The sequence below is a fragment of the Melanotaenia boesemani genome, chromosome 4, assembly GCF_017639745.1.
Source record: "Melanotaenia boesemani isolate fMelBoe1 chromosome 4, fMelBoe1.pri, whole genome shotgun sequence".
NCBI lineage: Eukaryota > Metazoa > Chordata > Actinopteri > Atheriniformes > Melanotaeniidae > Melanotaenia > Melanotaenia boesemani.
Genome location: NC_055685.1, coordinates 6449199 through 6571094, shown reverse-complemented (window position 1 = coordinate 6571094; position 121896 = coordinate 6449199). Strand labels below are relative to the sequence as shown.

The window sequence follows — 121896 nt, the reverse complement described above, 5'->3', positions numbered from 1 at the left end:
GCAATCAGGGCAAGCAATCAGAGGTAAAGGGAGAATGCCTTCAGGTACCGCTGGGAAATATCAACCCAAGTCTAAGCACTGTGACAAGTAAGTTACCTGTAGTGCAGCCATCGCTGCACCTGAGGCCACTGGATCCACTCACATGAAAACACCTTTATGTCTGGAAGAAATTTGTTCATGCTGCACCATGACGCCAGTCCATCTCATTCCTGTAGGCCGACTCGAAATGCTCCTTTTATACCCAGTCATGTTACTGACCTGTTGCCAGTTAACCTGATTAGTTGTCAGCTCATATTTTTCATCACATGGTAAAATGTTTGCTTCATCCTCTGATATGTTAGTTATCTGGAAATAAATCCTGCTTTTTAATTATATTTTGTATAGCTGAGGTTATACATGTGCCATCAGTTTCCCAGTCTGTGTCCAGCCCCCCCATTCAACTTTCTCTAGATCCGCCCCTGTATGTCAGACAGATTGTCCCCCCAACCCCACCCGGATCCCATGTTGCAGCCTGTCCAGGAGCTAGAACCGGCCCTGGACAAAGACAAGGATGAGAGAGAGAGAGAGAGAGAGAGAGAGAGAGAGAGAGAGCGAGAAAGGGAGGGAGAGAGAGAGAGAGCGAGAGGGAGGGAGAGGCATCAGGGCAGCGCAGACTCTGGGGAGGTTTTTAAATCCTCTCCTTTTGACTGTGGGACCATCAGACTCGAGGACTTCCTCTAAACATGCACCTACTGGGAATATGTCTGTTACTGGTTTTTCTGTTCTACTCCAACCTCGCCAGCGACGTCAGCCTCCGCGACTATGATGAAAACCACGAGCACGAGCAGATGGACGAGCCGGTAAGTTTAGGAAGAAAGTGCAGAACTTGTTTCTGTGTTTGCAGCGTCCAGCGGGTTCAGGTCGGTAGTCTCAAGTAATCCCGGTTCAGTTCTACGGGTTTTAGCTGATCTCCGTGGTTACAGTCAGCTGAGGTCTGGAAACACGCGGGTTCTTTAGGTTGTTTCAGATTGCTTCCTTTGGTTGAATGTGAAAGTATTTCTAATTATCTCTCAAATCTTTTTGGCTAAATAGTGGCGGACTTAAGCGAACTGGATCTGGAGGGAACTGATCCCACCACTAAGCACCGTGGAACACTTATCAGTTTGGTTCTTCTGAGGATTATTGGGCTAAAGAAAATCAAAGATGGTTGTTAATAATTTGTTGATGATTAACAGAGAGGGTCGGTGTGGGGACGAGCCACTAATGGCCCCATCAGTATGAACTAAACGGAATATTTTATGTAGAGAAGATCTTGTAGTTTGATTTTAAGTCTCAGTTTGATGTCAGAAGCGTGTCTCATTACATTTTCAGCGAAAAGCAGGACAGTTTGAGATAAGTGGACATGTCCTGGAGCGGACAGGCAGGTCTCATAGCTGCACGAGACAGCTCGGTGAGTGCGAGCTCCAGCTGCAGCCTCCAGCTTCCAGATTCACTCAGTCCCATCCGCTACTGGACGGACTGGACCCCAACAATAGGAAGAAAGAGAGGGAGCGTTTCGGGGGGCAATTCAAAGATGCGCTAAGGATTTTATACCTATTCCACGTAGTATTAGACTGTGGAGCCCGGACCTTCTAGTTTAATATCCAGGTCCGTGTTAACACAGCGGGGTGTTCCATCTAATGCATGATGATGTATAAAGTGGTCACACACATATATATATATATATATACATACATACACACAAATATATTAATATATATATATATATATATACCTCACGTCACGTTTGGGATGATTTTATTTTGTTCTGGTCAGACTCAGCTGGAAAATATCTCAGAGGCAGAAGACCGAAAAACGTCTGAGAAGCACTGCTGTAGAGCATTAATGATTAGATATAATCATTAAGACTTTATTTATGGTAAAGTTGTGGCAGCTGTCATTGTAAAAGAAGTTTATCACCAGAATTGACATTTAAACTTTGAAGTACAACTCCAGGGCGACTCACACAGTTATCAGGGCAGCTTTAATACTTTCAGTTTTATCCCACATAGAAAATGTTTCCCATACTTCAGACTTTAGACAGACTTTACTTTAATTTTTTTATGCAGCAGGTGTGAACAGAAGGACATGGCTTCAGTTTACAGCATACAGTCATGAGGGAGCACGGGTACATCGTGCAGGTGATAAGCTGCAGGGATCTGTTAGATATCACTATTTCAGCACAACCTCACCATCGTCTGATCATTTTTTCACTTTAACCTACTTTACTGGGCCCAAAATACACAAAAAATATTCAAATGATAATCATAAAAAGTTCTTATTACAATAAGAATTTTCAGACACACTGTTTCTGTTTAGTAAAATGACAAAAAATAAAAACAAACACATCACGTCCATCGCAGTTGAACAGCAGAATCAATATGTTTTCTTATTAACATCAACATGGCTGGTTTTATTGTTCATCACCAGCGAATGTTCTCCCCGATCTTCAGTAGTTTAAATAATTGCATGTTTCTTTAAAGCAAAGGACTGGACACCACGTCATGCAGGTGTCAGGTCATCATTTCAGCAGCGGAAAGACTCATGAGGAGAATCACTCCATTACCCACCACAAGTCAGAGGTGTTCAGCTTTCAAGTGACATTTACAGAAAAATGTAATAAACAAAACCTACCAACAGTGTTAAGTAAACCACATCATTTACAACTAATCATGTGTTAGGTGTGGTCCGGGTCTCATGAGGTCCAAATTTGGAGAGGATAATGAAGAGTAAATTTCTCTTACTCCCTGGAATAATGGGTAGGTTTAAATAAGCTCATGCTTCTTCCTAATCCTTTTCCAATGTGTTGGTTAGCAATGTTCCATGAAACATGTAAACTTTCCTTTATTCAAGAGGACAAGCTGTCATTGAAGCAGAAGGTGTCGTGCACCTGCTTCCATCTGCTGCAGTTAGCTGTGGCCCTGCTCATCTGGCCTTTGTACACTGTTTAAACCAGGAACAGAGCCATTTGTGCTGCTGTTGAGTCACCTCAACACCCTTTCCACATTCAATAGACTGTTCATGCTTCTGATCCTTTTCTGTTTTATTTTGTTGCAATTATAAACATGGAACAGTTCATCCAGAAGTTTAGAGAAAGTCTGATAAAGTCCACCTGTAAAGGTTATATTGGGTTTTAGGTTGATTCTGACATCATGGAAAAAGCAGAGTCCCTCTAACTTCATGTGAGTGGCGAGCAGCCAGTGAGCTCTCCAACCGCGGACCAGATTTCTACCAGTTGCTGCAGAAGCTTCTCCTCGTTCCTCCTCGGAAGGTCTTAGGGAAACTCTCATGTTTTGGTTGTGCTGATCCCCCACTTGGACAGAAGATGGAGAGGAGGACAGATACAAGCTGATAAACAACTAGTCATACATTATAAGAAGTAGTAAAAACTCCATTAGGAGCCGTTAAGGCTGTTAACATGGACAACATGACAGAATTGGGCCTGGGAGGGATTTTTCTTTTTGAAAAGTTTATTTGATTTTGGGATTTAACCTTAACAGAGGGTCAAAAATACACAGAAAATACTAAAACTCTCTTCCCAACTATTCTTATTAAAGCAAACATAATAATTAGGATGAATAGAAATCTTTATTTAAAGAGGGTTTAAATTTGGCTTTCACTGTCTCAGCCCTGCACGCTGTCGTACATCTGACTTTCTCCTACTGTACATCCTGCAGATCTTCTTCCATCTCTTCACTGCTGTGGTCTCCCACCACCTCCTCCTGTTCTCATCATCTCGCCTTGTGTTATCTCTTCTTTCTCTCCATCTCCTCCATCAATCTGGCTCATTATTTTAGTCTGATTCTCTGATTCTCTTACCTCACCTTACTCTGGTGAGGAAAAACCAGAGATGCTGCCTTTCCTCCTTTTTCTACCTTTTGAAGAAACTTTACAGTGTTGTCATGAGTCATATTAGCCTTTCTACCTTGGACAAACCTAACGCCAGACCTACTGTAACATTAGGCTGCATGCGCAGGGAGCAAAATAACGCTCTTTTTAGTCGACTCAAATCTGCTTCACAGCTATGAGCAGCTAGTAGAACTGAGCTGTAGTTTTTCAGTGCTACTGCTTTCCTTCTGTTCTTGCAGCTCCCTCCTCGCTTCCCTCCTCTCAGTTTCAAAACCAAGCTGTCGAGTTACCTCATGCTGCATTCAGTGTAGTCGGACATCAGACAGTCACGCTGTGTAAATGTCAAATTTGCCATAACTATTATTCCTTGAATTTGACACTGCCAACTGAGGAGGCAGCAGAGGTGGCAAGACTTTGATTTAGAGTGGCAGTTGCCAGTCTGTGTCACCCCATGAGATCAGACCATTGTGTAAATGTACAGCCCTGCACAAAGCTCAGATCATCTCCACCCGCTTCCAAGAACATGACAATGAGTTCACTGGACTCCAATGGCCTCCACAGCCACCAAATCACAGTCCAGTAGACCTGACCTGCAGCAATGACCTTCAGCTCTGACCTGCAGATCTACCTTTACCCTTTAGCTTTACCCTTCAGCTGAAGGGTAAAGCTAATCATTTACTGGTCTGTCCACAGTCTAACCCTCATCTGTGGTCAGGAGATTTGGTTTGAAACTGAAAAGAAGAGATTGTGGACACAAGTGACTGAAATGAGCTTCATTCATAGTGACAGGACCCAGTGGGGCTGGGAGAACAGCAGCTTGAATTGGTCTATCTACACCTCCACTAACCGGTCAGGTCTACAGATCAGAGCTGCATGTAAGTCTGCAGATCAGGGCTGGCGGTAAGGTCTGCAGGTCAGGTTACATATTTTTTACATATAAATGTACATATTTTACTGGTCAGTGACTGGTATATGACAAGTTTAACTGGTCAGGAACTGGAATATGATGTTTTTAACCGGTCATCGGCTAATATATGAAGTGTATCACTGGCCACTCGCTGAAATATCACATGTTTTACTGCTCAGCAGCTGGAATGTGACATGTGTTACTGGTCAGCAACTGAATGACTTTTTTTCACTGGTCAGGATCTGGGATATCTGGGATGTTTAACTGACTGACGGCTGGAATATAACTCTTTTAACTGGTCAGCTGCTAGAATATGACACATTTAACTGGTTAGTGGCTAGAATATGACTTGTTTCACTGGTCATCCGCTGAAGTATGATGTGTTTAGCTGCTTAGCAGCTGGAATATCACACATTTAACTGGGCAGCAGATGGAATGTGACTTGTTTACCTGTCCAGCAACTGGAAAATGACGCGTTTTACTGGGCAGCAATTGGAATATGAGATATTTTACTGGTCAGCAACTGGAATTTGACATGTTTAACTGGTGAACAGTTAGAATATGACATGATCAACTGGTCAGAAACTGGGATATGACACGTTTAACTGGGCGGCAGCTAGAATATGACTTGTTTAACTTTTCAGTAGCAGGAATATGACACGTTTTACTGGGCAGCAATTGGAATATGACATGTTTAACTTGTCAACAGCTGAAATAACATGTTTAACTGTTCAGTGTCTGGAATATGACATGTTTGAGTGGTTAGCAGCTGGAATATGACTCGTTTAACTGGTCCGCCTCACCATCATGAGATGTCTAACTGGTCAACAGCAGGAATATGACATATTTATCTGGTCAGCAACTGCAAAATGACACGTTTAACTGGTCAGTAGCTGGAATATGAAACGAACAACTGGTCAGCAACTGGATTACGACACATTTAAATGTTCAGCAACTGGAATATGACATGTTTAACTGGTCAGCAGCTACTGGAATATGACATATTTAACTGGTCAGCAACTGGGATATGACACGATCAACTGGTCAGCAATTGGAATATGACACATTTAAATGGGTCGCTGGAATTAACATGTTTAACTGGTCAGCAGCTGGAATATGACATCTTTCACTGGGCAACAACTGGAATATGATGTGTTTAATTGGTCAGCAACTATATCATTATATATATATATATATATAACTATAACTATATATATATTATATATTATGTCACGTTTTACTGGTCAGCAGTTGGAATATGACATGTTTAACTAGTCAGGAGCTGGAAAAGGACAGACTTAACTTGTCAGCAACTTGAATGTGACACTTTTAACTGGTCAGCAACTGGAATATGACATTTAACTGGTCAGCAGCTGGAATATGACACGTTTAACTGTTCAGCAGCCGGAATATGGCACGATCAACTGGTCAACTGGAATATGACACGTTTAACCGAGCAGCAGCTGGAATATGACACATTTAACTGTTTAAGAACTGGAATATGATGCGTTGAACTGGGTAGCAGCTGTAATGTGACATGTTTAACTGGTCAGCAACTGGAATATGACACGTTTAACTGGGCAGCTGGAATTTGACATGTTTATCTGGTGAGCAGCTGGAAAATGACATGTATAACTGGTCAGCAGTTGGAATATGGCACGTTTAACTATTTAGCATATACTGGAATATGACATATTTAACTGTTCAGCAGCTGGAACATGACAGGATCAACTGGTCAGAAACTGGAATATGACATGTTCATCTGGTCAGCAGCTGGAATATGGAATGTTTAACTGGTCAGGAGCTGGAATCCGACACATTCAACTGGTCACCAACTGGAATATGACACATTGTCATGCATGGACCTCACAGAGACAGGAGAAGGTTAACATAACTTTATTATAATGCAGAACAGAATGGAATCGTCTTACTCAAGCAGGCAACGGAAGGGCTGACTGGAGGTCCACAGAGTGAGTACAGGAGTGGAGTGGGATCCATGCTGGTAAGAACATCAAGGTCTGACAGGGATTGAGTGTGGTGCTGGGGAATATAAGGACTGGTGAGTAAATGGGAGACAGGTGTGACTGATCTGGGGAGATTGGCAGTAGTGCAGAGCTGGAGTGAATGGGGCAGAGTGAGAGGATCAGAGACAGGTGTGGATGATCAGGGGAGTGATTGCAGTAGCATGGCAGGACAGGCTTGGCCTGACCAGGTGAGGGCTTGACACACGTTCAACTCTGCAGCACCTGGAATATGACATATTTAACTGGTCAGCAGCTTAAATATGACAAGTTTTACTGGTCAGCTAGTGGAAAATGTCATGTTTACCTGATCAGCAACTGGAAATGACACGTTTAAATGGACAGGAACTAGAATATGAAATGTTCAGTTGCTCATCATCTGGAATATGACACGTTTAATTGGACAGCAGCTGGAATATGACATGTTTAACTGGGCAACAGCTGGAATATAACATGTTTAACTGGTAAGAAGCTGGAATATGACACGTTCAACTGGTCAGAAACTGGAATATGACATGTTTATCTGGTCAGAAGCTGGAATATGAAATGTTTAACTGGTCAATAAGCTGGAATATGACATGTTTACCTTGTCAGCATCTGGAAAATGATACTTTTAATTGGAGAGCAGCTGAAATGTGACATGTTTAACTGGTCAGCACCTGGAATATGACATATTTAACTGGTCAGCAGCTGGAATATGACAAGTTTTACTGGTCAGCTACTGGAATATGTCATGTTTAACTGGTCAGCTACTGGAAATGACACGTTTAAATGGACAGGAACTAGAATATGAAATGTTCAGTTGGTCATCATCTGGAATATTACACGTTTAATTGGACAGCAGCTGGAATGTGACATGTTTAACTGGGCAACAGCTGGACTATAACATGTTTAACTGGTCAGCAGCTGGAATATGACACATGCAACTGGACAGCAACTGCAATATGACATGTTTCACTGGTCAGCAATTGGAATATGACATATTTAACTGGTCAGCATTATGAATATGACATGTTTAAGTTGTCAGCCAATGGAATATTACATGTTTAACTGGTCAGCTACTGGAGTATGACATTTATCTGGACAAAACTGGAATACAACACAATCTACTGGTCAGTAGCTGCAATATGACATGTTTATCTATTTAGGGGCTTGAATATGATGTTTCAGTAGTCAGCATCTGGATTTTGGCGTTTTTAACAGGTCAGTGACTGTAACCTAAGATGTCTAACTGGTCAGCAACATAAATATAACATCAAAAGCTGGAATATGAAATGTTTAACTGGTAAGAAGCTGGAATATGACACGTTTAACTGGTCAGAAACTGGAATATGACATGTTTAACTAGTCAGCAGCTAGATTATCATACGTTTAACTGGTCAAAAGCTGGAATATGAAATGTTTAGCTGGTCAGCAGCTAGATTATCATACGTTTAACTGGTCAAAAGCTGGAATATGAAATGTTTAACTGGTTAGCCACTGAAGTATGATGTGTTTACTGGTCAGCAGATAGAATATGCAAGGAAGTCCTATTTCTCATATATTATTAACAAAAACTGTCACAATGCTCGGGCCTTATTCGCTGCTGTCGACAGGATAACTAATCCTCCTGTGTCAGTAGCACCTGCACTTTATTCCACTTTATTCCACCAAGGCCTGCAATGAGTTTGCCAAATTCTTCACAGAAAACTTCAAGAATATCAGACAAACAGTTGGTTCATGAACAGCAGGTTCAGGAGACACACTGTGCCCATTGAAAACCAGTTTAAACACCATGACACATTTCAATCCCATTAACAGCAAAGATCTGGGCGACATCTTATGTCAGCTGAGCTCCTCCTTTTGCTGTTTGGACATCCTGGCCAGATCTGTTACAGATTGTGAACTTGTCTTTAATTTCGGGCGTCTTCCCATAACTTCTAAAATAGCTGTAATCAACTATATTTTAATACATCTAAATGACTTTTTAACACAAAACAACTGCTATGATGTCCTCCAGTCAGGTTTTAGACAGCACCACAGCACTGAGATGCTCTGACCAAAGTCATTAATAACATATGTTTGAATACAGACGATGGAATAATGTCAGTCTTAGTCTTACTGGACCTCAGTGCTGCATTTGATATAGTCAGCCACAATATATTGCTTAAACGACTGGAGAACTGGGTTGGCCTCTCTGGCGCTGTACTACACTGGTTTAAATCTTATTTAGAGAACAGAAAGTACTTTGTGTTGATAGATAACTTTACATCTGAGCAGACCAGAATTGCATGTGGAGTTCCCCAAGGTTCCATCCTGGGGCCTCTTCTGTTTAACATCTACATGCTCCCACTGGAACAGGGAATAAAGAAAAACAAAATTAGTTACCATGGCTAAACAGATGACAGGCAGATATGTAGTACAATGTCATCAGGAGACCAAGGCCCTGTACAGGCTCTTGGTAAATACATGGATATTAATGACTGGATGTGTCTGAACTTTCTTCAGTTAAACAAAACAAAACTGAGGTGATTGTATTTGGAGCCAAAGAGAAACGATTAAAGGTCACCACAGCTCTTCAGTCTATACACCTAAAAACCTCCAACCAGGCTGGAAATCTGAGTGTAGTGATGGACTCAGACCTAAAAACCACCAACCAGGTCAGAAATCTGGGTGTAGTGCTGGACTCAGACCTAAAAACCTCCAACCAGGCCAGAACTCTGGGTGTAGTGATAGACTCAGACCTAAACTTTGAGAAACACATGAAGGGAATCACAAATTTAGCCTACTATCACCTTAAGAACATATCAAGGGTAAAATATCTGATGTCTCAGCAGGACCTGGAAATCTAGTCCATGCTTTCATCTTTAGTCGGCTTGATTATTGTAACAGTGTTTTTACAGGTTCTACCTAAAACATCAGTCAGACACCTGCAGCTTATTCAGAACTCTGCTGCTCTTGGTCCAGCTCTGAGGTCTTTACACTGGCTGCCAGTCCGTCAGACTTTAAAGTTCTGCTGCTGATCTATAAAGCTCTGAATGGTTTAGGACCAAAATACATCAGTGACCTCTTGACCCAGTATGAACCTGCCAGAACCCTCAGGTCATCTGGATCCAGTTTCTTATCCGTTTTCAGAGTCAGAACCAGACAGGGAGAAGCTGCATTCAGCTTCAATTCTCCACATGTCTGGAACAAACTCCCAGAAGGCCTAAGATCAGCTGAAACACTCAGTTTATTTAGATCCAGGTTAAAGACCCACCTGTTCTCTGCTGCATGGAACTAGTTTTTATTTAGAGTCCTGGGGCCTCATTTATCAAACTGTGCATAGCAAAGAAAAACTACAGGTGGCGTCTGCGGCGCTAAAAGGAAATGCTGCACACTTCTACTTTCGGATTTATCAAAGCGTGTGCACACACACCCCATGCCTGTTTCCATTTAGAGACCAAAGTTCGATTCACAGAGTGGTGATTCACTTTGGAGAAAAGCCTCTGCTAAATGACAGTAATGATGCCGGTAATTTACTCATTTGTTTTAATGTATAAAATAAATATGTACAAATACATCTTTGATTGGTAGCAATTTATTTAGTGTTAAATCATATTTCTTTCTAGTTGCGTACGCCAAATATAGTCAACTTTTGATCCTACGCAAGCTTGACAAATAAGGTCCCAGATCTGGACCTGGTTCTGTTAAGCTGGAATCTTTAAACTTGAACATGTTTTAATACTGTCTTTTCCTACAGTGGAACTTTAGTTCTTGCATTTTATCTATTTTATTTTAGCTTTTTTTTCTATTTTTATTTTTTGATTAATTTTATTTCTTTTAATCTTTGTTTTTTTTTTCAACTTGTTTTGCTTTCTGCACCCTGCTGTAATGTTTTATGTAAAGCACTTTGAATTGTCTTGTTCATGAAATATGCTATACAAATAAATTTGCCTTTACCTTTTAACTGCTCCAGCGCCAGGAATATGACATGTTTCAGTAGTCGGCAACTGGATTTTGACATTTTTAACAGGTCAGCAACTGTTATATGAGATGTTTAACTGTCAGCGACATGAATATGACATGTTTAACTGGTCAACAGCTGGAATATGACTTGTTTAACTGGTCAGCCGCTACATTATGACATGTTTAACTGGTCTTTGACTGAAAAATGACATGTTTAACTGGTCAGCAGCTGAATGATGATATGTTTAAATTGTTGTAGTCTGGAATGATCTGGCCATCCTTTGGAATATGACATGTTTAATAGCTGCTGTTTGAGACATAAATAATACTGGAATGGAGAAAAAGTAAGAAGACCACTTGTATGGACCTCTAAAAGGGACAGGTCAACAAGACATTATTTGTTTGTTTTTTATCTGTATAATTTAATATCCAGAAATTGAACTGTTCACTTTTTTGTAAGGCCAACAAAAGTCAAATAGACCAAGACAATATTAAATGTCAGTTACGTAATTTAACCAGTTACTGAAGTTACTGAACGGTTCTCTTTACTTTGTGCTGCTGGTTATCCTGCAGGAGGTGAAACATGGTGGTTGGATTCCTTGTTTCTTTATTTTGTGTCCTGCTTTACAGGCTAAGATGTCATCTACAGTCACACTTGCCTCATGTTTTTATCCCACCAGGAGGATTTAATTAATTGGTCTGGATGGAAAAACTCCTCCTCCTTTGCCATATTTTCCCATAAAAACAAGCCTCTTCTGAACTGTTATGTTCAGATATAACCTTTATTAACCATTATAACAGAAGCTATGGTAGCTCTATGAGTCTGAATCTGGGTGGCCACAATTATTTTTAACCCATAAATAAGTGTGAGCTCAGATTTGGATCCATCAAAAAAATCCAGCAAAAAAAGTGTGTACTTATGTTTTTAATTGGGATTTCTGTGCAGTACTTTGGTCGTCTGTGGTTTAGCGTGCTAACAAATTAAGCTGGATTGGAAACAGATAAAAGAATGCTTATTTTTACATCATGATTGATATAAATACATATACAAAAATAAAATAACAACAACAAAAAGTGAACAAACAAGCATAGAATAAAAAAAAAGCTGATATCACCTCTTACCTCTACATGACCTGGCCTGCACCACTTTAAACAATCACAACACAGAAGAACCATTAACACACATATGCATTACATAAATAATATGTAATCCTCTTTTTGAAGATATTAATTTAGTTTTCCTCTCTTTTTTCTCTAATCTTTGTCCAGATTATTCTGTAAACCTGTTACAGAAACACATCCTTCCATCAACTGGGATGGGATGAGAAAATCTTCTGTGCTTTATATATAATTAGTTAAAAAAAAAAAAAAAATCTATGAACTCAGGAAACTGATGAAGTTCCCCGGTCAGCCCCTTCTCATGGTTCTAACTCCTCCACCATGTTTGCTTTGGCTTCGTCTTGTAAGATCTGAACCTTTGTTGCCTCATTGCTCTTCAGGGTTCGCCTGCTCAACCGAACACCGCTGCTGTACTGCAGCTGCAGCACTGTGCAGGAACCCAGAAAAACATGCTGCCGTTTGGTCGTACTGGCTGCTTACTGGCCAGTATGTAAATCATTTTCCAGTGTGATCAATGTTAAAGGTCTGAGTGGCTGCATGTTGAGTCAAACTCTGCAGGAAAAAACAAAACAACAACTACTAACTTGATCTTTGTTCATATAAAAGTAAGATTGTGTATTGTTTTGTAACGTATAAATTTGGGAACATTTCTTTTTTTTTTTAGCAGCAGCTACCCGATTCAGTTTAGATTTGGCCTCTGATTGGCCGTCCTTAAATATTTGCCTGGGCAGCTTCAGTAGACATTGCCAGGTTTATCAGCACTGCTGTTATCTTTCCACTTTGAACTACTGCACTGTTCAGCTTCTTGGCACGAGTTTCTCTCAACAATTACTTCTTTGAGTCGGAGATGTTGGCCTGATGTGGCTCTGAAGAATGCATGTTATGGTATTAAGAGCTTTCTCTGAAGCTGATGCCCACAATAACACATTTCATTGCTTTGACTTGATCTTGCTGCCAACCGTTTACACAAACATGTTCTTTTTGTTTATGTGTAAAGGTCAGAGGATCAGTAAACTGGTGGCAGGAGAACTTTGCAAAATGAGAACATAATTTGAATGGGAACACGCTTCTGTTATTTCCTTGACTCATGGACAGATAATGAGTCTTTGACTCGTTATCATTAAATTGTGTTAACTTGTGTTAACCTGCCAACATCTCACATCCAGCAACAGATTTGGGATACATTTCCAGCAGTGCTCACTCATGTCCTGGTCCTGGTTGCTTTATTTTCCATCTGACTGTGATGGAGCTGGAAACTTTTCCAGAAAATCTTTCAACATTCCTCTAACTGGAAAATTGATGGTGATGATGTTCCAGGTCGTACGCTGGAACTCGCCAAACAAATTCTAACCTTGTAGTCTGTGGATGACCGTGAACCTTTAATGAACGGATGTGGGGAAATACTGGTGCTCCATCCTTACTTCATAGTGGAGACGACTAAAAATAAGACATTATTTCACTGTATCTCTAACCCTGGTGTGATTTTCTCTGTCCCAGTTCTTTGCAATGATTCCCCTTGTTAATTTTTTTCTGTCTGTATCTTTGGCCCATATTTCACAACCCCCTGGCGTCTGTGGAAGAATGTGGTGTGTAATTAGCAAGCAACTTTCAGCTATGTCTCACTGCTCAGTCGGACTGCTGAGATACGAATCTGCTGGCTCCACATTTCAACTGTCTGCTGTGGCCATCACGCCAAAATGTAGAGAAAGCCTGCAGATTTCAGAGAAAGTACATGATGAGTATACACCCACCCACCCAGTAGTTTTCAAACTTTATCTACCGTGACCCCCTTTGGAGGAACATGTATACATGTATTGGAAGATTTAATTTCTCTCTCTGTTGTTTGTGAGCTCTTGCACCAGCAAAAGTCCTACTATAAAGACCTCATCATGCAACAAGAGCGTTATGATGACTTGTTCAGAGAAATGCAGGAGATCAAAATGAGCCTAGAATACGCTCAAAGGGAAATGGATAAGTTGAAGGCCACTCTTGAATCTGTGACCACTGGTTCTATTAAACATTTTCAATCCAGCACTGATGCTCTTCTAGCTGATAACAAACGCTGGTTGGACAAAGTTGAGTATCTAGAAAATAGTCATTGATGGTATCCCAGAATCCCTTAAAGAAAGTGGGTCTGACTCTGAAAAGAAATTTAGAGAAATCTTAAGTGGAAAAAATGAAAATTGATCAAAAACATATAGAAGTAGAAAGAGCACATCACATTGGAAAGCCTCTAATGATTAGTAATGGCAAAAGGCCAAGATCTATAATAGTTAAGACGTGCAGGTATAAAGATAGACATACAATCCTTTTAAAAGCAAGCAGCTTAAAAGGTACCAACATTTACATTTTTACTAATGTATTTTCTAATGTTATCACATCCGGTATTCTATGCACTGACATATCTCATCATATGCCTGTCTTTCAATTTTCTGTTTTACACAGTAAATCAAGTATGTCTGAACCAAAGAGGGTTTTTATTTAGAAAGTCCAATGACAGGAATATTAATAACTTTAGAGAGATGTTTGCAAAGTTATCTTGAAATTATATATATATGTATATATATATATATATATATATATATATATATATATATATATATATATATACACTTACTATAACTATATAACGTATAAATATGTAACGTAGTATTCTCATGGTATCACAGACGTGAGGGAGATGCAATCAGAAACATGTTTACTGTTAAACCAAGAGCCAGATATCTGCCTTCTTTCATCCTGCTTCTCCATCTCTCTCTTTCTTTTCTTCCTTTGATGCGTTCAGTAAACCCTGATCTCTGGCTGTAGTTCTTCTTCTTCTTCTTCTACTTCTTTATATTTTTTGGCAGTTGGCAAAAACAAATTGGTGCATTACTGCCACCAAGTGGTCTGGAGTGTGAACCAGAATGTTTCTAAGAGCCTAAGTTGTCAAAGCATAAGTTTGTCTGCTACATTTGCCCAATCCTATGCGCCCCCCCTGTCCTGTTGCCACAGCCCCCCACGGAGGCTCGCCCCCCAGTTTGAGAACCACTGCCCTAAGCCAATTGTAAAGGGGTTATCAGAAAGATAATGCCACCTCTTATTCATACATGATAGAAATCTGACATTACTGCTACAATACTTCACTATGCTGTATTTCTGCTCCAAGATAGCTATCATAACATATACAAACAGGCAAAACACAACATGGATGTAGTCCTTTCAGCTCATTTCCAAGGGGCACCATCCTGATGGATCTTCCACCAGTCAGAGCAACTAAACGGCTAAATGCAGCACTGAAGGGTGTTTATCAGAGGCCCTCCTGGCTGCAGTGGCATTACATCACATTAAACCCTGCCACATTATATGAATGGTTGTGATGGGCCTGGTCCACCACAAGGGAAGGCTGGAAATCTGTCCAAGCAAGCAGGGGGCCAGAGGGATTTTGCCAGAAATGAAAGAAAAATGAGGTAACTTTCCATGATTGCTACACCCTGCCTCTCACATCATCCTGCTGCAACACAGCTCCATCCCAGCAGATGAACTACGAGGGAGTTTGACAGTGTAGGGAATAAAGCATAATCATTTGCATGCAACTGCTGTGCCTGCATAAGCTAGCTGATTTCACCTCAGTAGCAGTACATATATTTATCCTGAAAGCACACAGATGTTTGGATCAGACTTATTTGTCAGCACATAGGACTTTTTCTCATTTTTCCTTACCTGCTTCAGGAGCGTACAGCTTCCTGTACTGGTTTGGCATCTCGTACCTCCAAACTCAGCCAAAGTTGAACATAAAGACCTTCTATTCAGCAGTTTAGGAATCTCATAGTAGACCATGTCTGCCCCCTCAAAGAATCATTTAGCTGAATCTCATTCCCTCTGGTCCCCTGTGCTAACCCTAACCCTATCACTTAGTGTAGGTGGAGCAGTGTGACCTCGACGTTTTGGGGGTTGGTAAATGGCCGGAAGTGACTGGTGGTTGCAGGTTTCTTTGTGGTTTCCTGTGGTGCGGGACCGGGCTGCTCTGTGATGGGGGTGGTTCTGGGTCCGGCCCTGTTGGAGGTTGTAGGGGCCAGCGGTTGGGGTCGCCTCGTGGCGGGGGGTGAGGCCACTGGTGGTGCCTGGGTAGGTGGGCGTAGGCCCTGGGCAGGGCGGCCGGGCTATTCTGGGGCGGGCTGGGCAGGGGTTCTGGGCTCTGGTGTCATATAGTGCATGGAGGATGGGACTACTAATATGACCTTGCTCCCAGCACAATATGGTCACTGCCCCTCAGTTTTACTTGTAAAAAAACACATTCACCAAAAACAGTCATGAGCGGGGAGGTGGAGGTGGACAATGGGACACCTCACACCCCTCTTCCCCAGGGCGCTGCTGGGGGTGGACAGGGGGAGCTGGTTGCCCTGGGGGCTGGAAACCGGGGCGGCTGCACTGATGGTGGGCTACTGATCTTGGGGGATGCCCTGTCAGCCGCATCTGGGTGGGAGGTGATGGGGGGTGGCTGGGAATGGCGGTGGGGGCCGTGACTGTGAGAGGGGTGGAGATTGGAGTAGGTAGAGGGTGGGGGGAGGGGGTCGATGGTGTCCTGGTTCCCGGGGTGTGCGGCTGGAACATCGGCGTGTGTGCCGGCCTATGCCGGGTGGTTGTCTGGGGGGGCCTGGTTCTCCTAGGCATGGTGCAGGCCCTCTGCCTTTGGGGGATGGGGAGGCCGCCTCTGGGCTTCAGGGGCCCTTCGCTTGGGCTGCCGTGGGTGACCGGTCCCTGGCGGGGTCGGCGGCTTGCTATGATACTGGACAGGACGGGTTAAAAAAAACAAAAAAAAACATAAAGACCTTGATTTTCTTTCTCTATCTGCTCCAGGCCTTAGCTTTCATGTCAACAGCATTTTTTAAAGCCTGCGCTACCACAAACAAATTGAGTCGTGTTATTAACTTGCTGATTTTGTTGCCAGATTTAACGTAGTTTCAGAGGTCCTTAGTATAGAGATGCAGTAGCAGCGCCTGTAAACTGGTTGTGCTTCTTTTTCTTTTAGTGAAGATAAAATAAAGATAAATAAAGACAAAATGAGCTCAGACCATATCTGCAGTTAATCTGCATAATCTGCTTATTGATTATATGAAAGATGCTATTAGAGTTGAGCAGCAGTCTTTGATAGTGGCCACAGATCAGTATGATTAACTTTTCTGCCAGTTTCAGATGTTTTCATGATCCAACAGAAGAAAAACGTGGATTAAAGAATGCTGTGAGTCTTGCTGTTTCCAGTGAGCACAGACAGCAGTAGAGAAACAAACACATGGAAAGACACAAAGTCATACGCAAACGCAGTGTCATGACATTATGAAAATACTTACCATACAATACTGTAATACTATATGATTTCATCCAGAAACATTTACATTCCAGTAGAAATAGTTGGCAGCGCTGCATGCTCTACTTCTCCCCACCGATGCATGGAGACTCTTGGGTTTCCTCTTCCTGCCAACAACCAAGTATTAGAAGTTGTTTGTGCTCAGCAGAGACATTTTAGTCATCCAAGCAGCTCCTGGGAAGAAATAATTAAACTACAGGGCAGCTACTCATGCTGAAGGAAGAAAGGAAACCACTCCTGGTTATTTCAAGTTCACTTCCCTGTTCAGCTAACAGGTGTCCCAGCTGGCCAGATCACGTGAGGACAAATTCAAAGGTGATGTGGGACACAGGTTCTTAGATTTGTCTGTGGACACAGTGGACTTCTGCTGCTCTAACATGACTCCATACAAATAGACGACCCCAGAAGGATACAAAAAAGAAGTACATATTTCTAATGTTTAATGGTTAGAAACTTCTGGACATTTAATGATAAGAAATTTAACTATAGTCTCAATATGCAAAAATGAAAGTTCTGTGTGGAACTACTTTAAGAAAAAAGGGAAAATGAGGTCCAGTTCATCATCTGCAGGTGATGGTAGCAGATCATCAGTCCACCACAACTGTGAGAGAAGCTCCATCCACTAATTAGCAGTCAGCAGCCATGACACCAGATAAAGTATAATGTTAGACGTGATGAACAAGCAGCAGACCTCCTCTAGAGGTTTACAAAATTTGGTGGAATTTATTGATCCTGAGTTCAATTTGATGTAAAAGTGGAATTGGTTGGAAAACACAGAATATTGTGGGATTTACTCATGAGGGTGCAATCTCCTATGGACCGAAGGTTTCTGAGCCAAATGAACAACTAAACCAAGATGAGAGTCAAACGTGTTCTGACGGCTGCAACTTCCTGTCTGTATGACGTCACCTGAACTGGGAGGAAGTCAGCGAGAGCAAAGACTGCATTCAAACCAGGATAGTACACTAGACTCGGTACGATCGAGGACTCGGTTCAATTGGGGATCGGGATAGTCCCCTAGACTCAGTACGATCGGGGACTCTGTTCAGTTGGTGGCGGGATAGTCTGCTAGACTCGATACGATCAGGGACTCTGTTCAGTTTTGGGCCAAGATCTGTCCATGTCCAGGAGACTGTCCTGTCCATGGGAAAAATATACATCCATGTCCACAAAACACTGTAGGAGAGACTGCTGAGTGTTACTCATAAAAATAATAAAAATAGTGTTTATGGTGGCAAACTTAACTGGTAGAGGCATATATACAGAGACTACAGCTGTCGCAAGTTCAATTCCTGGCCTGGAGCCCTTTGCTGCAGGCCACCCAATCTGTCTCTGACACCCTTCCCTGTCCAGCTATTGATTATAAAAACCTATGGAACTAAAATAATAAAATCTTTAAGAACATTGTATTGTTTTATCGTCCCAGACAACATCAGGCATTTAAACATCATCTGGAAAGACTGAATCCATCCTCATGGTCAGTAGGTTTCCCAGAAAAACCTCTGCAGACATGGTGACCGAATAATCATACATTTTAACAGCACAAGTCTCTATGCCAGTTTAGTAGATATCAAAGCGTATGTAGAGTTATTAAAACATGAGTTTCAAGTCATAGCGATAAATGGAATGTGGATAACAAAGTGTGCCAATTTTGTGTTAGAAGGATATGACTTTTTCACTGCTAATTAGCATTTCATTACATTAATTTCTTTTGTTACAATGAAAAAAATGGGAGGTGGAGAGGTATTGCATGAACAGAAAGACTTCCAGTGTAACGTTATTGACACAGCTGTTGTTGATAAAGTCATGGAATGTTTGACAATTGAAAGTAAGAAAATGTAAGAGTATATTCCTGAGTTGTATATACAGAGCACCTGGCTCCTCTAGGGAACAGTTTCCGAATACTACAGCTGATATCTTTAAAAAAACAAATGGGGTAAAAGATTTTTTTTTTTTATTGTGGAGATTTTAATATTGATTTGTTCAAATGAAATGATCATAATAATATTTATCATAACCTTCCGGTTTTTGGAATCTTGAACAGTTTTAACAAAAATTCTCCAGTCGAAATAAGTTAACCTACTAATAAACTAGTAAGAATAAGCACTCTAGAAAAAACTGAGGCTTTAAAGTTAGATCTTGCAAACTGTAGATGGGATGATGTGTATGCTGATGTGAATCTGGCTTATGCTGCATTTCTGTTCACATTTACAGAGCTTTATAACAAGTATTGCCCTATGAGGAATCCCAAGATGCAGGAAAAATAAAAGGGAAAACCATGGACGACTAAGAGCCTGCAAAAGTCATGTAGAAAGAAAAATCTATGAAACAATTATTTAAAAATGAGAACCAGTAAAAGTGAAAATGTACAAACAGTATAAAACTATATTGACTGCTATTATGAGAAGACAGAAGAAGGAACACTTAATAATAATAATAATAATAATAATATTCAAAAGACTTGTAAAGTTAACGATGATATTATTAAAAAAAACATAATAAAACAGAATTCCTGTCTTTTTGTAAGTCGTTTTGGTGAGACAGTGGACAGTCTACAGATTATTGTTGAAGACTTTTACAGGTATTTTGTGGGTATTGCTGGCAATTTGGCCAAAAAATTCCAGCGTTTGACACAAAAATCAAACATCTTTGATCATGTTATTAAGGATAATACAAATTCCATTTTGGGATCAATGATTTAATGGGAATTGTTAGAAAACTTAAAAAAACAAAGCATCAAGTGATATAAGTGTCATTGATGTTTATGATAAAAAAAGTCATTGATCTTATTGTAAAAGCTCTGATCTTTATTTTTAACCTGTCCTTTCAAAAAGGTGTTTTTTTTCCCAATAATACGAAGACAAAGATAAAACCAATATTCAGAAATGGAGACAAACGTTGCGCTGATGGCGACAGAGCAGAGGCCCTTCTTCCTCACTACTCTAAAATATTAGAGCAGATTTGCTGACCAGCTGACGCTTTTATTGACAGATGTGAAGCAGTCAGTGAACAGCAGTTTGGTTTATGGTAAGAGAACGACTACATGTAGCTATGGAGATGGTGGAAGAAATGACAAAGCAGATGAAAACCATGAGCATTCTGTTGGAGTTTATATTGATTTGCATAAATTGTTCGATACCATAGATCCCAGCATAGTACTGAGAAAGGTGGAGAAGTACGGATGAAGAGGTGTAGCTTATTCTTGGCTGAGGAGTTACTTAGAAAATACAGCAATGTGTAGAAATAACCATCATACAATTTAGGAAGGTCACCTGTTGTTGTTGTTGCTGTCTTGGTTATTTTTTAGGAACTCTTGATGAATGTCAGCTTAGTTTACCTGTAAAAGCTGTAAGAAATTCTCTGTTGTGTTTCTGTTCAGGTGTAGCAGCTGGTTGTCTGGTGTTAGGTTGGATTGAAGCTTGTTGCTTCTATCTACTGGATCTTTGTCTCCTCTTTCTTTTTTTCTACTTTCCTTTTTACTTCTTTTCATTATTCTCTTTTTTTCTTTTCTGTCCCCTCCGATCAGGTCCAGCTAGATTACATGAATTCCATAATTCAAAATAAATCAATAAGATAAAAATAGATAAATAAATAAATAAATAATCAGATTATCAGGAGGAGCCTTATAGCCATAAAGGTCGTCTTGGCAACCAGACCATCATACTCCCACCACCATGCTGAACAGGGCAAGTTAAAAAAGAAAAATGCAGTGTTCTTTTTCAGTGGTAAATAATATTTCTTTCTAGTTCCTGGGTGCTCCAGCTGGGTGGCCGGTGCTACAGCTGTGGTTGGAGGCCAGAGACTCTACCCAGCATCGCAGCAGCCATGTCCTCAGAGGAAGTCCTGCAGGTGCAGAGGGACACCTTTACCGGTAATAACCGGGTGGACAAGGAGCTGCAGGAGATAATGTCTGGAGGGAAACTGGGACAACACTAAAAAGCTTTGTAGAGAAATAAGAACTCCTCCTCTATGTGTTTCCTAACAGTTGCATCACTTCTAGACCTCCAGCCTCCAGTCTGGTCCAGCTCTGCTGGGTCTTAGAATGAATGACTGAAGCTACTTTCCACCTATTCTTTTACTGACTGCTGCATACTGGGATGACTTCTTCAGAAAGACGTCTGCAGACACCAGAATTTAGGGTGGTTTCGGTAATCCTTTTAGCCGCCTGAAGCCTTGTTTCCGACAACAGAATACGGAGAAGATCCTGCAGATGAAGCAGCCACCTCAGTTATTGTGGACCCAGGCCGATGAGCCACATGTTGAACCACACATGATGTGGACGTTTAGAGAATGACAATGCTTTGTTTAAAGGTGCCAAGCCTATGCTTACAGTGCCTGAAGTGCTTATGAGGACATTTATTGACGTATTGTCATCGCTGGCGTTACTCGTGTACAAAAGCCAAGTCCAAACCAATTTGCCGTTTTTCTTTTTTATTATTCACAAAGTGTTCAGTGAAGCTCATTAATCGCATTGTTCACCAGCCATTCCCAATGCACCTAGTACTGCATACCCATACAACGACGATGTTTCATCTTTTGGTCCAAGCGTTAAGGTGTAAGGAGTGAGTGGACCATCCATAAAGGAACGAGTCAAAAACTGTGTTCACCTTCCTACAACACCTGTCACCTGCAGGAAGTTTCCTACTTATATAAGAGGTGACAAAGGCTATACAATGCTGCCACCTAGTGCCCAAAAATATATATACAAATACTTCAAAATGGCTACTACATTTTGGTTAATGACAGCAGATTTAATTTCCAATTTGTAATTTCCCTCTGGGATTATTATTACTATTTCTTATTTTCATTTCATCTCTGCTAGTTCTTACTGCAGCTTTAATGCATCATCAGCAGCGATTCTTTCTGGGAAACCAGACGTTGCTGCCAACGGAATTGTTGTGTTTCCTGTTCTCCCCAAGTGTAGGACAGTTCATGTAACGGGATAAACCGATGATGCCGTCTAACGCATCTGGCTGTGATACCCCCGAATACCCAGTTAGCACCTGCAGAGGGACTGGCACGGCCTGGTTCCTCCTGGTGTTCTCTGTAGCACCGGGCCCGAAGCACCACAAAGGTCGGAGATCACCACAGAGGTCGGAGAGCACAGCATATGGTGTCAGAACCGGTTCCTAAGCCATGCAGTAAGTCTTGCTGGTCTCTGAAAACCCGGTCCTTCTGGAGTCTGGCTCCTAATGGTCCAGCAGAGCCAGATCAGCCGTTGTATGTCTTTACACTCTGGGGAGCCGTTTTATATCCAACCATCAATGTTCTGAACAACTACAGGTGGCAACACCTGATTGTAGCCTGACTGACGAGCACATTTCCATGGCGACCGTGTTATTTTAATAGTAACGATTATTAATGTGTCTGGAACATGCTGGCAGGAGACTGTCGCCTTATTTAGCCTGAATGGAAGTTTTGTTCCACAGTGACAGAACATGTTTTACTGGTTGAGCTTCTGATTAATAACAAACATCTGCTTCTCTGTTAACCTGATCTTTTTCTGAGCATGCTCTCTCAGGAGTATTAATATCAAATGTGCCTCTTTATTCATTTTTGCAAACAGCTTCAATATCTAACACATGGTGTGAAAGATAATATTAGATGAACAAATGTCACATTTCACATCATCTCTGGTTTTATTCTGGACCATTGGTGTCGCAATTTCTCTAGATTTTGTGTGAACGGCAGGGTCAGAATAGCTGTGGAGGTAGGGACATTCTCCCACCAAGTCTGGTTTTTATAGATCCCAGACCTGACTAGAACTGGCGTACGCCGGTTTTTGTACCTATGCCAGCTTAAGAAATGAGGCCCCAGGTTTTTAAGTGTCAGTCTCTGCAGCATGCTGCTGGACTTCCAGCAAGCAGAGACACACCAGTTAACTTACATTTCATTTCAACATTTTTCTGTTTGTTCTTCTTTCTCTGACTCCTTGACTTAAGAGGGTTTATCTGTGATCGGTGAGTCGGTGTCCACCAGCTGAGACTGAGCCCCGACTGTATGGCTGTCAGTGTTTTCATCACAGGTCCCAGGTGAGGGAGAAGACCCAGATACTACTACATTCTAGACCCGCATACTCAGCTCATGATTCATGGTTATCCTTTTTCTCATAGCTGTCCTCACTCTTCATTCCGCCTTTCTCTAGTTTATCCTTCTTTCCTTCTCCCGAGCTAAAACCAAGCGAAGCAACGAATCTGTTAAACGTTGTGAAACCATCAGATGGGTCATAGTTTCGACTGGGTACAAGGAGTTATTTCTGGCTAAAACATGTCCAGACGTCATGAAAGGAATTTCAGGGAAAGCTTCATCTTCTTTTATCCAGGGATGCGGGCCAAGATTCCTCTGGATGCTTTTAGCCAATCAGAGCGATGAAATGAGGTGAGCGTAGTGTAGCATGACTTCTCTGCTGCAAACCTCATCCTTTATCCTCCATATGGTTTCTGTTTTTACTCCTCATTATCTCTCTTATCTTTATTTCCCAATTTGATATCTGGCCTGTAGGATCTGACTTTAGTGTGGAGTGAAAGCTCTACAGGATGTCGGAAAGGATGACAGTAGACGTGTTGCTTCTTAGATTGAGCTGATGCTGAGGCTTCATCTGTCCTAAGAACCAAATCACGTCAGACAAATGAGAGAATAAAACCTTCATGACTTTTCTGGATTTGTTGTATTTGTTCATCATTGTCAGAGAACATTAACCCTCTGGAAGCAAAAACAGCTGATCTCTCAACCTCATAAGATGCAGCATGTCCTGCAGCTCTGGTTGCAGCTAAAAACCATTTCAGGCCAGTGATGGTGCTGAAATGAAGAAGCATCAGGTGCACAGACGGGGGGGAGGAGTCGTCCTTTAGATGCATCACCAAGCAGAAAACTCAATGTGCAAATGTTAAAAAATGGATCTTTTAACTGTTAATAATATTTTTTTCAACTATGTTCTGTCATTAATAATATGAACAGCTTTATGCTTGTTCTACTCATATGTCTGAGAATTAGTCCATAAACACCCAGTTCTAAAACACAACTCAAATCTTCTATTAGCGTCCAGACCGTCTGTTGTGTACGTAACCGACATGATGGCTGAGTGGGAAATCCGACCGGCACCCTCTGCATTCGAAGCTGACCCGTGGAATTACTTCAACTTCGACAGGCAGCTTCACCTGCTCTGAAAGTCTGTACGTTTGGGAGGCATGGATGAACAAAGAGTCGAACTCTGGTCCACCTACAACCATATACAGGAAGTGGACTACAATGCACGACATTGTGCGTATGTAGGACGGTAGGTGTCTCTGGACAGGAGAAATATCTCACGCTTGGATGTAGAAGAATTCGGTAAACGTTCTGATAGAATCTGATAAATCACGGACCGCTAGGACCTGATGCAGCTCCATGTTTCACTCTGATGGAAACACAAGTTGTTCTGCATTAACCAACAGATGAACCAGTTTTCTTCTTTGTTGGTTGTCACATCTTCTCCTTCAATAATTCTAGTTACATGTTTCTACATAGAAGGTAGTGGTAGTCACGCAGTGACACATGGATAAAAGATGCATTGTTTTATAATTGCATGACAGTCTGACAACAAAGGAGCGTGGCTTTACAGTGAACCTTAGTAAGGTGGGTAATCATCTCACCAAGCTCTGAACCTGAAAGAAGCCGGTTTGTCTCAGAATGAAGTTTCACATTTCTAACATCTGCCACAGGACTGAAAGCTTTATTACATCCAGTCCAAGCCGATGCAACCTGATAGTTATCCTCCCAGTCTTCCACCCCCCCATGTAACCTCTGCGTGTCCTGAACTGTGTGTAATCACTGTAAAATATCTCTTCTTTAAAAAGAAGCCAATGCAAGTTTATCTGTACGTCACATTTCATGTAGAAAACAATTCAGAGGGCTTTACATAAAACATTAAAAGCATCACAGCGGGCTACAGGAAGCGATAACAAGAACATTAAAAATAAACTTTAAAATAAAGTAAAAGCAGAAAAAAAAGGTAAAATAAAACAAATAAAAGTATGTGTATGGGGAATTAACAGCTGTTCTGATAAAAGACAGCAAATAAAAAATTTTTCAACCCTGATATAAAACTGCTGAGTCAGCAGACCTGCAGTTTTCTGGGAGTTTGTTCCACATGTGAAGAGCATAAAAGCTTAACGCTGCTTCTCCACATTAAGTTCTGACTATCAGAACAGAAAGTAAACCTGACCCTGATGACCTGAGGGATCTGGTTGCTTCATAACCAACCAGAAGATCCTAAATGGATTCTGGTCCTAAACCATTCAGTGTTTTGCAAACTAAGCAAGATTTTGAAGTCAGTTCTTTGACAGACAGGAAGCCAGTGTAAAGAGGACTGGAGTTCTAGGATCTACTTTCCTGGTCTTAGTGAGGACTGGAGTTCTAGGATCTACTTTCCTGGTCTTAGTGAGGACTGGAGCAGCAGCGTTCTGGACTAACTGCAGCTGTCTGATGGACTTTTTGGGGAGACCTGTGAGGACAGCCTTACAGTAGTCCAGTCTACTCAAGATAAATGCATGGACCAGGTTTTCAAAATCCTACTGAGTCATCATTCCTTTAATCCTCCAGATGTTCTTTAAGTGATAACAGGCCGACTTCACAACTGTCTTAATATAACTGCTAAAATTAATCTCTGAGTCCAGGATTACTCCCAGATTTCTGGCTTGGTTGTTAGTTTTGAACTTAGCTGGTTGAAGCTGAGAACTGACTTTTAATCTTCCTTCTTTTGGCTCCAAAAACTAATATTTCAGTTTAGTCTTCTTTTAACTGAAGGACGTTCTGGCACATCCATTCTTTAATTTGATTGATGCAGTTGATCAGAGTTTGGATCGGACTGTAGTCTCCTGGTGAGATAGTTATGTAGATGTGTGTGTCATCAGCATAACTGAGGTAACATGTTTAGTTGTTTTTCATAATGTGAGCGAGTGGCAGCATGTAGATGTTTAACAGCAGCGACCCCAGGATGAAGCCTTGGGGAACCGCACATGTTATTTTGGTTCACTCAGAATTATAGTTACCTATAGATACAAAGTAGTCCCTGTCTTTTAAATAAGACTCAACCCACTTAACTGCAGTGCCAGAAAGTCCTACCCAGTTTTCTAGCAGTGAGATGTTTTGGTCGACCATGTAAAAAAAAATGCCCAGCTGTATAACCCTGAATCCATGAGATAAAATGTTAATAATTACAACTAACAAGATACCCCCCCCCCCCCTTCCCAAAAAAAAAACAAAAGAAAAAAAAACTGAATTTGCCTAAAAGTAACCTCAGTCCTCAGAGACTGAGTTTAGACTCCTAGCACCAATGCACGATGTACTGGTGTGCCAGTAGCAATGGTAGTGGTCCATGCACCATGCAGCTGATGCACCGATGGACTGGTGCAGCCGATTCAGTGATGCAGGGCTTTTTGACCCTTGATGCTCTTGGAAGTGAAAGAATGTGAGCGCTCTTCCAGAGTTGTGACATGTGGTTAGACCCTTGACTGACCTCAAGAGCCCACCGGTCCACACTGTTTGAGGCTGTGTGAGTCTGAATGGCAGGTGTGGGTGGCTGTGAATGGGAGGCTAGAAGGCATAATGAAGTGAGATTTTCACATCTGAGAGGCAAAGATGCCTCCTCTGATTTATACGTCAGTATATTAGCTTGCAGGCTAAAAAAAACACTGATATGAGTTTACTCTTAGCCAAAGCTTAGTCAGATTAAGACTGTTATGGGTTATATATAATTTATTCACATTTTATTGGTCTGTGTGTGTGTGTTTGGGGGGGGGGGTATGTTTTGTGTGTGTGCGTTTGTGTCTGTGTGTGAAAGAGACTATAATGAGTGTGTTCTTAAATTACTGTGTTATCTGTTGTGGTGCATGAAGGCTTGTTTTATTTTAATATGCATGAATTGTTTTGAGGGATCAACCACCTTTAATCCAGCAGAGATGAAGCAGCTAAAAGCTCCACCCATTGAACCACGGTCCTAACTGAACATCCTGCAGTCTGCAGGTTTCTGGAAATTCTTTCTTTCATTTCATGAAAACATCTGAACATTGCACATACCAACGACAGATGAAGCAAGTCTGTTTTTACTCTCTATACCAGAGGTGTCCAGCTCTGGTCCTCAAGGGCCACAATCCTTTCATTAAGAAAATTAGATAATTCAAAGCTGGTCAGATCCAGAAACGAAGCCGTTAGCATTGCAGATGTGTCGGATGGAAAAGCCATTTTCAGCCTCACTGTGTCCAGACTGATGGTTCGTCAGTGAGTGTTTACTGAAGAGAGACGTTTAAAGTCTGCATGTAAGCTGTGTGCAGCCACATCAGGCGTGTTAAACAAACACAGCCATGATGGATTTTTTGCTCTAACGCACAGAGAAAAGAGAAGGTAAACACGCTCAGACCACCAAGTATGTGGTTTGTTTGGCAAAGCCAGTTAGTGGCTTCACAGGCTTTTCTAGCACATACAAATAAATACGCTCTCATGGCACATAACTCATATCACTGCCATTCATAAGCATTAATCATGCCCTCCAGTTGCCCTCTGAAGTCAGAATTCCAAGGAATTTTTGCCAGAAATGAGGAAGTTATCTTGTTTTTCTGAGATTCCAGATTTAAAGATGTTAAAACTTTTTATAACATATTTTGTGTCCGTTAAGTTTCTAGTGTAAACAGCAACAATTTGTTATGGATAATTATGTTGTTACGGCGATTTTGTTTGTGAAAAATTGCATCAATATGTGGGTTGCTGCTGTTGCCGGGGTGACATCTTTACCTTGTGTTTGTGATTTTCTAGGTTTATACAGATTTGTAGATGCTCAGATTGGCTGTTTTGGAGGCATCCATTTTCTTCCGGTTTTGTGCAGCTGGAATGCCGTCACATATTCTCGGCTGCTTGGAATTCTGCGACAATTGGAACGCACCATAAACCCTAACGTGTAGATGCTCCATGGCTACGGCTCCTCCTGAGGGACAAGAAGTTGCTCTGCAGTCATTTTGGGGACTAACATGGAAGCTGATCAGATCAATAAGGCTTATTGGTGGCTTTAACCCGAGGATTTAACCCAGATTCTCCAGATTTGATGTGTTTGGGGAGCCAGAGTGAAACCATGATGATTCAGAGCAGAAAGTCTCAGTTTACATTCAGGAAGCGTTTCCATGACTTGGATAACCCTGGAAAGTCGTCCCTCCAGGATTTTACAGCCTATTTGTTGTGACCTAAAATCCCAGATGTTGCGTTTTATTAAAAATATTACTCATCATGTTCTGACAAGCATACTGGGAGAGCGCAGTCACCTGCAGCTTACTGATCACACAGCAACAAACACCTGATGTAATAAGATATAAAAAGATAAATATTACAGTAAAAATTTGAGCTGGATGTGTTAATAACTGATTAACATGTTGATCATTTTATATCATGTTGACATAGTTTTTACTTCACTCACTGACTTTCAATACAAACCAGGCTCACAGAAAGAGTTACCGGTTTTTGGATGGGGTACCGGTGTTTTGATGGGGTGCCGGTTTGAGACGGGGGTCCTGGAATTTGGACTGGATACTGGTTTTGGGACGAGTGTACTGGTTCGGGATGGGGGTAGTGGTTGTTGGATGCATCACTGGTTTTGTGAAAGGGGCACTGGTTTTGGGACGGGTGTACTGGCTTTGCGACGGGGAACTGGTTTGAGACAGGGTATTGGTTTTTGGACAGTGGTAGAGGTGGGTGATTAATCAAATTTTAATCTCAATTACGATCTGGCTTTCCAATGGTCATAAAAATGAAATGATCCAATGTTTTGCTCCTCGGTTTACTCTTGTGCTGTTTTCAGCTTCAAATCGTGTGCCACTGGCATTGCAGCACTCTGCTGTAGACTCCTCCCACAGCTCCAACTGCTTTGGTTTTATTCAACATCCCAACACCTCTCAAGTTAGATGAAAGAGTCGCGACTAAATAATCCACCACCTTCCAGACAAAGAGATAGCAAAGGTTATAAACAAACATAACTTGTATTCTCACCAAAGACCAGCCCTCAGTTAACACAGCGAACAACTCGGGATTTAAGAAACTCATCAACACTTTGGACAAACGATATATCTTCTCCATGTTAGTGGAGTGTCTCTCCCTGCCCTGCATGATGAGGGTAGTGAGGGTGTTGTGAAGAACGTGGTTACAGTCCAATGTTACATAGAGAAAAGTTCACACTATTACAGTGAATAATGAATAATTGTGTCAAATAATCAAGATCTCAATTTCAATCATAAATAATCGTGACACTTCACCCTCCTTGCCTCCAGTGTTGGCGTCGCTGGTGTATGAATGTGGATGAAAGTTCGGTGATGGTCAGAGAGGCCGTAGGCAAAGATTGGCAGCTAAATTTCTGTCAGTCTGCCCCAGGGCAGCTGTGGCTACACAAGTAGCTTACCATCACCAGGTATGAGTGAGGAGTGAATGAATAATGGACACAATGTAAAGCGCTTTGAGTGCCTTGAAAAAGCACTAAATAAATCTAATCCATTATTATTATTAATATTATTATTATTATTATTATTACATGAATGAAACGTGTTGGACTTCAGACTTCTATGATGTCACAAAAGTGATGAAGGCAGTGTGGAAAATTTGTATATAAAAATAATGGCTCACAAATGAACGGCTCACAGCTGTAAATTGGTTCCCATTGTTCATTCAAAAGAATTGATTCGTTCATGAACATCACATCTTTACTCCAGTTACTGTTCTCCAGTTACTGCTTGTTCCCGTGTTCTCCACATACTGTTCTGTAGTTCTCCAGTTCTCCAGCCTCCATGTCCCTCACTGGGACGTGGAGGTGTGTAGAGGCCAGATGGAAAACTCTATTTATGGATTTGAGAATAAAAAGAACATTGATGGAACAACACATCCCTGTGTAGGATGACAGTGTTGTAACATCCACACCTTTCACGTTCAGAGGGTTCCACATCTGCACTTTTCCTGCATTCTTTAAAAAAAAAAAAAAAACTTTTCCTGCATTTTGCACAAACATGGCTGGTCTGGTGGCGTTGGTCCTCTCTGTGTCTGCAGCTGCTTCCTCCTTCTCCTCCTCGCCATCCCTCTCATGTTGTGAATCATGACACCGGCTGTCTGTGATCAGCTGATCGGCTTTTATGTTGGTAGTACTGCCTCTCTGTTTGCGTTTTTTTTTTTTTAATCATTCAGCTGAAAAGGAGGAAACTAGCAGTTCATGGTTCACACCGTCACATATTTACCCCAAAGTATTGTTGTTGGCAGGACCTTCTCTAACACAGTAGCTGGCTGGTGGTCGACAGGGTTTATACGTCAACTATGCAGGGGCGGTTCTAGAAAAGGTCTGATGGGGGTCAGGCAGAAGCACTGACCAGGAAAAGGGTGAGACCTTTTTTTAGGTCTAGATTTTATGAAGTATTGAACTGATTATTACAACTAAAGTAATCATCGGATGTAAAAAAGTGAAGAAAACTAGTAATTATTATATTATAAGGCAGGTGTGTCTCAATTTAATTGGTACACTGAAAACCATGCACTGACAAATGTTCTGTGTTGTTTGGAACATAGACTGTCATGAAATGCGTTGATTTTTTTGTAATTAATAAATTGTAATTATAATATAATATAATATAATATAATATAATATAATATAATATAATATAATATAATATAATTAGGTGGAAAGAAAGAGCGTTTTCATTGTCTGAAATGTGGTCAGAGGTAGCAGATCCCTAAAAGTTGTGAGTGGAAAATGAAGTTAATGTCTTAAAAGCGTATGATTTCCTTTTTTTTATGTGGTGTGTGTTTGTGTGTGTAACAGGTCTTTGCACATCCGCCGAGTGTTTCACCATCAGCTCTTTGCACTTCGGCTGATTTTCTGGCTCAGTATTGGGAATAAAAGCTTTGAGTTATCATCACAGCATTTTTCTCTTTGTGTCAGTAGGATCCAGGAAACACCTGGAAGACATTTTCTGTGAAGAACCTGGTGAAATCTGCAGGTGTCTGAGTAATGAGCCTTCATGATGCATCAGTTGGACTCACATTTAGTTCAACTCAACAAACCACCAGACATTTCAGCTCATTAGCTTCTTCCTCTGTAAGACAGTTGCCATTTCCAAAATGACATGGTAACTTCACATGAAGCCTTGAACCAGCTGTCCGTGGATTCCCCGCTCGGCCCTGAATCGGCTGCTTCAGCCTCAGAGCAGGAAGCAGGAAGCGGGACCTTCTGTCAACGGACCAGCCGCTCATATTTAGTGCTTCTGTATTCTCAGTGATTCATTCTGTGAGGAAGAGAAAAAGTCTTTTTCCCATGTTAAAGGACATTTGTGTGTGTATAAAAACACCTGCCTGGACACACCGGATTAGGGGAAACTAAGACAGGAACACACACAACAAGAAAAACACACACATGCATACGTGTGGAAACAGAAAGCACACACACAAAGCATGCAGATGCAGGCAGACAAACATAAATAAAGACATTCTTCCAGAAGGAAACCTTTCTAGAAGGAAATGGAGTGTTTGCTTCACTGTCTGTGTGATACAAAGGCCAGTGTGTGTGTGTGCGTGTGATATGGCCTTGCTTCAAGCGAACCTATTGTTCCTGATTGTGTGAATGTAAAATTGATGATTATCATAAATAGTACAATGGTACACAAGTAAGTGTACTGGAGGACAGGAAGAGATAACATTCACATAAAACAACCCTACATTAGTCAAACTGTTCCTTTAATGATCTGCTTTGGTTTTTTTCTAAATCGGCTGCTTGTAAACGAACTAAGAGCTGTAACCATGACGTCATGACTGGATGACATGTGGTTCGCTGCTGGCATGTCTACATAAACTTGGACTTTCAGTCGGCAGATGGATTTAAAACCTGAAAGTCTTCCTAATGTTCTTCTCTGGTAGACTCTGCCCAGTGTTGTTCTAGTAAACTGTCACATTAGGTCCAGTCAGGATGAGGTTTATATTGAGCTCAGTCTGGAGCTGAGGTGTGTTCATGGTCTGTTTCATGCTAGAAAACTTCTCTGGATTCTTTTAGATTACAGAACCAGTAATGGACCTTGGACATGCTTATTGCTATTAAAGATGTAATGGATTAATAATTGTGAAGGAATCTAAGTTGAATGAGACTGCTGGCCAGATGTCATGCAAAAGAAAGCAGCTGCAGTTCTTTAAGGTTATGATGCTGGTTGTCTCTGCAGGAGCGATATGTTCCCTTCTACTCATAATAGACCCTGAGGTTCTGAAAGACAGAGATGATCAACAATCTCCTGCAGCCACTCATGGAGGTTAATGATGGTGTTCCACGCTCTGCCCAACACCAACAACACCGCTGTGCACATCACAGCGATGGACTCTGGCTAAAGATTCTTTTTGGTAGTAGGGCTGAACTACTTCAAACAAAGATACAGGGACTGCTGGTTGGCTGATGCTGACTGCTTTGATCTTAGAGGATGATACCCTGTATAGTACACCAAATGAACTGTATACAACCCCCTGGTCAGAGGCCAGATCTGCTCATTTCTCCTGTTAGGATTGTTAGCAGCTGCTATCAAAGCGTCTAGTGAGTTCTGACAGTTTAAACTCGTCTGAGTTAAAAGCAAAATAAGCAGCATTGACACCTAGTGTTTTAAATCCGAACTGCAGTTGAAAGAGAAAAATACGGAGAGTGTTCTTGTAAATCAAGATAAACTTTTCGGTTAATTTAAGCAAAATTCCAGTGCTTACCTGTCGAGAAGAAACTTCTCCACCTTGCAAAAGATTCTCCAATATTGATCCTCGTTTTATTCTGTTTTTGGTCGTTTGCTTTTTTTAGCAGGATGCCGAGACTTTTTAGGTTTTTCTAAAACTTTTCCTGGTCCGCTTCTTTTACTAGCTTCCATACCTGCACGCTGTTACTGCTTACTGTCTCTTTAACCTTCAGTGTCATTATCTAGAAGAATTACCTCTTGTATTGCATATAGTATTTTTTGCACAAAAAACAGCTGCCTGTACATCTGGGAAGGGTTGTAATGACATCATTCTACACAGAGAGATTTTTCACAAGTAGAAAACATTCAAGACAGTCATAAAAGACGTCCCTGCAATTTCAGCCCAAGTTCCGACTCTGTGGATCTTAGAAAAACCGCAGAAACATCTCTCTTCAGGCCTCAGCTAAACATGCTAAATGTTAAAGTTCACGTCAGTCCAATTAGACAAAAAGTGAACAAGTGCGGCTTGTTTGGTAGGGTTTCAGGAGAAAGCCTCTTTTAAATGCCGGACCGCCTCTGGGATTTTAAAAATAGTGGTTGCAACTTCATGGTTGCTAACTCTAAGTTGGGATTTGTCTCTGAACCAGCTCTGAAACCTCTGGTGGAAATTCCCTGGAGGTCCACAGCATGTTGCTGGCTCTGCACGGCATTAGTTCCCGGATTATAACTCCGGTTCAAGCACATAGAGTCTGTAACAACAAACTCTGCCCTTCGCTTCATTAATTCTCTGAGCCAGATGATCCTTCCAACCTGGTGTGGTGCCACATTTCAGCTTTACTCTTCACAAAGTTACTCCAGCTTTACTTCTTAATCCCGGAAGTTAGAAGTCTGGAAGGGGTGTCTGCTACAGTGAGGTGAAATCAGGCCACTGTTTGGTCTCACGAGGTCTCTGCAGCAGCACTGCTTGACCTCGTCATTTCCAAACCTGTGCACAGTTTAGACATTTGTCAGCACTAATTGCAAAACACGAGCATGGACACTCCATGTACACAATGAATCTTTTATGAAGTCCAGAGCAGTTTGTACACCATCAGCATGGAGGGTTAGTCTCAGCTGCTCAGCAAAGGCGCACTCTTCAGTCCAGCAGGTTTTCCAACATTGACGTCGTCCTGCTCAGCGGAAGTTGCACCTGATTACAGCCTGAGTGAAGTTTTATACTCAGATAAGACAAAGATAAGACCAAAGTTATTTGGTCTCAATCACGAGAGTAAAGCTGAATCCCCTCACATTGTACCTGCTAGTAAATGTAGTGGTGGTGGCAGCATCAGGTTCTGGGTCTGTTTGGCTGCCAGTACACTCTTAGAAAAAAAGTGCTGCCTATAACCATATAAGGTTCTTCGGCTTGTCCTCATAAGAGAACCCTTATTGGTGCCTATTAGAACTCTTTGTAAGGGTTTTCACTGAAACCTTTTCAGAGGGTTCTGACTAGAGCCTTTTATAAATGGTCACACTTAGAACCATAAGTAGAAGGTTCTACCCAGAGCCCCCTATGACAGGTTCTGCACTGAATCCTGCAATAATGCGGTGGTTCCACCAATAACTCTTACTGGGGGTTATAGCCGGAATCCTTTTATATCCAGAGGGTTTCATCCAGATCCCTCACAGAGAGTTAGACCCTTTCAATGAAAAAGGGATTTTCAGATGCAAATGCTTCTGGGTAGAACCCCTGCCCTTCACGGAGAACCTTTTGGGAACCCTTATTTCTAAGAGTATAGAACTGGTTTAGAGGAGGAGAAAAACCTGAGATGTCTTCAGATCTGAGGTTGGACCTCTGCTGGAAAACCAAATAGTTGAATTAAATTCTGATGTTTTCTCCAGAGGAATGAAAAAATAAGAAAGCAAAATTCTTGAAGATGCAACTTCGTGAGGAAGCTCACGCAGTAAAATATGGTGGAAACCTCAAGTTTGATACATAAATTTGATGTTTGATGACATCACTAATTCTGCTACGATACCTTTTTTCTTTTTTGGATTCAGAATCTAGACAGGATCCAGACAATTACACACTTGATTAATCACTTCCATTTATTAAAAATCTCAGACACTCACAGCTCATCAGATTACAGCGCTTTTACCTGTTAGAAGAAATAAATTCTTCATGTTCTTTCTGAAGAACATTTGAGATGATCCATGATTGATCTGGATTTTCATGCTGGATTACTCAACATTTAAAAAATATAGACTGATGTGTTGTTCCACCCGTGGTGATGCACAGGTGTAATATTTGAGCCCGTATGTGTGATTTGGTTGAAAGCTGAATTATAAAATAACAACAATCATTTTTCTAGTTCAAATTTTTTTGTTATTTTACCTTAAAAAACAAAAACAAATAATGCTAACGACACAGTTGTGACTTTAATGTCCCTGATGAGTGAAGTTAAACAAGCGTTAAATGACATCGCACCACAGTCTTGGACTTAAACCAGCAGCCTCCTCGCGGCTCAGCCTGTAGGCCCTGAAATAACACGGCTTGGTACGAGATGTGTTGTAGAAATTTCCCAGACAGACATATCGCTTTCCCCTCACTCAGCTCCTGTTTTCACACTGAGCTCCACCGAGAGTTGGGAACAGCTGGATTTATGAACCCTTAGGTGTTCCAGGGCTTTCTGTTCCTGCTTGAACCAGATTTTAGTAATTTATCCTGTCCTCACATCAACCAGCTTAGATTGGGTTCATTGAGGAAAAAGACGATAAATTATTGGTTCAGTCAGATGACTCAGGTGTGAATATTTACAAATCTTTATTAAAGAAAAAGATCCCATTGCTCCCTGATGAGTGATGAGTGACCTTCTGGCCACCAGGTGGATGCTGGGGTGGTGGTGGAGCTGGAAAAAGGTGGTAATGTATGGCAGCAGGACTGACGGCAAAGGACAGGAAGAGAGGAAGTTTGCAGCTTAAATTGAGCGGCAGGTTGGAAGGATACGTCTGATGAAGGGTGTTCTCTGGCAACCCGTCCCAACTGGGGTAAGCTCCAGCCCCTCTGTGAACCCACTTTGGAGTAATCAGGTATACAAATAGATGCATTCATTGTGCTGAGTCATCAGTGTTTCTGCAGTAAACATGACTCTGATGATCAGTTCTGTGCAACTGGAACCTAATTTTGTTGTTCTGTCCAGACTACAGATTTATATTCATTGTTTCTCATGTTTGTGGCACATTCAGACCTGATGAGGGTTCAGCCCCTCTTAAGGTCTGTTTGTTATAGTTTGTTATAAATGAATGAAATACTGGAAATGTGTGACTCCTTTTTGGTGTTAGTTTAGGAAAACTGGGTGGTTTCAGAGGGGAATATATTTGGAAAATGTGAGAAAGAAGTTTTGAGAATGAGTTTCAACCAACCCAGAGGCTGCTGTTTAGAAGAGTTTGAAATAAGAACAAAGATTAACTGTGTGAGGGGAGGCTGGTCTGATGGCTGTCTATGGCTCTAAATATGTTTTATGATGCGTGTGTTCTGCTTTTTCACGTAGGATTCTGCACCAAAGCCAGACATGGAACAGAAGCTGCGTTCCGCCTCCAGTGTAGACGAGCTGATGAGCCTCATCTATCCTGCATACTGGGCTGCTCTGAAGTGCAGGTCCAAGCTTTCTGCCTCCACAGCCTCTAAGCTCTCACCTCTTCACCGACAGAGGCCTCTGGCTGACCCGGACGAGCCAGCGTACGCCGCTGCCTACCTCAACCTGGACATTCTGAAAAGTACATTGGCATTATTTATCAGACCTGCTTCCTCCAGACCCTAAAATAAGATCCCCTGCACGTACAAAAACCAAAAGATTCATATTATCATGTTGATTCAAATAAAGCTTTTTGTCTTTGTTCAATATTTGAACATTGTTATATACATTATATTATATTATAGTTATATTTTATATTTCAGAGGACAGAGCTCATAGCTATAACTACACTTTCACCTTGTTTGTGTATGGATGGATGATGGGTTGGTATCTTTCTGTCTTTTCTCTATATTTCTGTGTGTGCACACCAGCTGAGAGAGGAGAGGAAAAGACATGTTGCAAATGGCTGACCTTCTGTGTGTGCAGGTATAGAGTCGGAGTGGAGGAAGACTCAATGCATGCCCAGAGAAGTGTGTGTTGACGTGGGCAGGGAGTTTGGGGCTCCCACCAACGTTTTCTATAAGCCACCCTGTGTGTCCGTCTACAGATGTGGAGGATGTTGCCACTCTGAGGATAAACAATGCAGGAATATCTCCACTGGTTACCTCAGCAAAACTGTAAGAACATTCACTTTCTTCTGTTTCTTTATTAAAACCATTTGATCCTCAAATGAAATAATTTCTTTGCTTTGATGGATTTGATAAGTGAAAAAATACGCACAAAACATTTAATGTCCAGCTGAAAGCATTTCTGTTTTTCTCTGTTTAATGTGATTTGGTAAATCCAGTTTTAACTTTGTGCATTACAACGTTTGTAAGGCCTTTATTAATCAGAGCTGTTTGATGATTAAGAAATAACTCAAACTGGCTGAAGCACATTCCTTCTTGGAAAAGGTCACAAAATAATGTGTTCACTCGATCTCCAGCAGCTGAACTGTGACGTTGACCTGCATCAGCTGCTTTCAAACCCAACAATTAGGGACTGATGGTTCTGCAGACTGGGGAGCACCCAGAGGGACAAGTGGACTGCAGGGCTTTTTCTCTGGTTGCATTCACACCATAAATAATGATCATGTGACCTACCAGCCAGCTCTTGGTTAACAGGGCAAACATTATGTTGTAATTTACATATAAGCTCAGAAAACTCCAGACTTTACTCTTTTACTCAGGATGTCCTCATCTGTGTTTTTTTAGGGACTAACATAAAAAACTGCTGTTTACTCATTCATTCATTTTCTATACCACTTATTTCCAGTTCAGGAAGTAAGTGGTATACAGGGGAGCTGGAGCCTATCCCAGGAAGCAGAAAGAGGCAGAGTACACCTAGACAGGTTGCCAGTTCATGGCAGTGCATACCTGGACAGGTAGCCAGTCTATTGCAGGACCAACAGAGAGACACCCAACCACTTACACTCACAGGGAGAGCTTAGTGACCAATTAAGCTAACATCATACAAGTCCTTTTCTTTTTAATGACATAATCTCTCAGTGGCAGAAGGCTGAACTTTTTTCAACCATTTTTGTTTTACACCAACACAGAAACCAATCAGCCCATCACATGTATGCCCAGAAAAAAGACAAAAATGTTTGTAATATATTTTTTACTGATGGAATTTTCAGTAAAATGACTTCTTGTCGTTTTCTGAGTTCTTTAACAGTTAGAACCTTTCTCAGGAAAAAAAGAAAACAAATTTAGTCAAACTGACCCAACGTTTGCTGTCAGTCGGGTCAAACTGTTGAACGGTTTATTTCCAGTTGCCCAGTTTCAGCACAGCTCTCTGAAGATCCCACCACAGCATCTCAGTCAGGAGGAGGCCTGGACTCTGACTGGACCACGCTTAGACCTCCCCTTCCAGCCAGTTTGGTTCCAGCAGTCAGGATGAGGTCTGGACTGCGATTGGACCACGCATAGTCCTTCACCTCCAGCCTGACTGGTTCCTGCAGTCAGGATGAGGTCTGGACTCCACGTGTCAGAGTGTCCCTCCACAGGTCCGCGTGTCCGTCCGCGTGTCCGAATGTCCCTCTACAGCTCCAAGTTTCCTTCCGCGAGTCCGAGCGTCCCTCCACATTGTTCCTCCACAAGACAATGAAGCCCACATTGGTCCTGATGGTCTCTGCAGGCTTATACTAAGAAGCTGTGATTGTGAGAGAATGAAGAATACCTCGTAAAGGACGTTCTAACACTTGTCAACATAACTGCAGACTATTTATCGTGGCTTTTGTCAAACAGTCTAACCATAGCTGCAAATCTGTCTTTGCTTTATGTTCTTCTGTTTTTAGGAACAATGGACATGGCAGCAGTGATTTACACACTCAGGTTTCTTGTACTTTTTATGTCAGATATCATGACAGTAGTAGTTAATGTTAAATATTTATTGGTACTGGCCAGAAAACAGAATCTTAATGGGCCAGAATAACTTGGATATATATCCCAAACCCAATAGGTAAAACTTATCTGTGTTCACTATAAAAAAAGAGAGCATAACATGTCACAGACAGAAACAGAAAAACACAAGAGAAAATATAATTTTGCTTGTAGGAAAAAAATTAAGTAGGAGCAATGGATGTTTAGCTTTAGCATTAGTATAGACATTACATTCATAGACATTCCTGGTATAGATAGAGGCGGTAATTTTAAGAAAAATCCTGTAGAAGAGAGAATTTGTTTAACTTCAGCAGAACAAGCACTGATTTCAATCAGGTTTGGTACAGTCAGTTAGGTGAGTTACTGCTTGAATTTCTGTTATGGTTTCGGGTTATTGTTTACATTGCTCTGTCATTAGCACGTTCTCTCTACAACCAGTTGAGCCCGTGACATGGGGCACAGCCACTGTGTACTGCTCAGGGCAAAGCAGATAGAGGCGGTTTCAGCCAGTTGCAATCAAGCAAAGTCAGATCAGCTGTGTCAGCTCCAGGTACTTTACCACACATGGTGTGCTGAAGCATCAGCCCACATCGGGTTAAGACCACATAGGGTAAAGGATTCAAGGATTCAAGGAACTTTATTGTCATACCAGCTCACATTTACATGTTTATGGTACGAAATTAGAACTGAGGTCCCGGTTTGAGCCATAAGAAGGAGGGCAATAAGTGAAATAAAATAAGACATGAAAAAAAAAAAATAGAAATATAGGCTAAATATAAATAGAATATAAGCTAAATACAATAGAATATAAACAGCAAAATTTTAAATAAAATAAAAATAAAAATAACAGTAAACACTAAAGAGCCCAGTTTGCATGTGCAGCCTAGATAAATATGTGCAAGTATGTATGTGCATGAGGTAGTGATAGTCCAAAGTATAACATTTCTGATATTAATATTAATGATATTGCACTTATATGGACAGCAGGTAAACATGTAAACATGTGGACAGGAACTCCCCTGGGGGGGGGTAAAGTGTTTGCAGTGCAGGTCTGTTTGTCGGAGTGGGGGGGTGGATTCAGTTGGGGTGGGGATGGGGATGGGGGCAGGGCAGCAGGGTTTGGGCTGGTGTTCAGAGGTGGGGAAGTAGGGTGGGGAAGGGTGGGGTAGGGTGGGGAGGAGTCTACAAGGCATGGCAAGAGTTCAGCAGTCTGACAGCTTCGGGGAAGAAGCTGTTCCTGAACCTGGTGGTCTTGCTCCTTATGCATCTCAGCCGCCTGCCTGAGGGGAGGGGTTGGAAAAGTCCATGTGTTGGATGGGTGGAGTCCTTCATGATGCGGAGGGCCCTCCCCCTGCATCGTGCTGTGTAGAGGTATAAGGTGGTGGGAAGGCTGCTCCCCATAGTCCTCTGTGCAGCCTTTACCACCCTCTGCAGAGCCCTCCTCTCAGCGGCGGTGCAGTTGCCGTGCCACACGGTGATGCAGGTGCAGAGGACGCTCTCCACCGCGCAGCGGTAGAAGCTCCTCAGGACAGCGCTCCCTAGTCCGGCTCGCCGCAGCTTCCTAAGGAAGTAGAGGCGCTGGTGTGCTTTCCTGACCAGCTAGGAAGTGTTGGTGTTCCAGGTGAGGTCCTTGGTTATGTGCACACCCAGGTACCTGTAGCTGGAGACCACCTCCACAGCTACTCCTCCGATGTGCAGGGGAGGAGTAGGGCGCTTATCCTTCCTGAAGTCCACCACCATCTCCTTGGTCTTCTTCACATTGATGCAGAGGTTGTTTTCTCTGCACCACTGCACCAGGTGTTCCACCTCCTCTCTGTATTCCGACTCATCGTTGTTGTTGATGCGTCCCACAACCGCTGTATCATCTGCAAACTTCACTATATGACAGCTGGGATGTCTCGCCGAGCAGTCATATGTCAGCAGAGTGAACAGGAGGGGGCTCAGCACACAGCCCTGAGGAGAGCCGGTGCTGAGGGTGATGGAGGAGGAGGTGGAGTTATGGATCCTGACAGTCTGAGGTCTGTTGGTCAGAAAGTCCAGGACCCAGTTCCCCAGTGTGTTACTCAGACCAAGGGTGGAGAGCTTCTGGACCAGTGTCTGTGGGATGATGGTGTTGAAGGCAGAGGAGAAGTCCAGGAAGAGCAGGCGGGCGTATGAGTTTCTGCTCTCCAGGTGGGTGAGGGTTGTGTGGACCACTGATGAGATGGCGTCATCAGTGGAGCGGTTCTTTCTGTATGCATACTGATGTGGGTCCACGGTGACGTTGATGGAGTCTTTGATGTGGGCCATAACCAGCCTCTCGAAGCACTTCATGACTACTGGGGTCAGGGCTATGGGTCGGTAGTCATTCAGGCCTGTCACTGTGGGACACTTTGGGACGAGGACAATGGTTGCAGTCTTTAGACAGGTGGGAACGGATGCCAGTGATAGTGAGGTGTTGAAGATGTCCATCAGTCTACCTGTGCAAAGGCACAGGCTTTAACCTCCTCACAACTAAATCCATGCATGATGTGCGTCAAACCCATCCCTGTCAGACATGGGTATAGACCAAGATGTGTCACCCATGGACACCGCAATCCGCAAAACCTGTCCTTTCCAATGGCATGCATGTCGGCTACATCCTCTGTTGCCTTCGGTCTCTGGAACTGTCAGTCTGCAGTGAACAAAACAGAATTCATCAGTTCATTGATCTAACAACCTGTTAGATCCATGTCAGTCTGGCTATAGGCAAGGCCACTCTACTGAAACTGAAGCTTGGCATCTCAGGATCTGTCCTCTCGTGGTTTAGTTCCTACCTCACAGGAAGATCCTTCAAAGTATCTTGGCGAGGGGGAGCGTCCAGATCACATGGGCTAAAAACAGGGGTGCCTCAGGGCTCGGTGATTGGCCTTCTTCTCTTTTAACTTTACACCTCCTCACTCGATGCAGTCATTAGCTGTCATGGCTTCTTCTATCACTGCTATGCAGATGAGACTAAGCTTTTCCTTTCTTTCCCACCGGACGACACAACTGTCTCAATGTGAATATCAACATACCTTTCTGATATCTCCGCATGGATGAAGGATCGCCACCTTCAGCTAAATTTGTCCAAGACCGAGCTTATTGTCTGTCCAGCCAATCCTTCTTTACCCCCACATAAAAGCGTGCAGCTTGACTCTATCATGCTTGTGCCTAAGTCTTCTAACAGGAGTCTTGGTGTCATGGTAGACAACCAGCTGACCTTTAAGGCCCATGTTGCCTCGGTTGCTCGGTCTTGCCGATTTGCTCTCTACAATATCAGGAGGATCAGTTCCTACCTGACAGAACACACGGCACAGTTCCTGGTCCAGGCTCTGGTCATTTCACACATTGACTACTGCAACTCCTTATTGGCTGGCCTGCCTGCATGCTCAGTTATACCTCTGCAGATGATCCAGAATACAGCAGCACGTCTGGTCTTCAACCAGCCCAAAAGAGCTCATGTCACTCCACTGCTAATCGCTCTTCAATGGCTTCCAGTTGCAGCACGCATCAAATTCAAAGCTCTGCTTCTGGCTTACAAAACAATAACCCTAACAACTCCTGCCTACCTCCACTCCTTAATTCAGAGCTACACTCCCTCTCCACAGTTCTGCTCTGCCAGTGAAAGACGCCTAGTGCTCCCACCACAAGTTGGCACCACATCGGTAGCTGTGTGCTAAAAAATGACAGTTTTTCTCCATGGTGTGGCTCATTCCTTTCTCGTTCTCAAAATAACATGGACCAATCTCCAAACTACCTAACAACTGTTCACAACAGAATGGCATTTCTCAGTGAGTTCATCAAATTGCTAATGTCTTAGTTCATGTCTCAATGTCTCAGTGCATCTTTGCAAATGGTTATGTATGAGTAGCCGACAGTTAGCACAATGAGCCCACATTTATCACAATTTCCAAATAAACTGATCCTGCTGATCTAAACTGATTATTTGATTCTCAGTCTAATGGTTCTCTCCAAAACATGTCAGCATGATTTCATTGTGTAAGTCATCATATGCACAATAGTCTGTTCAATTGTCAAAATTAGTCAAGAACACCATGTGAATGTGATGTTGACGAAGATCTATGGCCAAACAGAGCAGTGCATGGATGGCTAAAAGAATGAGGATGGTGGCCAGGAGAGGGAGGGTGACGCCAGCAACCATTAAAAGTGAAACTTTATTTACTGTAGACTAGATACAATTTTTCTTTATTCGTTTGTGTTTATGTTTCGTACATGTACAGAATACTGTCTACATTTTCTTTTTATGTACTGTAATGTATGGAAGTTACTTTGTGTGCGTGAATATAAATGGTTACAGTTTCCTCGACAGTTTGTGTGTGTGATGTCAGACTTTGAAGGCTGCTCTTACTGTGAAATCCTGTTTTTTTTTTTTTTTTTCAGTTTTATACATAACTGTATTCTGTTAGCTGGACCTCTGCCAGTGACTAAACATCTAGGCATTTTGACTTGCAGTGCTTACACAATGCCAAAGGGACTATGCATTTTGAGGGCACTGACTGTTTATATGAGAAAGGAATTTAGTTTTGACACATGGGTGAACATTTTTGGAGAGTATTGTGCTGAACCATCCAGGTTATTTTGGCAAACGCAAGTGAATGCAAATGAGCAGCGCCATCACCAGCCGAATTTCTCTGGGCTTCAGGCCCAGATGTTTTGAGTCTAGCCAGGTGGCCACGACAACTGTAACCTGTACACTAAATTTAGTTAAACTTAGTATGCATGAATTGTTTTTTTTTTATCATGTAAAGCACTTTGTGTTGTTGGTAGTGTGCCTTCTGCATGAAAGGGGCTTTATAAATAAAGTTTGATTTGATTTGATTTGAGTCTAAGCTGCTGAAATCAGGTTTCAACAGAGGTTATTCAACATGTTTAAACCTCAGCCTATGAAAGAGGTTTACAGACAGCAAAAGAATCTATTTAAAAAAAAAAAAAAAAAAGACCAAAACAGCTTCCACTGGGATTATTTTTTCTACAGAATACTCACCACTGGCATGGTTGCACAACACTGGAATATCATTAAGGGTTCAGTTCTAACAGCTTTGACCCCCTCTGATCACATTTAAACTTCTGTGTAACTTTAGAGACTGATTGGTTTGTTCGGATACTAAATAATTATCTAAAATTACTTGCTGGCTCGCTGTGGTCGCTGTGTTCTGTGTTCCCTCTGTGTTCCAGTTCATCAGACAGGTCGTCTTTAAGGTCCGTTTTCATTGAGGCCGTATAAAGAGGCCATCTGGAAAGGTGCCAGAAGTCATCCAATTGTACGTGAAAATAATCTTCGCTTTGCTGAAGACCTGTCACAACAAGTGAAGGAGGTTAGGATGCGAATGTGGGCAGCTGTTCGAAGGCATGCATTGAGGGGAAGTCTGTTTGTTGCCTTGGAGCATGGGCCTTCATTAATGGACAAAAAGTTACTTAAGACTGTCTGAGGTGCTACAGAAGTTAAGGTTAGTAAGGAGTTCTCAGAAGTTCTCTTCAAAAAAACATGTGACTTCCATAATATAAAAATAACTATTTTTTGTTGTTTCCTGCTGCACTTCCCTGGTCATGAAGTCATTTGAAAATATTGTTAAGGAGTCACTATGGACCTGGGTCCAGCACAATCTGGCCCTGCTGCAGTTCGCTTACAGGCCAGGCAGAGGTGTTGAGGATGCAGCAGGCACCCTGCTGAATTTAGTTGTAACCCACCTTGAGGGAGCCAGGTCCTTCGCTCTGCTTTAGCTTTTAACTGCATTCACGTTTTAGCAGACTAAGGGACTTCATGAATCCTGGTCTGGTAGCTTTTATACCCAGAAAGGAGGTTTTTACAAATCCTGTGATAAAACCTGAGCTCCAGGTTGCTAAATCCTCTGACATCTTAACCTGCGCTGTCAGTTCCAGAACACCAGCTATGACGTAGCTTTCACAACCTCGTTTTGGTTAAACCTAACCTATGACAAGCACCACCCACTGAGTCCCAAAATCACCATGAAAATTACCCAAAAAAAAGAAAAAGAAAAGAGCTGCATACTGCACCACCTGCTGTGATGCTCGTTGAAGGATTTCCAGCAAAGTCAACGGAAAAGCATTATATTATATTATAAGCAGATGTAACCAGTCCTCCCCCAAGCGTACCTGGGTCCCAGTGAAAGCAAACTATAAAACCATTCTTCAGACTGGTAAAAATGTTTGCACCTTAGAAAAAATTCCGATAATTTCCACATTTCTAGAATCAGTGCAAAGGGGAATACCTATTTCACAGCATAGAAGAAGAAGTTGGAGGGATGGAAGACAGGTTCGGGGTGACAGCAACAACCCCTCACTCCTATGGAGGAGATCATGGAGAGCATGAACTGGGACCGCCTGCTGATGAAGAGCATCAGGGGGATTAGATCATCAGAACCAGTCCAGATGACTGCAAAGTGACTCTAAAATGTCCACTTACAGCACCAGATCGCAAAGGGGGATCTGGAAATGGAAAACCTAAAACTAAAGATAAGAAATTCATGGAGACATGGACCAACATGTCAGTGAATGACGACTTTACACAACGTGTTTCTCTTTTCCGTATTGTAGATGCAAATCCCTGTCATAATCAGAACTGCCCTGCCTTTGGCTAACCACTCTGTCTGCCTCAAATCCATTAACAGCTGGTTCATTTTGGTATAAATGAGGTGCAGTTATTCTTTAGCTAGTAGGTTTATCATGTGGAGTTCTGTTCAAGTCCAACTTCTCATATTGAGCCTATACTTTAGTTTTCTACCATTGTGTTGGTTGTTGTTTCTCTTTCTAAAAGGATGCCATGGTTCATTCTCAGTAGTACCAGCCACGGAGCGAACCTCCAGCAGAAAGACGACCACTTTGATCTGCTTGTGTCAGCAACAACTGTAGAAATAGACCAGACCAAGTTGCCTGGAGTTAAGTTCCAGGTATAAGTTGTTTTTCTGCTAGCTTAGATTTTGGGTGTTGAAGTATCCATTGCCAACACCGCTTCTGAGTGTATACGCTGTAATTAAAAAACAAAAAGTTTAGATTCAACCACCAGTTCTGTGTTCAAACCCATCTATGCATCTGCATCTACAGCCACTGAGTTGCCACAGTTCTCTCAGCTGGATAAGTCATTTACTCATAGGTGTTGTTGATGAACTGAATCATGTAATGTGTGTTAGCTTATTGTTTTAGTTCAGCTGTGTTATCCATTTCCTTAGTGCTAATTGAATGAACTGGCACCAGCAGTCTGAGTCAATGGTTCTTTGTTTTATGAACTGTTAAAGCTGATTAAATCAACAAAGGAAGTTGGCAGTTGCCAGTTAATCAAGAGTGTAGCTGTGCGTGTGTGGGACTATATGCTATGCTAAAGCTGAGGCAATGCAGTAAAATGGAAGGTCTTATACTGGTTTATTAGGTCAGCATTTATCAGTTGTTGACCCACCGAAAATAAACTGTTACAAGCAGCCAAAATGGGCAATTTATGAATCAACATGAACAGAAAACATAGCTGGTCTAACTGATTAAATATTAGGCTGCTAAAGAGTTAAAGTTCAGTCCTCGTGACTACTGTTTTGAATATTGCGGAGTGGTTTTTGGATCATGGCAGAAATCACAATCATGAATATTTGGTCAAAACTATAACCACAATTTAAAAGGATGGATAATTCATATAATATTAACACTTAATTCTTTTTAACTTGAAATATAATTCAACTGAAAAACAAGAAAAATAAGGCAGATTGTTTGGAGACTCAGATACAGGAGGTGAAACCTTAAAGTCCTGGACCTGCAAAAAGTCTTCCAGATCCTACCCTTCAGTACTACTCAAAATCCCATCCTGTAAAATGCAGACTCTACAAATACACCTTGTGGTGTTTCAACATCAGAGATGATGTATTTAACATTTTAATTAATTAATAAAGGCTACATCAAAGAGGAAGAAGGTCAGGTTGGTGCAAGGAACCATATGAGAGCTCGACCAACACATACTTTCACATTTTGTGATTATAATGATAATGATAATAAGTTCAGATTAAATCTCTCCTTATTTACAGCACCACCATCACCATCATGTTACAGTTGTCCCAAGGTTACCTGGAAACACAAGATGCTACTATGACACTTTGCCACTTCCTTTTTACCATCAGGCTGGAACGTCACCTGGTCAGATGTCAGGGTTACAGTTAGAAATGGATCATTGAGACTAAAAGTAAATGATTTTACAACCCTCATGGAGGTCATTTTATCCTTCACATGTCTTTAGTTCTCACAAGCACCACAGACTGGTAGTCTAGTTATTAGTCTGGGTGGTAGTCTGGCTGGTAGCCTGACTGGTAGTCTGGCTGATAGTCTAGTTAGTAGTCTAGCTGGTAGTCTGACTGGTACTCTAGCTGGTAGTTTGGTTATTAGTCTGGTTATTAGTCTGACTGGTAGCCTGGTAGTCTAGTTATCAGTCTGGCTGGTAGGCTAGTTATTAGTCTGGTTGGTAGTCTGAATGGTAGTCTGGCTGGTAGTGTGGTTGGTAGTCTGACTGGTAGTCTGGCTGGTAGTCTACATAGTTATTAGTATGACTGGCAGTCTGACTAGAAGATTGACTGGTAGTCTAGCTGGCAGTCTGGTTGGTAGTCTAGCTGGTAGTCTGACTGGTAGTATGGCTGGTAGTCTACATAGTTATTAGTATGACTGGCAGTCTGACTAGAAGATTGACTGGTAGTCTAGCTGGCAGTCTGGTTGGTAGTCTAGATGGTAGTATGACTGGCAGTCTGACTGGTAGTCTAGTTATTATTCTGGCTGGCAGTCTGACTGGTAGTGTGGTTATTAGTCTGGCTGGCAGTCTGACTGGTAGTGTGGTTGTTAGTCTGGCTGGCAGTCTAACTGGTAGTGTGGTTATTATTCTGGCTGGCAGTCTGACTGGTAGTCTAGTTATTAGTCTGGCTGGCAGTCTGACTGGTAGTCTGGTTGTTAATCTGGCTGGCAGTCTGACTGGTAGTGTGGTTATTAATCTGGCTGGCAGTCTGACTGGTAGTGTGGTTATTAATCTGGCTGGCAGTCTGACTTTTAGTGTGGTTATTAATCTGGCTGGCAGTCTGACTGGTAGTGTGGTTATTAATCTGGCTGGCAGTCTGACTGGTAGTGTGGTTATTAATCTGGCTGGCAGTCTGACTGGTAGTGTGGTTATTAGTCTGGCTGGCAGTCTGAATGGTAGTGTGGTTGTTAGTCTGGCTGGCAGTCTAACTGGTAGTGTGGTTGTTAGTCTGGCTGGCAGTCTGACTGGTTGTGTGGTTGTTAATCTGGCTGGCAGTCTAACTGGTAGTGTGGTTGTTAGTCTGGCTGGCAGTCTGACTGGTAGTGTGGTTGTTAATCTGGCTGGCAGTCTAACTGGTAGTGTGGTTATTAATCTGGCTGGCAGTCTAACTGGTAGTGTGGTTTTTAATCTGGCTGGCAGTCTGACTGGTAGTGTGGTTGTTAATCTGGCTGGCAGTCTGACTGGTAGTGCGGTTATTAATCTGGCTGGCAGTCTGACTGGTAGTGTGGTTGTTAGTCTGGCTGGCAGTCTGACTGGTAGTGTGGTTGTTAGTCTGGCTGGCAGTCTGACTGGTAGTGTGGTTATTAGTCTGGCTGACAGTCTTGACAGTATGAAGCAGCGTGACTCAGTGGGTTGTCTTGTAGCCTGAGAATTGCTGGCTGAGAGCTTGTTAGCTTGCGTGGTAAACGTTTCAGAGTAATATGGACAGAAAGAACAATGCGAGGATACAGCTTATAGAGGAGAAAGAAAATGACCAGACTGAGTTACGAGCGATGGCAGAAAGGCGTTTCAGTGGTCGGAGCCAACACTGAGGTTAGAGAAAAGGAGGCCAAGGCTGAAGCTGAGAGACTTTCCTCTGGCAGCAGATACAAGGCTGCGGGTGCCGGGCTTCGTCTTTTTAAGGCTCCACATGGCATCGCTCCACTCTGCTGCTTGTTTTGGCTGCAGTCTGAGACTACTGGCCAGAGTCTGGATGTTTACACAGGTGGTACGTCATCCAAACTGTGGGTGACCAGATAGTTTACAGTTCCACTAAATTCTAATCACTTTCACTATGTTTTTTAAAATAATTGTTCTGAAAATGGACGTATGGGAAGGTTGAGGGTCAAATGTGGCTCTTGCTGTGGTTTGTTTCGTCATCTTGAACTTTTCAATGAGATGATTGCTTTGGCAGCCTTGCAGCCACTGGCACGTGCTGAGAGAGCAAACACTTAGAAAGTAATGGACGTTTAACTGAATAATTCACTGTTTGACTGACTTTAGGATCTAGAAGCATTTCTGTCTGCTGGCTCTGTGAAGGGTGTTGCTCCACACCTGATCCAAGCATTCTCATTCTTTAACACTGCTTTATTTCTGCTGACACTCCTGTATGTGAAGTCCAGTGTTTTCTGTTTTTATCATTATCTCAGTCTTAAATGTTTCACACCCGCAACACTAGTTCGTTTTTTACTCACTAGCAAAATAGAGAAAAATGTTTCCTCCTCCTACTACCAGATGATTAAATAATAGTTAAATTATTTGATGAATCAAAACAATGATGCAACCACAGCTGGAGTTTGTGTAAAAATGTTTGCTTTTATAGTTTCTGTTATGATAGGTGCTGGTAAAATGTCTCTTCCAGTGGCTCACAATGCCACAATCAGAGGAAGTTCAGAGGAGATTAGGAGGAAAATGGTGGATATACAGTACCAGCCAAAAGCTGGACACACCCACTCATTTAAGACACGTAGAGAGAGAACCAGGGCTGCTGGAGCACATTATTTCATCAATTCATTTGTTTTACTTCTGGGTGAAGACATTTAAAGTCCCACACTCAGAGTCCAGAGCAAAGATGTCTGGTCTTTCAGTGTGTTTTCAGCTGTTTGAGGATCATCTCAATGACCGATAAAGGTCTGATTGCAGAGGAGAGGAGCTCTCCATTCAGCACCACAACAACCACAACACGACTGAAAGATGGAGCCAAGGCTCGAGGCGGACTCAGAAAATCCTCCCCTCACAGAGATGTGATTTAGGGTGACGTTATGCCTGGGAGTGAAGGGTTTGAGTCATTTTGGTTGCCTGGAATGGTCTTTGTTTAGTTCTAGAAAGTCCAGTTGCAGACGAAACAGCTCACGTTTGCACCTGCAGGCTTGTCGGGTCTCCGGCGGGAGAATATTTGATGCCGTACAGCTTTGTGCTTAGTGCTTCCTGTATGAAGGCATTTCATGGTGTTTTCTTTGTCCTTCATCTTGTTGTCGTGGATAAAAGAACAGAAATGCTGTAGAAGATGCAGAGTGAAGAGCCTCCATCCTTCAGTGGAAAGATGTCCACATTTTTCTGTACTTATTTGGGATTTGGAAAATGTCTTTATAAGATTTAGCAGCACATGAATAATGTTTGCTCTACAGATATAAAACAATAATATAAAACAATAAATTCTCAGTCAGGCTTAGATATGACAGGTTATAACAGGCCATGTTATCCTGTAGGAAGTATTAACACAGTTATAAATTGGAGCAATGAGGATTTTTTTAACTGGATCATGATGAATCAGTTTGTATTGATTATGAACTGAAGGTTTCAGTATCCCCCTGTGTATTAATATTAAACTTAACAACAATGAGCTTTGTTGGCAGCTGTAAATCAGGAGGAAGAGCAGTTGTCGACCAACTGAAAAGTCGGTGGATCGATTCCATGCTTCCTCTGACTCCATGCCAAAGTGCCCTTGGGCAAGACACTGAGCCCCACATTGCTTCCTGGTGTGTCTATCGGGGAATGAATGTGTGTGGAGGAGCAAAGTAGATAACAATAGAAATGCTGTGTGAGAATGGGTGAATGTAATGTGAAGTGCTTTGAGTGGGCAGCGTGACTAGAAAAGTGCTGTAGAAGTTCAATATATTTCGCTTTGAGAGCAGCATCTATATAAATTTACAGCATGGGGGTGGGTATTTATCTGCAGGGTTACACCCTGGGGATGGGTATTTATATGCAGGATTACACTGTGGGGGTGGGTATTTATCTGCAGGATTACAGTGTGGGGGTGGGTATTTTTCTGCAGGATTAACATGGCTGCTCTCTGTGGACTGAACCACTGGTCTTTGTCATGTCATGTCAGCTTGAATAATATCCTCATTAGACACTTTCAGCTGGTGGCAAATCTTCAGTCAGTCTCACTGAGACTGGTGATTATTGCTCAGGCTCAGCATTCCTGACTGAAACAAAAATGATCTTCCAAACATCAACTTTTTAAAATTTAATTCCTTGTTTTGCCTCAACACTAATTATTCTGTTTATTAAATAGAAAATGGTTTGACCTTCTCAGTCTGTAGTGAAATAAGTCAAATGAAGGTTTTTCTTCATTATTAATAAATGTGTTTATGATAAACAGACATTTTACAGAAATATTAAACTGCTGCTTTTTTAAACGGTAAAAGTCAAAAAGTGAAGTTCAGTTGAAGATAACAGAAAAAAATCTCCTGATCTAGTACCTGTGCTGTAAAAGATTGTAGCGTTGCATGTGGACTAGAAGACTAAACTCTTAAAAAACCAAAAGGCTCAAACAAACACAGTAGAGTCCTACGAAGAAAAGTTTGTCTTATAAAACACAAGAAGTGTGTGGTGGTGTGATTCTCCGGTGCTGTTTCCAGCAGGAGGAACATCAGTTTCACCGCTGACCCGGTTGCATTCAGGCTGAGTGAGCAGAGGAGGGCAGGACTTACCAACATGTTTGTTTCTGCTTCCAAACACAGCTGATAGGAAAACACCTAGAAATTGGTTTTTATTACATTTATTCCTGCAGAGTGATTATAAGATGCTGCTGGCAGTAGGCCTGTAGAGCCAGGTCAGGTCAGGACAGATAGAGCCCCACATAGACAGCACATACACCGACTACTGGCATCTGATGCTGTTTCATGTGATAAATGGAGTAAAAACAAAAGAAAAGAAAAAAAAAACAAGGAAGTGATTTCAGTGGTGACCAGTTAGTCATGCCCCTTCACCAGTTACCCTGTTTAAACACACTGGGAGAAAAGCTTTGGACTGAATTGGACGTGGAGAGTGGTGTTGGTAAGCTACTGCATTGTTAGCCGTTGCTTCATCGGCTGGTATGAGGTGGTGCATGAAGTCGCGTCCAGCGCTCACCTGGTTGTTCACCCAGGACGCCTGGCTTTACCTTTGGCTTGAAGTATTTCTATGTCAGCATTGGGAAACTAATGAACTCCTTTAGTCAGGTGGGGATAGGTTGTCAGTGATGAGTGAATGGAGTGGCTTACTTACAGGGTTTTACTATAACTTTAGATCAAACTCCGGGTTTCTGCCCACATCATTCAGATGAGGAGCAGAACTGGGAAAAGTGATGATAAAAAGTGGAAAGGCCAGTGGAGCAGATCTATGTTTAACCCTGGAGGACCAAACTGGCTGAAATGATTCTCCTATTTGAGTGTTCCTCTTGAACTTTGCTGTAATGTTTTTAATGTTTACGTAAAGCTCTTTGAATTGTCTTGTACATGAAATGTGTTATACTAATAAACCTGCCTTGACCTTCATCATCTTTGTTTCCACTCTTCCCTCCCTGCAGCTGTTTGAAATCACCGTGCCGATCACCCAGGGCACCAAGCCGGTGACCATCAGTGTGGCCAACCACACCCAGTGCAGCTGTCTGTCCAAACTGGACATCTACAAACAAGTTCACAGCATCATCAGACGAGCCCTGCCCGAGTAAGCGCCCACAGTTTCTATCAGTTCAACTGGAGACTTTACAAACACGTTTCCATTAACTCCTGATTAGATTCACAGCTCCATGACATGTGTGTGTTCCTGTGGGCTAAACTAAAGGAGGCCTGCAGTGATTTATGAGCCAGTCAGGATCCCACAGGGAAGTTCCTGATGTAGCTTTTGGCATTTGTCCTCTAAAAACAGAACAATACCTGTTTAACTCTTGTCCAGAAAGTGGATTAAAGCAGCTCACATGTAAGAAGGAAGGAAAATGTGGCTATTTTTTTATAAAGAACCTAGAACCGTGTGTGTTTTAATGTTTTGTTTGTTCATTTGTTTTGTGAGTGCATTATTAGAAACTTAAGAGCGCATTCAGACTGGTGCATTTTAGACCACTTAAATGAATCCTGGTCCACTTCCATAGATAGTCTGGTCCGTTTGGAGCAGTGAGAACACGCCGTGGACCAAAGAAGCAAACTCTGGTCCGCTTGAAAACTGGGGGTCTTGGTCTGCTCGCATGTGGACTCAACTGTACATCCATCTACATCAATGCATCAACTCCATGATCCAAATTGATATCAGGATTTCTAATATTGATCAAGATCTAGTCATTTGATGTTGTTATCATAATAAAACATGATTTACCAACCTACTAGACCTTCTAGGAGCCGGACTAGGGTCTTACTGTCCCTTATGACTGCACCGATGATGTCCGCTTAACATCAGCTGGTAAAAGAGGAACATGGACTGAGAATAGTATTAGTTTCTGTTGTAACTGGTTCTACTCATTCTAGTGTGACTGGTTCTAGTGATTCTGTTTTGACTGGTTCACATTATTCTAGTGTGACTGGTTCTGGTCATTCTGGTGTGACTGGTTCCAGTCATTAGAAGCTGTAAACTGGAATGAGAATCAGCCGAAGCACGTACAAGCTTTTGGGATAAATAAGTGAAAGTAGCTACTGTAGTGAATTCTGTGATTGCTGTTATAAATAATGAGTAAGGTAGCGAGGTCAACGGGAGTTCACAATTAAGGTTTTATAAATAGGGTAAATAGGGTAGTACCAGTGCGTCCAGGGTTTCCTCTACATTGACTTAGTAAAGCGGGCCATGATGGGTGAGTGAACACAGCGGGCAGTGTGGCGACAGGGGGAGGGATGGGGCCTAATTAAACTTCATTAGTTAAGCCCACAGGCAGGTAAACAAGTTGCAAGCAAGTTGATTACTTGTGGAGAGAGGAAAGGTAGCTGCTGATGAGTTGCTCTAGATTTTACAAGTTGAAGATTCCAATAAGGATATTGATGATGAACAGCAAACGCTATGTAACACTAAGTAGTTGTACCTAACGCCACCTTAGACTAACAAAGTTAACACTGCTTACCCTAAACAATGTAGGCTATAATCTACGCACCGTAATGTATTAACCACTGGTGGCTCAGACAAGCCTGGGAAAAGATTTTTGGAAAAATGAATTGTAAATAAAGAAGAGTGTACTGAGAAGGGGAGGCGATTGGAGGACGAGACACTAGCGGAGGAGGAGCCGGGGAGGTGAGTAGAGGAGGAGACACTTGTGGACGAGGAGACACTAGGAAGGGAGGAACAGGGAAATCGAGTGGAAGAGGAGACACTAGCAGAGGAGGAGCCAGGGAGGTGAGTGGAGGAGGAGACACTAGTGAAGGAGGAGGGGGAAGTAAGTGGAGGAGGACACACTAGCGGAGGAGGAGCAGGGGAGGCGAGTGGAGGAGGAGACACTAGTGAAGGAGGAGCGGGGAAGTGAGTGGAGGAGGAGATACTAGCGGAGGAGGAGCAGGGGTTTTTTTTTGTTGATTTTTTTTTTTTTGTGTACTTTTGTATTTCTATTGCGCTTTTTGTTTGCTTTTTATTTCTTATTCTTCTGTAACCACAGCAGAGAAATGCTTTTTGAAATGGATTGGGCATTTTTCACTCATTTTAATTGCACTCGGGTCTCTCTGGATCACTGGGAGCCATGCCTGCAACTCTGCTGGCATTGTTTACGCCCTCGACCAGCTGATGGTCCTGAGGTGCCTGACTCTCTTGGCTGGAAGAGACCCACCATACAGGAGGAGCTTAAAAGGAGACAGTGAGGCTGCAGAGAGGGGCTTAAACACATGTTAAAGAAGACAAAGTTAAAGTCCTACATTCCCGCAGTCATCACAGTAAATATTAGGTTGTTGACAAATAAAGTGGATGAACTAGAAGCGCTCGTAAGGACGCAGAGGGAGTACAGTCTTGTATCATGTGTTTCGCGGAGACGTTGCTGCACAAGCAAATACCGGACTCAATCGTCACCATTCCCGGCTTTCAGATAGTTCAAGTTGATAGACACCACTGGCCAAAAGTAAGGAGGGGCGCTCACCGTGCTCGTGAACAACAGGTGGTGTCACCCCGGGCAGTCTCTGTTAAAGAGCAGGTATGCAGCCCGGACATCGAGCTTGTCGTCGTCCGACTTTGTCTATATCAGGGCTACTCAATTCGGTCCTACGAGGGCCGCAATCTTGCAGGTTTTCCATGTATTCCTGTACCAACACACAGAAATCCTCTGATGACACGGCTATTGTGGGTGTGTGGAGGGAGGGAGGGAGGCTGCGTACAAGGACTTGGTCGACCATAATTATTATTATTAGCATATACCATTGCTGCTACCATTATATACTGTTATTATTACACTGTTGCTTTTACTATTATTATATTATCATCTCACAAATGCCCTTAAGTGTATTTATTCTATTTTTCTACTTTCAATATTTCATCTTATTGTGTTTTTGTGTATTTTTGTGTATTTTGTGTACTATACCGGACTGCTATGACAACTTAATTTACCCTTGGGGATGAATAAAGTCATTCATCCATCCATCCATCCATCCATCCATCCATCCATCCATCCATCCATCCATCAAATAGAGGAGGAGCATTATGTGGTCATAATGAAGTTAGTGTGGTTTCCCTGAAGTCATTAACTGTGCCCAACTCAGGTGAACGTTGGTCTAAATCCAGTCTTTGCCGGACGTGGACATGGACATCTTTTTCCGGGGCAAACAAAGGCTTCCATGGATTGACCTGACTGAACCATAAGAACAACGTCCATTGACGTCTGATGTTTGGTTGGTGAAATGTTCTCCAGGCCCATATTTGGTCTTGACTTACAGCATTCTCACATTTCTGTGTCAGGATGTATAAGAAATATGTTCTTCTCAACCACATTTGGTCTAAATTAACAGCGTGGACTAGGGGCAAATTTGATTAAATAAATTTGGGTCTACATATGGCCCCCAATACACTTGCAAGTGCCCTAACTAAGCCATAAGTGCCTAAAGTAGCCTGGATTTGGCCCAAACGTGTCTGTTATCAGGGCCAGGTATTTGTGAAGGCCCACGATCGGTTGTCTATTGAAAATCAGAAATGTTTTGCTTACGTTTAAGAGAAAATAAATGCTGGTGAAAGCCAACTGAGATGAGACACTTTCATCCCAAATCCCAGCTCAGTCAGTCCTGTATGACCGGGCTGAAGTTGACGCTTCTACAGTCTCTTCAGCTCTCCACTAAAGAAGAAAGTAGTGGCGCTTTAAGAAAACTGGAAAGGAAATGGTGTGTACTCAACCTGGATATACAGATTTACAACAGGGCTAGAACTGTTCTTTATTCATTAATTCTGACTTTCCATTGTTAGCAGTGAATAATTATAAACTTTGGGCAGACTGACAAAGGTCCATGGTGCTGCTGAACAATGTATTCCTTCAGCACATAGCAGCACTGATTTCATTCACTCTTTTACTGTTTTCTGTCAACAGGAGAACAAATTAATCTTTCCTGTCCCACAGCTGGCACAATTCTAATTTCTGATACCAAGAATTTAGAAAATGTGGAAAAGGCCTAATTCAGCCCTTTATTAATACTTTCTCTCTTGCGCTTCTGAGTTAATGTCAATATTCAGGTCCTCTAAAACAGTTGTATTCAAACATTTAGAACCACAACCCCCAAGATAACATACGTTACGTGTGTGTTCATGACCCCCCACCCCCACGCAACGACTTGGTGATTATGTCATATATCAAATGGGTCATCCTGCAGCATCCTCTAAATGTACGGCTGGAAAACTGTCAGAATCTTCAGAAATAAGGAGGATAAAGTGGTTTTGGGGGGTTCACTGCTGTGACAAGACAACTACATGCCCACAATCAGCTTCTCTTGCAGAGATAATGCCAAATTCAGAATTTTACATGCCATCCGTACCAACTTTGCTGTTTATGCGTCAATGTGTATAAAAAAATAAAATGCTAATTTTAAAGATTTATCTCTTCATTAATGGTTTCATCTTGACAGTGCTGCTAAATACTCCACAATTATTTGATAAATGCAGGCTATATATTTTTTATAGTTATATGGCGACTCCCTGAAATGATCTTGCGAATCCCATAGGGATCCCGACCCCCAGTTTGAGAATCACTGCTCTAAAACATAATTTCGTCTGTTTGATCCATACATCCTCTGATTGAAGATGTTTACCTCTTATGATCATTTCTGATCAGATTAATCTATCTCTACAAACCCGGCAAGTATCACAGACCTTAGCTGGAATTAAACCATTGTTTAATAAGCCCTTGATTCTCACCCACATTGATCCTTCTTGGGAAAGGTGTCTTAATTCAACTAATCCTCCATTTGCAGAACAACAGTTTGTATGAGCTTAGTTCAGGATTCAGATGGCCTCACTGCAGTGAAACCACATTGTTAAAGTTACTGTAGTTTATAACACTATTTACCACAACATCTTATTACAACAACTTGAATATAATACTGGGCCAAGGTTGCTGACTGGGACTAGTTTAAGTCCTATTTAAGTTTGTAAACAAAGATTCCACTTTGCACACTGAAAAAACACAATGTATTAAAGTCACCAAACCACCACCGCTGGTTAAAGTCACCAAACCACCACTAGTTAGTCACCAAACCAGTTCTCAAAGAGGTACGTGTGTGGTCGGAAAGGTCCCTGGTGGTGGACGGGTTTAACACCACAGACTGGAGTGTGTTTAAACAGGATGCCCCCTGCAACAACAACACAAGCCTCCAGGAGAAGACAGATCACTGCCTACATCACCAAGTGCATGGATGATGTAACAGTACTTACGACCATCACTGTTCGGGCCAAACAGAAGCCATGGCTGACGGGGAGGTCCACAGGCTGCTGAAGGCTGGGAACAATGTCTTCAGAGCAGGAGATGAGGAGGACCAAACAACGAGGACCAACCTGTCACTTAGCATCAGAGAGGCAAACAAGCAGAACTCCAGGAGGATAGCTCATCGCTTCAGAGACAGCAGAGACACACAGAGCCTGTGATGAGGGATGCAGACCATCATGGACTACAAGCCCCCCTGCAGACCTGTGACCACTCCACCTTTCTGCTAAATGAGCTAAATGACTTCTTCACTCACTTTGAGGCACACAACAGCACACCTGCACAGAAGTCTCCGCCCCCTCCTGGCGAACAGGTGTTGACGCTGTCCCTGGACAGTGTGAGGACAGTCAGCAGGATCAATACTCACAAAGCTTCCGATCCTGATAACATACCTGGTCGTGTGCTGAGGGACTGTGCTGGGGAGCTCACGGATGTCTTTATGGACATCTTGAACATCTCGCTGAGCCAGACTGTCCTTCCCACATGCCTCAAAGCCACCACTATCATCCTTGTCCCTAAGAAGTTGTCGCCCTCCTGTTTCCACGACTACCGTCCAGTTTGCCATGTCAACCGACAATGCCACTGCCACTGCCCTCACACATCTGGACACTAAAGACTCCTACGTCAGAATGCTCTTGATAGACTTCAGTTCGGCATTCAGCACAATCATTTCCCAACAGCTCATTCTGAAACTGGACCAGCTGGGAATTAACACCTCACTGTGCAATTGACTGCTGGACTTCCAAACTGGGAGACCACAGGTGTTTCGGGTCGGCAGGAACACATCCAACATCACCGCACTGAACATGGAGTCCCTCAAGGATTTGTGCTGCGCCCCCTCCTCTTCACTCTGCTGACCTACGACTGAACACCGTCGCACAGCTCCACGTCCTGCAGGAAGAGCCTCCAATGCATCGTGAGAGCAGTTGAGAAGATCCTCTGTGCCTCTCTCCCCTCCCTGCAAACATCTCCACTTCTCCTCACCCGTAAAGCCCTCTGCATGGAGAGAGACCCTGCCCACACAGCTTCTTCAGCCTCTGCCGTCAGGAAGGGGACTACAGAGCCTGCCGGCCGGGACCAGGACCAGGACTGAGGGACAGCTTGGTCCACCAGGCTGTTGGGATGCTGAACTCTCTTCCTGCTCTGCCCCCCACACCCGGGACTTTAATGCCCCTATTTTTACCCCCTCAGGAACAATCACACAGCCACTTTAAACACTTTAACCAGACCAGAAGCTAACTCAGTCTGCTGTTGCTCTATAACTATAAACACATATCACACAGTGATAGTCTTGTATTTCACCACACTGAGTTCTAAGAGAACCATGATTTCAGTTATCTGTTTGTCCTGTGCATGCTGCAGATTTGACAATAAAGCTGACTTTGACTTTGACCACCACATTTATGCTGGAATATTAAAATATTCTACTTGGGTCCCCAAATAACTCTGTGTTAAGCCTCATTTATGCGCCACGTTCATATGTGAGCAGGAAGTTGTGATATATTTAATGGTCACACAAACCACTTCTGTTTGCTGTACTGCCTCTTTTCACATCTCTTTCTGAGAATAAATATTTTCGTTGTCCTCTCCACAAACCTCAGTATTAGTGAAAGCATGGCGACGTTTAAAATGCTCCTCAGGGTTACCTGTATTAGTGTAAGCATTGCTAATGCTGTGCTGTGAAATTAGCCTGTCATGATCCATAACTGCAGCTGAGCAAAACAACCCGTGCTTGATATTCCACCCCTTCCTTCACCTTCTTCATGTGAATTGCATTGTCACACAGGACTTGTCCAGAATTTTCCTTGACAGATAGAGACTGATTGGTCAGAAAATTAACTGGAGCAACTTTTCTGTGGGCTAATCCCTTTAGTTTTAAACTTGTCTGCTGGAAGCTTACCTGGAACTCTTCTCAAGAGTCTGCTGCAATATTTTCTCTTCCATTAGTAACTGAACTTTTTACATTTTACTAAACTTTTTGTTTTACCCTGGAAACCTGAAGCACGGACACCCAGAAACTTAAAAACCTGGAAACTTGGAACCCTTGGCTGTACGCATATTTCAAGTTGCTGTCTTGCTTTTTTATGTTTCCAGACTAAATTAGATCCAAATTATCGACATTTCATTCCCCATCAGACCTGCAGGTGTTCGGTAACACTGCATCTGAACTAGAAACTTGGAGTAAAAAAACTAAATCATACATAATTATTTATAAATAGTTTTAATAGAAACATTTCATGAGCTGATTCTGCACCAACATATTTTGTTTGGCTAAAACCTGCATGAGACCAGGAGAGGTCCCTCTGTGGATTGCTGCGTTGGATTGGGGGAATTTAGCCTGATATCTGATCCAACCCATCAGTATCAGAGCACGATACAGATATTGGATTGAATCAGTCCCAACTCTAAATTTCATTGTTGAATCTTCGCTATTTAGGCCTTCACTGCCCAGATTAACTTTGCTCTGTAAGTCAGGGAAACAGGACATCTGATTGTGGCTGCAAAACATAAAGAATTGTAGAAATCTTCACACCCACAAATCATCCAACATGTAAGCGCAACCACATAAGCACACGTATGTTTCACATTAGGTGAAGTGAGAGTACCCCCCCACCACAACCTTTAACTTTCCCTTTCCTCTTCCTCTCTGCACCACTGCTGCTCTAATTGAAACCACACTGTGTCTCTTTCTGTCCTCAGACTGTTTCACAATATCAAACAATTTGTCTGTCTGTAAACACACCGTCTGCTGTCTGTCTTCCATGTCCAAGCCGACATGCAGAAAGTATTTTCACTTTGTGGTGGGTCATATAATTGACTGTGTGTGTGTGTTTTGTGTGTACAGTATTTTCAGAATATATTTTTCTTGGCACTTTGCTGAAATCCAAACAAGGTATCTGATTTCTGTAGCAGCATCAGGTTTGAGTTTGTTTTCATTTACTATGAGTTTTTTTTTCTATTTTATTTCTGATGTTTATATTCACAATAAGTGTAACTCATGAGATAATGGTTAATAAAGCCGTTTTGAGAGCAAGTTGAATGAGCAGCCTTAAACCTCAGACAGTCTGTAACCAGAGGCGCGGTTTGGAAGAAAGAGAAAGGGGACCAGTGTTTCCAGCTATTTCAAGTGGAAAGTTTTGAAAATCTACTCAGAAAGTTAGAAGCTGTTGGTGTAAAACATCATTCATCTGAATTGAATTTATAGTAACAAAATACAGTTTGTGTAAAACTTTAAAAAGAAGCTAAATCAAGCTAAGTTAGCATCAGAATGAGGAAGAAAAGTGATTTAAGAGACTTTGAATGTGGCATGGTTGTTGGTCTGAGTGTTTACTGGGATTTTCACCCACAACCATCTCTAGGGTTTCCAGAGAATGGTTTGAAGAGGAGAAAATATCCAGCGAGCAGCAGTTGTCAGGATCAGGATGCAGCAGAAGACCACACCGGGTGCCTCCTGTCAGCTAAGAACAGGAAACTGAGGCTACAATTCACACAGACTCACCTACACTGGACAATAGAAGATGGAGAAACGTTGCTGGTCTGATGAGTCTCCATTTCAGCTCCACATTCAGATGCTAGGCTCAGAATGTGGTGGAAACATCATGAAAACATGGATCCATCCTGCCTTGGATAAACGCTTCAGGCTGCTGCTGGTGTCATGGCGTGTGGGAGAAATTTTCTTGCACCACTTTGGCCCCTTAGTACCAACGTGGCCTGGATTAACCACCACAGCCTACCTGAGTATTGTTGCTGACCATGTCCATCCCTTTATGACCACAGTGTAGCATCTTCTGATGCTACTTCCAGCAGGATAATGCACCATGTCACAAAGCTCAAATCATCTCCACCTACTTTCTAGAACATGACGATGAGTTCACTGGACTCCAACGGCCTCCACAGCTACCAGATCTCAGTCCAGTAGAGCAGCTTTGGGATGTGGTGGAAAGGGAGATTCTCATCACGGATGCAGCCAACAAACCTGCAGCAACTGTTGCAACAGCAACTTTGGATCTTCACTTTTAAGCAGGATCCCTCAATAAAGCAGCTGACAGCCAGTCTGCTCATTTCCTTCACAGTAACAAAAAAATGCACATTTATTCAGAAGTATGAAATGCTTACTGATCTTTGTTTTTATTTGAAATCTTTATCTGATCACACCTCCTGTTGCAGGAAATCATTACAGAGCGAAATAAAAGAATGTGTAGCCATTTGATCCTTCCAAAGCAAACCAGGCAAAGTAACTGAGTAAAATGCTTTCCATGAAAAATTAAGCTGCAGTCTAAATATAGTAGAATAATACGTAAGAATGAAATGGTGGTGCTGGTTCAGAACAAATGAAATGTGATGTGAAAAGGATGAAAACTGACTGAAGATTTGAGAGGAAAAGGAAAACAGAAATAATTACAGTAAAGAAAATAAATGTCAAGGTCACGTGTTACTAACAAAGCAAACAGCTGTGCAGATATAACCGCAGACAGAAACAGTGACTCCTCTCAACCTATCTGAAGCTGACCCCAGAGACCAGTCTTTGATGGGGAGGTTTATTTGCCTACAATCTGCTTCTTTCCAGTTTCCAATAAATTAAAATTTCCTAAGCCTTATCTCTCCATTCACCGTAACACCATGTGTACATTTGATTATAACCCTGAAATAAAAACATCCTTTAGTTTACAATACCTCATTTCTCTCAGCTAAAACAACTAGCTATAAGTCTGAGAGGATCTAAGTCCAGTCTAATAAAATATTACCGTAACCTTCATGTTAAGCCTTTCCTTTTCTTTCTCAGCTTGAAATATGGAGCTTTACAGTAAGCAAAGTCAACATTTAGCCAGTGGCTCTGTGAGAGTTCACCGTAGCTGTTAGCCGAGCACTAATGTTGTAGAGTCAGTGTTAAATGCTGATTGTTAGCATGTAAGAGTCTCTGTGGATGAGGGATAAGGCTGAAATACAAATTGGATTCTTGTGATAAAAAAAACAGGTAATTTGTCATAGAAATCACAGCATGAGCTCAGACACCTCCAGAAATCACTGAGTATCACAGAAAGAAGCCACAACTTTGTTAATCCCGGAGGGAAGTTATAGGCTACATTATACATGAGCATGATTCAGACATGCTGCCACTTTCATTGGACCAACACTCATTTAAAAAGGAACGGGCCGAAGAGGAAGGGTTTTCAGTGGTCAGAGGAGCCGAGATCAAAATGTCAACTAGTTTCTGGAAAGCATGGACGGCGTGTCCTGCAGACTAAAGAGGAGAGGGAGCATCCAGCTTGTTATTAGTGGACAGTTAACAAGCCTGCATCTCTGATGGTATGGGGTTGCATTAGTGCCTAAGGCGTGGGCAGCTTCCACATCTGTGAAGCTCCATCAATGCTGAAAAGAACATGGAGGTTTTAGAGCAACATCTGCTCCCATCCAGACAACGTCTCTTTCAGGGAAGGCCTTGCAGATTTCAGCAAGACAATGCTGAACCACATCCTGCATCCATCACAGCAGCATGGCTTCACAGGAGAAGAGTCTGGTTGCTGAACTGGCCTGCCTGCAGTCCAGACCTTTCATCAATACACAACATCTGGAGCATCATGGAAGCAGAAATCCAGCAACCATAGTCCAGAACTGTAGAGGAGCTAGAATCCTGCATCTGACCAGAATGGGACAACATTCCTCTCCTAAAACTCCAGTAGCTGGTCTCCTCACTTCCCAGACAGTTGTTAGAAGAAGAGGGGATGCTACACCATGCTGAACATCACCCTGGAACTACTTTTTATGCCATGCTGAACATCACCTGGAACTACTTTTTACACCGTGCTAAACATCACCCTGGAACTACTTTTTCCAGACATGTTGCTGCATCAGATTCACTATCAGCTCATTTTTTCCATCACATGGTAAAACGTCCTCGGTTTTACCGGTTTTCTGTGATCTTATGTGAATAAGATATTGGTTCATCAGATTTTCAGATTGTTGTATTATTGTACCAACTTTTAGGAACTGGGGTTTTATTTTGTTTCCGTTAATAAATGGATAGTTTGGAGTTTTCACCAAAGCACACTGTTAGATTTACATGGTTAAAAACATGTTACAAAGAAGAAGAATGAAGGATGCAGACTCTGTAAGAACAACTGAACAGCTACTGTGATGGTTGTGTAAACTGTTTTCCAAGAAATAAACAGGGAGGAAGAACATTGTTTATCTCCATCAGTTGATATGTTTTTGGGTTAAAATGCATCGCAGCCAAGTCAATTTTTATTTCCGTTTACTATACCTACCTTCTCTAGTCTACATGATGTGTAGGTTTCCCACCAAGGCTGGATGGCCCTCTCTTCTGTTAATGTCCAGCAACAGAAAGTTTTACATGCAGATTGGACATAAAAGAAGCTTCTGAATTCGCCTCTATGTGACGAGGTATAAACATCCCATGATTTTATATCTCCATGTGTTCCATTACTGCAGGTGTCCAGTAGCCAACAGGACGTGTCTTCCTGGTCATATCTGGAGTATCAGGCAGTGTCGCTGCATCATCAACCTCCCTTCACCTCTGCCCCCCCAGAAGCCCTTCCAGCCACACCATGGTAAGTGTTTCCATGAAGGCTTATCTCATTGTGCTGTGTTTCTGCTCATTTAATGTTAAATAAAACACTGAAGAATCTGTTTATACTTATTTTCCTCAAGCCAAGGAAAAGATGGACTATATGTCTACAGGTATTTGCTGCTGCTGTCTGCATAGACAATGTTTTCAGCAGCAACATGAAGACTGTAGTAGATGGCAGGAAGACTGTGTGTGGCCTTTGCTTTTGCATGTCTTAAATATTGCAGAAGTAAAGCAATTAACGTGATAAAGGAAACCAACGGTGGTAATTCTGTATTGATTTTGTCTGGCAGCTGGCTCAATTTTCTCATGTCGGCTGAGCACCGTGGAACTCCTCCATCTCTCTTGTTTTTAGAAACAATTAGAAGTGGTAGAAAAATGGAATAATTATTTAGTTGACAGTCCAAGTCTTGTTCCAGAGGGTGATGTGCTGCCGGCAGGAATGACCTCTTTCACCTTGAAGGAGCCTCTGACTACACACTGTTGTTTCTCACTGAGTTGCACAGAGCAGTGGTTCCCTACCTGGGGTCCCTGATCCCTCAAAGAGCACAGATGGTCCCCAAGCATTAGACTGTTCAGAGCAAGTATGATTTAAATGAAGGTTGTGTCCACACAGAGACCAGTTGAGGTGTATCTACTTACATTTTTTTTATTATTTTGGATTGGTTACATTTCATCCAATGAAAGCATAAAACCAAGCATGGTTTTAGCATGGGGCGGGGAAAGGCGTCCATGGCTTTTTGTTAGTTTCATTAACACTAGAACTCCCAGAGCTACGATAATTTTCATAAGACCGCCATCCCCCACGTCATCAGCACCTCATTAACTATGTGCTCTCATGTAAATTAGCTTTCCTGGAAGAACAGCAGCCCCTTCATATTGAACTTCCAGCTCAGGTCGTTGTCGTAGGTTTTTACTGAGTGCACTAATAGAAATGATATCTCTTATGAAATATAAAGTTATAATACAGCAGCTGATCCGGGATGTGAAAAAACAAAAAAACAAGACTGGGACACCGGCAGCCATGAGGCAAAGCCGGCAGGACCAGAAACCTGATCGGTTCTGGCCAGGACTTCTAATACTTGTTTCAGCCCCACAGTAAATAGTGAAGATTGTCATCATAGTATAAATACTATTGCTGTAACAAACCATCTGATTCTTTTCAGCTTGTTTAAAGGATCTTTTGCAAATAGATTTCTCATCTGGGGATTTAGGTTGCTCTGAATTGTTGTCTACAACCAAACTCGACGTTAACGTTCAAAATCTCTGCAGCTATCTAAAAACCTTTCAGGAAAAGCATCTGACACGTCATCATGACACAGCAGCAAACAGACATTACTCTTCAAAAGGCACATAACATGCTGAGACTTTAAATCAGCCAACATTTAAAATACTGGTAGCTTGAGAAAACAGATGATGGGGTCTAAGGGAAGCATTATGTCTGGTTCTCATTTGGACTGTTGTATCATGAAAAAGTTATTGTATTGGTCAGTTTTTGTAAGATTTTATTATGGGTGCCAGTGTTGTAACCACAAGGCTCACAGACAGTATTACATACGCTTTGTTATGACTTTCACTGTAACTCCACCTACAATTTTGACTCTTCTTCCACAAAAGTTATATCAAAGCATGTGTCTCTTTGGGGAACAGTGTGCTATGACTTTGATGAACAAAAGGTTTGCTGTGTTTACATAATTCACAAAAAACTGCAACTTTTCATCCCATTGAAACGAATGGAATTTGGCTGAAATGAGCCAAAAAACCCAGCCTACTTTGGAGACTTGCAACTCAGCCATACTTTCACCTAGAAACATCACATAAAGAAAAGATCTGAACTGACTGAAAGAACATCATTATATCTTTTACGGGTCACAGGTTACGTTTTAGGAAAAATCTGAAAATTGCCCAAAATCAAACTCAAATCAAAATCAGAAAAGGTCAAACACGGATGTCTCACATCCAGAGTTTCCCCTCTACATTCACAGATTATGTATCAAAATGGAGGAATTTAAGTCAGCTTCAAATCAACCTTGACTGCAAAAGAGCTGCGACTTCCAGCTTTCGATCTACGTTGCTTCAAGCGTCAGAAAGTCAACTTTTTCTTGCATTAACCCCCATTCTACAGAAACCTGGATTCTCAGACCAAAACAAAATAGTCATGTGTTCGTCCCATGAGACTCCACTTTGAAGGAGGAGGAGATATGAAACATTTTGCTTTTTGGAACAGCTATTTCAGTTGTCACTACTGCTGTCATCATCAGAAGACGAAAGCAGCGGGTGATAGTTCAGATTTAAAGCCCCTACGTATGGGAGCAGACACAAATGAGGAATTTCTAGGAGATGTCTCTAAAGAGTTCAGAGACAAATTATGGATTCAGAATTTCACTAAGACCCAGGGTACGTTTAATGAGCTGTGTGATACCATTGAAACTCTTGTGACACCAGATATTTTATGCCCTTGGGAGGCAATTCCTATGGAGAAGGAAGTGGCTATTGTCCTTTATAAACTGGCAACTTGTACAGGGTAGTAGGCGAAGCTTTTGGTGTCAGCAAAACCACTGTGAACAGATGTGTGTATGGGGTTTGCCAAGACATATTCAGCAAGCTGATGAAGCAAAAATTCTATTTGCCAGATGTGGACAAGGCCCTGGAGATTGCACAGCACAAATACAAGGCACACAAAATTCCCTAGGTCTACGGTGCAATCAGCGGGTCTCACATACCTGTTCGTGCACCAAGTGATGGCTATCGCAACTGCGTTAACAGCAAAGGCTGGACATCAGTAGTCCTGCAGGCTATGGTGGATGATAGATTAATGATCAGGACATCTGCATGGGATCCCGGGAAGCCCGCATGATGCTGTGTTTGCACATCACAAATGTTTGGGTAACAGATCTTACCAAGTATATTTTTTATTTTAAGTACACACTTAATAAGTCAAAATCATTTGACTTGTAACATTTCAGTGAAGCATTAAAAAAAGAAACAAAGGAACATATGCAGAATTATCCTATTTCAAGAAATATTAGCTTAGGATGCTTTTTGCTTTTAATGTGAACAGTTACTATTTTAGTGATTTTGTCTTATATTGTGATTGCGTTTTAGAGTGTACCACACCAGCTAAACACCCCCAAGCTATAAAAGATGTAGGAGGAGTCCAAGTACCACTGCTCCTTGCTGGTGACCCTGCATACCCACTACTACCCTGGGTCACAAAGGGTATCTCTGGTTCTAGTTCTCTGACAACTACACAAGAGTCTTTTGATGAATACTTAAGTGTCATCTGTGGGTTCAGCACACCTTTGGACACCTCAAAGTGAGATGGCGTGTCCTGTTCAAGCAGTCTTATATAGATTTTAACTTCATGTTGGTGGTGGTGGACACATGTTCTCAGAGAATCAGAGAAGTGCTTGCCCGACATTTGTTCACAGCTCATTAGTTTCCCCACACAAGCAAACATCCTGAAAGGACTTCAATCAGAAGCAAAGTAAAGTTTAACTTTACCTCACTCCCATGGGCGTACATACTTATTACAGCAACACCAGGCACATAGCAACGGTTAGTTTCTATTTTAATTTGTGCTTTACACAACAGTTTGTTAACACAAATAAATTTATCTGTAGTCAAAAGTGCGTTTTTACAGAAAAATGTGGCTCAGTGTTTAAACTGCCAGTCCACAAACACAACCCTACAGCAGCATTATAAAGCTTTTGTTTTAATTCTTTTTTAAATTTGTGGTTCAACACAACTTCTTTAAACAGTAATTTTCTTTGTTGCATGCCTAAAAAATGGCTTAAAATAGGCTATTACACAAAACTTTCTCAACACAATATATATATTTCTTCTGAGTTCTATATAAGTGCCTTTACAAAATAAACAAATGTGGCTCCATGTTTAAGCTGCCATCACACAAAAACATTACACTTTCTCAGCATAACGTGATCTTTAAAGGAAGTCTAAGTAAATATACTTAGTCCAATCAACTGCCAGCCTGCAGATAAAAAACAGATAAAGTGATGAACAAGGCAACATATGTTTGTTTGAATGTGACCTACAAACTATGATATATATGGTAAGAGCAGGAATGGTCAGGAGAAAAGGGAGAGGTAGGCTGCTGTGATGGTGATGGTAGGAGGTAGGAGGAGGCTGCTGCCACTGGTGGTATGAAGCAGGTTGTTGATGGTAGTACTCAAGAGGCTTCTAATCTTGGAGGTAGGGACTGGATACTGGAGGTGGTTGCTTGGGGAAAGGGAGCTGAGCTTCAGCCAGCACTTCTAGGCAACGAGCATGGCGCTCTGCCATCACTTAAGCACTCTCAAAACAGTGAACTACTCACAGCACATTAGAAATCCCAGTTAGGTTGGCTTGATCTAGTTTTGCATGTTCCTTCATCATGCTCATGTTCACAGATGAAGTTGAAGCCTACGCTTCTTTGGCCATCTCCATGCTTCTTGAAATGGAGTTGGAGTTGAGCTTGAGATGACTCTTCCACTTCTGGCTCATCACGCACTTCATCAGAGCCACGGATGACATGGACAAGGCATCAAATGATGTTATAGTAACAGGAAGAATAAATAAATAAAAAAAATAAATAAATTATATATATATATATATATATGTATAGATACAGACACCAAGAGTTGTTATATAAATTATATTAGATGTTTATTCAGTTTTGTAGTGAACAAGTAATTACAATGGTAAACTGCCTACATATCTCATCAGCCAGCCAAACAAAATTATGTGATTTTAATATTCTTGATTTACCCTCTGTGGAAGTCTCCGGATGAGCTGAGTCCTCTGTGTCTGAATTTTTCTCAGAGCCTAATAAAAAGGAATACATAAGTAATTATGTAGCACTGCAACAAAAACCAATTTAGGTCAACAGCAGATGGCTGTGATGGGTAGCGCTATTTTTATGAAATACAAACATAAGTTTTTTACGTGGTAATCGTAATGTCGCTGGTGACAAACCTAACCTTTTTTTTACATATATATATATATATATATATATATATATATATATATATATATATATATATATATATATAGTGTTTTAGAATTTCATTCAATTTCAAACTTTTGCATTTTGCTAATTTATTATTGTTGGTTCAGTCTTATTAAAACTGTTTCCAACATTATTAACTCATATTCATGACCCTTTTTCAAAGAAAAACCAGAGAAAATGTGTTCACCATACACTCTTACTTCCATCCATCAGAGTATTCTCTCTCTTTTTTCAAACCTGTAGATATATTCTCATCAGATGTGTGTGGTCCAGAGAAGGAGCTGGATTTGGAGAGCTGTCAGTGTGTGTGTCGCCACGGCAACCCACCTCACGACTGTGGCCCCAACCGACACCTGGACCGAAACAGCTGCCAGTGCACCTGCAACACGGTTCCTTCTCCGTTCTGCCCTCCAAGCCATGTCTTCAACAAGCAAACCTGCCAGTGCACGTGCAGTCGGACGTGTCCGAGGCACCAGCCTCTGAACAGGACGACGTGTTCCTGTGAATGCAATGAGTCGCCAAATAAGTGTTTCCTGAAAGGAAGAAGGTTTCACCAAGCAACATGCAGGTAAGGCGTTACTGAGGAGGATCTTGTTCTGCTATTCTAGATTTAACATCAGTATTGATCAACATTCTACAAACAGTGACTTTCTGTTGCATGAACATAAAAACATTCATCATTATTTTTTCCACCTATTCTCGTCAAATGCTTTCTGTTGACGTTCTTGCTTTTAGTTACTGTTGCTCCATTCTTCAGTTAATTTGCTATTAATCATCCGTTTTTATTTTGTCCTTCCATCCCTCAATCACTTCATTTATGTTCCTCCTCTCAGTGTGTATTTACGCATGTTTAGTCAACAAGTTCTTCAAACAGTACAACCATACATGTTAATTGTGTCACTTGACGGCTGTAGCTCAGGAGGAAGAGTTGTCACTTTCCAACGGAAAGGTCAGTGATCGAATCCAGGCTTTCCCTGATTACATGTCGAAGTGTCCTTGGGCAAGACACTTAATCCCACGTTGAGTGAATATGATATGCAGTGGTGAAGCTGACTGTGAAAGAGCTGTAGAAGTACAAGTCAGTTTATCCTTAAATACAACCTGTGTTCCGAAAGAGTTGGGACTTTGTGTAAAATATAACTAAAAGCAGAATCGAAGGACTTCCAGAATCTCATCCATCCATATTTTACTCCCAGTAGAAGATCAACATCATATCAGATGATGAAACTGAGACATTTCACAGTGTGATGAAAAATATTAGCTGATAGTGAATCTGATGGAAGCAACACGTCTGGAAAAAGTAGTTCCAAGGTAATTTCAGCATGGAGTAGCATCTCCTCTTCTTTTAACAACTGTCTGGAAACAAACAGTTGCTGGCAGAAAAACGCAACCTCTTCTTCGCCCGCTTCGAAACTAAACCACCAGGAACAGCAACGGCGCCAACAGCCATTAGCAGCCCCACCGTTACAGTGGGGATGCACGAGGTGAGATGCACACTGAAGGGTGGCAACACACAGAAGGCAAAGGGCCCTGACGGCGTCTCAGGACGGGTGTTGAAAGACTCTAAGAACCAGCTCACCGGGATCTTCACCAAGATTTTCAAGCTGTCACTGACAGTCTGCTGTCCCATCCTGCCTGAAGACTTCCACTGTCATCCCCCTACCCAAGAAACCCCCGTGACCAGTTCTCAATGACTAACGGCCGGTGGCACTCACAACATTGGTGATGAAATGAAAAACAGGTCAGGAATCACATCACAACTTTCATATCCCCCAGCTTGGACCCATACCAGTTTGCCTATAAGGCAAACAGGTCAACAGAGGACGCCGTGAATGCAGCGCTGACACACCTAGAGAAACAAGGAAACTACACCCACCTTCTCTTTGTGGATTATAGATCAGCTCTTAACACCATCCTTCCCCATGGTCCCATGAGAAAACTGTTGAACCTAGGATTGCCTCCTTCCGCACGTCTCTGGATTAAGAACTTTTTGTCAGAATGCCCGCAGAGGGTCAGGATTGGTCCCCACACCTCTGCACCCCTCACACTTAGCACCGGTTCCCCTCAAGGCTGCGTGCTGAGCCCCCTGCATTTCACTCTCTACACGTCAGACTGCACCCCCATCCACACCAGCAACACCTTCATTAAATATGTGGATGACACCACAGTGGTAAGTTGCATCACAGGTAGTGATGAGTTCGCTTATCGGGATGAGGTTCAACAGCTGACTGTGTGGTGCAGAGACAACAGCTTGCTCCTGAACACATCCAAGACAAAGGAGCTAATTCTAGACTTCAGAAAGAACAGAATGGACATTCGGCCTATTCTCATTGGTGGGACCTGTGTGGAAAGGGTCAGTGATTTCCGCTTTCTGGGAGTCCACAATGAGGAGAAACTGACCTGGAACAAGAACACCAAACAGATGGTAAAAAAAGGCACAAAAAAGAGGGGTCTGTGGAGGAAGTAAAGGCGCTGTTGAGTTTTCTTGGCAACTGACGTGGTGCTGGTGTTCCAGGAGAGGTTCTCTGCAACGTGCACAACCAGGAATTTGGTCCTGCTCACTCTCTCTACAGTCGCACCGTTGATGGACATTGGAGGCTGCTGGGTGTGTGCACTCCAGAAGTTGGCAGCAGCTAGGGAAGAGCGGCCCCTTTTGTTCAATCACATAAACTAACATGCAGCGCAGAGTTGACACCATTTACTTGACCACCAGTAGGAACGTTAAAAGGAAGTAACAAAAATGAAGTTTTACCTCAAACATACAGGTAGTCTCTGGTCTGGTTTAATAGGCACCCTAAAATTGCTCCTCTGCTTCTTCAAGCTAGGAGCAAGTTGCTGAAGTAGATCTTCAAACTGTCTGATGGACATCTGAAAGTAGGTCCTGAAGCGGTCATGGTACAGCTTCACCTCCTGGACCAAACAATTAAACTCCTCAAGCTCTCCTCTCTTCTCAAGGATATAATGTACCTAGTGTGCTCTTTTTTTTTTTTTTTTTTGCCAGTATCAGCACAATTTCGTTGTCGTTTGATGTGGAATCCATGTTTGTTTTTCCCACCTTCTGAATTTGTTTTAGAATCTTCATAATTCATTCGCAGTTTCGTATTGCATAGACAAAAACTTTGATATTTCTCCTCCGAATTATTCGCAATATCATGTTGTTTATTCTCGATGGTCTCGGTGTGTAATGGACTTTACCCTGCAGGACACGCCGTCCAAGCTTTCCAGAAACTAGTTCATATTTTCATCCAGGTTTCAACTGTGCCTCAGACCATTTTAAATTAGCTTTGGTCCAGAGAAGATGGAAGAACTTGGTTCTGGATCCTGTTCACATCTGGCTTCTTCTTTTATGATGAAACTTTAACCTGCATTTGTGGATTTCAGGGTGAACTGTGTTTCAGAAGTGGTTTCTGGAAGTCTTCTTGAGTCCATGCAGTGGTTTTCAGTAGAGAATCATGTCTGCTTTTAATGCAGAAGATCACCAGCATCCAGCCTTGTCCTATGCACACAGAGATTCCTCCTGATTCTCTGAATCTTCTGATGATATTTTACACTGTAGAGGGTGGATCTTCAAAGTCTGAAATTATTTCACAGATTTAGAGCCAGTTTGTCTCAGATTGGGGAACCTCTGTCCATCCATCCATCCATCCATCCATCCATCCCTCCTTCCCTCCTTCATCCATCCAACCGTCCGTCCGTCTATCCCTCCATCCCTCCATCCCTCCCTTCCAACCTTCCCTCCCTCCCTCCCTCCATCCATCCATCCATCCATCCATCCATTATCTATCCATCCATCCATCCTTCTATTTATCCATCCATCCATTTATTCATCCTAATGACATGTAGTATGTAAAGGCAAATGTTGGTATAAAAGTTAATACTTTCAATAAGTGAGTTTAATGAATGATCCAACTGAAATAAGGAATTCCTGTCAATATTTTATAGTTGGCCTAAGCTGAGGTTTCCGTGTTTTACAGATTACATCATCTTGGATTTGACAACATTCTCACACATTTACAGACTTGAAAAGTTGGTTTCATATTCAGAGTGAAGCAGTAGTAGGCGCATGTTGTAGTGAAGCTGGTGTGTAATATAACACCTGCGAGTGCTAATGACTCCTCATAGCTGTCACTTAACCATTTCCTCTCCCCACAAAGGAGGAAGCACACACACATCCATCCATCCTGTCCAATCTCGACCCCTCGTGACCCTGTTTAAGAGTGATTTATGAGTAGTACGCAGCCATGTTTGCTTGTCTGTGACTGAGCGTGTGTGGTGGAAACAGAGCATGTCCATTTAGTCTCTTCTGTGTATTCATCACAGTTTCACTCTGGCCAGCAGAAAAACCAGTGGCAGTTACAGCTTCCAGAACATTTCAGGTTTCTTTTGGCCTTCCACGCTTATGCTGAATTGGACAATGAGGGCCAAACTTTAGTTTTAGCTAAATAGACATGAGCCATAAGAATGGAGTCCAAAAATAATGTTTCTGTTTTTTAAAGAGTACGTTGCATTTCTGAAGAAGCTGTTTTCACTGCTGTTAAATCTTTTGTAGGTGATGACATGAAAATTAAATTATATATGATTTTATAATTAACAGCAGCAATGTGCTGCAGCAGAAAAATAATAAAGAAAAAAAAGAAGACATTGGCTTCAAAACTGAGCAAAAACACCAAAGGGTGTTCTATGTTAAGACAGTGATGGACATGTCTCTAAAAAGTTCTGACTTTAACTAATAACACACGAGGCAACCCAAGATGAACAAGATCGACCCTTTCATTATATTTAGAGGTTCCAGAATGATCAAATGGTCAACTTTTCATTCCACAAACGGTAACAGCGTATCAGCAGAGGTTTCTTTAGCTTTGTTTTACTTTAAAATATGGTTAAAGCTTGGAAGATATGGAAGCAAACAACGTGGGATACTACAGTCTCTTCCACTTTCTAATGTTGCCATTCACAACACTTTTCAGACTTTATTTTTACAAGTCTTCCTGCACCTTAGCTTTCAAAACAAGGGCATATGTTTAAATATGCAAATTAATCTGCAGTGTTTTCAGGGCTAATGAGCTGCTTCATCTGGCTGACTGACAGATAGACCGGGTGGTGGGATGGCAGATAGAGGGGGGTCGGTGGGGTGGCAGATAGACCGGGTGATGGGGTGGCAGATAGACGAGGTGGTGGGGTGACAGATAGACCTAGTGGTGGGGTGGCAGATAGAACTAGTGGTGGGGTGGCAGATAGACGGGGTGATGGGGTGGCAGATAGAAGAGGTGGTGGGGTGGCAGATAGACCGGGTGGTAGGGTGGCAGATAGACCTAGTGGTGGGGTGGCAGATAGACGGGGTGATGGGGTGGCAGATAGACTGGGTGGTGGGGTGGCAGATAGATGGGGGTTCGGTGGGGTGGCAGATAGACTGGGTGGTGGGGTGGCAGATAGACGGGGGGTCAGTGAGGTGGCATATAGATGGGGTGGTTGGGTGGCAGATAGACAGGGTGGTGGGGTGGCAGACAGATGGGGTGGTTGGGTGGCAGACAGACGGGGTGGTTGGGTGGCTGTAGGAACGAATGATGTAGAATCCTTCATGTACTTGGGGTGTAGCAACCTTGCGCTAGAGGAGCTGCTCAGAGGTACTACAGCAGGATGCATCGGGTGGGATGAAACTGTTCATGATGGATGTTAGCTTGGTCAACATCCGTTTTTCGGCCACCTCCTTGATGGAGTCCAGTGAGCAGCCCAGGACAGAACCAGCTCTTAACCAGTTTGATATGTGTCCTCTTGTCTCTATCTGGGCTACTCCCTCCCCAGCAAATGATGGCATAGAAGGCTGTAGAGGCCACAACTGTGTCATAAAACTTCTGGAGCAGAGCTCCATGCACACTGAAGGACCTCAGCCTTCTCAGCAAGATGAGGCGACTCTGGCCCTTCCTATAAGGCGTCTGTGTTGTCTGTCCAGTCCAGTTTTAAGTTGAGGTGAAACACCAGGTAATTAAATGAGTCTGAGTCATGTCTAGGATAGTCTCCATATCACTTAGCTTGTTGCTAACGTATATGCTAACATTAGCTTCATGTTACAGTGACTAACCTCTCCAGGTTTGCTTTAAGGTGGACTAAGATGGATGTGGTGGATCCAGAATCCTGGATTTCATTCCAGTTTGCTGCTCTTAAACTGGTCCCTTTTTGTTAAGTTTTTAATACCCAAAAGTTGCAACGGTACTGCAGCGACAGATGTGCTCTCTGATGCTGCAGGTGGCCTGCAGACGTATCTGTGTGACATTACATCAGTCTTATGCCTGCAGAAATGATAGCAGACAGGAGATCAGATACAGAAAGATCATGAAAAAATATATGAGACTGTTCACAAGTCTCAAATCGAACATACTCAAACACTCACCAAATTTTGCCTACCTCCCCCAAACAAAACCAAAAACTTCAATATTTTGGGGTCCTCGGGACTGTTTGGGCAAAATTATACTACAGCGCCACCTATTTATGAAGCCCCGCCACTGCATCTCATCAATCTTTATGAAATTTGGTACACATATTTTACATGCTCGGGCAAAAAAAAAAAAAAAAAACTTTTGGAGATATGGTCTAAACCCAACAGTGAGTCGGCTATTTTGGGTCAAAGTAATTTTGCCGTTTTACTGATGTCGCAATTTAACAACCTCCTAGAAATGTTATCGTACTGCTATCAAAATTGGTCAGAATGTTCAGAAGGCATGTGATTAAAAGTTATCAAAAACTTTCTCAAAAGAGTTGACATATAGCGGAGGTGGGGCCTCAGAGTTTTATGTCTCGCTATATAAGACAAAGTTGATCTAACTCCCACATAAAACAAGGTATCTGAACCAAATGATGCCAGTCCCATCCTTAATACGTCTATGTGTCAATTGGCCACGCCCCCTGGCGACAGGAAGTCATGTTTTTTACTCGAAGATCCTTCTCACATTTTGGACACAACCAGGGTCAAACTGGGTTAGACAGCAGAAAACGAGTGGGTGATGATATCCGGTGAAAACTGTTGCTCTACGCTGCAGGGCGAGAACGTGGCACCAAGGCGAACTCAGTAAAAAAAAAAAAAAAAAAGCTCCTTCACCAAACGCAACCACGGCGAAAACTGGTCCGACACAATAAAACAGGAAGTCTTTGTAACTGACCCAATGTACTGTTGATCTCCACCAAACTTGGCAGGGAGGATAGTGGTCAGGCCTGGAAATCTATCAAATTGACATATGCTGGAAAAGTTGCAATATGACTCTATAACGCCTCCTACAATTATTTATTCGATCAGCCCCACCCACTACATTGACCAACATGGATGAAATTAAGCACATTAATATAACATACCAGGACGTACAAAAAAAAAAAAAAAAAAAGCCTTATGGACCTATAGGTTAAATTAAACAGGAAATTAACCATCTTAAAAAAGTGCCAATTTTGTGGTCATTTTTACCCTTTTCTTTGCCTTGCATTTTAATGAACTCCTTTTTATCTTAGTGACCTCAAAATCAGTCTGAACACTCCAAAGACATGTGGCATGAAAGTTATCAAAAAGTTTCTTAAAGGAGTTGGCGTTCAGCCAATGGCGGCTCCACAAAGTTTGATGTTTCGTCATCAAGCATAGAATCCATTTTCATACACAAAACACTCAGTCTGAACTAAACTGTATGTTTCACTTCAGTTCCACATGCTGACCACATCCACATGTCCAGGTGTTGTCAACGCCATGGCCCTGTTTATATGAATGTAACACAACATGTCAGAAACAAGGACGTGAATGCTTTACATGTCATCATTGGGTATGCTGAGGTGTCAGTTGATCCTCAGAGGAGGAGAATAACCACCTAATGCAGAAAACTCCTGGACAGCTGCAGGTGAGAGCGAGCATGCTTTGGGAGGGAGGTTGGCACGTGATGCGGTGGCGAAATAGGCCGAAGCAGTGCCAGAGGTGGAAGAGCCTTCATCACTGCTTGGAGCTTTAATTTTCTCTTGTGGTTTCACACTTCCCCTCCCCTTTTTTCTTTTACTCAAGTTAATTTACAAAACCAAAAACAGAAAAAAGTAAAACTGCTGTTTTTCTGTTTTTTTTAGGGATGATTTACTGAAGTACAATTTTCAGTTATCAAGTCAAATAGCTTTATATCATATCTGTGATTTCTTTGTTATTTGTCTTGTGTTTTATAATAAAGAAATCAACTGTATAAACATCTTCTTATGGCCATGACTCCATATTTTTTGCCAGGGTTTTATGCAAATTCCTTACAATCTGCCATTGAAAAGCATCCTTTCTAAACCCGTTGTTTGTTCCATACTGTCCCTAATTTTTCCAGTTTTGGGTTGTATTGCCTAAAACTTCAGTCCCACTCAGTAACTTGGAATAGCGTACGCTAACATGCAAACCTAAACTGCACGATGAACAGCACATAAACAAATGCTTGATTTCAGCTGTTTATACTTATTTGATGAGAGTTGCAATCCTGCACACTAACACATCTGTTTCTACTAATGAAACCTTCCCTTTTGGAAGTTCTTCCATTTGATGCTAAGTCTGACTTTGTCTCTGTTGTTGCAGTTGTCTCCGGCCTCCCTGTGAGGTGAGGAGGCGAAGGTGTGAACCAGGTTTCTTCTTCAGCGAGGAGCTTTGTCGTTGCATTCCATCCCACTGGAGACGTCTGGACTAACCTGGAAGATGCTAACAAGATGCTAATGAACAGACCTGAGTAAAATTTGTGGCCCTTCCCTTGTAGACCTGCTGGTCTAGAGGATTCCCATCAGGCGTGGTGGCAGCTGAGTGTATGGACCCTGATAAAGAAGGGCAAACCTTAGTGGATGGAATAAAAAGATGGGAGACAGGGGATATGAAGGTGAGAAATGCACTGATTCTGCTATGAGGACACTTTGATGGGAAAGTGAGTGACCGGAGTCCAGGATGGAAGGAAGGACTGAAAAGAAGAAGAGACCTAAAACTTAACGTTGGTTATAAAATATTGTTAATTGCTTGAATATATTTTCGGGTTATATTATGTCTCAGTATTCTTTTTTTTTTTTTTTTTTTTCCTTTTACCCTGTCCTGTCCAGCATCCTAACATACAGAACTGTGGTCTGTGTGCCATATTTTGCTTGACAGATTTGCTCTACCAAGGGAGACATGTTATATACATGGCCGCCCTTGATATTTTTATTATTTTTATTGTAATCTTATTTTCTTTAGTCTTATATGTCAGTGCCGAACCTGACAGGGAGCGAGAGAGAGAAAAAAAAGGGAGAAAAGGACAGGATTAAAATGTGGAAATAACAGTTGTCTATGCTGCCCAGAACTTATCACAAAAAAAACAACAACATAAACTACCACAGTACTACATGATACCCAAAGAAAGATAGAATGATGATGATATAAAAAATTACAATAGTCATCAAACGTACCTGCAGATAAACGTACCAACACACAAACATCAGCTACATCTAGTGAGAAGTGAATGGAGAGACGAGCACGTTTGTGAGCATGCGCGTGTTAACATGCATGTGTGGCCATGCAACAAGGAGGAAATGTGTACCCGCAAGGGGGCCGCGATCACGCCGCACCCCGAAGCATCAGCGGGGGACGGGGGGAGCCAGAGGCCCCAAAGGCCAAGCAGATCCACAGAGTACCAAGCCCGGGACAGCCAAAGCAGACAGAGCAGCAGCCCACCCGGACCAGAGCAGAGGGGCCCCCAGACCGGAACCCCCGGCGCGACGGGGCAGGGGCACCGGGCAGCCCAGGGCAATGGCGAGCAGGCCCAGCGGGCGCCGGGCGCTGCGGCGTGGGCCACACGGAGAGAGCCCCAGGCTGCACACACGTATCCTGGTCGGGTCCAAGGCACAGCACCCCCATCCTCCCCGAAGGAGCCCCCGGCAGGAGGGGAGAGAGCGAGAAGGAGAGCAGACTCCACCCCCATGAGCCTTAATCCTCCCCACTGCCCACCAGGACCCCCGCCGCCCCCCCTACCCCTCCCTTAGACCCAACGGACACATTGTAATCCCAAGGGTACCTGCCCGGCATCGGATCAGCCCGACCCCGATGGCATGCCCAGGGCGACCAAGCCCCCCCGAGGCCCAGGAAGGGCCCACCGAGCTGGAGGGAGGCAGCCCCCCGGCCCCGGGGCACCCCCCCCCCCCCCCCCCCCCCCCCCCCCCCCCCCCCCCCCCCCGCCCAGCCCCACCACAGCAACCCAGCCCCAGGCCAGCCCCCCAACCGCCCCGGACCCCCAGTCGCCCCCCGGCCCGCCCCCAGTGAGCACCAGCCCCCAGGCCCCCAAGGCCCCGGATCCAGTCAGCCACACCGTCCCCTACCCAATGGCCCCCCCGACCACCGACCCAGAGAAACGGCCGATGGACCCCCAAGGCCCCCCAGCCAGCCCCACCCCCGACCCCCACAGAACGACTAGACCCCAGCACCCCTTCCCACTACGTGATGTGATTAATCAGCAGGGTCCAGGAAGACTGAGAGTTAACTGACTGGTGTTTAATGGATGCTGATACAGTCTCTAGACTGATGTGATCCAACAGGAGATTTCTGTACTGGTTAATATTTAGATTGTTTTTAGACTTCCAGTTCACTAGAATAGTTTTCTTTGCGATACATAAGGCCGTGAGGACCATATGTGCTTTGTTAGTGTCTATATTAATGTCACTTAGGTCACCCAGTAAACAAAGTTTTGGACATGCAGGAATGTTACATCTAACCCATGTTGATAAATCCTCACAAACCTTATTCCAGAACTTCTGGACAGGTGCACAAAGCCATAAAGCGTGTAAGTAATCATCTGCTGTGTTACCTGTGCACTGTGTGCAGATATCGGAGTGATTAAGACCCATCTTGAACATCCTTTGTCCTGTATAATGCGTTCTATGGAGGAATTTGTATTGTATGAGTTGTAAATTTGGGCTGTCTGTCATATTAAAGGCATTAAGACATATTTGTAGCCAAAATGGTTGACTAGGATTGATGGATAAATCTATCTCCTATTTTGAAGTAGGTAGGGAATTTGAGTCATCTATTTTTAACATTAATCTGTATATTTTTGAAAGTAATTTGGGGGTACAGAGGTCCATAAAATCTGCTACTATTGGAGGAAGTTCCAGATCTGTTCGGTGAAGGGGGAATTTTGTGTGTATTACGGTTTTGAGCTGTTGATATTCTAAGAATCTGTTGCTGTTAATCCCATATTGTGATGAGAGTGTATTAAAAGATAAAATGTTTCTGTTATGGATAATATGTTCAAAGTATTTAATTCCTTTGTTAATCCATTGGTTAAAGTTTAGCATATTTTTGTTTAGTAGAATATCAGGATTGTTCCAGATGGGTGTGAGTTTACATGGTATTATTGAGGAGTTGGTTTTTTTGAGAAATTCCCACCAGGCTGTCAGAGAAGTGCTGATGTTGACATTTTTAAAGTATTCTAATGTCAGATATTGATTATATAATTTATTAAATGCTATTTTTAAACCTTTGTCTATTGCAATTTCAGTATTTTTATGAAAATACACTGTGATCAATATTTTTGTATCATGTAAAGTTTATGCGTGAAATAAAATAAAGTATACTGAATGTATTTTATTAAGTCTGTCCGGGTGTGTGCTGCAGAGATAAATCCTCACTCTAATGTACAACTTACTAGTATTACCACTACAGCTCACACTGATGACCAGGTTTAGTGAAAACCTTTAGTGAAAATCGACCTCTGATTTTCGTTCTGTGACTTCTGTCTTTCCAAGTCACAGGAATACACTCACCGTCCACCAAATCAGCTCCACCAGTTCAACTGTTTAAATGTCTGATTAGCCAATCACATGGCAGCATTTAGTCATGTGATCATGGTGGAGTTCAATCTGACTATCAACCTGGAAGCAGATGGGCTCCTACAGCAGAAGACCACACCGGGTGCCTCCTGCCAGCTAAGAACAGGAAAGTGAGGCTACAGTTCACACAGACTCACCAACACTGGACAATAGAAGATGGAGAAACATTGCTGGTCTAATGAGTGTCCATTTCAGCTCCACATTCAGATGCTAGGCTCAGAATTTGGTGGAAACATCATGAAAACATGGATCCATCTTGCCTTGGATCAATACTTCAGGCTGCCACTGGTGTAATGGTGAGATGAGATTTTCTTGGCCCACTTTGGGCCCCTTAGTACCAACGTGGCCTGATTTATCCACCACAGCTGCACAAAAGTGTGATGGTTAGCACCAGCAAGAAGGTTGCTGGTTCAGGCCTCAGCTGGGGGAAGGCGCTAGAAGGCAGAACTGAAGAAGATGAGGAGCTGGTACTAAAAGTTAGCCCAGATGAAGAGGAAGACCCAGTGTATGTGTGTGTATGTGTGTGTGTGTGCGGGTGCGTGTGTGTGTGACACGCATGCTCACAAAGAGAAAACAATACATGTCGTATTCATTCAAGGTTGAAAAATTCTCAGTGGAATTTCCACATTTAGAGAATCCTGGACCATTGGAGTTCAGACCCCCGAGTCTCCCCTAAAGGAATTGTTTCAGGAAACTGTTACTCTTTTCCTATCTGAACATTCTTCAGCTATGAGTCGTCCTGCCTGCAGCTACACAGATGGCAGCATAGAAATGCAGGTCATGGATTTAATGCACGGTACAGGCTGCCTCAGCTGACATCGCTGCTTCATTTTAAAGTAAAAAAGTCAACATTCAGAGCTGTCCTGTAAGAGCTTAAAGCCTCTTCCAGTTCCATGTCATGGTTTTATGGTCTGTAAATGCTCCTCTCAGCTACACTAAGCAGTTCTGACCCTGTACCTGACTTCATGCACGGGTACCTGTCCTCAACCAAACCAGGACCGTGTATCTTCGGTTTTAACCTGAAGCAGTTAAATGCCCTGAATTGTCTCAGTTAGTCTCAGATTGGTGAACCTCTGTCCAGCTTTCCATCTGAGAGACTCTGCCTCTCTGAAATGCTCCTTTTATACCCAGTCATGTTACTGACCTGCTGCCAGTCAACCTGATTAGTTGTCAAATGCTCCTCCAGGTGTTTATCAAGCCTTTTGTTGCTCCTGTTCCACCTTTTTATACTAGATTCAAAATCAGGTTAGATTTTCCACATGTGATATGTTATTTGTGTTCTACTTGGATTAAAATATGGATTGATGAGATTTCATAGACATGTTTCTTTGTCAAACAACTGTGGAATATGCAGGTTTTCTAAAGATGAGCTGCTGGCTGTTTTCTCCTGTTTGTTTGTAATCTCCATGTTCACCAGCAGAGGAATCAAAACAAACCAAAATCCAAGCTCCCCAAGGTTAATTTATTCTCTTTATCCCCCCCTCACACACAGACACACACACACACACACACCACCCACCCAAAAAGAGAAAGTAAGTCTCCACCTGGATTTATATTCATTTCCTTATTTTTTATTTTTGTTTTAGTCTCCAGGACATAAAGCCCCCCCCAACACACACACCAATGTAAACATCAAATCCTTGCATGACGGGGAAGGAAGCAGCTAGGTCTGCTGATGAGGCGATAAGGTGTTGGCACACACCACGCCTCATTGTAATGTATATGTATTTAGACACTACCACCACTACCATTATGGGGAGCAGTTAATGTGTATGTGTGTACTTGTATGATAGCACATGTGGAGGCAAAAGAGAGGGAGAGAGAGGAGAGGATAAGGCTTTGTGGCACAGAAAGCAGTTCACACCATTTCTTCCAAGTCGGGTATTAACAACCCCACTCCCTTCCTGCCATTCAGAGCCTCTCTGACTCATGACCTAAATGTGTGTGTGTGTTTGTGTGTGTGTGCAGAAAGTGCACCCATACTGGAGGAAAATAGGGAAACCAGGGGTTCTGGGTGTGTCGGTTACTTAGACAACACAATAGAAACACTGTGTGTGTGTGTTTCTGTAAAAAAAAAAAAAACATATTGTTTTATTGTTTTATTATATTGGTTATAAAAAACAATAAAAAGGTATAAAGCAAAATAAATAAATAAAATCACAAACTTATTGCAAGTGCCACCCCTAAGCCTTTCTACATGAATTCTCAGGTGGAGGTTTCCAACTCGCCTGCTCTCTTATCTTCCCTTTAGTCTAGGTCTAGGTCAATGGTTTCCAACCTGTTTTTCTCAGGGACCCCCTTCATGCAACAACTAAAAAGACGTGGGGCCCCTGGGGCCACGCTGTTCTGAATCCATGCTGGTTTTATGCTTTTAAAAGTGAGATTCTCACCATGAATGATCTGTACTGGCCGAGTTCTGTCCTTCCAGAAAGCCAAAGTTAAACTAACAACATAGAGCCTTATTTTGTTTTATTAAAATAGGGACAATGTGTGAAGGTTCAAAGCCTCTGGGAACCCATTTGGGGGGTGCCGGTCCCCAAGTTGGGAACCACTGATCTAGCTGACACCTTGTAAATGTGACGGTCTTTACTTTTACACACAAACTGCCCTTTAATGTCCAACCCACATCAGCTGGAACAGTTTCTACAGAATTTCACTGTTCTCTGAGAGACGTCCACCATTCTCAGGGACGTGTCCATCTGTCTGGGACAGGAGCAGCTACAGTTTTCTGCATCTCCAAATCCAGATTTTATTCCACTTGAACTGCAGCAGACCATAGAGGCTCTCACCGTCCCCCCTCTGTGGTCCAGGAGATGGAGGAGACAGTATGCTAGGCTACGAGCTAACCCACACAGACCAGCTCTGCCCAGTCTCCTCATCGCCAACGCCAAGTCTCTCGCCAACAAACTGGATGAAATTGGTCTGAGGATCATCTGTGACTATGATTCTGGCTGGGGACTTTAACCACATGGGATTAAAATCTCTCCTCCCCAAATTCCCCAAATTCATAAACTTTCCGACATGAGACTTTAATATACTGAGGCAGGTGTACTGGAACATTCCAGGAGCATACAAGGCTGCAGCAGCTCCTCATCTTGGGATGTGGAGCTGATCCCTGCCTACAGACCTCTGATCTGCAGGACCAAACCCACCACCAGAACCATTCAGGTCTGGACTGAGGAGGCTTTCTCAGCCTTAAAGGACTGCTTTGAGCACACAGTCTGGGGAGTGTTCAAAAAGAACGCTGATCTGGAGGAATACACATTGTCTGTGCTGTCCTATGTTCATTTCTGCTCTGATGCTGTCCTACCCACAAAGACCATCCCAGTTTTCCCCAACCAGAAGCCATGGGTGGACAGCACAGTTCAGTCCCTGCTAGAAGCCGGGATGGAGCCACAGAACAGGAGACAAACTGGCTTATAGCAGGGCCCACAAAGACCTGAAAAAGGGCCTCCAATCATGGCTCTACCCACCAGAATAATAGAAGTAAGGACCCAACAGCAGACGTGAGAACTGAAAGACTGACCAGGTTTTATTGTTAATAGGTGGGATCAAGGGGGGGGGGGGGGGGGGGGGGGAGTCAGTGATAGTTCCAATGAAACAGAAATTAGGTTTGCAGAGAGGAATGGCAGGCGGAGGAAATCCAGAAGCTGAGATGTATTCAATGGAATCCTGGAGTGGCAAGGTAACACTAGAGTGGAGAAGAACGCACGATAAGGTAAGTTACTTGAAGCATAAAAGAACACTGGTGACAGCCTGATTTACACAGCCACAGAGAGGCAGTGGAGCATATGAACAGCATTAAGTTCCTGGACATCCACATTTCCTCTGAACTCTCCTGGACTGAACACTTCCCAACTGTTGAAGAAGCCCAATAATGGCTCTTCTTCCTCAGGAAGGTGAAGTGGACGGAACTCTTCTCAGCTGCTGGAGAACTTCTACAGAGCCTCCATGGAGAGCATCCTGTGTCTCAGTGTGACGGTGTGGTATGGCAGCTGCACAGGACAAGAGGTACTTAGCCCGGATGGTGAGGACGGCTCAGGGCATTGTGGGCCGCCATCTACCAGATCTGGACTCCATCTACACCGCCCAAGTCCAGAAGAGGGCCAGATGCATTGCAGCCTACCCCACCCACCCAGGCAATACTCTGTTTGTTCCGCTTCCATCAGGAAAGCTGGACAGGAACATTAAAACCACCACAGGTGCCATCCCAACAACACCAAATTGCAGTGAAAACGCACACCGTCAGAGACCGTAGCAAGGAGGAGGACCCAAATGCAAACACACAGAGAAGTGAGGGAAGGAAATCAACAGTCTAATCAACAGCAGTAATGTGAGAATATCTGGCAAAGACAGGAGCTCCTGCTTGTTTCTAAATAGCGGGGTGTTGAACAGGATAACGAGCAGGAGGATGAGCTGCAGGTGGTGTCAATTGATGCTCCAGACTCTGCCCTGAGTCCCCATGGCAACCTGGGCCCCATTCCAGAAAGTGGGTTTTTTTAAAACTCTTGAGTTAGTTGACGAGTTAAGGGAAACTCCGGGTTTTCGGTTTTACAAAGCGTGTTCAGTGTAACTCTGAGTCAGTTTCAGTTACTGCAGCAACAGACTCGCTGGCAGGTTTTCTTCAACTAACCTGAGTTTCTCCTTCTCTGTAGTGTCAGGCATGGCGTGTCCTTTTATTAAAGAGCCAGTTGACATCAAAGCACAATTACTCCGCAGATATCTACGTCGGGAAAGGGTGATCAGACCCCTCTTGGATGTTTTATCATTCCCGCATGATTATTTGTTTGAGTTTTACAGTTTTTCTGCACAATCGATTATGTATCTGAACAATATTCTTAGCCTTCATATCGTTCATATGACCCATCGTGGACATGCTCTCAGTTTGGAGCAAGTTCTTTCTGTTGCACTTTGTTTTTCTGCCAACGGGAGTTTTCTTTATAACATCGGTGATGCTGAGCATATTTCAAAGGCAACAGTCTGTTAGGCTGTGAGAACTGTCACTCTTGCACTGAAACATTTGCTCTACACTTTTGTGGTGTTCCCAAGTCCAAGACCCACAAAATACATCAAAGAAGAATTCTACAGAATTTCAGGTATTTGTCTAAGCAATAAAGAAGTTAAGTTTGGAAGATATCAGTTAATTTGATATATTTGAGGGTTTCTGGGTGTGATTGGCTGCATAGAAGGGACTCATATTCCTATCACAGCCTCTTCAGTAGATGTAGGAGATTATGTGAATAGGAAGTTTTTCCACAGCATTGATGTGCAGGAAAATAGTAGCCTTTAGAATCCCAGATACTTCACATTACAGCTAATTCCCGTTAAGTACTTTGAAGCTCATATGTGATGCTGCCCACATCATCAGTAATGTGGACACAAAGTGGCCTGGGTCTGTGGACGACTCTCGGGTTTTTGTGAGTGTACTAGATTTGCCCGTGGTGAGTTATATACATTAAAATCAATATTTGTTTGACCTATCACATGGGATCACATGCTGATTGTAGTTACCAAATGCTGTTTAATTGGGTAGAATTGGCAAAACGACAATGACATCATACCTCACCTGTTTGAACAACATTTCTATATTTCATCTTCAGTTGCTGCAAAGTACGTTTGGTGCCTGTTGGGTTGCACCTGTATGTTAAAAAAGCACACACATGGGTGACGCATCACATAAACCTGAATAAATGAGTGAGATACAAATATTTAATAAGTGGAACACTCGAGATGAAAAATAATAATACTAACGCATTGACTCGATCAGCTATTTTCTGCCAGCTCATGTTCTTTTGCTGCCGCTACTGTATTGCTTCTTTTCTGAAATATATGGTCATATTCTGCATATGCATTCATTAATATATCTAACTCCACTGGAGCAAAATGGGAGGAGCGACTCTTTTTTTTCACCTGTTGCCATGGTGAATCATGTTATCCGTGTTTCATTGATGAGGGCTTTTTATCTGCTCATGCATGCGCTGTTCTCAGGGGTAAGTTAACTCAGCGTTGATTGAACTAACAGTTATCACCTGTCCTGAAACTGAAAACTCTGAGTTTGACAGCTCAGAGTTGGTCAACCCAGAGTTGGGCTTTTAACTCAGTTTGTTGAACCCGCTTTCTGAAACGTGGCCCTGCTCAGCCCTACCTTCAAACTCAGACACATACACAGAACAAACCATGACAAAAAGTATTTTTGCAATCCACCTTTCATCTCCATGAAACCAGGGATTAGCCTCCATGAACCCAGTCATGAAACCACGAACCAAGGTGGATCGGTTTGAGACCTCTGCTGTCTGTGGTACTGTAAGGACAGCGTATTTGCACCACTAGAGGATATGATGTCAGTATGATGAACACGTGCCAAACACAACAACAATAATGGCGTCCATGACCAGCTGTGTTGTGGTGCTGCTCCAGACAGTCCTGGCTTGTGTACAGCTTTGCACAGCTGTTACAACACAGTGCTACACTGCTGTACCATCACCAGTGGGAGCAAGCAGATACGTCATTATCTGCACTCAAGCTACATCTGTTGTAGCCCTAAAGTGTTACTCTTAAATCATTGTAGCGTCTCCCGCAGCCATGTAGTATGTACTACAGCATTTTCTTGCAGATGTTGAAGCCTTTTACCTAGTTTTCAAAACCGTTTTCACATCTGAACCGTCTTCAGTGCTGTGTGGACACAACCTGAGAGACGGCTTCTTCCCCAGAGCTGTGGACGCAATAGCCCCGCCTGTAGTTCAACACTACACCCCCCCCTGCAGTACCCACACATTCACCCACCCCTCCACACACACACACACACACACAAGTATGTATATTGATATATATATATATATATATATATATATATATATATATATAAATATATATATTCAAACACACACACAAAGGGTGTGTACGAACATATAAAACACAACATACAACAGTAGAAAATTGTGTGACACGGGATATTATTAGTAATAATAATATCATTAATAATAATGTAGTTGGTATGTCCTCTTTCAGTTTCCAACCTCGCCAGAAGCGGGGTTTCGTAAAACAAGAAACAAAAGCAGTCACTTCCAACCCCAGGTTTTATCTAACCATCACACTGGTCGTACAAACCCTACACCATCACATACACTCCCATCACTTACCCTATCCCCCACAAAAAAGACAGGGTGGGGTATGAACAGCAACAAAAATAAATAAAATAAAATAAATCATAAAAATAAATAGGTAATAAAGGAAGAGGCAGTAATGTCTGCTCAGCTGGGAATCTGTGAAGGCTGTTCCTGCCATCTGGTAGTAAACTTTGCAGCAGAACCTCAGAGAGAGAACTCAATTTTTTCTAAGCCAAGATGCTGCTGACGGGGTACCAGGTGGTTTGCAATGGTACTGATCTGGACGAAACGCCCATGTGCAGACGAGAACATCACTTTCCTCCACCAGACTGGGATGTTCTCATCTGCTCATGTTCTCTGATGGTGAGTCCCAGTCTGATTCCGTCGGACATTCGGCACAATATTCAGGACTGGTGACTGCTTTCATAAAAGATCTGCTACGAGATTCGGTCAAGTTTTTTGTATATTTCATTCTTCTTGCCTAAATGAATTTACTTCCTCATATTTTTACAGCTTTTTTGCAAGATGTATTACATGAATTAATCCTGTATCTTCAGACATGCTTTTTTCTTTTATAATGCCCAGAATATATTAATTTATCAGAAATGAATCCACACAGATGAACAGATCATTTATTTGATTGCAGAATCAAAATATCAGAACACTGTTTTACTGAAAATGATGATGGAGCCGACAGCTTGTAGACTGACAGGTTTTGATCCGTTTGCAAAATGCCTGCATGAACCTGTAATGATCAGTAGTTTATGAATTTGTGACAGCTGTAGAAACTTCCACCAAGCACCAGGTAAACTGGTGGAAACATCACCACTTCGTGATTGTTCAGCAGATTGTGGGATCTAAGTTGTAAATAATTTGTGTTTCTGCATCATAATGACTCATCGCCTCTAGTAAGCTAATCATGGTGAGGAAGTTTCTGTTTGTGTGTTTTAAACATGTTTTTAACTCAGTTTACTGGAGAGAAACCTGAACGTGTTGATGGAGCCAGTCGCCCGATTTCCCCAACATGCAACGGTGATGTCATATTAGCAGTGAAATCAGCTGATTACAGCCATGACTCAGATCAGGCTGGTTGGTTGTTACCCCTCTTTTTCATATCCTGTCCGGTCTCATTCTTATAGAGGCAACACACAGAAGAGATTGTTATTTTCTTTGTAGTTATAAATGAAAATGTTGAATTAAATCATTTGGCTCAGCCGTCACACCTGCCTTTCCCATCAGCGGAGATGGTAAATATCCTGTTACCGAGACTGCCGCTGCTTCGCTGCAAGATCTCTGTCCAAATGCTGATTTATTCCACTCTGCAAGGAATACATTTATTTTAAGTAAAAGTGGTGACATTTAACAGGTCACACTGGGCTAGTTTGTACACCAACACACACCCTGCACATCAGGCTTTTATTAGCTCAGAAACTGTGTTTCCTGTGGGTCAATGGTACTCAAACCATCCAAACCGTGAATAATTGTGGATGAAAGCAGCACAGATTAGAAACACCTGTCTGGATGCTCTGTGTGTGTGTGTGTGTGTGTGTGTGTGTGTTGGTCCTAATCTCAGTAACCATAAAATAATCTTAAACGTGTATTAATCAGTGTAACAGTCAGGCTGCTTGAATATACACAACACAGTAGGTAAAAAGAAAGTTTATATGCTGCTCTATCCTCAGCTGCTTGAATATGGCGCCCCCTGCGGTATCATGTAAGCTCTGCATCTGTCCGTCTTCTGTTTTCATTTCCTAAGTAATTCAGTCTGCTTTCAGAAAGCTGGAGGTTGCATGCACAGACAGCAAACGGAGCAGTACCATCGGAAGTTTTGAGGGCATGTTGAGCAGTAGGCTCACGTATGATTATACGGCGATTTACTTTTGCTTTTTCATAAAACATTAAATGCTGTTAAGTGTTAGAGTTTGCAGAATGATGTCCTTGCGGCGTTTGTCCACTAGATGGAGCTCTGACTCCATTCAATCCCAACAGTCATCCCCCTGTCTTTACAACTATGTTGAAAAGACTAGTAATGCTAGTAAAGCTAGTAGCTAGCCAGGTTACATAAAAGCAGTGGGCCAAGTGGAGCTTGCCGACAGGTAAGTTTATTAAATTAATGACTCAGAATGTCTCCAGTTTCAATGTAACTCTGGTTGCTATGTGTAATGACAAGTGAGTCATGCTTCGTTGTGTCGGTCAGCTTTTTATTTGCGCTGCATTGCTAAAGTTGTGCTAAATTAGCTTAAGGCGCTCCGTGTTGTAATGTTTTGGCTAACTGCTGTAAGCAGAACTCTTATTTTGAAGTGTGAAGCATTGGAACAGGATGTCCATGTAAAATGTTAGAGCAATGCAACATTGACTTTTAGTGGTAATAGCACATCAAGAGCATGCCATAAAGAACCGGCTGATGTTGGCAGTTCACACATATTGAGTGGTTAAGTAATTCCTAAAAAACGGCCAGTCATAACACCTGTCTATGTTAGCAATAACATTGCTGTTTTTTATCCCGACCCTAGCATAGTATTAGCTAAGTAGCCAGTAACTGCATAAATAACGTAAGTGTACAAAATATCTGAGACCGTTTATTACTCTGTCAGCTCCAGGTTGAGGCGTATTTTAAGAGGAGAGATGTGAATGCAGAGAAGAGGAGGTTTATTCACTACAGCACCAAAAACTCAACATTAATAATATTACACTCTGTCTTCAGCCACCGTCACGAGTCATGTCTCCCTTAGTTTTACTTTGTCAGAAAATACTAACGTGACAGGCTGTAACAGCAACTCACTATGTGTTACAATTAGTGCCAGACCATTTGTGACCATTATAAAATCCAACTCTATCAAAGATGACATATTTTTGACATTTGAGAAAAGCATATCTGGTTTTTATTTTGGTTCATATATGCCATAATATATTTCATGGCAAAGAAAATACTGGAGTAAAGAAAATGTAATTTAACATTAAAGGGCATCAGAAGGCTGCAAAAATAATGGTTTTCTAACTTCACTCATGATGGTTATATAAGTATGGTGGCTGGGAAATGCAAAACAAATTTACATCCAGTGAAACACTTTTGCATTTTCGTGATACAAATTTACATCTAGTGAAACACTTTTAGAAGTTTACCAATGACCCAGAAGTGATATCATGATGGTAGGGACAAGACCGTCAAACAACAAACTACTCAGACTTCTGTAAACTTCGAAAGATTGTTACAGATTCGGCTTTTCCAGATTAATAACTCAACGGAACATTGCTTCTACAAAACCGACACAACACTGCAATCGCAGCAACATAGACTGTGAGCTACAGTCGTATTTTCCTCAAAACGAGCCATCCTCTGAGCTGGAAGACTTACATTGTGCTCTAGGCAGAGCCTGCTGATGCTCGACTGGGCAGGGACCATCTGCAAATTGTAACACCGAAAAAAAATATGAAAGGAAAATATTCAATAAGTACAATATAACATGTTGTAGTGCCACCAAACTCACAATACAAATAAACTGTCTCATCTTGAGCATACTACAGCTCTTACTTTGGAAAAATTTGCTTAAATGTATTATGGGGATTATCAATTAAATAAGGAATAAATTAGCAATAAGTACGACCACTATGCTGTCTGGCACCCCCAAAACCATTTTACCATGGTATATATATTCTTTCAAGTTGTAACCCCCCCCTTTCTGATTAAGTTATTTCAGAAGCTATATGTATATACAGTCAAATATAGATTTATAAATATATGTTTAATAAAAGTTCTTTTCCCATTTCAGTTCACGATCAAAGATGTGTGTTATTTTCTTTTTTCGTTAACCCTAGAATCTACAATAGTGACTTGAAAAAGAAAATTATTTCTCCATGTTGGAGAAAAAAAAATCCATGACATTTGAACAAAAATGTTTCCAAGTTAAGTGTCATGGTTTTGGATAAATGAGACCCCTATGCTGAAACTGAGTACTGCTATGATAAACTGCCGAGAAAGAAATTATATTGTTTTTGGGAAATAAAACTATTCCTCAGAACTGAGGAAAGCCAGACTTCACAAGCCAAGTGATGTAGTGTAACAACTTGATGTGGATTATATGTAATGTTATTTATGTCATAATAACAATTATAAAGAAAAGCTTGAAGTTATATAGAGGCAAAGTGAAATATTTATCATTTTATCAAAGTAGGGGCTGTAGTATGATCAAAATGAGATGGTTTATTTGCACTGTGAGTTTGGTGGCGCTACAACATGTCATATTGTAGTTATTGCTAATTTATTACTTATATTAATGATAATCCCGAAAAATACATTAAAGCATATTTTATCAAAGTAAGAGCTGTAGCATGATCAATGTGAGATGGTTTATTAGCACTGTGCGTATTATCAATAACGAATCCATGATAAAAAAATCGCATGTAAAAAAATGAATTTTTCGTTTTACTTGCAAGTCCTCCCTGAGCCGCCATCTTAACATGGTAGAGGAGTTTGCGCATCCTGATGATCCTAGTAGCTTTATGCCCCTGGTAGGGTCACCCATTGCAAACAGGTATCTAGGAGAGGGACCAGACAAAGAATAAAAACAATGGATCCAAGTTTCGCTTGTCCGGACATGGTTCACTGGAGCACCCCATCTGGAGCCAGGCCTGGAGGTGGAGCATGGATGCGAGTGCCTGGTGGCCGGGCCTTTGCCCATGGGGTGACATGGCCCCCCTCCTGTGGTCTCACCACCTGCAGGAGGGGCCGTAGTGGTCAGGTGCAGTGTGAGCTGGGGAATGGCCAAAGGCTGAAACCCTGGCAGTCTGATCCTCGGCTGCACATCTAGACCTAGGGATGTGGAACGTCGTCTCTCTGAAGGAGCCTAAGCTGGTGCTTAAGGTTGAGCGGTTCTGGATAGTTATAGTTGGATTCACCTCAACACAGGGTTTGAGTTCTGGACCCACTGTCCTCGAGAGGGGCTGGACCCTCTTCCATTCTGGAGTTGCTCCCCATGGGAGGCGCCAAACAGGTGTGGGCATGCTCATTGCCCCCCCGACTTGGCGCCTGTACATTGGGGTTTACCCTGGTGGATGAGAGGGTAGTCCTTCTCTGCCTTCAGGTGGGGGGACAGGTCCGGACTGCTGTTTGTGCTTATGCACATAACAACATTTCAGAGTACCCACCCTTTTTGGAGTCCTTAAAAGGGGTGATGAGAGCACTCCTTCCTTCCAGGGATGCCTTTGTTCTGCCAGGGGACTTCAGTGCTCATGTGGGCAATGACAGTAAGACCTGGAGGGGCATGATAGGGAGGAACGGCCCCCCTGTTCTGAATCTGGTTGGTGTTTTGTTATTGGACTTTTGTGCTCATCATGGATTATCCATAATGAACACCATGTTCAGGCATAAGAGTGTCTACATGTGCACTTGGCACCAGCACATTCTAGGCTGCAGTTCGATGATCGACTTTGTAGTCGGCTGCATGTCTTGGACACTTGGGTGAAGAGAGGGGCGGAGCTGTCAACTGATCACCACCTGGCGGTGAGTTGGCTCAGTTGGTGGGGGAGGAAGCCGGTCAGACCTAGCAGACCCAAGCTTGTTGTGAGGATCTGGTGGGAATGTCTGGTGGAGTCCCCTGTCAGAAAAAGTTTCAACTCCCATCTCCGGCAGACCTTCAACACGTTCCGGGTGAAGCGGGGGACATTGAGTCCAAGTGGGCTGTGTTCTGGGCCTCAATTGTTGAGGCAGCCAGCCGGAGCTGTGGCCGCAAGGTCGTCAGTGCCTGTTGTGGCAGAAACCCCCCGTACGCCTTGGTGGTCATCAGCAGTAAGGGATGCCATAAAGTTGAAGAAGGAGTCCTATCAGGCTTTTTTGGTCTGTGGGACTCCAGAGGCAGCTGATGGGTATCAGCAGGCTAAGCAGAATGCAGCTTCGGTGGTTGCTAAAATTAAAAACTCTGGCATGGGAGGAGTTTGAAGAGAACATAGGGAATGACTTCCAGACGGCTTCGAAGAGATTCTGGATCACCATCATCTGGCTCAGGAAGGGAAAGCAGTGCTCCATCAACACCATGTACAGTGGGGATGGGGGGCTGCTGACCTCGACTCGGGATGTTGTGGGTTGGTGGAGAGAATACTTCGAACACCTCCTCAATCCCACCAACATGTCTTTCGATGAGAAAGCAGAGTCGGGAGACCCTGGCGTGGGCTCTCTTATATCTGGGACTGAGGTCGTTGAGGTGGTTAAAAAGCTCCTCAGTGGCAGGGCCCCGGGGCTGGATGAGGTCCGCCCAGAGTTCCTTAAGGCTTTGAATTTTGTAGGGCTGTTTTGGTTGACATGTCTCTGAAGCATTACGTGGACATCAGGGACAGTTCCCCTGGACTGACAAAGTGGGGTGGTGGTCCCCGAGGGGGTGTCCTTGTCACCTTGTATGGACAGAATTTAAGATAAGTGCAGCCTATCTATCTATCTATCTATCTATCTATCTATCTATCTATCTATCTATCTATCTATCTATCTATCTATCTATCTATCTATCTATCTATCTATCTATCTATCTATCTATCTATCTATCTATCTATCTATCTATCTATCTATCTGTCTATCTGTCTGTCTGTCTGTTGTGTAAGAGAGGGAAAGAGAGAGAAAAGGAGTTTTTTTTCTCTCGTCCTCTAGTTATGAAAACACATTCACTGCCAGCGCTGGCAGACACTTGGTCTAGCTAATATTAAATCCTTGAAAAACACACATCATTCTATATAAGGTTGTTGGTTCTGTCTTCTAAACATGGAAATGAAACATTCAATCACATGGAACGTAAAATATTTAATGAACACATGCCTTATTTATGGCAGAGCACCTCTCACATCGTTGGAGGAATGTTTTCAGTGGGTTGTACAGGAGTCCAGGCTCAGGGAGGTTGTCGTATCAAACCCTGGACATCTTGATTCACTTTAAGTGCTGTGTGCTCGCTGGAGCATTACAGCTTTCAGCAAAGTCCAAAATATGCACAGGCACACATGCGTAACAAGACAATAAAGATAGAATCTCAAAGCAGATAAGCAGAAACTAATTATTCAAATAAGAAAAACAAAATAGGGTAATTTATTTAAAGAAAATGGTGGATTATTACATATCTGTGAGACTGCTTGTGCAGCAGTAAATGCAAGTAAATATTTCTGTGTTTTGCACATCGACTTGCAGAACGGTTTCCTTACATGGACCTCCTTCCTCAGATGTTTTCAGTTTTTTCCTCACAGTCCTTTCTGCAGCTACAGGTCTGTTGTAGACCAGCTGTTTGGGCATGTATATCAGTAATCTTGCCTCTCATGAAAGCATCTCTGTGTGCTCCACCTGGACAATCATCATGCTACAGCTTCTGTAAGACCTTTTGTCCCCCAGACTTTGTGTTTTACCTGACAAGTGTGTGTTATAGTGAGGGTTGAGGATGAAGTCAGCAGACATGATTAAAGTTGGGGTTCTTTGCTTAAGATGATCTAAACCATGAGTGTTTGGAATGAATAAATCAAATAATGAAAACCGGAGTCTTATTGTAATCACTAACCGGTGTTTACCTTGACAGTGATGCCTGATCAGCCCCCCCCAAAAGGCCTGACATGTACTGAGGGGATGCTTGATTCCTCAGCTCCAAGTTGGACTAGAAGCAGCTAAATGTGCTGACGGTCCCTAGCAACGGACCACTGCTTCAGGAAACAAATGCTGATGCACTCGGTGTAAAATGTTTCCAGACACCCAGTGTCACAACTCATTTAATACTGACCAACAGAGTCTGATGGATGCCTTCACTGACCTGAACGGGTTCGTGTTTAGCTCTAACCCACACAGTTAAAAGTAAAGCTCAATATGCTGCTAAGATTCATTACCTAAGTCAGAGAGTTCAGTAGTTTTAGGTGAAACTTGATTCCTTGGTTTTCAGTCTTAGATGTTGCAGAGCAGCAACTTCCTCTCATGTACGATGGCTAAATGCTTCCATCTGGTGGTTGAAAGGAAAACTACTACATTACATGATACTGATTCAAGATTCAAGCTTTATTATTCTCAATTTCTGCAGAATGTGAGCACATGAACAGGAATCGAAAAGGACGTTTCTCTCCATCCCATAGTGCAAAAATACAATGAATAATTTAAAGAAAATAACAACTGTGAAAAATTCAGTATAAAAGAGTATGTCTGTGAATATATACCATTTTCTTTTTAATACACATGCACCTTATACATATGCAAACGTACAGTGCAAAATACAAAAGCAGATGATTCTGTGGCAACAGCAGCATCACTTCTTTTTTTTTATTTTTTTTTTTTATTATCCAGTAAGTGTTGAGGGGGTTCAATGTTTCTGGGGGCAAAGGGAGGGGGGGGGAGTTCAGCTTTCTGACAGCCTGGTGGGTGAAGCTGTTCATATGTCTGCTAGAGCAGCCTGGAGGCTCCAGTTCCTTCTTCCAGAAGGCGGGAGGCTAACAGGCTGTGCAAGGGGCAAGTGGGAAACCACTAATCTTCCCCGCCGTGTTCACTATGCGCTGTAGGGTTTTTTCTGTTATGTGCAGCTCCCGAACCGCACAGTGACCCAGCCGGTCAGGATGCTCTCAATGCTACCTCTGTAAAACATGCTCATGAGGGGTAGGGGGGCTCTTCCTCTTTTCAGCCTACAGAGGAAGTGGAGGCACCGCTGGGCTTTCTCCACCAAGGATGTCCAGTTGGACAGGTCCTCACAGATGTGACTTTGTGCTGCTCAGTCTCTCCACAGCAGTGTTTGTTTTAACAGCAAATTTAGATTTAGTTTTTCTTGTAGACTTATGACTAAAATGTTGTTCAGTTTTAGTCGTAATTTAGTAATCTTAATTCCATTAGTTTAAACCTAGTTATAGTCAACTAAATATAATATTATAGTTGACTAAACTACAGCAGATTTAGTTGACGAAAATATAGAATAAAATGTAAGGCATTTTTTAAGTTTCCATGAAGGTTTTGAAGTCTAGAAAAAAAATAAACATTAACCTGTCAAGTTTGAACATGTAATACTTGCACAGACACACAGAGTTATTAACTTTGCCTGGCTTTTGTCTTAAAACAAAATAGGAACAGTTGATCTGCTCCCTTTGAATAACAGATATTGTACATGATAAAACATTAGATTGCCAGACATTCTTATCATCAATTAATATTGTGAAAGCAAGAGGACCATTAGTTCAAACACAAAAACAGACTTAAAGTACCATATTTTATTTTCAGGCCTCCACTCCCTAGGAAATTAATCCAACATATTAAAATAAAAACATAAATAAATGTCACTTCTGCAAATCAATACTAAATATTTTAAATAAATAAAAATAAAATAAATATCCTTAAATACATTCAAAGAAAAAAAAAGATTTATAATTCCAACAGGTGTCATGCGACAGGAGTTTGGACTCAATAAAGATCAGGAACCCAGGGATAGGTAAAGGAGTTTTATTGAACATGTGAATATTGTAAGGCATGAAATCCGGTCACTCTTGGTCTGCTCGTCTGTGGGGGTACGAGAACAGGCGTTAGGAGGCAGGAAGTCTGAGGTTATGATGGAGGATTAATATGCTTCCATGTACCAGCTGACGTTGTGCGTCCAGCGTCTGCCGGTAAGTGAGAACCAGGCACAGGACCGGAGGAACCTGAAGGGATCCCGCTGGAGTGGGGTTGAAAACTGCTGAACAGAGAGGAGGTTAGTAAGGGTGTCACTGGCGGAGGTCAGAGATACCGATTAGTGGAAGGCAGCGGCGGGCGCTTTCGTGTTTCTCCGTTGGGTCAGAGAGGCCAAGTACATAATCCAGAATCCAAATCCTAAAAGCAATCCAGAGGTCAGAGATCCAGGAAATCCAATCAATAGTAGGGCATAGTTACCTGACAGGGAGCGGGCAGAGACGAATATCCAGGTCCAGAAGTACAATGGTCGACGACAGGCAGACAGGCAGGAGAAAAACAAGGCTGGATGCGTGCAGGGATGAACCAAGACGATCTGCCAATGAGAGGCAAACAAACTCCGTCAAATGAAGGACACCGGGCAGGTCGAACGCATCAGCAATCAGAATAGGTTAAAGGAGGATGCATTGGGGGACAGCTGGGAAATCCGAACCCCATGAGACAAACCATGACAACAGGTTATTAAAAACCAATATAAACAAATACTAAAAACGTTTTTCAAAAGGTAGAGCAGTAAGTTCTGTCTTTCTACTACTACTAAACAGCATCCATCAGTGAATGGGCATAAAAAAACAACTCTTGGCATTGAACAGCTCTCTAAATACCCAAAAGACAAATCAGATTAGTCCCTAAAAATAAGATTGTGCATTCCGTTGCTATACAAGCACTGCTAAAATCACAAGATTTATTCAGTTCGATTCATTTTAAGGAAAGCACTTTGTGCTAAAGTGACCTTTGCTCTGTTACGCTGGCATCGTTGTGAGGTCACCTGTGACACTAAACATCCTCTCTGCAAAGGCTTGAGAAGCTGGCATAGCCAAGAGGTTTTAGGCTGTGGTAAAGAGAATCACTTTTTCCAGCCAAAACTCTGCTCCTGTGTCACATGTGATTGGTTGTGAAAGCTCTTCCTCGTACTTTCTGATTTGCTGCCTCATGGTGTTTGTGGAAGTCCTCTGTCTACGTGTTGAGCAGCATTTTGAGAGAAACCTGAAGACTGGCTTCTTTGATGTGGATGGCACCACTTCTGGTTCTTCTCTTTCCTTCCTGTTCTCTTCTTCATGTTGTGAGTGTGCCTGTGTGGATTCCTGAATATTGTCATAGATGCGAGCAAACCAAAGGTTTATACTTCCTTTCATTTTCTCTGCAAGTGTGGCAAAGTCCTGATAGCTGGTGTTCTCCTCAAAGTCAGCAAGGTGGCTGAGCAGGCCAAACAGAGCAGGGACAACCAGGGACATGGACATAGTGTCACTCTGAAGGGTTTGTGTATGTTCTGCAAAAAGGGGCAGCAGCTCATGCAAGGACTTTAGCTGTTGCCACTCACTAGGGAGCAAGCTGTCCCAACCCATGTCATTTGCAATTTGGTAGACTGAGTCTTTTACTTTGACGAGAGCAATTTAAATGTGCTTGACCAGCGTGTGAGCCAGTCATTTATAACAATAAGGCCACACTCATCCAAGATCCTTCGTGTTGCAACAGAGGACTTGCAAAAGAGTTTCACCACTGTCCTTGCTTTATCCAGGAGTCTCTTGACACTTGCCTCCTTCTGCATCAGGTGGACCACAAGCTGTAAGGAGTGCACCACACATGGCCGTCCCATGTTGAAATTATGGTACCTTTAAATACAAGAGAGAACACAAATTAATAAAAACTGTTTCCAGCTAAACCTAAAAGTATTAGTGAATTCTAAGGGAGAAAGACAATACAATTCTAGAAACATACAGCTCAAACTTTAGTCATACAATAAAAAAACTATCATATAAACAAAATTGAAGAAATGAGCTTCTGGTTCAGAGTCACTTTCCACCACAGGGAAATCTTCTGAATCCTCAGAGGTGACTTCTCCCTTTGATGTGGTGTATTTGAATACTGCCACATATTACTCCCCTTGCCTGTAATCACTATGATGATCTTCTCATTTGGCACATCCCACTCATGCATACATTTATCCACACATGCTTTTTTTGACTGCAGTGTATGGGTGGGCTATTGTTCCAAAGCCAGTAATATGTGCTCAGGTTTATTTTGTTCAACACAAAGGTAGCATGAGCTAATAGCCAGGAATGAGGCATTCAGTCCCTTTTTTGGTCCACAAGTCAATGCCAATAGATACTCTTCGAGCAGCAGCCGATTGCTCGTGTTTTTTTTTTTTTTTTTTTTTTATCATCATAGGTTTGGTCTATCAGGTTTCTTATTTTAGTTTTCTTTGCAACAGTCATCTTTCTATCAACAGTCTCCATCATGAGAATGAAGTCCTCATCTTCAACAGTTGTGATTGGTAATCCTGTGCATCCTATCCATTTAGCTGTTGCTTTCTCTATGCTCACATGTTCTTTAGAGTCACTTTTGTACTTTGAAACACTTTGAAACCCTGCTGAAATATTCTGTTGGGTAGCTTTGGCTTTCTCTGCTCCTGGTGGCTATTCACAAAAATAGCAAGTAAAAAAAGTTTTACATTTTTTTCCAAAAACATTTCAGGCATTTTTTTGACTATCATATCAAAGTAATGAGTCATTTCTTTCTCCAAAAGTAACTTTAACTTTGCAAGAACACACCATAAAGCTCACCGTTGTGTTAGCATGCTTCCCTTTGCATGAATTTCTGGATGACTTGTCTGCAAATGTTGCTTCAAGTTTGTTAGTGTCTTTTTTTGTGTCGCATCATATGTGAAATGCGTTCATATGTCAGCTCTTCTTTTTCTCCCTGGAGTGGACATTGTCAATAAAAGCATGTGTAGAAAAGTTTTTACTGGTTACCAAAACTATCAGTGCATTCCATTACCCTTCATCCCCGTGCGTTAGTTTTTATTAAGTTATCGTTTTATATTCGTCAACAAAAATAAGTCATTGACGAAGACTATGATGAAGATATTTGTTGTTGTGTGGCCTCCTCTGAAATTTAGAACAATCTCTTGTCCACATGTAACAGGAGATTGTTGTTGCTTGTTGCGTCACATGGAAAGATGGCGGACCTCCTTCCTGTAGTTTGTCTCATCGTTGAGATAAGACTTCTCTTTGTGGTTGGTGTGCAGTCATGGGTCAGCAGGGGAAAGAGCAGGGACATCCCTGTGGGGCTCCTGGCTCAATACGACGGTGCTCAAGGTGTTATTGCTGACACATACTGCTTGTGGCCTCTGACTGAGGAAGTCCAGCAACCAGCTGCACAGTGAGATGTTTAGGCCTAGCTGGTCCAGCTCGGTGATAAGCAGTTGTTGGATGATAGTGCTGAATGCTGAGGGCAGGTTTGCCAGGACTATTTGTCACCTACATCCTGCACTGAGTCCAGAGACCAGCCCAGGACAGAGCTGGCATCATAGAAAGTCTTCAGGAGCCCCCCCTTCACTCCAAAAGACTGCAGAATAAGAGAACTATAATTAAAGACACTCCATCCATCCATCCATCCATCCATCCATCCATCCATCCATCCATCCATCCATCCATCCATCCATCCATCCATCCCTCCATCCATCCATCCATGTCCAGAGACAGACTTTACTTATGTACTGATTTTAACCATTTTATCTGAACATCTACATAGATAACATAATATGTGGGAATATGAAGGAAGGTTCTTCTATACTGGACATGTTTGGTTTATGGCAACATGGAAAATAACCAACCCACATTCCAGGCCACATTCTGGACATAGTTCTCTCTAAAGGTGGTGATATTTCTTCTGCTGCGGTCGCTGACTCGGCCTTGTCTGAGCATTTCTGTAGTTTAGTGTGATTTACTGATCACTCAGAATGTCCAACCAGCTGCTTCTCGGTTAGGAAGAGGAACATTAATGAAAGAACAAGAGCTCAGTGTGTGAAAAGGATAGCTATGTTACCAACAACCAGAGCAGAGTCAACTGATGGACTACTGGATCATTTCAGTCTGGATACCTTGAATGTAATGGATGCTGTGGCACCGATAAGAACCAAGAGCACCTTGAGTAAACAGAAAACACCGTGGAGAAACATAGCTGTGGTCCCCAGCCTAAAGAGAGAAAGCAGGAACACCGAGTGGAAGTGGCAGAAAATAAACTTTAGACTGACCCTGAGCTGTACAAACAAAATCTGCGTAGCTATAACAATGAGCTGTGCAAGGCCAGCGAGCAGATTTATATGGAATGATCCACAAGAACGTCAACAATTCTCTCCGTTTGCTATGATGGAAAACTTACAGTTCAGCCCAGAGCTCCTTTCTAAATCACATCAAACTTTATTTATAAAGCACTTTTCATGCTGAAGGCAACACAAAGTGCTTTACATGAAAAAAGCAATTCAGGCTTATTAAAAATAAAACAAGCCTTTGGATGCATCAAAATAGATAACAAAGCAATAATTAAAAAACAGTCTTTCGCACAGTTGCATGCACACACACGTATACACACAAACAAAGCAGTTGGAAATAATTCTGATGTTATGTCACAATTTAATATGGTCAATAGTTTGGCATCTGAAATCAGCAACATGCACTCTGGACATGATACCATCCGACTTTTTACACCAGTTTTTTTTTTTTTTTCAGTAGAAAAAGTGATCTCCTACTGATAGTTAACAGCTCACTGGCATCAGGCTCTAAAGATGGCGGCCATAAAACCCCTCCCCTAGATGCCTTTATAATGAACAACTATAGACTGGTCTCTGACCTCTTTTATATCCAAGATTACTGAGAAAGTTGTATTTCACCAGCTTCATGACTTTTTAAATGAAAGCGGAAATCTGGATAAATTTCAGTCCTGTTTTCGACCTCATCACAGCCCTGAAACAGCTTCGGTCACAGTTGTAAATGACTGATTCTGGTCAAGTATCAGTCCTGGTTCTGGTCTAGTATCAGTCCTGGTTCTGCTGGATCTCTGGTTCTGTAGATCACAAAATACTGTTGCACAGGCTGGAAAACTGGGTTGGACTTTCTGGAGCAGTCCTTAACTGGTTCAGGTCCTACTAAGAAGGCCGGAGTTATTTTGATACGATGGGCAGATATGAAGTGTCCATGACTTGTGGACTGAGTCGCAGCAGGTTGCTCAGTAGCCGTATTGCTGCAGGTTGCTGGGACGCTGCGGGTTTCCGAAATAATGCGAGTTGCCGCCGGTTGCCGAGTCGCTACGGGTTGCCAAGTCACTGCAGGTTGCCTAGTTTCTGTGGGTTGCTGACATGCTGTGAGTTGCTGAGTCGCTATATTGTCCTGTATGTGAAATGTGCTGTAGAAATAAACTCTTCCTTGCCTTGCCGTATGTAACAGATGCTCTATGGTCTGTTTTCTCTGCACTGCAATTATCACTATATGCACTGTTTGGTTTTATATTATTTATCTATTTATTCCCTGAGCCTCTGCTTATCTAGCCTAAATACAGCTGCTGTGTTTTACTGTTAGGTTACTGTGTACATGTTTCCATACCGTGGGCCTTGGAACATACAACCAGTCACACTCACTTTAATTCAGGAACACCAGGTAACTTTACATGTGTGTCTCTGGACAGTGGGAGGAAGCGTGCACGGAGGGAACCCATGCATGGACATGGAAAACATACAGGCTCCCCTGCAGAGGCTGGAACCAGAAACCTTCTTACAATAAGGTAACTGTGTTAACCACCACATCAAAAGACACTAACATATGTTTAATATACCAGCCTCTGTTTTAATGTCATTGTAAGAAAATGTTAACCTCTATCAGTCAGGTACACAAGACTAGTTAACCCACTTAATAACTGTCCATATTTTCAGAATTTAGGTTCATCCTCTTGTTCTTTGATGGTTATTACCATCAGAGAATTGATTCCTGGTGTCTGCAGTGTTGTGTCTGTTACTATGCCTGAGTAAATTACAATAAAGCAGAGAAATGTGTTTTTTTAATCTGACAGAGAATAATACCATGAACATCTAAATTATTTCTGAACATTAATGTTTGACCTGAAAGACCTCATTCTCCTGATTTACTTTTAGAGAAGGTAATTATGTTTTTTAAAGGACTTTTGGAATTTATTGCACAGTGAAGGGGAATGACATGCAGCAAAGAGCTCCAGATTCATACCTGGGCTGGCTGCGTTGAGGAGCTGTAGCCTCTGTAGATGGAGCGGCTCAACCAGGTGAGCTTAACAGCGTAGTTATAACAGGTGATTATATGTCTTTTTCTCAGCCGTATGAGGACTGATAGGCCTGAGAGGGGTAAAACCAAAGTGGTGGCTCATATAACAAAGATTATTTAAAGTGGTCACAATTTGTTTTATGGACCACCTGAAAGACAAAGTTCTGCCACATTAAAGCTACAGTATGTTTTGCTGCTAATAACACCATCCATATCAGCCTGATGTGACAAACAGCTTCCAGCTTCAGACCATTGTGTGGAACATCCAACATCATCATTAACCTCTTCTACGGTAGACTGATGAAAGTTAACCCACGGTGGGGGGTTCTGACCTTCTGGGACTGTATTAGCTGTTAAGCAGCAGGTGGTATCCCAGGATTTATTGATGTGCCAATATTTTTTTCTGCTGACCTACCAGGTTAATTAGCAAAACCTAATTTGTTGGTGTTTGCTTCAAGCTACGGGGGAAAGTGGCGCATGCACCGGAGTTTACTGAAGCAGCTAAATACACATAATGACGGCAGCCAAACAGAATCTCTAATGTAACCCCCAAACACTCTGCCGGGTGTAACATCTGCTTCAGGTCTGGGTTTTTCTCTGTGGGACATCAAGCAGAGAGTCTGCAGCCCTGAAAACAGGGTCATCTCTAACGCTTCTCTCCTGAGTGTCTGGCAGATAAATGATTTAAAGTAATGGGAATCGTCGCTGGAGTGGACGTCAGGTCGGAGAAGGTGACAGGTCGCTTCCAGCTGCACAGGCTGGAAACAAGAAAACACACATGCAATCAACCACCGTCTTACTTCACGCACTCTGCAGTTTTCAGCATTTACTTGTAAATTTCAACAAAAAACCTAAATGTTTTATACAATTCAGTCATGTTGCCTTCAAGCATGTAAGATTTGTGAAAGCTTCTAGATTTTCACACCATTTACTTTTATTTGAGATGCTATAATTAAATGCAGTAATCAAGTTTTAACTGTAATATTTTATACTTCCATAACTTTCTGACGGAGCCACCAGCTGGTCAACAAGCAGCTATCAGAGGCTTGTCTTCTCTGTGCTCAGGGCTTAAATGAACTTTTTGGGAGGTAGATTAAAATAAATCTATGAAAAGGCTTTTGTCCTTGTAACATTTTAATAGATTTTGTGTAATTCCTGTTTTCTCTTGTTTCTCTCTCCTGCTCTTTTCTTAAACAATGTGATTGTGGAGGTTTCAGGGAAACTTATGTTTGGATTTGAGCTTTCAGATATTTCTCATTCTGTAAACTGAATGATAAGTTTTACTTTCAGAAAAGTAAACAAGTTTTACTTTTATTTTCAAAAAGATTCAACACATATTAGTAAAGATGTAAATAAGCAGAACAACAGCAAAGCAAATTTCTCTCTTCAGTCCCTTGACAGGCCAACACAAGAAATGAAGAAGAAAAACAACAGAAGGAGATTAAAGTTCACAATGATGAAAACATAAGAAAGAAATGAAAAGATGAGAGTTTGGCTGATCTCAGACCTGAAGGAGTCACCTGTAGGAAATCATGAACCAGCTCATGTTGCCTCTTACAGTCCTCATATTTAGTTTGGTTTCATTGTGTAGAAAAAGAATCTGAATCAGCTAATTAATACATGAACACACGTATAAAATCCAATCCAGTCCAATCCACTTCAGTCCAGTCCAATCCATACCAATCAAATCCAGTCCAGTCCAGTCCATACCAATCAAATCCAGTCCAATCCAGTCCAGATGGGAAGTGTTTCTCTCAAGATTTAGTTTTTTTCTGATTCACAGACCAACCTGTCCATCTATACCTCTATCCATCCCTCCCTCTGTCCCTCCTACCCTCCGCCCGCCATCCATCCATCCATCCCTCCATCCCACCGTCCATCCCTCCACCCCTCTGTCCCTCCTATCCTCCGTTCATCTGTCCCTCCATCTCTCTGTACCTCCATCTCTCTGCCCCTCAATCCATCCATCCCTCTGTTCGTCCATCTGTCCCTCTGTCCATCCATCCATTCCATCCCTCCGTCCATCCATCCCTCCGTCCATCTGTCTCTCTGTCCCTCCCAGTGTTGTTTGTGGCAGGCATCTCAGTTTTAGTCTTAGTTTTAGTCTGCAGGACAAAAATTCTTATTAGTTTTAGTCACATTTTAGTCATGTCTAAGTTTGATAGTTTTAGTCGACGAAAACTCAAAAAGGTTTTAATCTAGTTTGAGTCAAATTAAAAAAAGTATTAGTCTTTTAAAAAATTAATTTAGGTCAATAATACTTTTTAAAAAGTAGAATTAAGGTTGACAGGTTATACCAGGTATTGCAATACATAAAACAAGTTAACCGTAATGCTGTTGCATAATAACCAGATCCTTTACCAGATTGATAGCTTTAGCCGAGACTTTCCCATCAAGAGGGATGCAATGCTGCTGTGCTATACTTAATAGCTGTTGGGCAGAAACCTTTTATTTTTATATTTAGCATTTTTTCATGAATTGATGACCTACTTCATCATACAAAAATGTCACACAAGAAAATAGCAGATCTTTAAATTTAACATATAGTAACACATTGTGAGCTTGTTGTTTGGTTATTTTCATCAATAATTAAAAAATTAAAAGGAATGGTTTTAGACTTAGAAGATTTCCCAACCAACAGCAGACTTTCTGATCTACTTAGGGTTTTGCACTGCACAGATAAAGTGCTAACTGTGGAATCAGTTACTCCAAAAAAGCAAAGAGTAACAACATCCTTACTTTAGTAACTGTGGCTTTATTTCTGAGAATTTTCTGAAGTGCAATACTCCACCCTGAACATACACATGCCCAAAATATGAGCAATGGATGAGGAACACATGCTCAAATTGACCTGGTCTGCCAGTGAAATTATGATGGATTATAGTTAAATAATGTCCATATACTGTTTCTTCGCTTCCACCAAACCCCTTTGTCCACACTGCTGCCATGATTCATCTATGACTGAATAAACTGCTTGTCTGTGTATGCTACATGTCTGGTGGTGGGCGTGGCCAAGATGCAGCAGCATTACTGACTGACAGATTGCGCTCACAATAGGCAGAAATGTCGTGTTTTTAATGTCAGACAATCAGTCCTTGAACATTTTCGTCTCGTCTTGTCAACAACATCTCACAAACGTCTCGTCACGTTTTTGTCATCAGAGAGCCATTTTAGCTTGTCACCATCTTGTTATCGTCATCACTGACAAAAACAACACTGGTCCCTCGCACCCTCCGTCCATCCGTCTGTCTGTTCCTCCGTCCATCTGTCCATCCATCCATCCATCCATCCATCCATTAATTCCATCCCTCTGTCAATCTGTCCCTCCCTCAATCATCCATCCATTCCACTGTCCATCCGTCCCTCCATCCCTCTGTCCCTCCCTCCATCCACTGCTCTATCACTCGGTCCCTCTTTCGTCCCTCCGTCCAATCATGCCTCAGTCCTTCTGTCGCTCCATCCATCCATCCCTCTGTCCCTCCCTCCATCTGTCTGTCCCTCCGTCTCTCTGTCCCTCCATCCATCTGTCCCTACGACCTTTCCTTCCCTTCCATCCATCTGTATCTCTGTCTGTTTGTCCCTCCATCTCTCTCTGTCCCTCCATCCCTACAGCTGTCCATCCTTTCATCTCTCTATGTACATCTATGTATAACCAGGGAAGCATTCCTAAACATTTTCAATTTGGAAGTTTCTGATTGGTGCTGTCGGATTGGGCTCAGCATGCAGATGTGAATGAGGAGCATCTGGTCATGGCCTGTCAGTTACACACCCACCACACACACACACACTCAGCATCTTACACACTTCATCGACCTGCCTCTTCCCTTCAGGAGAATAACTGCAAGAATATTTAGTTCCTCCACATTACCAACCACCGACAGATACGCTTCCCTGCACATACACACTCCTCTTTCTCTTCTCCCATGTAGGAAATCTTTGAGGTTTTTGACAGAAACACACTTCTTCTTCTTCCTGGTTTCATCACCATCCTCCTGATGTGGCCTTGAAATAACTTGGTTCGTTGATGTCAGACAACAAACCAGCCAGCAGAACAGAAAACATGTCTGCATGTCTGAGGGTACACAGAGAAAGAAAGATGCATATCTTTATACATTTAAAGGTATAAATATTTTTGCATCCACCAGCTCAGCTATATCACCTGACAACCAGATTGAACTTGCTTTCAGGATAAAAGAAGGATGTACGGTGAGTTTCACTGGTCGGGAAATACGGTCACGGTCAGGGACCGTAGCAAAGAGGTGGGCCCAAAAGCAAAAGACACTGAGACTGGAGGAGGAAATGAACAGTATTTATTACAATTATATGGGAGGCTTGGTCCTGGTCCAGATAACTCTTCTTAACAGAGGGCAGAAGATTAGTGTGGATCTGAGGAAGATGTTAGGTATCAAGATTGGCTTACTAGTGGAGGGATAAGCCAGGGAATGATCCCCAGTTTTGGTAGATTTATTCAGGCAGCAGGCAGGACTAATTTCTGGAGGTAAAGCTGGTAGAAAAATGAAGTTCTGGTCCAGAGTAACTTGAAAGTATTTAAGAGTTTCTTGAAGCAATCCGAAGGAGCTGAGGGAAAAGCAAGAGAACCAGGTCATAAACTGCAAGGAGCCACAAGAAGATTACTGAAGATGGCCCGATTACCATGCAGTAAAGAGAGACAATCTGGCGAAGCTCCTGCAGATCCTTAAATAGCAGAGTAATGAGACTCTGCCTTGAGCCTCCATGGCAACCTGCTCAGCCCTACCTAGAAACTCAGAACACACACACACAACCAGAGCAAACCATGACAGTAACAATGGGCTAGTGTTACAACCCAGTACAGGGGTATGAAAGGCGTAGAGATTGCGGAGACAGTGGAGACGTAGACCGTGGAGCTGGCAGAAATGGTATGAAGCGAGGTTGTCTACAGCCTCTCCTTCTTCTGGCGCGGCCCCATTTGCCCGGAGCGACTGGAGAACCAGGCAGGACGTGACTGGGCTAAGGGTTGGTGGACTGGTAGCTGGAGGTCTGGACGCTGATGTCAAAAACATGGAAAGACTTGGAACCGATTTAATGGATAATTCCAAGCAGCACGTCGAGGCCCTGTTCCGTCACTGTCATAAGTCAGCTGAGCCTGGAAGACTGAGGTACCAAGGTTTGGCCGGCGGAGGTGAGGACCCAAATACAGGCAAATGATGCAGGAGGCAGAACAGTGCAGGTAACAGGTTTATTGCCGGAAACTCAGGAACAGGGAACAACCACACACTACAATAATTAAACCACAAGGATTTGACATAGACAACTGAAAACCATAGGGTATAAATACACAGACAGAGTAATAAGGAGCAGGTGAAGTAAATGAGTAATTAACCAGGTGAACTAACAAGCCAGGAACAGAAAACACAGAGCACATGAGGGAAAGCTACAAAACAGAAAACTGAACTAAACATGACACAAACTAAAATATAGACAAAAACCAAATGCAAGAAACAAGAACATAAACTGTGAACTATGACAGAATATCAGTAGGGACATGTCCTTACCAGTGGTGTAGTCCAAGGTACATATGGGTATACGGCATATATGCGTATATCCACTTCTAAACGCCAGTGATGCGAACCATTCAGTTATACCTGTGAACCTAATTGGCATTTTCCTCCAAGAGATAGTTGGGCCATGACCCACCCTACTCTGCCTCCAACTGGCTATTACCATGGGCGTAGAATTGGGTAGGGACGATAGGGACATGTCATTACCAATATCCAGCAACTCCTTGATTGTCCCTACCATTTTTGTGTCACAGGACAGCTGAGAGTTACTGGGCTCTCTCAGTAGCAGTGTTGCTTTGAACCTCACCTTATAAACAATTTACACTGTTTTAATTGGCTCCAAGATTGTGTTTCTTGCTATGTGATTGGCTGTCATTGCTGTCAATCACTCTGTTGAGCACTGGCGCTAATGGTAGTTGCATTCAGTCAGAACTTTAGGAGCAAAGATAAGAAAAAACATCAGGAAGTATTTTAGAATTAGCCAGTGTTAAAGTTTAAGTTACAAATAGATTATTTTCCTACTGCCATTGTGTCATGAGTAATGGTGATTATAACAGCCACTAAGCCAAAAACTGTTTCCTTTTCATAAATCAATGTGTTATTTTGTCATGTGACAGAATCAAAGCTGCGGATAGTTCAGAGAGAGGAGGAGATAATGAAGGTGAAGAGGAAGGGGAGCTTTACTTCTCGCAGATGTTACTTGATCTACCTATTTGATTAATATCTAATCAAAGTCATAATCACATAACAGACTACTACTACTACGAATAATAATAATAATAATAATAATAATAATAATAATAATAATAATGTTTGATACAGATCCTTGCAAAGAAAAGAAGAAGAAGAAGAATAAAAGGACCATAATAAATTTAAATATTGGTTGCAATTAAAATGAGAAAAATTTTGATTGCCTCTACATTTCCTTTACATTTCCTCTAACATCACAAAATCTGTGCAGTTGCAATTAGCCAAAGTGATCACATAAATATTTTATTATTCAAAATCATTACAGCTATAAGGATGATGATGTACTGTATAACAATGGTGGGGGTATTAAGAGTATATCCACTTTTTGAGGGACCACTACTGGTCCTTACCCAAGTATAACTGGAAATAAGAAAAGCAAGCCAATTTGTGTAGCACATTTCATGTACAACACAAATAAAACATTAAAAGCATTACAATAATACAAGGAATTAAATATAATAAATTAAAAATTAAATTAAATAAATTAAAAACAGAAAGAAAAAATCTAAAATAAAATAGATAAAAACAGCTATTCTGATAAAAGGCAGTAAGTAGAAAAGTTTTTAACCCTGATGTAAAACTGCTGAGTCATCAGACCTGCAGTTTGTTCTTCATGTGAGGAGCATAAAAGCTGAACGTTGCCTCTCCACGTTGTATACGTGTCTTATGAGTAAACATTTCAGACAGTTTTCTTCTGTCTGTGTTGAGCAAATTACAATAAATAAATATTTCAGACGGCGGGTTTATTGTAACTCATGTTCTGCGTTTCAGACGTTGCTGCAGCTCATTGAACTCCTCACCGTCTGGCTGGTCCGGAGCAAAGCTGATAACTAGTGGGAAAAGGTTGTTCTCAATTTTATCGATGAGCAGTGGATAGAGCATTTCTGTATGTCCAGGGAGACATTTCAATACATCTGTGGCCGCCTGAAGCTGCACTAGAGAGGATGGACACAACCACCTGCTGCAGATACTGAAGGAGATGGAGAACAGCCTGGATGCTTTACCTCCTGCCTTCCAGCTAATCACAACACACCTCTTCATAATAAGCATCATGTTCTGGAAGTTCGACAGACAGAACATACATGTATACATGTAAATGCATCATTTCATTTTTTTTTCTTTCATTTTCTTTTTCATTTTTTTGTGTTATGTGCAAAATAAAGATCTCATCATCTGCTATTAAGCTTTGTGTGTTTTATGGAATCATCAGTAGAAAGGTGGAGGAGTAATCCGTCACTGGAGGGTTGGTTGTGACTGAGTTATGGTTTAGAATTATGAGGACATAGACACACAGATTTAGCGTATATGAAGGTAAAAATATAAAAAGGGTGGTGAAATGTTTACAGGTGTGTAATTTGTGTCAGATCTTGGTTAAACATGATAAACTTCGTTCTGTGATATGGAGCATATTATAAAGTTGATAAACTAATGTAATTTACATCCAGGGATAAGACTTAAAATGTAGCGACCAAAGATGGATTATTTAATATTTCATAGCTGTGATAAGTTAATAACTACTCAATATTTTTATTAGCTAATATTTTATAGATGTGGCCAAAGCACATCTAACAGACACAAACTGAAAACTTCAGACTCTTTACAAAGTCATTTATTTTTTTATAGTGAATACAGCAGAGCAAAAATAACTTTTTACATGTGTGTATACTCTGCATATCACACTGGCTTTTCCTGCTGCACGCAGGAGTCATTTGCTGCGGCGTTGCCCGAGTAGACATGTCGGTGGTACAAGCTGTCCAATTTACTGGTTTTTCGGTTCATCCCGCTCCGGTTGTCGTGGTCCTTAATTTATTTGTAGTGTTGTGTGAGTTTTCTACGTGCGCTGCTTCGCGTTATCCCGCGTTCTCTGACTGAGAGCTGATCGTCAGGAATATTTTTATATTTCGCTGCGAACCTTCAAAACCTCTCTGAAAATTCTCTGAGGCGTAGACGGTCAGAAGAGCTTCGACCTCCTCGTTGGTCCATTTATCGCTTGCTCTGTTGTTGTTTTTGTCCGTATGTGCAGCCGTGTTTTTTAAATGTGGCAGGGACACAAAATGCAGAAATCTGACAAGGGGCGTAGCTACCAGTCACCAAACACCTACGTCATGAGGGTTCCTATAGAACCCCGTTTAGACCCTGCCTCAGAGCAGGAGCTAAAATGGTTATAGGAACTGGGGGCTTTGGTCCCTAGTTCCTATATGTCGGAATGCGTGAAAAAACGGCCTGGTTCTTGAAAAGGTTATAGGAACTGCAAAAGGTTCCTACAGTTGGAAAGAGCCTTTAGTGAGAACTGGAGTTCTAAGTTTAGGGAGACTTGTGAGGACAGCATTACAGTAGTCCAGTCTACTAAAGATAAATGATAAAAGGTATATCCAGGTATAGCTGAATATTAGTAGGTACGTGTCTAAATCAGTAAAATGGGGGAAAAACTGTAAATTGGTGATAATTCTTTTAACTAAAAGAAAAAAGGATGAAAATTATTCATAACAGCTAAAGATGTCTCTCTTAAAAGATTTTGAGTAAAACGTGTTCTCACCACTTTAAGGATGAAGCTGCTGTTTTTGTTGGTGTGTGTGGGTATGCCATGTTCAGTGTGCACGAGAAATAAATCACTTTTATTTGTGTTGGTGTAGATTCTCAGTCATCCAGGTCATGACCATCCCAGGAGTTTGAATAAAGGAAACTGGACTTCTTCTCCAGGTTTTTGAAGGTGTTTCTCTTCAAACCCAAAGGACTTCAGGTGAGGACGACTTCTGTTTATGCTGAATCCACATGTTCATGTGCGTGAGCCTGATCGTGTCTGATGGATGAGGACATGCAAGAATTTTTAAGCCCGTCTTTGTTTTGTTTGAACCTAAAACAGAATCATATGTGTGAGCCACACATGATTCAGAATTTTAGTATTGCGGTCTCTGGGGTGCTTGTCCAGGGGCGCTGGGGCGTGCACCGACCCACGTTGGGTGGCTGTCTGGGGTGGCCCTGCCCTACCGGGTGTTGAACCGGACTTCCCTGTGGGGGTGGTTGGCTCTGCGGCTCACAGGGTACCTGGTCCCCTGGGGCCTGCGCTCTGTGGTGTGGCAGCGGTGGGCTCACACAACACAACTTATCTCTACATACACATACTGTACCTGTCGTTGTGTTCATTGTTGTTCATGATTTTCACTTCTTCTTACTGCAGGTGCTCCTGATGATCGCTGTGTTTTCTTAGATACTTGTTTAAACTGTTTACTGTTTGTTTTCAGGTGCAGCAGCTGGTTGTCTGGTTTTTCTCTTTGGGTTTGATTCCACAGTCGTGGTTATTTTCTACCTTTTGTTTCTTGCTTCGTTTTCCCTCTATATTCTTCTCTCCTCTCCTCTGCTCACACTCTCCCTTCTGTTGTTCCTCCAGTCTGGTCCATGTGTAATGTGGAAATGTGGCAATAAACAAATTAAATGATAATCAATAATAATATTCATAATATGCTCTCTTTAATGAGTGTGAGTTAAAAGCCTAGCAGCAGCGTTCTGTACAACCTGGAGGCGGTTGAACTCTGTCTTACAAGTAAAATGTTCGTTTCAGTCAACTAAACAAGAAGAAATGAAAGCATGGATAATCATTTTACGTTCAAAGTTCTCAGCTTTTCATGGTTCTCAGTTGAAAGAAATCGTTTCTGAGCAGAATGATGTTCCAGAGATGTGGCTGAGTCCAAATGACCCCTACATCCCTGAGGGTTGGCTGGACCAATGGCCTTAAAGCTCCAATATGCTGTTTCAGTTGTCAAATGTTCCTGCCTGGTGCAATAATTAGAAGATGGACCACGTCTACCACCACCTACTCTGAAGGTTTGAGCAGAGCCTTTTCATTCCCTCATCCTACACATTCACAAACACCCACAGATAGGCCCTAACATGGAAGACCTCTGCGCCGCCTCTTTGCAGAACACAACAGAAGAGTTATGTTTTGATATGTTGTCATCAGCTCCCTAGATAATAGACTGAACTTATTCATTAAGTCCTGGCCCGGCAAAGTTGTGAAGTGTGATTGATTGTCTGTCACTTGAAGGAAACTTCAGGAGAAGCTTCAAACGACTCGCAGTTAAATGGCTCTCTGCTTCCAGAGTGCTTCCCTTTTCACTCCTTTAAAATCTTATTAGACATCACATCAGAGACTCCAGACTTATTCAGCTGTGTCACTCCTGCTAGGATAGCCACTTATCCTGTCAACCACCCCCACCCACTGGACATGGCAGGACCCTTATTAACAGGCAAAGCTCCAGTGGGTCGTACCAAAACCCCCGTGGGGGGGTGGTAGTCATCAACACCGTGCCACTGCACTGCTGAGTGACAGCTAAACAGCTTAAAATGTCACTTTGAATAAAAAGCAGGCCACACACAGGGGCTCAGGCATAGTGCAAACATGGATGCACACATAAACACACGCACACACGTGTACGCGCGCGCGCGCACACACACACACACACACACACACACACACAAACAATTATATACCGGATTTTGGATTTTCTTTCTTTTTCATACTTTTCTTTTGTCAACCAACAGGTTAATTTATTAGTATAAACAAAGTCTTTGAAAAAACCAGACTTTGAATCAAAAGAAGAAAGAAATCTGTTTTCCTAATTATGCTCTTTGTGTTTACAGAATGTTTCAGCTTCATTTTATTGACTTCCTCTGCTGCACAGCTTGATGGTTGAGAGATCATCACCAAGGTAGTACATGGTGGAGACTTTGTACTAACTCAGATGAGCACATTAATCTTGCTTTTAGGTAATTTCTTTATTTCCATGTTTTAGTCTTGTGTTAAAGTGGCCCAGCTTTCACCAGGCTTTTCAAACAAACTTTAAAAAGAAATAAAATTAATTAAATACAAAACAGAAAGAAAAAAGCTAAAATAAAACAGATAAAAGCCAGAAATAAAGTTCCAGTGTGGGGAATTAACCTTTGTTTTGATAAAAGGCAGCAAATAGAAAAGTTTTTAACCCTGATGTTAAACTGCTGAGTCAGCAGACCTGCAGTTTTCTGGGAGTTTGTTCTTCATGTGAGGAGCATAAAAGCTGAATGCTGCCTCTCCAGGTTTAGTTCTGACTCTGAGAACAGAAACTAGACCTGACCCTGATGACCTGAGGGATCTGGTTGCTTCATAATGAACCAGAAGATCCTGAATGGATTCTGGTCCTAAACCATTCAGGTCTTTGTAAATTAACTGCAGGATTTCAAAGTCAGTTCTTTGCCAGACAGGAACCCAGTGTAAAGATCTGAGGACCAGAGTTCTAGGATCTACTTTCCTGGTCTTAGAGAGGACTAGAGTTCTAGGATCTACTTTCCTGGTCTTAGTGAGGACTGGAGTTCTAGGATCTACTTTCCTGGTCTTTGTGAGGACTGGAGCAGCAGTGTTCTGGACTAACTGCAGCTGTCTCATGGACTTTTTAGTGAGACCTGTGAGGACAGCTTTACAGTGGTCCAATCTATTAAAGATAAATGCCATAGACCAGTTTTTCTAAAACATGCTGAGTCATCAGTCCTTTAATCCTCCATATGTTCTTTAAGTGATAACAGGTCAACTTCACAACTGTCTTAACATAACTGCTAAAATCCAGGTCTGAGTCCAGGACTACTTCCAGATTTCTGACTGTAGTCTCAGGAAAGTCCCGTTAAGATTAAAAACCTCCTTTGCAAGGGAGTCCTGGTCAAGAGGCAGCAAAAAGTATCAATTACAACAATTAAAATTACTTACAAATGAAGAAAAACAGTTACAAGTTAAAGAGGCAGCTCAAGTGTTTTCAGTCTGGATTTAAAGTCATCCAATTAAATAAGTTCAGTTAATTTCCAGTCCTTTTGCATCATGTTCCATGTGGAAGAGGAAGATAAGATTAAGGCCCTTCTTCCTGGTGAGATAGTTATGTGGATAGAAATATGTGGGTCATTAGCATAGCTGTGGCAACATATTTAGTGGTTTTTCATAATGTGAATGAGTGGCAGCAGTTCTTGATGTAGAACAGCAGTGGCCCCAGGATGGAGCTATGGGGAACTCCACAAGTTATTTTGGTTCACTCAGATTTAAAGTTACCTATAGACACAAAGTAGTCCCTGTCTTTTAAATAGGACTCAAACCAATTAACTGCAGTGCCAGAAAATCCTATCCAGTTTTCTAGCCGGTTTAGTGACATGTTCTGGTCGACTGTGTCAAATGCAGCACTGAGAACTAGCAGTACCAGGATTGAAATGTTTCCGCTATCTGTGCTCAGGCTGATATCATTAAAGACATTAACTAAAGCAGTCTCAGTGCTGTGGTGTGGCCGAAAACCTGACTGGTAGACATCAGAAAAGTTATTTAGTGTCAGGAAGTTGTGTAGCTGCTGAAAGACAGCTTTTTCTATAATCTGACTAAAAATGGTACGTTTATATATAGGGCTGTAGCTGCTCATGAGGGACGAGTCTAGGTTTTTCTTTTTCAGTAGTGGCTTGATGAAGGCTGTTTTTAGGGTCCGAGGGAAGACACCTGAAAGCAGAGACGTGTTTACAATCTGTAAGATATCTAAGGCCATGCATCCTGAAACATTCTCAAAAACCCGGTAGGCAGGACATCAAGACAGCAAGTGGTGGTTTTCAGATGGCCAATGATCTCATCCAGGTTTTTAAGACTGATTGGAGAAAAGTGTGTCATGGTGTTCATGTCTCTTAGTGGACACAAGGACATATGTCCTGCCCCTGGCATGGAAGCACTGACTGACTGCCCTGTTTTCTGAATTCTGCCAGTAAAGAGAGAAGCAAACTCATTCCAGGCCCGGTTGGATAGAAGTTTTGAGGGTTACTGACCCAAGAGGATTAGTTAGCCTGTCAACAGTAACGAACAAAGCACAAGCATTAATACTGTTCTTAGCAATGATGTCAGAAAGAAAGATCGTCTTGCATTTCTCAGCTCCAGATTATAAATCCTCAGTCTTTCTTTACAGATCTCATAGTGAACCTTCAGCTTTGTTTTCCACTGCCTGTGTTCAGCTTTTCCACATTCTGGTTTTTCAGCTCTTACCAGTGTGGCATTTTTTCATGGAACTCTGTTTTTGGCAGCGATCACTTTCATCTTGGTGGGAGCGAAGACATCAATAATGCTTTAATTTTACCATTGAAATGATCCACAAGCTCATCAGCTGAAGGCCAGGGGAGGCGGGTGATGGAGAGAAAGCTGGTAGAAACATTTCAGTGGAATTTTTACCAATGTACCGTTTTTGATAACCTCTGTTTGGGCTTTTTTGTTGACAGTAACAGCATCTAAAAGAAAACATCCATCACCACAATCTTAGAAATATTCAGACCTTTAGAGATGACAAAATCCAGACAGGGTCCTCTGTTCCACATGCTGAGTTAGACCAAAGTTATCAAGAACACAACACAGTTCTTTGGTCCCTCTGTCCTCCAGGTTATCAGCATGAATGTTGCCTTCTTCCTGGTGAGATAGACCTGTTTTGGTTACAATAACTACACAGTCAGTCAAAGGGTGTCATTAAAGCAAACAGCCCTCCTCCACCTTTCTGATGTGATCTAGCTTCACCAACAGAGCTGAAGTCTGGATGGGTCGCTTCTATAAGAACAGCCCAATCATTTTCTTTGTCTAACCAGCTTTCTGGTAAACACAGGAAATTAAGTTCTTTGCTTTATAATAAATAATTTTTATTTTTTAAATAATATTTACAAAATTAAATCAAACTTAATTGTTAAATGCTTAGAAGAAATCTCATAAAAAGAGCAAAGAACAGAGGTCCAGCACATCTTTACAGAGATGATTATAAATTAGATGTAAACAAGTATGTCTAATACATCTTACAGCACTGCGACCTTTCTATAAATAAAATGAAATGACTGAATTTTCCATCATCATTTCACTTATTTATCTAAAATGAATGATCTACTGGGTAATAAACACTGGTCTCTTTCAGGCACTGATTTTAGAAAGCAGTTTAACTGGAGAGGTCTTCCAGGCTAATGAAATGATGTGACAGTCAACAGAAAACTGGGAAATGGGCTGATTAAACTGGAACCAATTCAATGGCACAAGATATGAAAATCACAGCAGGAAATGAGGGAGAGCCACAGGCTTTCCTTAAGTTAATGCTCTGGAAAATATAACTGACTTCATCAACAGTAATGATAATCTTATTTTCATTAGCTGGAATAACAGTTTTAAACAGATCAGCACATTTGTCAGAGTTAGAAACTCCTTTAAAACAAGAGAAAAAAATCATTTAGGTTCATAGAAACTCAAGTTTTCTGTCTGTTGTAATTTATTTCCAGTCCCAGAGTCTTTCTGGGTTCTCAACCTGAAGGAAATAGTCCACCTGTGAGAGGAGTTTCCTCCTAAAACCTTTACTGGTGTTTTATTAAATACATACTTTAAAAGCTGCTGCATGTGGCATGTTTGATATTATTACAACTTCTTCTTTTAGACATGAAATGATATTAACATGACTAATAGAGAGACATGCAGACCTGTTTCGGTTACAAATACAGTATGTAAACCATCAAATTCTGAAATAAACCGAAAGCCAATGCAGTGCATTAACATTGGAGCCACAAGAGAAAACTTTGAGGATTTCGTCAGAAGCCTGGCAGCAGCATTTAGACCACCTTGTAACCATCCTAAAGAGGTTTTCTAAGATAGGGATATAGTCCATTGCAATAATCCAATCATGATGAAATAAAAGCATGAATAATGATTTCCAATTACTGATGTGACACAATGAAGCTTACTTTGGCAATATTTCTCAGATAATAAAAACAGGAATGAACTAGAGACTTGACATGTGCATTCAAAGTAAAACCAGAATCATTGGTTAGGCCAAGGTCCCTAAAAGAGGATTTAGCCAAAGACCCAATAGATCTAAGTGTCTACTTTATCCCAGACAAAGCAAATACAATAAAAACAGCAGAGGCCCCAAGAACCTTGTGTTCCACCTAAATGGACTGGATAAGGGGGAGATCTGTACTTAGAAGTAGCTACAAAAAACAGTCTGTCTGACCAATCCAAGGCAGATCCTCATAGACCATCCCAGCACCTCAGCCTATTGAACAGAATGTGATGTTCAGTTGTATTGATGGCTGCGGTAAGTCCAACATAAGCAGCACAGAACAATTACCCTTGTCACTCTGCATCAAAATGTAAGTTGATACTCTCAGAAGAGCCGTCTCAGTTGAATGAGATCTACGAAACATGACTGAAAATGGTCAAGAATGCTGTGCTGATCCAGAGCAGCAGTTTACTCATTGACCACAACCTTCTCTAAAATCTTAGCAATAAATAGAAGCTTGGAGATTGGTCTTTATACCATGGTCTGGGTGAATACTCAATTCTGATTGGCTGTAGGGTGTCCATTAAAAAATGATAATGGACACCTATAAAAGAAGCTCCGGTCAAATAGCCTTATTGCTGTAAATTATTGCACTGACTAAACGCCAGTTGGTAACCGTAGCAACAGAAACTCAGACACTGGGCTGGAGACACGCCAGATCATTTCTGTGATGGCGCATTGCTGTGAAAGCAGCCTGCAGGCTTATTGGGCTCTGTCAGTCCAGGAGAGATGAGAATGGAGCAACAATTTGTTGTCCCGCAACGTCCCAACCAGCAGTGGTCAGCGTCCACAAACGTTAAATCTCCATCCTTCACATGCCACTATGGACATGCCAGTATCTTTATGAAATGTCATGATCAACGGCAATGTTGCATTTAATTTTACATAGGTCACTGCCTCTCTTTCTTTTTTGATTACCTTACTTGCTTGCTTGATACCAGAGTGAATGGTGGATAATATTCTAAAAACAATTTAGGATAGACTAACTTGCTTGAAACAGATTTAATGATCAGAGTGAATGGTATGGGGTGCCAAGTGTAAAAATTCAGTATAAAAGTTGTAGCTGACACATTTTCATTATTTATCTCACTTTTCTCACATTTAGCACATTTTTCCTACATTTTCCTACATTTAACATAACTTTTAACCACATGTATAATGGTCAAATAGAACATCTAAATCTAAATTTTAAATCTAAATCTAAATGCTATATGTTAAATCTAAATGTTATATGTTATATCTAAATGTTAAATCTTATATTTAAATCTTAAATGATAAATGTATATGTTGAATCTTAAATCTAAAAGTTAAATCTTATATCTAAATGTTAAATCTAAATCTAAATGTTTAAATCTAAATTTAAATGTTATATGTTAAATCTAAATGTTTAAATCTAAATCTAAACATTATATGTTAAATCTAAATGTTTAAATCTAAATCTAAATGTTATATGTTATATCTAAATGTTAAATCTAAATCTAAATGTTTAAATCTAAATCTAAATGTTATATGTTAAATCTAAATGTTAAATCTTATATCTAAATGTTAAATCTTATATCTGAATGTTAAATCTTATATCTAAATGTTAAATCTTATATCTAAATCTAAATGTTTAACCTAAATGTTTCGAATATATGCTAATTAACCCCGCCCCTTTTAACCTCAACCAATACGCTAGTAGGGAAACACTCGCTCGCACGCACACACACACACACAGGTCTTTACTGTGAATGTCTTTCTGCATTTACGAGCTGCACTTCAAAGTACACTTCCAACCAACCACTCACACCATTAATGGTAAGATGCATATATTTATTTTTAACTTTCTAAACAACATTTTGCGGAGTTGTCAGAGCTTGACAACGCGTCACAACAAAATAGTCCACTCAGCTGCTTCTTGTGAATAACTTAGGATTTTATTGGTGAAAAACATTAACAAAATAATAATTGATTTAATATTTATTTCTATCGTAAGTGACCATGGTATAAGCGGGATAATGCCCCTCGAGGTGTCCATTAACATAAATGAATGGACTTCGCGGGAGCAACCATTCACGTCGCCGCATCGTCCATTAATTTATGATAATGGATGCCTCGATGTAAGACATTTTTTTTAACAAAGATGTGGGTAGAATATCCATACAGCAAGAAGAGGCTTTCATTGTACCAATAAGCTTGGCTAGCTTGGGTAAAGTTACTGATGCAAAACTGTCCAAGATAACAGGCCGAACTGGAGTGGGAACTATCAACACAGATGCTAAGGAAGAGATATTATTCATTACATTTCTAGTCTTATCAACAAAAAAGGAAACAACTTATTGTTAACTCTGCTCTTTGAAACTAGAAAAATATGTAGCCCTCGCTTCCTTAACTGTGTTATTTAAGGGATGCTAAGAGATCCTTTAAGTGCAATAAGTGAACTTGTAAATGAGTTTTCGTCCATATATGTTCGCTTTTTCTGCAGGAATGCTTTAAACAGAGTATATCATCATTTATCCATGGCAAGGACTGTAAAACTGGTATTGATTTTGTTTTAAGAAAGCAGATATGATCTAAAACAGAAAGGCACTGTTCATTAAACTGATCTGTTATGATATATACATCATTTAAAAGGGATAAAAATAAATTAAAAGCATTAGAAAACAGCTTCACAGCAATAAGGTCATAGGTTCGAGCCTTGGCTCAGGGGAGGTTTGAA

At 42.0% G+C, this 121896-nt stretch overlaps 1 protein-coding gene and 1 long non-coding RNA gene across 5 annotated transcripts in view; both read left to right on the top strand.

The window, feature by feature from the left end:
• The first annotated feature begins 652 nt into the window (after positions 1–652).
• On the top strand, positions 653–78434 carry vegfc (vascular endothelial growth factor c). 4 transcript variants are annotated; one of them, XM_041983251.1, is made up of 7 exons: positions 653–839; positions 36408–36633; positions 36978–37168; positions 52486–52625; positions 64264–64382; positions 69651–69975; positions 77977–78434. In XM_041983251.1, the coding sequence occupies exons 1-7, from the start codon at positions 723–725 to the stop codon at positions 78083–78085; spliced, it is 1227 nt and encodes a 408-aa protein (XP_041839185.1). In that variant the 5' UTR covers positions 653–722; the 3' UTR covers positions 78086–78434. The 4 variants fall into 4 exon arrangements, with proteins under 4 accessions (XP_041839185.1, XP_041839188.1, XP_041839187.1 ...); XM_041983254.1 differs by lacking the exon at positions 653–839 and adding an exon at positions 4616–4716; XM_041983253.1 differs by lacking the exon at positions 653–839 and adding an exon at positions 4616–4742.
• A 43437-nt stretch (positions 78435–121871) lies between these two features.
• LOC121638465 overlaps positions 121872–121896 on the top strand; it is a 5779-nt gene continuing 5754 nt past the window's right edge. The window contains exon 1 of the long non-coding RNA XR_006010027.1: positions 121872–121896. This exon is cut by the window's right edge and continues 139 nt beyond it. This is a non-coding gene — a long non-coding RNA (uncharacterized LOC121638465).

Bases quoted from the DNA above. Each gene is read 5' to 3' on its own strand.
- vegfc (XM_041983251.1), top strand. From the start codon at position 723: ATGCACCTACTGGGAATATGTCTGTTACTGGTTTTTCTGTTCTACTCC. The intron at 37,169-52,485 runs GTAAGAACATTC...CCCTCCCTGCAG, and splicing joins CTGGTTACCTCAGCAAAACT to CTGTTTGAAATCACCGTGCC. The intron at 69,976-77,976 runs GTAAGGCGTTAC...CTGTTGTTGCAG, and splicing joins TTTCACCAAGCAACATGCAG to TTGTCTCCGGCCTCCCTGTG.